Source organism: Microtus pennsylvanicus, chromosome 11 (assembly GCF_037038515.1).
Source record: "Microtus pennsylvanicus isolate mMicPen1 chromosome 11, mMicPen1.hap1, whole genome shotgun sequence".
Classification (NCBI taxonomy): domain Eukaryota; kingdom Metazoa; phylum Chordata; class Mammalia; order Rodentia; family Cricetidae; genus Microtus; species Microtus pennsylvanicus.
The window spans coordinates 61,906,109-62,049,274 of record NC_134589.1 but is presented as its reverse complement, the minus strand read 5'-3'; the positions used below and the strand labels follow the sequence as shown (position 1 = coordinate 62,049,274).

The 143,166-nt window shown below is 47.8% G+C and overlaps 4 protein-coding genes across 18 annotated transcripts; 1 reads left to right on the top strand and 3 right to left on the bottom strand.

Annotated features, from left to right (window-relative positions):
• Window positions 1–35,800: 35,800 nt before the first annotated feature.
• Window positions 35,801–82,578, bottom strand: Snap47 (synaptosome associated protein 47). 3 transcript variants are annotated; one of them, XM_075992386.1, is made up of 6 exons: window positions 82,394–82,578; window positions 77,796–77,912; window positions 64,500–65,042; window positions 56,191–56,678; window positions 49,492–49,616; window positions 35,801–36,598 (listed from the first exon to the last, which is right to left on the bottom strand). In XM_075992386.1, the coding sequence occupies exons 3-6, from the start codon at window positions 64,994–64,996 to the stop codon at window positions 36,452–36,454; spliced, it is 1,257 nt and encodes a 418-aa protein (XP_075848501.1). In that variant the 5' UTR covers window positions 64,997–65,042; window positions 77,796–77,912; window positions 82,394–82,578; the 3' UTR covers window positions 35,801–36,451. The 3 variants fall into 3 exon arrangements, with proteins under 3 accessions (XP_075848501.1, XP_075848500.1, XP_075848499.1); XM_075992385.1 differs by lacking the exon at window positions 77,796–77,912 and having other exon boundaries at window positions 82,268–82,578; XM_075992384.1 differs by lacking the exon at window positions 77,796–77,912.
• On the top strand, window positions 82,558–90,752 carry Jmjd4 (jumonji domain containing 4). The gene is made up of 6 exons (XM_075992383.1): window positions 82,558–82,983; window positions 83,170–83,335; window positions 85,762–85,896; window positions 86,010–86,277; window positions 87,010–87,156; window positions 87,381–90,752. The coding sequence occupies exons 1-6, from the start codon at window positions 82,719–82,721 to the stop codon at window positions 87,678–87,680; spliced, it is 1,281 nt and encodes a 426-aa protein (XP_075848498.1). The 5' UTR covers window positions 82,558–82,718; the 3' UTR covers window positions 87,681–90,752.
• A 3,524-nt stretch (window positions 90,753–94,276) lies between these two features.
• LOC142860733 (uncharacterized) lies at window positions 94,277–103,263 on the bottom strand. 5 transcript variants are annotated; one of them, XM_075992378.1, is made up of 4 exons: window positions 98,930–103,263; window positions 97,634–97,760; window positions 97,380–97,437; window positions 94,277–96,654 (listed from the first exon to the last, which is right to left on the bottom strand). In XM_075992378.1, exons 1-4 carry the CDS (start codon window positions 98,954–98,956, stop codon window positions 95,451–95,453), a joined length of 1,416 nt encoding a protein of 471 aa, XP_075848493.1. In that variant the 5' UTR covers window positions 98,957–103,263; the 3' UTR covers window positions 94,277–95,450. The 5 variants fall into 5 exon arrangements, with proteins under 5 accessions (XP_075848493.1, XP_075848495.1, XP_075848494.1 ...); XM_075992380.1 differs by having other exon boundaries at window positions 97,634–97,718; XM_075992379.1 differs by having other exon boundaries at window positions 103,103–103,262.
• Window positions 103,264–117,616: 14,353 nt separating this feature from the next.
• On the bottom strand, window positions 117,617–142,479 carry Znf496 (zinc finger protein 496). 9 transcript variants are annotated; one of them, XM_075992373.1, is made up of 10 exons: window positions 142,409–142,453; window positions 140,074–140,179; window positions 139,888–139,973; window positions 139,308–139,734; window positions 138,839–139,016; window positions 134,170–134,246; window positions 128,074–128,206; window positions 127,443–127,547; window positions 126,574–126,684; window positions 117,617–119,910 (listed from the first exon to the last, which is right to left on the bottom strand). In XM_075992373.1, exons 4-10 carry the CDS (start codon window positions 139,695–139,697, stop codon window positions 119,162–119,164), a joined length of 1,743 nt encoding a protein of 580 aa, XP_075848488.1. In that variant the 5' UTR covers window positions 139,698–139,734; window positions 139,888–139,973; window positions 140,074–140,179; window positions 142,409–142,453; the 3' UTR covers window positions 117,617–119,161. The 9 variants fall into 9 exon arrangements, with proteins under 9 accessions (XP_075848488.1, XP_075848487.1, XP_075848484.1 ...); XM_075992372.1 differs by lacking the exon at window positions 142,409–142,453 and adding an exon at window positions 142,071–142,183; XM_075992369.1 differs by lacking the exon at window positions 142,409–142,453 and adding an exon at window positions 142,008–142,138.
• Window positions 142,480–143,166: the final 687 nt, after the last annotated feature.

The following is a 143,166-nucleotide window of genomic DNA, read 5'->3' as shown; positions in this document are numbered from 1 at the left end:
CTATGGACACCCATTCTATGCTCTACTCTTAGGAGATCGTGTTTGGCTCATACCTTGCGGTGAGACCAGTCCCCATCCAGCGGCCCAGCAAGGCACACTGTCGAGGTTGAGGTTGGAAAGCGGCATGCAAACGGGAAGCACGGAGTCAGAGAATATGATGGGTTTCTTCAGCTGCACGAGGGCCACGTCCCCTCCAATAGGGTGAAAGAGTCCGTAGGTGGGGTGAATGATCACCTTGTTAATCTCAAACCACTGGGTGTGTCTGGTGGCCACGTCGAGGTGGTTGATGCCCACATACACATCAAAGCTTTCAATCCTCTTCTCCCTGCCGACCAGAATGGAGGCCAACTGCCTGCAGCCCCCTGTATCATCAGCCCACAGATGGGGGTCTGCCAGACTGGAAAGCCCAGGCCTGCCTGCAGACCAGTGTAGACCTATCTGGCTGACCTTGAAGAGGTCCTGATTTGGGCTGATGGAGACTTGGGGAGCCCTAGGAGTCTGTGCCTATGAGAGTCAGATAACCATGCACATGGACCGGACCCCCTTTGGCCTCTGCCGAACAGCTGTGGGCCCGACTGGAGGACGCTCGGGAGACAGGGCCATCCGCCCAGAGAAAGCCCTGTGCTCACTGTGGAAAACACGGTCTCCTAGTGTGGGGGACCTTCCTGATGAGGGTAAACCCGGTAGGAACATAGCTTAGTCTGTAAAGAAGGGCTACACTCATGAGGTCTGGCCATGCAGTCAGGTACTGGTCTGGCCACCAGCTAGGGCGGATAAATCTATGTTGGTCTACGGGAAGCAACTTGGAGCCAGAGGAGAGGGGCAGGAGTCTATCAGTCATGGTGGGTAGGGCTTGAGGTACGGAGGAAAGAACTTTTGAGGGTGGGTGCAGCAGTCCAAGCCATGGGCATGTACATGGCCCAGGCTTCTCCTTTCCTGTGTCCCTGTCCCATTACCCCTAACAGCCCCCGTACCTCTCACCTGGCAAAGCAGTGTGCTGCCGTCAGCACCCAGTAGGCATTGAGAATGGAGCCACCGCAGAAATGAAAGCCAGCGTAATGTAGGCTGACCAGCCACGGCCATTTCTGAAAGGGGGATGGCATTCCTCCCAAGATCTTACCCTCCAGAACTGGCTGGCCACAGGCTGAGGAGAGGAACAAATGCAGAGTGGGCGCAAGGCCACGCCACGGGAGGGGCGGGCGACGGGTGGGGGAGGGGAGACAACGTGGGGGTGAGTTGGGAGGGGCCAGGCCGGGTGTTAGGGGGCCCGAGGTTCCACCCGGTTGAAAGGACCACCTGTCCCACAGTCTGGGACAGGGACCTACCCACGTCACCACTCAATGAATTTGCCTGGCTTTTAGGATGTCGGTGTCGGTGACTGACTGATGCGACCCAGATTGGGGTAACCAGCAGGAGTAGTAGCAGGTATCCCAGGGGGCCCAGGTCGGAAGCGGGGGCGGCCATGAAGCCGGAGGCGCAGCCCAACAGGAGGGGGCAGCTGACTAGGAAATGTGGCAGTGCCCCCCCTTTCCCGTGAGGCCGCAAGCCGGACACGTGACGACTTGATACTGGATGCGTTGGTGGCGCCCCAGCAGGTGACTTTGAGGGAGTGAGCGTTGGCTGTTGACAGAGAGAGAGCCTGAGCCATGGGGAGGCTAGCGTTGAAGACTGCCAAATGACCACACTGCCAGCAGGTTCAGGCCTGTATACTTGATGATGATGTCTTCAGCGGGTAACCGTCCCCAGCAGATGAAGGGGCCTATCAACTGACAGTATTTAGGACGGACCCTTAAATCCCCCCCAACACACACACGCCATGGTCAGACCTGGTTATACAGGTTCTGTTTGAGAATTCTGTGTTATAAATCGCAGTGCTTTTAGCTCTCTCTGATCTGTCAAATTATTACTATCTACACATACACTATCTGCTATTGAAACTTCTTTTAGGGGCTGGAGAGATGGCTCAGTGGCTAGGAGCACTGGTTGTTCTTCCAGAGGACCCAGGTTCAATTCCCAGCATCCACATGGCAGCTCACATCCTGTTCTGGGGATCTGACACTTTCACACCAATGCATAGGAAATAAATTTTTTTAAAAAGCTCACCTTTTTAAAAAGTTAAATTTGGGCTGGAGAGAGTTCAAAGGTTAAGAACACTGTTCTTCCAGAGGTCCTCAGTTTAATTCCCAGCAACCACAAGGCTGCACAAAACCATCTGTAATAAGATCTGGTGCCCTCTTCTGGCCTGAAGGGATATGTGCAGGCAGAACACTATACATAATTAACAAATAAATCTTTTTTAAAAAATTAAATCTTTGTTTACATATAGTAAAACCTACCCCTTCTTGCAAATTTTGACAACTGTATACAGTCCTTTACTCTCAAGAGAGGATTCTAGCTGATCGCGGTGGTGCCTTTAACCCCAGCACTGGGGAAGCAGGTGAGTTCAAGGTCAGGGCTACACAAGGTTCTTAAAACAAAAGAAACAATAACAACAACAACAAAAAAAATTTGGGGCTAGTGAGCTGGCTCAGTGGTTAGAAGGCTGTATTTGTATTGCTCTTGTAGAGGACCTGCATTTGATTCCTAGCACCCAAATTAGACAGTTCATAACCACCTGTAACTCCAGCTCCAGGGATCTGTCTGTCACCTATGACCTTAGAGGGCACCGGTACAATGTGCACATGACTTCACCCACATAGATACACATAATTTAAAAAATATGTTAAGGAGAGGATTCCATAAGGCTATGTAATAAAGAATGAGAAAATTACAAAATATTACGAGAGATAACAAAGTCAGAGGGGTGGAGCTAGCTTGTGCACTTGGATATGAAGGTTGATGTCATAAATACAGCTGTTTCTAATCACACTAGATTCTCAGAAGCCAAACAAGAATAAAGCTGTGGCAATTAAAATATCAGTAAGGTAGAGCCTAGAACAAAAATTAACAGAGGTTGGGGAAGAGAGACATAATGGAATCGTCTTCATCAGCTCAGGCTGCAAAAACAAATCTCCAGGGCTAGAGATGGTTTTGTGATTAAGATCTAAGGCCGTGGTGGTGCACACCTTTAATCCCTGCACTTGGGAGGCAGAGGCAGGCGGATGTCTGTGAGTTGGAGGCCAGCCTGGTCTACAAGAGCTAGTTCCAGGACAGCCAAAGCTACACAAAGAAACCCTGTCTTTAAAAACAAACTAACAAAGATCTAATGCTGCTCTTCCAGGGGACCTGGGTTCAATTCTTAGCACCTATGTTGCAGCTCCAGTTCCAGGGCATCCAGTGCTCTTCTGGCTTCCTCAAGCACTGGGCACGCATGGTACACAGACAAGACATATATATATATAGGCAATGCATACATATATATGGATGAATATATAATATATATATATATAATCATTAAAAAAAACTCCATATGCTAGATGGCTTGTGAAAACAGACAGCATGCTTTGCAGTTCTGGGGCTGGGGTTCTGAGATTAGAGGGTCAGCTTTGCAGTTCTGGGGCTGGGGTTCTGAGATTAGAGGGTCAGCTTTGCAGTTCTGGGGCTGGGGTTCTGAGATTAGAGGGTCAGCTTTGCAGTTCTGGGGCTGGGGTTCTGAGATTAGAGGGTCAGCTTTGCAGTTCTGGGGCTGGGGTTCTGAGATTAGAGGGTCACCTTTGCAGTTCTGGGACTGGGGTTCTGAGATTAGAGGGTCACCTTTGCAGTTCTGGGGCTGGGGTTCTGAGATTAGAGGGTCAGCACTGTATTTGTCAGGCTCCTCTTGGTTTACAGATTGGCATCTGCGAACTGGTACAGCCCCTTTTGTAAGGATACTACCCTCATTCATGAGCCCCACCATCACAACATCCCGACGGTCCTATTTCTGAATGCTATCACTTACTTTGGAGTCAAGATTTCTACCCCTGAAGGGGAAGGAGACAAACGAGTCTATTACAAAAATGAATCCCAGACTTAGATCTTCATAGATACAGAGTTCTGACACATGACTCAGGAGGCATGGACTGTCAGTGGGAATTCTACTGGACACAGGATCTGCAGAAAGGAAAAAATAAGATCTCACCACACCCTTTAAACAGAACTGAACCTAAGTGACCACGGAGAGCCCTTTAAGACTTTAGATTAAAATGCAGACAAGCTTCCGGTGACGGTGAGCAATGCAGGGAGGACCAGCCCTCCTAATGAGGACAAGGAAAAACTCACCATGGAACACAAATGCCATCTCCATAGAAGCAGGAAATGTCTAAAGCGTGGTGATGACTCTCCAGAGTAAGCGAGGCTAGCGAGGAGATCCTGGCACCCAGGCTATCCCGCCCTTTCAGGAAGGGCCAGGAAGGGACTCTGTCATTTTTGGCATCTTTCTGGGTTAAGGAAACAAACAGGAGTCCAGGACCCATCAAGGGTGTGGATCATGCACAACCACACCTGCTTTTGACTGAAAACAAAGAGGAGTACACCCAAAGGGTGAGGGGACGGGCAGAGGCAAGTCAGCTGCCTGATGGACGGCAGCCCAGCTCAAAATCATCCGGGCGGCTCAGGCCCTTCACTCAGCAAGTGTCTAGTTCTAAAGCTCACTGTAACTGCAGGTGGCTGGGCTATCTGTGTGTCCAGCAAATGTAAACACGGGCTTTGAGGGACAATGAAAATACCACCCTAGCTGTTGCTTATTTCTGCAACTAACATTTAGATACTTCTCCAGCCTGGGAGCAAAGACAGGAGAAACCTGAGAGAAAATATGATGAGTGAGAAGCAGCCCAAAACAGATGGGAAGAAATCCAGACACTTGAATTATCATCCAGAGATCATAAAGCAAATGGCTTGTTGTGCTAAAGTCAGGGAGGAGGATCTAGGCCTCTAAGTTTCTATTTCCTCAACAACTGGACAGTATATACTTAAGGTTTTGGTTTTTTTTAACAACCACCATGGAATTTTTAGGAATTAAAAATCTCAAAACTCAAATTCAGAGCTAACTGAATGGCGTTAGCATGAGTTTAGACACAGATGAAGGGAGAATCTGTGAAGTAGAAAGCAAGTCCAAAGAAGCTACTCATAGTAGGAAGAAAAAAGGGGGTACTGGGAAAGAAGTGTTGGGGTGCTCTAATGCTGTATGCATAGTCTCCTCCCCTCCTTCCTCTCCTCTCCTGCTCCCTCTTTTCTCTCCCCCTATTCCCCTTTCTTACTTCCCCTTCTCCTCTTCCCCATCCCTTTCTCCTTCTCCTCCTCTTCCTCTTTGCTTCAGTAAAGTACAATTTTTCTTTTCCTTTCTTTTCTTCTCCAGTTTCCGGTTGTTTGTTTGAGGTGGGGTCCCACACTGGCGTCCTGGCGGACCTGGAACTTGCTGGCTTCAGGGATCCTCTCCCTCTGTCTTCCACCTGCTGAGGTTATAGTCCTACACTGCCACCCCCAGCTGCTTCTTAATTTTTCTGTCCTCACGTTCCTGTTTGCTCTTTGTCCTTCTACTCTTCACTGTGTTTGATTGCTTTACTTGTTCTGGTCAAGATGATAAAGCTACACAGTAGAGTGGGGACTGCTGGGAAACTGGCAGTTGCTGTTGGGTGGGTTTATTTTCATATTACAGATGGAAGGAGGAGACAGGTAGCCTTGGTAATCGTGCAAACTTATGAATGTATTAATACCATTCAACTTTACATTTGAAGGTGGTTATAATGATAAATTTTATATGTATATTCTTGTGGTACTGAGGATTGAACTTAGAACCTTGTACATGCTAAGCAAGTACTCTACCACTGATCCACCACCCAGCCTTGTTTCTTTCAATTAGCGCATATTAATTATACAAAATAATGGGTTTATGTAGTGGCATTGCCAAGCATGCACGTGATTTCCCCACTATTACCTCTGTGCTGGGTAATTTCTTGACACAAACTAGGGTCATCCGGGAAGCGGGAACTCCACTTGAGAAAATGCCTCCATCAGATCGGCCTATGGGTAAGTCATGATTAATGACCGATGTGGGAGGGCCCGGCTTCCTGGGCAGGTGGTTCTGGGAGGTGTGAGACCTGGAGAGCAAGCCAGTAAGCAGGGATCCTCCACGCCCTCTGCTTCAGTTCTGCCTTAAGTTTCTGTCCTGACTTCATGACAGACTGTGACACAAACCCTTTCCTCTCCAACTTTCTTTCTGTCGTGGTGTTTATCACAGCCCCAGAGAAAGCCAACTAGGACCCTGTGGTGGTTGGATACAAATGGCCCCCCATAGGCTTGTATATTTGAATGCTTGCTTAGTCACCAGGGAGTGGTCCTGTTTGAAAGGATTAAGAGGATTAGGGGGTATGGTCTCATTGGAGGAAGGGTGCCACTGAGTGAGTTTTAAAAGCCCAAGCCGACCCCAGAGTCTTAGCCGACCCCAGAGTCTCTGCCTAGGGATCAGGATGTAGCTGTCAGCTACTGCTGCAGCATCTGCCTGGGTGCCACCACACTCCACACCACGATGGACTAAACCTCTAAAACTGTAAGCCAGCCCCCAGTTAAATGTCCCAGTTAATCGCCTTGGTCATGGTGTCTCTTTGCAGCAATGGAACAGTGACTAAGGCAGACACCTTCTCATCCTCTCAGTTCCTTACCTCTTCTTTACAGATGGTTGTGAGTCACCATGTGGGTGCTGGGATTTAAGCTCAGGACCTCTGGAGGAGCAGCCAGTGCTCTTAACCACTGAGCCATCTCTCCAGCCCTCTTTCCCTCTTCTGTGATAACCCATCCTGCTTTCACGTCTTTCACCCTTCTAGAGTCTATAAATGAGAGGGAACACACACTCTTCGTCTTTCTGAGCCTGATTGATTTTGCTTAACATGATAAGCTCCAGCTACATGCATTTTTCTGCCAATGGGACAGTTTCATCCTTCTTTGTGACTGAATAAAATCACGTTGAGGATCAATATCACCTGTTATTTGTCCATTATCTCATAGGCTGGCTCTATGACCTCGTTGTTGTAAATGGTGACACGGTAAACATGTAAACATGGTATGGTGAGCTTGGATCCTCTCAGTGTCTGCCCAGAAGTGAGTAGTGTAGCTAGATGATATGTAGGTTAGTGTCCTAGGAACTCCGTACTGATTTCAGCACGACGACACTAACGTACACTTCCACCGCAGTGTGTAAGTGTCCCCCGCCCCTTTGCTGTGCATCTTCAGCACCATCACTTTTTGTCTCTCTCAGTGAGAGCCATTATAACTAGGGTGAGACAGAATCTCAACATAATTTTGAATTGCATTTTCCTAATGACTAGGAAGTTGAGTGTTTTTTCATACATTAATTAGCCATTGTATCTTTTCTTTTGAAAAGTGCCTATCTGGTTAATTTGCCCATTGGTTGAATATAGTCTTCACTCTTTTGGTGTTTATACTTGAGTGCTTTGTGTATTCTGGATATTAATCTTCTATTGGATAAACAGCTGGCATATTTTTCTTCTGTTCTATAGGCTGGCTCTTGGTGCTGTTGTTTTTGTTGTGTGGAAACATTTATTTGATACAGTTCCATTTGCCAATTCTTTTCTCCAAAAGATTTATTTATGTGTGTGTATAAGTGTGTGTGTGTGTATGTGTATAAGTGTGTGTGTGTGTGCCCGTGAAGACAGGAGCGGTGTGTCAGATGCCTTGGAACAGCAGTTACAGGTGTTTATGAGTCACCCAACATGGCTGCTGGATTCAGACTCAGTTTTCTGTTTCTACACTCCCTGCCAGTTCTTTTCCTTTTTTAAGACAGGGACTCAACGGGTAGCTCTGGCTGTCCTGGAACTTGCTATGTAGACCAGGCTGGTCTCACACTCACAGAGATCTCCTGCCCCTGCCTCCTACATGCTGGAATGAAAGGTGTGTGTCACTATGCCAAACTGATTAGCTGGTTAAAGGCCTGGTCGTGTTCACCAGTGGGTCTGTATGGCCTTGTGCTTTTGATAGGGAGATAGTCATCACTGCTCTAAGATGATTGGTATGGCTTTGTTAAAGTTCAGTATTGGTAGGTCATATATGTTGAGAAATATATCTCTTTCTTACAATTTTCTGATTTATTAGAATATAAACTTTCCAAATGTGTCACGATGATCTCTGTTTCAGTGATAGCTGCTATGACATGCTCCCTTCCTCACTAATTTCACTATTTGAGCCCTTCTTTCTCTTTCTGTTAGTTTGGCTAAGGGTTTGCCGATCTTGTTCATCTTTTCGGAAGAACCAATCTTTCATCCCATTGACTTGTATTTTTTGTCTGTTTCATTATTCTCAGCTCCACTCATTATCATTTCTGTCATTCTGCCGGTTTGGGGCTCCACGTGTTCTTGCCATGCTAAGAGCTGGAGTGTTCCAGGGCTCGCCCAGTCTCTGACTTTTCAGGGCAGCTGTTCCTCTCAATGACCCATCCTCAGAACCAAAGGCCTTTGCTGGAAGTTCTGAAGTTATGACCCCGTGCTCACTGGGTTCTAGGAATTTCGTATTCCTCCCAGACTTCCTCAATGCCCTACTCAAGGCTCACTCTCGGGTGCTCATAACTTTGTATGCTTCCTCTTCTTGGCTTCCCGTTTTATTCCATGTTGATCTGAAAAGATTGTAAAATTACTTCCTTTTCTCTGTTTATTAAGACTTGCTTTGTGGCCTAAAATCTGATCCCGTTTGGAGAAAGTTCCATGGGCTGCTGGGAAGAATTCATATACCATAGCTATTGGGTGAAATAATTCTGCTGGTGTCCCTCCCTTAAGCCCTGTTGCTCTGTAGTGCAGTTGTCTCTGGACTTCTCTACTGAATTCTATCTGGGTGGTCCACCTGTGGTGAGGAGGAGGTAGAGAATCTCCCACTGGTATTCTGTCTGATTGACCTGCTCCTGTTTGTCCAGTTATAAAATCTAGAATACCAATATTATCTGTATGCATATTTGCAGCCCCCCTTCTCTCTCTCTTCCTCCCTTCCCACTGGTTTAATATAGCCCAGGTTGGCCTTGGGCAATGCTGGGGAGGTACTCGGGACAATTATGCACCCTAGGAAGGCACTCTACCAACTAAGCTGAATCCCCAACCCTTGTATCATCTCTTGAGAAGTTTTTCACACATGTACCTGGGAAGAGACTGGAGAAGGGTCAGTGAGGAGCATCCACTAGGACCGTGGCCTGGTCTCCAAGGGTGTGGCCTGGTCTCTAAGGACTGTGGCAGCAGTAAGCACTGCCAGGGTTCTCTTCTTGGATGGAGGAAGGTAGATAGAAGTGGAGGCCAGGTATCACTACCATTGTGCCCAGGGTTACCTGGCCAGGCCTTGCCAGAAACTGAGGCAGGGAGAGGCTGGTATCTGAAGATGCTGCCTAAGTTGGAACTGCTCAGTGCTGGACAGAGCAGAGGGCTGAGCCAACTGTACTTGGCCCAAGCCTTGTAACTTGGGAATCAGAGAGACACTGTCCAGGTTTTGAAGCAGGAAAGTTGTATGCTGGGATTTTTTATGGTCTGTTTAGTTAGGGTTTCTATTGCTGTGATGAAACACCATGACCAAAAGCAACTTGGAGAGGAAAGGGTTCATTCTGCTCACAGTTCCATGTAACAGTTAAGCATCAAGGGGGCTGGAGAGATGGCTCAGTGGGTAAGAGCATTGGCTGTCCTACAAGAGGAATTTCAAGTACCCACATGGCAGCTCACAACTGTCTATAACTTCAGTTCTAGGGGATCCAATACTCTCCCACAGGCATACTTTCAGGCAAAACACCAATGCACATGAAATAAATAAATCAATCTTTAAAACAAAAAACCAGGTAAGCATCAAAAGTAGTGATGGCAGGAACTAAACAGGGCAGGAACTGATGAGGCAGGAGCTGATGCAGAGGCCATGGAGGGATGCTGCTTACTGCCTTCTATTACCTGCATTTCTCTTAACATTTTTACCTTCCAAGCTCAGTCTCTTTGGACAAGATGATGGGAAAGAAGGACATGAGACCAGAGCAGACCGGGTCCTCACTCTAGAAGGAGGCCACTAGATGGTTTGGTTCACCTGGTGAGAACTTTGGGAGTGAGTAGCAGCAGTGTGTGCCTTTCATTGCATCTTACAGAATTTCCAGCAAATTCATGTGAGGTTTGCTCCTGAGACACACGCATCTGGAGGTCTTAGTCAGTCTCCTCCACCCATGTTCCTCACACGGAATGTGCCTGGATATTGTGGCTTCTTTAGCTCTCTCTATCTTCTGGGCCCTGCCTTATGGATCTCCACTCTGGCAAGGCTTCTCATCCCCTAAGCCCATCAAAGCATAGCACAATCCCTCTGGGCAGTGGGGTAGGGATCAGGATGAGAATAGGAGACCTATATTCAGGGGGCAGAGGTCTCTGGCGACAGATTGAGTAGGTGAGGTGAGCTCCCACCTAGGACAGCTATCCCCACTTAGGACAGCTATCAGTCGCCAGCCCACCACGCAACAAGCAGTGTATACTGTGCCCTGCGTATGTGTCTACTACCCGCCATGTAGCATGAACACTATGCACTGTGTAACACGCATGTACACTGAGCACTTTGCAGTGTCTAGGGGATGACCTCAGGATAGTAGGCTGCACGGATACTCCATGAAAACACATCATACGTCATCCTTGCAGCCTGGCAGGGGCGGCAGTGATGGGCTTCAAAGTAGTTAAAAGACCATTTACTCCAGGATGCACTGCCCGGGAGTTGGGAACCACAGCCTAGCCCACAATGTGGGGGTGAGGCTCATGTCTAGCTCTGTTTGTAGTGCTGGCAGGTAGACATGCTGCAGGACAGGTGATGAATATTTGAGGTGCGGGACACCCAGCTGTCATAAAGGCCCCTTAATGCCCTTGCCATGCCCACCAGTGTCCACAGCCCTATAGGAGGCTGTTCTCCTTATGGCCCCCCACAGGCTGCTGTCTAGAAAATGGAAACAGTCTGCCACAACCTTTCCCTTGCCTTTCTTCTCAGCTTTGGAGCCTGCTGGGCTTTGATCTCTCCCCTGTGCCACCATGACCCTGGAAGACCTGGTGAACCCTCGTGAACCTCACGTGAACCCTCGATAAACACTGTGCATCATGGAAAGTGTCGCAAGCAGCTGAGAAGTCTTGAGTAGCTGGCTAGCCCCATCTATAGAAGATCCGCTTGCAGAGCTACTCCCCGAAGGTCACAGCCATCCTCTCTGTCCAGCTGAGATGCTCCGAGAGCTCCACCCCAACCTCTGTAGCTGAAGTCCCCACTGAGCTGAGTATCCTGAAGGGCCGCTGAGCCACAAGCCCCTTCAGCCCTTGTGTAAGTTGGGGCTACTACTCAGCCCAGGAGAATGTGCCCTGCCCTGCAAAGAACTTGCAGACGGTCTGGCATCCCAGGACCACTGCACCTCTCCTGAGGGTCAGAGTCCTGGCTGTCTGCCCATCCACCCCTCACATGGCTTCAATCAAAGCTGGGCTGGGTCAAGGCTGGGCCAGAGGGCCACACCTCCTCCCCTTCAGGCCAGCTTGTCCAGACAGACAACACGCCCAACTGCAGGCTAGCCACCCTGTTTCTGCTTGCCAGCTGTCTGCCTTTGAACTTAGGGGAAACAGGAGGCAGATGCCTGCGGTTGGAAAAGTGTGTGCAGGTGGCACGCCATCCTCCAAGTCGGCTTGAGATAGGCAGAGGCTCTGACCTGCCTGTGCTAACCTCCTGGGCCTCCTCCGTGTGCCTGCTTGTTGTCAGAGGTGTGGCTAACCACCCTCCTTGTGGGAGGCGGTAGAGACCGACCGCGGATTTAATGACCTCCTCACGGGCCTTATTATGGTAGCTCAGCAGCGGACTGCCCTGGAGGGAAGGAAGGCTCAAAGAGGGGCCATAAGGATGACTTTGCTTGTTTTGTCCCCTCCTTCAGTCGCGCAGGAAAGCTACCAGTGACTACTGTCCCTCTGGGGCTGCACGATAACGCCGTCCCAAGCCAGAGGGGACTCCCTTACAATTACATGAACATCAGAAGGCAGGGTCTGGTGGCCTCGCTGAACTCTACTGCCACGTAGGAGTCTGGGGGCAGAGGAGCATCCTACTTCTGCAGGGTCAGCCAGGGGCCTCCGGAGGCGCCACCCACCAGGCGGAGCCAATCCTCGGCTCGGCATGCCTGGAATGCTCTTCACCATCCGGCCTCACCCCAAGCCCCGTGCCCTAAGTTCAGCCTCTCTCTCAGTGGGGAACACGGTCGGGGCCGGGCTTGCTCTCCCTCCGTGTTAACATCCCCCTTGGCTTTCCCTGAGCAGGCAGCAATGAGACAATGAGCAACGTGACAGGGACATGCCCCCTTGGCCCTGGTACACGCTTGGGGGCTCTGAGTAGGAATCCATATGAACAGGCTGACCTGGAGCCTATGGAAGAGACAGTGATGAGCCTGCAGATATGGGTTCCTAATGAGCAAGCCAGAAACACTTTGATTTTTTTTAACCTTCACTGAGGCAGGCTAAGCGTTTCTAATCTGAAAATCTGGAATCTAAAAAGATCTGAAAAGTGAAACTTCTGAGGGCTGTTGTGATGCCATCATAGGTAGGTTACACCCGTGGCCTCATGTGACAGGTCATACTCAAAGAGCAGGTGCATCGGAGACACGCATAAAACCTTCTCTAGACATTAAGCCTAAGGCGAACAGGAACTGTGTAGGAATCATGGGAAGGTCCTCAGACTGTTTTGTTGTTGTTGTTTGTTTTGTTGTTTAATGTCTGCAAATATTCCAAGACCTGAAAACGTAAAAAATCAAGCCTACTTCTGGCCCCGAGCATTTGGGTGGCAGACACCAAATCTGTTTCTTTTCTTCCCCCTGCTGTCTGTTCGTCTTGATCTGTGTACGTCTGTGGCTGAGTGTGCGGTGCTGTCCATGACTCAGGGACTCAGGGACACCTGCAGGAGACCCTGCTCTACCCTCTCTACCTACTCCATCACCTAGGTAACCAGCTTCTGCTGCTCAAATCCTGAAGAGTTCTCACAAAGACACATGTGTGTCCACGCACCCTCCTGCAGGAGCAGGGGGATTCTGTGGTCTTTGCTGCAGTGGATGGCGTAACAACTTGGAATATTTGCGGACATTAATGCAAAACAAATGCTGAGAAGTTCAGAGAACATTTAAGATTGTTTAAAATGGCATTGGCTGCAGGATGAGGTGACACACACCTTTAATCTCAGCACTTGGGAGGCAGAGGAAGGCAGATCTCTGGTTCAAGGCCAGCCTGGTCTACAGACAGAGTCCTAGGACAGACAGGGCTACACAGAGAAACTCTGCCTTTAAAAACAATGGGCGGGGGTGGGGGTAGGGGGTGTCATGGCGCATGCCAATCTCAGCACTTGGGAGGCAGAGGCAGGTGGATCTCTATGAGTTGGAGGCCAGCCTGGTCTACAAGAGCTAGTTCCAGGACAGGCTCCAAAGCTACAGAGAAACCCTAAACAACAACAACAACAACAACAAAAAACCCAACAAACAAAACAATGACTGAACAGCATAGAACGTCCAGGAGCCCCCTTCCCGCACGCTGCACCACTCCCTCCCTCAGATCACCCTCTCATCTCTCATGGCACCATGCCCCTGTGCTCCTCCTCTTCCCTTCACTGTGACCCTGCTCCTTTCCCTACCTCCTCCAACCCTGTGCTCAAGCTCCTCCTCCCACTACCTATATTACATCCACCAGTCTGTGGATTTTGGAGACAGGAACTCTTTCGAGTCAGTTTCACTTTACACAGCTGAGTCTTTGTTGTGCCTTTGGTTCAGAGAAAAACGAATAACGCAAGCCACCGGTATCATTTTATGGCCTCCTTGTATGTGATTTCCTGGGGTCCTGGATGCTGGACTAGAATCTCTCTCTCTGTGTGTCTGTCTCTCTGTCTCTGTGTCTGCGTCTGTGTCTGTCTCCTCTCTCTCTCTCTCTCTCTCTCTCTCTCTCTCTCTCTCTCTCTCTCTCTCTTGTTTTTTGAGACTGAGTTTCTCTGTGGCTTTGGAGCCTGTCCAGGAACTCACTCTGTACACCAGGCTGGCCTCGAACTCACAGAGATCCGCCTGCCTATGCCTCCCAAATGCTGGGATTAAAGGCATGTGCCACACAGCCCATTTTGGAATCTCTTTTCAAGGCCTAAACTTAACACTCACATGAGCAGTTAGAGCTGCCAGACTGTGGGCCAGTCTTAAGGCGTCGAGCCTAACCATAACTCCAGGCTTATGGTTGCTGCTTAGTCCCCAGTCACCATGGCTAATCTTGGTTATTCACTTGATATACTGGGAAAACAAACCTCACCTGAGGAATTGCCTCCATCAGATTGGCCTGTGGGCATGACTATGGGGGTGTTTCCTTGACTGTTAATTGATAGAGGTAAGCTTGCCTCTGGGCAGTGGTCCACAAGCCTGGAAAAAGCCAGTAAACCTGGTTCATCCATGGTTTCTGCTTCAAGTTCCTTCCGTTGATGGTGGTTTGTAATCTGTAAGCCAAATAAACCCTTTTCTCCTCAAATTTCTTTTGATCATGCAATCTTAACACATCAACAAAAATCTAGGACACCAGCTGAATGACATCGGTAAGTTGCTGACTTCATAATCAGATAACCTACTGGTGACATCATGGCCGAGGACCCTGGCTGGAGGAGGACCACTGGGCACAAACCTCTGAAGGTTATGAATTCTGTCTCTGTCCCCAGCTCCTCTCTTTGTCTGCCTCTCTCTGCCACTAGGCTAGCTGCTTCACATATATGCTCCTGCCATAATGCACAATTGCAACACCCCCTCCCACCCACAGGCTTGAAGCACAGGAGCCAGATGATGGTGGACAGAACTCTCAGAAACCGTGAACCATGGCACACTTCTCTCTTAAGTTGTTCCTGTCATACATCTGTCACAGCTGCAAAAACCTGACACATGTGCCATCTGTCCACGGCACCCATCACAGCTCTTTCTGGGGCTAATGCCAGCTGATGCTTGGAGTCCAATACGTGGAGTCCTGCTTCTTGGTCCCAGAAGCCAGAGCCACTCCCTTCAGGCTCAGTAGACGGGGTCGGGGAAGGGCTGAGACCCTGTAGAGGTATGAACTCTGGATCGGCATCTTTGGTCTTGGTTTCTTGACTATATAGACTGGGAGGTCTCAGAAGGTATTCCCTGGGGAAGTGGGACCAGGCATTTCTGTTCAGACAGATACCACTACTACACACCCCCACAACATCCCAGCATCCCAGCCTGAGGCACAGCTGGTCCTGATTATGGGGGCTCAGTTCCCCCTGGTGAAGGGAACATGTCAGGCAGTGACGGAAACTTAATCCCAGCCCCTCATCCCACACCCCAAGAGGGGCCAAGAGGAATCCCCCAAATGGATCCCTGCCTCCTGGAGTGGAGCTCCCAGGAAGTGAATCTGGAAGTTCCCACCAGAAGGGCTATGAGGAGACCCTTTCCAAACTCCCCTCCCCTCCTAGCTCCTCTTTTTTCTGCTTGGCCTGGATTTTCTAGTTACTGACTTTGGACTCAACCCTTGTCTTCCCTGTGCCGTGTGTGGTCACATAGAGACATACAGACACATTACACAGACACACCCAGAGACACAGACAGACAGACACATGCAGACACATACATACACATGTACACACAGACACACACACACACACACCACACACACACACACACACACACACACACACACACACATTCCAAGGGTTCAAGAGTACCTGAAACCTGCCTCACAGGGTTCTGAGGAATGCCGAAATGTACCTGGTTCTCAGACTCCAGCTTAATCTGATCTTCAGCTTCCCCCGGTGGCCACAAACTTAGCCCTGCAAGAGATACCCTCTCCTCCGGACTTGGCTGCCAGGCACACCACCTTCTTGGGCCATCTGCTTCTCCACTGGTCTGAGTGGTTCTGGTCAAGGCCAGGGAAAGGTCTTGGTAGTCCACAGTTGGTCCACTTGGGCAGGAAGTGACCCCAGAAATAACAAGGACCCAGGACTTCCTGCGCTGCCTGCCCCCATGCTAATAAAGGGTAGGGAGATATAAGACAGACCTGTGCTCAGGGAGGCTGATCCTAGGGTGTGCCCTGAGACGTAGTTAGACAGAGGCTGTGCAAGTGTGTGCCTTGCATGTATTGACTGTGTGCAGGGGAGCCAGGCCCTACATGTACTGACTGTGTGTATGCAGGGGAGCCAGGCCTCACATGCATTGACTGTGTGTATGCAGGGGAGCCATGTCTCGCATGTACTGACTGTGTGTATGCAGGGGAGCCAGGCCCTGCATCCCTTTCTTGCAGACACTGCAGAAAGACACTTGTAGACTTGTCCCTAAAGTAGACAAGGTTGATCCAGGCACTTTACCTGTGGGCCTGGAGGTCACACATTCAAGGCTTCTGCCTGGTTCTTGGAGAGTAGACCTCACCTGGCTTAGACACACTGCTCCACCATGTGGGACAGGCTGTCTGAACCCTGCATTATCTGAACAGATCCCAGCAGACACAGAGGAGCCAGCCTGGATGCCAAAGCTCCTAACTAGGCCAGGCCACTTCTGCTGAAGGCCCAGTCTGCCCAGAGCCCTTCACTGGGTGGCTTTGGGGGTAGCAAGGTCACAATTCAGTTTCTTTGGAGAAGGTGCTCAGCTGGTATGAGATCTGGCTGGGAATGTGCCAGGCTGGTACCTCTGGGGAGGTCGGACAGTTATTGGGCCCTTTACCCTCAAGGTTGGAGGCACTGTGGGGCCAGAGGAAGGTTCTAGGCTTGTGGGCTATCCAGGCAGGGGATGAAACAAGCCAGCTGAGGTGAGAGAAGCAGGCAAGGGAGACAAAAGTTCTGCAGCATGTTTGGGTGGAACACCAGGGAGAACGCCACCACTGCCACCCCTGAGAGGCCTGTCGAAGGCCTGTGCCCAGGCTCCAGGGACCATCTGAACAGGAAATGTCACGTGTTAGGGGAGGGGCAGGAGATGATATCTATCCTTCTTCCGAGTGGTGGGGACACCAGCTAGCAGCCTTCCCTTGGGGATGGAACTTACCTCTGGTTCTGCTCCTCTGGTCTCAGTCATGGAGCGCCGGCCCTGGTGCCACCTGCTTCATGGACTGCAGAGGATGGTGGAGTGCCCTTCTGTTCCCATCTCCAGTGTGGCACCTCCCTCTGACGGGCTCCTGTGCCCTGGTTTGTATCTCCAGGACAGAGGTACCACTGTCTTTGCCAACCCTGGTTGCTTGAGCCTGAATGGTTGTCCCACAGACTGGGACTTTATTTATTTATCAATCAGTCAATCAATCAATCAATCTATTTATTTATTAGCATTCTTTAAACAAGGGCATGAGTTTTGGAAAATCCGTTGCCACTTTCTCCAGGGACGATGAGGTGGGCTCTGTTTTTATTTTTATTCTGTTTATTTTATTTTTTTTAATAATTTTTTTAGAAATATTTATTTATTTATTATGTATACAATATTCTGTCTGTGTGTATGTCTGCAGGCCAGAAGAGGGCACCAGATCTCATTACAGATGGTTGTGAGCCACCATGTGGTTGCTGGGAATTGAACTCAGGACCTTTGGAAGAGCAGGCAATGCTCTTAACCGCTGAGCCATCTCTCCAGCCCCTATTCTGTTTATTTTTGAAATTATATATTTGTTTTATTTTTTATTAAATTAATTTCTTTAAAAACAATCTTTTTTCATTTCACACTCTCTTGTTGAAGTTATATTTTAATTACATTTCTCCCTTCCCTTTCCTGCCTCCGAACCCTCCCATATACCCCATATGTATCTCTCCTTCAGATTCGCGGCCTCTTTTTTCATCGTTACTGCATTGCTTTTATGTATTTGTGTATGCATATATATTCCTAAATACAACCTGTTGAGTCCATATAATGTAACCATTTGGCACTGCACAACCAATTGGGATGCTTTTCCCCGGAGAGGACCGCCTCTCCCGCTCCTACTTTCTTTATTCAGTTGTCCGTTGTTCTTTGTTAGGTTGAGGCCTCATCATAGGCTTTTCCCCACGCAGTTTGACAGGTTCATCGATGTCCTTGTTCAGTTCACATTTGGACGTCATGCTGGTGAGACTTTATGGGCATGGCTTCTGATGTTGCTAGGAGACACAGTCTCCCAGCAAAGCCCCCCTTACAGTCTTTAGGCCCTGCTCCACAAAGTTCCCTCAGCCTTAGCTGTGGGAATATCCTGTAGTCGGTTGAACATGGGCTTCACAACCCTGCATGCCCATTGGCTGTGGTTTTCTGGAGTGGTCTCTGTCTATTGCAGAGAGAAGTTTCCGTGATGAGGGGTGAGGGCTACGCTTATCTGTGGGCAGAAGCACAATTGTTTATAGATTGCCGATAGGAAATATATCAGTCTAGTATGTTAGTGGTTACAGATTCTCCTCCGGTAACCGTGATTTCACTGGCACTGAGTAGTTAGCTAGGCTTCCAGCACCAGGCACGGTCGCATGCTTGTTGAGAGGGTCTTAAGCCCACTGAGAGCAGTGAGTTATTGCCAAATTATGTGTGTTCCTACTGCACCCACGGGGTTAGCATGCCACACTGGCTGTGGAGCATAGGTGTCATGGCTGGGTAGGTCTGTGCTCACCTCTCTCCTTTGGAAGCTTGCGTCGTGTCTTCTGGAAGGGGCAAGGAACCTCTCAAGTTCCTGGGCACATAGCCCTATCCTCAGCATCAATGGTTACTAGCCAGTCAATAGCCAAGGCTCAGAGGAGCAGAGGTGGAGGAACTTGTCTCTCTGAAAGCTGTAGCCCCAGACCTAGTACTGTAGGTTATTCAAGTCCTTCCCAGTACCTACCATTCTGCCATAGAAGACTGCAGCTAAGGCCCCTCTTCAGCAGGCTCTTTTTTTATATATATTTATACATTGTACTTTGTTTATATCAACTGGTTTGTTCATAGCATCTGCTTTTTTTTTTTTTTTAGTTTTTCGAGACAGGGTTTCTCTGTGGCTTTGGAGCCTGTCCTGGAACTAGCTCTGTAGACCAGGCTGGTCTCGAACTCACAGAGATCCGCCTGCCTCTGCCTCCCGAGTGCTGGGATTAAAGGCGTGCGCCACCACCGCCCGGCACATCTGCTTTTTTGGAGAGGGTGAATGTTGGAAGAGGTAGAGATATTAGAGCTGTGGGCTTGGAACTGCGGGCAGGCAGGCCCTCTGCAGGAATTGTACCACACTCGTGAAAATGTGCCTTGCCCATGTACAGCACGCCCAGGTGGAATGCATGTTTTTGAAAGGAGATGCCTATATTTGCTTCAAAGCAAAGCAGCCTATCAAGTGTTACGTTGTTATTATCATGTTTCTCTGATCTGCTTCTTGAAATATAAATTAGCCAGACCTGTAATCCCAACACTCAGAAAGGCAAGGCAGGAGGATTGCCTCGAGTCTGAGGCTAGTCTTGGGTACGAAATAATACTTTGTCTCAAAAAAACCCTGCAAATTAGGAAGCTGATAAGAGGGTTCAGTGTGTATAGGTGCTTGCCGCCAAACCTGACAGCCAGGGTTCAATCCTTGGGACCCCCATGGTGGAAGGAGACCTGTGTGGATGGAAGTTTCTGTCCTTTCCTGCCTTGTAGCCATTCAGTCCTAAAGAAACACTCAGAGACTTATATTAATTATAAATTGTTCGGCCAATTAGCTCAGGCTTATTATTAACTAGCTCTTATAACATAAATTAGCCCATAACTCTTGTCTATGTTTAGCCATGTGGCTTGGTACCTTTTCTCAGTGCAGAATTCTCATCTTGTTTCCTCTCTACCAGGCTGACAAATGATTCTCTGCCTTTCCTTTTCCTGGAATTCTTCTAGTCTAGTTGCCCCACCTATACTTCCTGCATGGCTACTGGCCAATCAGTGTTTTATTAAACCAAAACGAGTGACAAATCTTTACAGTGTACAAGAACATTCTCCCTACACTTCTGCATTGCTGGTGGGAATGCAAGCTGGTACAACCCCTTTGGATGTCAGTGTGACGATTTCTCAGAAAAGTAGGAAACAACCCACCTCAAGACCCAGTAATACTACTTTTGGGTATATATCCAAAGGATGCTCAATTGTGCCACAAGAACATGTGCTCAACTATGTTCATAGCAGCTTTGTTTGTCATAGCCAGAACTTGGAAACAACCTAAATGCCCCTCAATCGAAGAATGGATAAGAAAAATGTGGTACATTTACACAATGGAGTACTATACACAGAAAAAAATAACGACATCTTGAATTTTGCAGGAAAATGGATGGAACTAGAAAACATCGTTTTGAGTGAGGTAACCCAGACACAGAAAGACAATTATCACATGTACTCACTCATAGGTGGTTTTTAAACATAAAGCAAAGAAAGCCAGCCTACAAACCACAATCCCAGAGAACTTAGACAACAATGAGGACGCTAAAAGAGACTTACATAGATCTAATCTACATGGGAAGTCGAAAGTATAAAAAGACAAGATCTCCTGAGTAAATTGGGAGCATGGGGACCTTGGGGGAGGATTGAAGGGGGGAGGGGAGAGGCAGGGATGAGAGCAGAGAAAAATGTAGAGCTCAATAAATATCAATTTAAAAAAAAGGAACATTATCACTGACTCCTGCAGGTTATCCTCTGATCTCCCCACAGGCACCTCTCACAAATAAATTTAATAACAATAAGCATATATACAATAATTAATAAAATGTTTAATGAAAAATTTCAAGATTTTGAATTTTTTTAGAATTCTATTTTTGCAGTTTCAGAATTTTGGATTTTGGAAGACCTGATGGTAGGGATAATTGTGTTTGAGAATGTCACTTTCCTTCACGGTCCCAACCCCACCCTCAAAGCTCATCTCCTGCTCTGGAACTTGGCTTAGTCCTAGCACACACTCCAAGGCTGCAGGTCTCAGGAGTTCTTTCTTCCTTCATGTAGATTTCAAAAACATAACAGGGGGAGGCACAGAGCCCATGCCTTAATCTCGGCACTTGGGCACTTGGGAGGCTGAGGCAGGAGGAACATCACGGGTTCAAGGCCAACCTGGCAATACAGTGAAACCCTGCGTCAAAAGACAACCAACAAAACCAAAGCAAGAAGGAAATTCTTGCTCAGCCCCATGTCCCTTCTCACAGGAGTCACAGCTGCCAGATTTGGACACAAGGTGTGGCACCAGGTGGGCTCTGGAGGAGACCTGACACGAGACCACCTCTCAGAGAGAACTGAAAGCGGTTCTTAAAGCCAGCGACATTAAACATTGCATGTGAACCCCATCAGGGAAAAAGGCCAGCAATGGCGGTCAGGGATTTCACTTACAGCAAGGAAACAAATGGAATCCATATGCATGTGTCCTGTAAGCCTCAATGCCTAGCGTTCATAAAGGCGGCGATGACGATGAATTGGCTCCAACCCCCACAAAAATGTGAAATCCGAGATTAGGAGTCTCAGTTACGATGCGCTCTGTTTGTTACGTAGTAATTCTTTTGCTCTGCTTCTTGGGGTATTTTTTGTTATTTGTTTTTTTTTTTTTTTTGAGACAGGGTTTTTCTGTGTAGCCCTGGCTATCCTGGAACTCGCGCTGTAGACCAGGCTGGCCTTGAACTCAGAGATCCTCCTGCTTCTGTCTCCACCACCACACAGCTATTTCTTGTTTTGAATGTTTTTGAGAGCTGGGAACTGGCTCAGTGGGTAAAGGTGCCTGCGGCTGCAGTGACACACATACAAACATGCGGCAAAGCATTCACACAGATAAAATTAATCTGAAACACAGTGGCCAAGTCACCGTGTGTTTTGTTCTACCAAACAGGAGGTACTAAATTTTAGTTCCCTTTTGAGTGTTTCCTATAGAGTCAACATGGCATAATGACATCTTAGTCAATGACAGTTGGTGGGCATGCAGTTGAGAATTCCCGTCATCTAGTGCCATCATCAGTACCACACAGTACCCTTCATGCTGTGATGGCCACATTTGGGGGTCTGGATGGTATCTTGTATCTAATCCAATATCCTTGGCCTTCTTACCCCTCCAGGCTTTTCTCCAGCTCATCGAGCTATACAGTGCATACAGTCCTCATGGGGCAGGGCCTGACTCAGCCACACCCCTTTTGTTTATTTGAGACAGAGAATCACTACATAGTCTTTGGGTACTCTGGAGCTTGCTTATGTTGACCAAGCTTTTTTTGTTGTTGTTGTTGTAGACCAACAAAAAACCGCTGTAGTAGCACATGCCTTGAAGCACTTGGGAGGCCGAGGCAGGTGGATCTCTAAATTCAAGGCCAACCTGGTCTACAGAGCAAATTCCGGGACAGCCAGTGCTACACAGAGAAACCCTGTCTTGGAAAATCAACTAACTAGCTAAATAATAAATAAAATAAACTAGGATTGCCTTCAATCGCAGAGATCTCCCTCTTGCATGCTTGGGTTGGAGGTATGTCCCCGGTCCCTCAGTCACTTTCCGTTGCTCATCACACAGCACCCCAGCCTGGAGGAGTCATCCCTGGGAACAATGGCAGCTCCTGCCTCCCAGGTTTCAGGACCAAGGTCAAGGGTTTGCCCCCAGAGCTGCTACTGGTAAGTCTGGAGGTGCTGAAGGCATCAACATGGCGAGAGCACACACCGGGTCTTCTCAGATCCCCTGTCTTCTTACGATGCTGTCAGGACTTGACCATGGAGGATATCTAGTCCTAGTCACCTCCCAGAGCGCCCCTCACTTCAACCCTCACAGTGAGCATCATGACTCAAGTCTCAGGGGACATTCAGACCGTTTCCAAGCAGCAGCAGACCCCACTCTTGAGGGCTGCGTGCTGATGCTGACAGCTGAAGTCCTTGTCACACTCAGAGTGCAGGAGAGCTGCTGACTGGCTGAGCCGATAGTGGACGTCCCAGAGTGCTGGCCCTGCCTCCCTTCGGGCGCTGAGTGTGAGCAGAGTGTGCACCCAGGAGAATTCTGGAGGATAGATAGCACAGCGTGTAATCCCTGGACTGTACAGAGCCCAGCTGTGCCCAGGAGTGGGGACTGGTGTGGGAAGTGGGTGTGTGTGTGAGAGGAGCAGCAGGCCCTGGTCAGGGTCTTTTGTGGTTCTGAGCCCACCTAGATGGGAGGTTCTAGAGGAGGCCCAAGGTTAAGCTTCCTGAGAGACAGCCACTCTGACCATCTAGAGCCTTCTAGGAGATGGAGGTGGGGCGGTGCATAGGGTGGCTCTGGGAACTGAGGTGAATGGAAGTGCCCGGTAGTCAGTACAGGACGACACCCTGTCTCCTTGTTCCCAACTGCATAACAGGGCTCATTGAATGTAAGAATTGGAAAAAGTAGCCCTTGGTCACCAAGGGTTGTCATTTTAGTGCCAAAGTCCTCATGAAGTGAAAGTCAGTGTTGGAGAAGCTATGTAAAAGCAAATACAAGGATTCCTCACCAGAGGAGGAAGCAAGGCAGCATCCCGTGATACAGTGTATGCAGGGCCTCACACTTGACACGAGTGTGCAAGGCAGCACCCAGTGATCCTGTATATGCAGGGCCTCACACTCGACACGAGTGTGCAAGGCAGCATCCCATGATACAGTGAATGCAGGGCCTCACACTAGACATGAGTGTGCAAGACAGCACCCAGTGATAGTGAATGCAGGTCCTCACACTCGACATGAGTGTGCATTTCCCACCCAAAAGCACACAGTGCAAACATCAGAACACCTACACCCTGGTATACACCTAAGAACACAAACAGATAAACACATCTGAGTACACACATAGGATATTACATCCAGTACACACTTGAGATGCAGATAAACATACCTTAGCACACATGCCTGAGAATATGGACAGGCCAACACAGCCGATCCTGAAAATGTGAGTACACACACAGGAAGACACACCCAGACACACACATCTGAGAACACAAACATATAAATACACTACTGCACACCTTGGAACACCGAGTTCCTGGAGAAAGGAGCTGGAGATTATCCACGTCTGCCTTAGATGACTGTCCCCCCCGCCCCCAGGCTCAGACCTGCCTTTGAGGCCTTGATGCTGGGTTTGACAATGACCTTTCTGAGTGACCCCAGAGCAGCTGTTGGGGAGGAATCCTCCGATGGCTGACTGTCCAGGGTTGGTCTAGCTCTGGCCAGAAGGCTGGGGCCCTACCTGCACTCATACTCAGGCCCCACAGGGATCGGCAGCAAGAGCCACAGGAACTGTCTCCAGATCTCAGTCTGGGCTTTGTAAAGAGGTGTGCCTCACTCCGCACCACCAGGGCCGATGCCGCCACCCCTCTCCCCTCCATAGCTGGAAACAGCTGCTTAGACCTTCACTGCCAGGTCAGCCTGCAGCCTCACCTTGTCCCTGCCTTAGACATTCTGTTCTCAGGGCCCCCGTCTTCTCACCCTCCTACCATCCTACCCAGGACCCCATCCCTTTGCCATCCTGTTCCCTAGGGCCCCTGTCTCCCCACCTTACCTCTTTCCCCTTCCCCCGGGCACCTCTGATCACCAGGACCCAAACCCCCACTCCTCTGATTATTTCCTTCCAGTGGGCCCTTATCTCCCCACCCCTCCCCCAGATGTTGTTTCTTAGGAGCTCTAAGTCTATCCACCCCCCTCTCCTGTACGAGTGCTTCTCACCCCTCCGTGGCCTCACTCCCACCGTCAGTGTTTGAGGGTGTTCCCCTCTCTGTGTCCCTGCCCCCCAACACCGCCCGGCCCTGTCTGGGTGCTCCTGAGCAAAGGCCACACCAGTGCATTCACAGGCACTGCCCACAAACGACCCTGGGAACTTTTTCTGGGAACTTTTTCCCGTCATACACGTAGCACCATGGGACTGCGTTCAAAGGAGCCTGTTTTTATCAGGCTCCAGACATAAGGAAAGAATTAAGCGTCTTAGGAGGTATGAGTCCAAATCTGAAGAGTCTTGTTTTGGAAGCCTCTTTTGAAAAGCTGGGAAAGGCGATGCCGCCCCTCTTTCTTCTGAACCTGTGGTCATCCCTTTATTTGTTCAGGCTGCATGCTGTGACAGGGATCCAGAGGCGAACATCTGCTTTTGGTGAGAGGTAGAACCCTGGTCCAGATGCCATCAGCTCACCCACCTACCAGGGCATCTGTGCTCACCAAGGGACATGGGTGCAGAGCTGAGGTCGCCCAGCCACCCAGGCCAGTTCCCTCACCCAGGTCGATGTCTGACTTTAGGCAACCACGCTCTAGAGACATTAATAAATATTGTCCCCCCCCCAAAATTGTTCTTTATTTTGAACTGACCCACCCTATGGGCAGTGTGGTAACATCTCCTGACCTTGGGCTCAGTACCGCCGTTATGGGTGAGGATCACCCCTCTGTCCACCCACAGTGACCTGGCAGCCGTCGCCATGATGGCATCAACTGTCACCTCGCACCAGAGACTAGCCATGAAAGGACTTCCTCCAGGTGAAAAGGAGAAATTAACTGAGAAATAAACAAATCAAAAACCAGGTTGTAGGGGCTGGAGAGATGGCTCAGCGGTTAAAAGCGCTGGTTGTTCTTCCAGAGGACCTGGGTTCAATTCCCAGCACCCATACGGCAGCTCCCAACTGTCTGTAACTCCACCTCCAGGGGAGCTGACACCGCACACAGACATACATGCAGCAAAACACCAGTGCACACAATAAAAATCATTAACATGACAAAAATACAATCAAAAAATAAAAAAAAAACTGTAGTACTTGTAAAAATCTAGGTAAGGGTGTGTTTGGAAGGGGTGGGGGTGGGGGCTGGGGGTGACCATAAACTCTTAGCAATCCTCCTGCCTCAGCCTCCTAAATGCGTGAATTATAAATGTGTGCCACCTTGCTTAGCTAGCTGTTTTTAATTTCTTGCTATGGCTGAATTTTAGCTTATAAAATCATAGACAAAAGAAAAGTTGTCAAGCCAGATAACTGTGTGAGGTTCAGGCAACCACTGGCTTCTTATAACACATTCACTCCCTGTAGATGTGTGGGTAGGGTGCCAACTCTACCAAATTATGCCAACACATACGCACACACGCGCACACACACACACACACACACACACACACACACACACACACACACACACACACACGTGTTTGACGGCAAGCATCACAGGGTAGATACTCCCTTTCCCCAGCCACCTGCCCTCTCCCAGACAGAACTGGTGATCTGACTTTTTCTGCTGCTTTGATTTGTTCCTTCTCCCCTGGGCTCTGGCCTCCAGGAAGCTCTGTCCTCTGTCCCTGGGATCAGGGCTTGTTGACTTGTGCCACAGCCAGGAGCACTAGCTCCACGGCCCCCAGCTGCACAGCACAGTGTGCAGATTGGGGCTAGCTACAGACCAACTCCTGATTCCTGCACGTGGGAAAAGCTGAGGGATTCCAAGGTGGAGAGCAGTGAGATCAAAGGGCCCCTCCCCTGCCCCCGCCCCCGCCCGCCTCTCGGTTTTTCCCCCTTGTGCTGCTGTGCACTCAGGTGACCGATACCCTTTCTCAGACCAGCCTGTGTGCCAAGCACGACTTCTGGGTCCACGGTGCTTTCAATTCTCGCTGACGTCACTGCTGTAAACACCGTCCGCCATGATATAAACCATTAAATTAGAAACATGCCTCACATGTGCAACAAATCCCGACAGCCCCGTGAATGGGCTATGCCTGCACCCAGCCCTTTCACTGTAAGTCAACAAAGCAAGAACAAAAAACGCCCTCCCTTCCCCCGGGGTGTGGCAGCCACCGTGACTGTCTCACCCAGGCCCTCACTGAGTTTCTAAGCTGGCTGCCAAGCTGCCACTACCCCGCTGAGATGCTCATGGAGAGAGGTGCCCATGGGTGACAGGTGCTGTTTACCTAGTGGAAGGGGACTGAAGACATCACTGTGTCCTTTCCGGCTCAGTTAGAGTCCGTGGGCCTGGAGTCCCTGGACACTGGCAGGAGTGGGCACTGACAGTAGGTGCTCCTGTTCAGATGAGGACAGAGAGGGGAGCAGGGGGAACCGCAGGGAGCTCGAGGCTGCACACACCGGGGCTGGGTCAAGGGGCTCCCCTGGCTGGGATGCGGCACTCCATCACCGCACAGAGGAAAGGGACAGAGCCACATTATAAACGTGGACACAATCGCTTGGAGCCTCACACAGAGCGCAGCACAGGCAACACTGAAGAGCAAGAGCATGCTCTGTGGGCTTGTGAGGTCTTGGAGAATGTTCTATCGGCAGAAAGCCTGCTAGTTTGGAATGAGGGGCACGGAGGCTGGACAAGGGGGACTGCTGAATTTCCATTCTAGTTTCCTTTCTGCCGCTGTGCTGAAACACTCCGATCAAAAGCAACTCGGGGAGAAAAGGTTTATCTGGTTTGCGTTTCCAGCTCGCAAACCCACGATTGAGGGAACTAGAATCAGAAGCCATGGACGAGCACTGTGTGCTGGCTTGCTCTCTGCCTGGCTCTCAGGCTCGTGGGCAGCTAGATTTCTCACACAGTCCAAGACCACCTGCCCAGGTATGGTGTTGCCCACAGTTGGGCCCTCCCACATCAGTCATCAGTAAAAACCAGCCCCTACAGACATGGCCACACACCAACTGATCAAGGCAATTCTTCAGCCGAGATTTGCCTCTTCCCAGGATAGTTTCCAGACTTCACGGGGTCAGAAGGGAGGGCCAGACAATGGCTCTGTGGATGAAGGAAAAAGAAAGCCAGATTCTCAGATGCCGTAACAGCTCCAGCCTGCTCTACACACAACTTTCTCAGTCACCTGAGCAAACACTAGTGAGGCCATTGGTAAGCCCTGCAGATGGAATCAAGGTCTGGAATGAGTTCATTCTGAGGCAGGGAGTGTGCTCCCTTGGGCCTGGCATCACCACTGGGGAAAGCAAGCCCAGGAGGTACAGCTGGAGGGTCTATGTGGCTGCCAGTGCGGTAGGAGGAGAATGAGGGACTGACAACAGTCTGGTCACCGGAGACGTGACAGCTCGGCTCACTGCAACAGAAACTGAATTCTCCCACCAACCAAGCTGGTTGCACCAGAAGACCTCAGGTCAGCCTATGTGAGGTACCGCCCGCCAGCACCCGGACTGCAAATCTCAGCCTTGGGAAAACTGATGGAAAGATCCTGCTGTTTGAAACCATGTGGTTTGTGGCTCTTTGTTCTGGTGCACCCAGAAAATGAATACAGACTTACTATTAGGAAGTAGATGCTGCTGTAGCAAAAACTCTAAAGATGGGCAAGTAGCTTTAGGATTCAGAAAAGATCTCAAATATGTGATAGAAAAAGCAGTCGTTCTTCCTATACACTAATAAGAAACATAAAGAAGTCAGGGAAAGAATTGCATTCATGATAGCCTCAACACACACACACACACACACACACACACACACACACACACACACCCCAAACAAAAACCTTGAAATAAATTTAACCAAGGTATGAAAGATTTCTATGAAATTTTATAGAAATTATTACACTTCTGAAAGGTTTAAGCCACCAACAGAAAAGACTGGAGAAGACACTCGGTGGCAGAAAGATCTCCTGTGCTGATGGATTGGCAGGATTAATATTGTAAAAACAGCCATCACAACAAAAGCAGTCTATAGACTCAAGGCAATTCACATCAAAATGTTATCTTAAGTCTTCACAGAAGTTCGGGGGGAAAAAAATCTTAAAATTCATTTGAAAGCACAAAAGACCTCGGTCAAAGGAATCCTGAGAAAACAAATATCACTGGAGGTATCACCATACCTAGTTTCAAGGTATACAGTAGAATCATAGTGATAGAAACAGCATGGATCGACACAGATTAACAAAATAGAGTTGAGCCGGGCGGTGGTGGTGCACGCCTTTAATCCCAGCACTCGGGAGGCAGAGGCAGGTGGATTTCTGTGAGTTCGAGACCAGCCTGGTCTACAGAGCTAGTTCCAGGACAGGCTCCAAAGCCACAGAGAAACCCTGTCTCGAAAAACCAAAAAAAAAAAAAAAAAAATAGAGTTGAGGACCCAGATACAAAGCCACCCAACTACAGTCATCTAATTTTTGATAAAGATGCCAAAAACACACACTGGAGAAAAAACAACATTTTCAACAAATGGTATTGGGAAAACGAAATATCTACATGTAGAAAGTTGAAGCTAGGTTCGTAACTCTCACCCTGCACAGAAACCAGCTCCAAATGGATCGTGGACCCCAACACAAGACCTGAAACCCTATAAGCGCTAGAGTTAGAAACCAGTGTACTTCAAGACACACTCATAGGTAAGGCCCCTCGGAACAGGACTGTGATATCTCTGGAAATAAGGCCAATAATAGGCAAATGGGATCTCATTTTGTACAGCAAAGGAAACTGTCCGTCAAGTCCTGAGACAACCTATAGCATGGAAGAAGACGCTGCTGGTGGTACATCCAACAGAGCTTTACTATCAAGAATATAACAAGAGAAACCATAAACATCAATCAAACAACCCAATCAAAAACGGCCATGCACGGGCTGGGCAGACAGCTCACCAGGTAACAGCACTTGTTGCTCTTGCAGGGGACCCAGGTTAGAGTCCCAGCACCCGCATGATGGCTCACAGCTATCCGTAGCCCCAGCTCCAAGGGGTCTAACAGACACATATGTGGTGCACAGTTAAAAGCAGGCAAAACATTCATACACATAAAAGTAAAAAAAAATGAATAAATCTGAAAAGAAGTATAACATTGTTGTATAAATGGCTGATAAATATTTTATAGTATTTAATATCATTAGCCACTATAGAACTGCAAATTAAAACTACTTTGAGATTCTGCCTCACCACACCAAATGGCGTCATCAGGGAAACAAAGGATGTTGGCTGGGCCATGGAGAAAGAACAGGCGCCTACTACTGGTGGGAGTATAAACTGGTGAAACACGGAAGACAGTGAACAGCCTGTATGCCTCTCACTGTATAACCCAGCGATACCACTCTCGGGCACACACCCAAAGGACTCTCTATTCACAACAGCTGGGAAATCAACCTAGATGCTCATCAACTGATGAGTGGGTGATGAAAATATAAATTACAAATACAATGGAATTTTGCTTAGCTATAAAGAAAAATGACATTTGCAGAAAAACGGACACAACTGGAAAGTGATATATAAAGTGAGATAGTTCCCGTCCAGTGGGGAGGGGCATCTACAGGCTGTCCTCATATGTGGTCCCTAGCTTTAGATTTTGAGATTTGTGCGTTTAACTTGGAGTGACTGTAGAGATCAAGAAAGTAGGAAGTGACCATGAAGGGCAGGAAGGGAAGGGGTCTTAATTGGGAGAGGGTCAATAGAATGCAAGTAACATTGAAGTAATATTAAGTTTAAGCAGCAATGAGGATAGGGACAAGACTGAGTTAGTAAAAACGGAGGGTGTGTGGAAAAGCTTTATGGAACCTAACTTTGTAAGGCAATGATAAAACATAATAACAAGGAAGTGTTAAGGAAGGTATTCTGCGTGAGCGGGCACTGCTACTCCCAGAAGGCACAGGACGGCCATGAGTTATTGGTCAGGGAGGCCTCAGTGGCCCCTGGAAATGCACAAGCTACACAAATGCTCTTGATTAGCTGTGACTGTGACTTTGGCAAACCAACACAACCTAGAATCGCCTTGGGGGAAGAGTCTCAGTGAAGGATCGCCTGCATCACCCTGCCTTGTGAGTATGCCTGTGACAGATTTTCTTAACCAGGTTAAGGTGGGCAGACCTACCCTGACTTCGGGCAACAGCATTTCATAGGTTGGGCCCTAGGCTAAGTGAGCGTGTGGAGAGCTAGCTGAGCAATAGGCACGAGCCCTCTTATTTCTCTCTGCTCGTCTGTGAGTGTGATGTGACTAGCTGCTTCAAGTTCCTGCTAGTGTGGCTTCCTTGAAATGATAAGACTGACCTGGGACTGCGAGCTCACACAAGTCCCTTCTCCCATGAGTTGCTCTTTAAATTTTACGTGCATTGGTGTTTTGCCTGCATGTCTATGTGAGGTGCCAGATTCCCTGGAACTGGAGTTACAGGCAGTTGGGAGCTGCTGTGTGGGTGCTGGGAATTGAACCCAGGTCCTCTGAAAGAACGGTCAGTGCTCTTAACCACTGAGCCATCTCTCTAGCCCCATAAATTGCTTTTTGTCAGAGCATTTTATCACAGTGAAAGAAAGGAAACTAGCCAGGTGGTGGCACAAGCCTTTAATCCCAGCACTTGGGAGACAGAGGCAGGTGGACCTCTATGAGTTCCAGGACAGGCTCCAAAGCTACAGAAAAACCCTGTCTCAGGAAACAAAACCAAAGTAAGGAAACTAGAACAGCTGCCTACCGTAACTAGAGGATGTGACCCTGTTGCTGGGAACACCACACACCTTGGCTAAAGGGCATGGTCAAATAAATCTGGAACTGACCAGAAACGTCTTCCCTGCTTGCCAGTTTTCATAGCGCCAGAAGGTCCTCGGCCTATTGAAGGTGAAAAGGCATCAATGGCCTTCCCAGTAGCGCACCTTATGCCACTGACCTCCAGACAGGATGTGTCCTCTGTGCACAGTCATGTGACTGCTTTGGGGTTAGCAAGTTTCTTTCTGACTGCATTTGAAGCCTGAGCCATAGGAAGTAATTCATGCTTGGTACTGTAAACACAGTCCAAAGCCCGTGGCTGGCAAGGTCACAGGCCCTAGAATGGGAATGCATTGCTGTTTTTTGCTAAATACTCATGTTGTCAAACTATCTTCCAAATATTTATGTTTCTATCCACAGATTGGTGCTGCTGTGGGCTGCGGCTATGGCAGAGTCGTAACTGGTTAAAAATAAGAGATCATTAGGTACTCAGCTACAAATGGAGTATCTGTATCAACCCCAGCCCCCAGGCTCAGGGAACAGTCGAAAAAGGAGGGAGAGGTCGTAAAAGCCAGAGGATAGAGAGGAGTGATGTGAAATACTGTCTTCTGGACATGGTGCAGCCATTGTCTCATCAGAGCAGCTATGGTGACCTGCACAAAATCCAGCATGAACGGGGAAGAGGCTTGGGAGGCCCCACTCCTGAGGAGCTCCTGACAACTGATGGCTGCTAGGGAGATCACTTTCTTAAGGAGTATGGCTGTTAGTACGCTGTCCATGCTCCAGCTGGTGCGCACGCGCGCACACACGCATATGCACATGCACACACACACGTGCACACATATATACATACACACACACACGGAGGTGGGAGATATGAAAGGTCTGGGGACAGGGAATATACAGATACATGATATTGTCAAAGAATAAATAAATAACGAAAAATGATAACAAGTTGGATGTAGGGCAAATTCTTTAAATTTTATCACTCAGGAGCCAGAGGCAGGTAGACAGATCTCTGGGAATTTAAGAGCAGCCTGTTCAACATAGCAAGTTCCTGGCTAGCCAATGGCTATACAGTGAGACCGTGTCTCAAAAAAATGGGGGCAGGGAGCTGGAGAAAAGGCTCAGTGGGTAAGAGAACTGGAGGCTCTTCCCGAGGACCCAGGTTCAAGTCTCAGCTCATCACTACCTGTAACTCCAGTTCCAGGGAATCCAACACCCGTTCCTTAGTCATCTATTGGCACCAGGAATACATGTGGTGTGCATACATATATGCAGACAAATATTACACAAAAAACAAAAATAAATGTTTAAAAATGACAAGATATTTTTAATTCCTTCTACCCATCACCTTTTGTATCACTGCTCTCACACATTCCTCTTCGTATATACACACAGATATTTTAGATCATGGATTTAGTAAACTTACCTGATCATTTAATATGAAAAAAATAAAAAGTATTTTGCCTATTCTGAAACTCTTTTTTTTTTTTTTGTTTTGTGGGGTTTCTGACCTCCGTTTCTCAGTCTCTGAGAAAAAGGCAGGGTTACCCCTACGGACTAGACTTTGTCTCTCTGATGCTATGGTCTGTATATAAAATGTCCTCCGTGGGCTCAAGGGTTGGAGGACTTGGTTCTCAGCCAGTGGCACTGTTCAGAGTTCGTTAGGATGCGGTGCCGAGCTGGAGGAAGAGGAACCAGACAACCAGACTCTGTAGACTACACCGAGGAGTCAGGGACAGAGGAGAGTCCAGCCTGCAGAGTGGCCCTGAGAGGACAGAGACAGCACCGTCCTCACTTGGGTCCTGGCAATGAAGGAGAGTCGCCCACCAGGAAGGCCTGTGTCACGCAGGCGGTGAGATGCCAGCAGGGCTGAACGCTCCCTCCTGAGTCAGAAGCCCAGTGGGGTGTGGATGGCCACCCAGGTGTTTCCTACTCCCTGAGTCTTGTGCACTGCCGACAGGGAGATGCAGGTTTCGGCATGTAGGGTGTCATGTCGAGGGTGTCTCCTTGCATCCAAGTTTGTTGTGTTTGGTTGCTCCAACAATCCCTGGGCCTTCTCAGCTTCCTGCTCTGGAGTCGGCTTCTCCCTGTGTGCATCTGGGCCCTCCCGCAGTTAGCAGGTAGCATATCATGGGGTGCACTGACTAGAAAGACAGGGTCCACAGGGTGTCCCGCCTATCATCTCTCTGAGTGTCCCCATCTCATGCTGTGATGGCCTTGCTCTGCTCTGCACACAGGCTCCTCCTGGGTCGCCTACAGGTCTCAAAGATCTTCAGGGAAGGGCCCTCAGGAAGATGCTGAAAGCCTGGGGCCTGGCGAACACCTCTCCACCTTCTATCAAAAGCAGACAGTTGGTGGGACCACCCGAACTCCCGGCACTCACAAGGCTGAGGCAGGATTCTGAGCGTGGTCAGTCTGCACTACATAAAGAGACCCTGTCTGGCAGAGGTCTCCTCCCAAGAACAGGGCCTATTATGCAAGCACAATGAAATCATTGAACTATGACAGGCATGGTGGTTACGCCTTTGACCCCGGTAGTCAGGAGGCTGAAGCAGGAAGAGCTCCCTGGGTTAGAGGATAGCCTGGTCTACATGGAGAGTTCCAGGCCAGTCAGGGCCACGTAGTGAGATCTAAATAAGTGAGACTCAAAACAGAATATTAAAAAAAAAAAAGCAAACAAAACAAGTACTACCACACTGATCTGGCTCTTCCTTAGGGCCCTGAGGTGTCCCCCTCCCAGGCCCCACATTTCCCTTGCCCCACTCCACACGCCCCTTCCTCCAGCCCCACACTGGGGGTTCTGCACACTGTGCCTCCAAAGCAGTTTCCTGTGAATCCTGGGAGGCCTCCCTGGAACAGTCACCCCAACACTCCCCACAGAATCTGACTACTCAGACTTCCTACCCCAAACCTTGTCAGTCTGTCCAGAATCCCCGTGTGGGGAGGCTGAGAAGTGCCTCCGGGTCAAGAATGAGCAACCTGTGGCTTTTCTGCTCAAAAGGGCTGAGGATAAGTTTGTTCGGAGAGTTTGTTACGATGTGGTGCCGAGCTGGAGGAAGAGGAACCAGACAACCAGACTCTGTAGACTACACCGAGGAGTCAGGGACACGGGAGAGCGCAGCCTGCAGAACCTCCCCAACAGCATCAAGCTTTGAGCACATTCCTGGAACTTAAGAACATGTGGGTGCCTCCCAGTGCGCTCACTCAGCCTGTGCTAGGGACACCAGGCAAGCCTGCCCCCTGGCCTTCACGGAGGTCCCTTCGCGCCCTGGGTTTGGGCAGTACCTCAACTTACAGACCACACAAATTCCAACAACTGCTGTTCAGAAATGAGTTTCTCAGAATGTTCGAACACGTCTTAGGGAGCTGCTGGGTGGTGCTGTCTCCTTCCATTCGAAACGTGTGGATGTACACTGGTGTGGAACCCCAGGAGAAAACCTCTTGTGAAAGCCACAGGTCTCCACACACCACCCTCTGAACTCTACCTTTTTTTTAAAAAAAAAACTGTATTTATTTTTATTTTTTGTGTATTAATGTTTTGCTTAAATATATGTCTGTTTACCATGTGTGTGCCTGGCGCCCATGGAGGTCAAAAGAGGGCACCAGATCACTTGGACCTGGAATTACAGGAGATTTGTCAGCCATGACATGGGTGCTGGGAATCAAACAGACATCTCCATACACCAGTGACCTTGTATCCACATGACAGGGCCAGGTGAGGGGGCACATACCCATAATCCTAGCACTTGGAAGGCTGAGACAGGAGGACTGTAGTAAGTCTGGACAGCTTGGATTAGAGTGAGAACCTGTCTCAAAAAACAAAACAAAACCCACCCTCCTCCCCTGCACAAATAAACAAGCCCAGAGTCCTAGTGGCCACTGGGAAGGGGCTTGTGGAAGCAGTTCCTAGCAGAGACATGAGAACCCGCACTGAAAACGCACAAGACGAGGCAAAGGCAAACAGTAGGGCATAGTTTGGGCCCTCTTAGCAGGCACCTAGGCACATTTCTGAGTAGCCTGGGGATCGGCACTGTGTCTGTTTCCCTAGAAGCGGAGGCATCTGCTGCGGAGGCACTGTGCTGGGGGTGGGCTGCACTTGCGGCGTTCACCCGTCCCCACACACGCGATGAGAAAAGGCTGTCTGCAAGGGCAAGGCCAGCAGAACGTCTGGTCGTGGTCATCAATTTACTAGATTAAGCGCTGTCTAGGAGTGGTGAGACATGCCTGTGTGTCTGGGAATGGGGTGTGTATGCTTCCAGAGGGACACGGACTAGGAAAAAGGGGATTGCCCTGACTGTGGGCAGCCTAAATGGGTGGTGGAGGAAGCAGTATGTGCTAAGTGTGTGGGCCCTCTCTCTCTGAGAGTGCCCGGCTCCCATTATCTTTGACCTATAAATGCAGAACGAAGACCAGTGTTCCAGGAGCTTCCAGGCCTTCAGAGCTGGGGCTGTTGGAGGGTCCGGAGTCTTGGCCTGGGCAGCTATGGTGTTCTCTGACTCTCCAGGATGCACATGGCTGTGCTTGGACCCAGCCCTCTAACATAAGCAATCCAGTAAACACTCTTTTATAATACATACACAGAAGCTACTAGATTTGTTCCTCTACAGGATGTTAACTGACGACCAGGATAAGGTGGCAGGGGCTACAGCAGCATCTTTTTTTTTAATATTTATTTATTTATTTATTTATTATGTATACAATATTCTGTCTTGTGTGTATGTCTGCAGGCCAGAAGAGGGCACCAGAGCTCATTAGAGATGGTTGTGAGCCACCATGTGGTTGCCAGGAATTGAACTCAGGACCTTTGGAAGAGCAGGCAATGCTCTTAACCACTGAGTCATCTCTCCAGCCACCCCTACAGCAGCATCTTAAAGGGGAATCAATGCCTGTGGCAAGTGAACAGCAGAGTTAGACCAAGTACTCATCCCTCAGAATGACTGGCATTTTCTTTACTGTTCGGCAGAAACGGCGAAACGATGACAATATGATGTGATTTGTGCACGGCAACCTGGGTCACAGTCCCACAATGACAGCACAAAGCTGGGGTCTCAGTGAAGACAGGGAGGATGGCTATGCCGTGGTGGCCATCCTTACCTGAACAGGACCTGGCCCACATGCTAAGGGCACCTGGAAAACACATCATACTCATGCATGCCAGGGCTCCTCTTGGTGGCCCATCCTTAGGAAGATGTCACAGTTTCACAGCACCACGAATGGCTTCCCAGGTTCCAGTGCGAAGGACACAGGCCTGGAAACAGCAGAATCAGGAGCGCCATGCCAAGGGGTCTGCTCTGCAACTCGCTCCGCTACAGCAGCTTCCTCATACGCCGGTTATGCTTGTCCAGAGTCAGGGTGGCCTGGTCCACAGCCTCGGTGATGCCGTCCAGAGCTTCATCCTGGCGCTCGAGCTCTGCCTCAGTGTCCAGTGCCAGTCCCTTCAGCTTGCTCAGGATCTGGGAGAAGCACAAATGACAAGCATATGCACACTTCCGTCGTTTTCCCAACAGTCAAAGCCATGAGGACAGCCTACAGAGCTGCTGCCTGGCTTGGCCTCCGCACTAGGCCTAACCCTGTGTACTGGCATTTCAAATATATTTTAATAAATAAAGACTGCCTGAAGATCTGAGAGTAAAACAGTCCCACTGGTCAGCCTTACAGACCAGGTTATGGTAACACACACCGTCAATCCCAGTGGCCACACTAGTTGTCATAGAAACTGGGTGGTGCATGCCTTAATACCAGCCCTAGAGAGTATTACAAAATGGGAGGAAACAGCTCTCAGATACGCAGTCTTCTGAGATTCCAGGAGGCAAGGATCACCATTTTGGACTGAGGTCGAGGTAGGAGCCAGTGGCTGGCTGTTTTGCTTTTCAGATCTTTGGGTTGAACCCCAATTTCTGACCCTGAGTTTTTTCTTTTTTTTTTTTTTTTTTTTTTTTTTTGGTTTTTTGAGACAGGGTTTCTCTGTGGTTTTGGAGCCTGGAGCCTGTCCTGGAACTAGCTCTGTAGACCAGGCTGGTCTCGAACTCACAGAGATCCGCCTGCCTCTGCCTCCCAAGTGCTGGGATTAAAGGCGTGCGCCACCACCGCCCGGCCCTGAGTTTTTTCTTAATCGGGCTTCAACCCTGCTGTCCCCGGATGTAGCTGCCCGCCATCATCAAGTGTGCACGGCCATCCCCAGAAGGCGCTGAGTGAAACCACTGCGGACCTGGGCTAACCGAGTCACGAGGCTACATGGTTCCCACTGTCAGACAAACAGGGGAATAAACTCTGAGCTCAGTACAACAGTGCGCTGGTCATGCTACAGCAGCTGTGTGTGTGCTCACAGCTCTCATGCCAGCAAGGGACGCAAGCATTCAGACCCGTGTAAATTACCAGATGTTAGTAATGGTGAAGTCCCCTCACTAGGCTCCCCCTAAAATGCATCCTCATCATTAAATAACAAATGCCTCTAATTTAATAGGCTACACACAACACAAGGTCACTTTAAAAATGTAAGGCTGGCCATATTTACCCCAGTGCAGAGATCTTCGAGGGCCTGAGAACAGGTATGTGTCCGTGGGACCACTGCAGGCCAGAGAGGTCAAGGAGACCCACCTCCCCTTAGCTGCCCACATTCACATCTGTGGTCCGCGTCATACTCCAGGCAGTTTTATTTTACCGCAGTCCAGAGCTCCTCACACTGTGGTTATTCTATGTTCTCACGAAGCTGGGTTAAGCAGCTAATATTCCCCAGGCTGACAGCAGAAAGGAAAGCACACTAAGAGAAAACAGCGCCCACCACTTGTGATGACTGTGAACACCTTCTTCTGGGGAAAGAAGTGGGCCACGGAAGAGGAATTGAGGAACCTGAGTCATCGGGACATCTTGGTCACAATCACTGTCTCCCCACAGCTGTTTATAACAGGGATGGGCTGAGTAGGGACTTCAGAGGTCCCTAACGTCTGTCTAGTGACCTTCCCTGACCTCTACCTGATGAGGTACGAAAGTGTCCTAGGAGGGTCTGGCCCAGCTACCACACACCTCTGGTGGTCCAAACTGCTCTATCGGCACCAACTGGTGCCCCCAGTCACACACTGAGTGCTCAGTTCCAGTTCACAAAGGCACCCTTACTCACAGGCTGGCCTTTCCACCAGTGTGGCGACCTGGCCAAGCTGTGCCTTTGACTAACAACATACAACACAAGCAGGAGAAGCCAGGACAGTAAGCCTAAGTTCTTTCCTGACAGCTTGAGTCACATAAGCCATCCGCACAATAAACTGCAAACTTGAAAGACCCGTGATGGGGCCACCAGTGGGTCTCGGGAGCTCCTCTAAAGACAGACACAGAGACTGTGACAGTGGGACAGCCCATGTCTCCATGAACACTGCTATCACAAGAGAGCACGCTGCCTGCAGTTCTAGGTCTGCTCCCCCAGAAGCCAGCTCGAGCCCTGAAAACACGCTGTGGGGTTAGCCCTGGAGATGGGCGGCGACACCAGACAGCAAAGGAAAACAAGGAAATGAGTCCCCTAACACCCATCCCACCCCTGTCTCTCGTCAATCGTCCTCTCTCACCTGCCTGCCACTTATGTCATCTGACAAGGCCCCCCCAGCCTCCAACAGTCAGGCCATACACAATCCCGGGCCATGCTTCTCTACAAACTCTGAGTCTGTGTGCACGTGGGTCCATAAGAGCACACGTCTTTCCAGAGGTATAAATATACTGTGATGTGTTGATAGCGCGACTCTCGGCTAGCGCCCTGTCCTGAAGGTGTACGCGCCATGGTCTGAAATAGAAATGCTTTAGACTATGGCTTCTTTTAAACCTGGACTAAGGTCCTGCCAGAACTCTGGGCAACACAGCTTCTAGCCAGTCATGTGTGGGTCCTGTAGCCTCTCGGCCACAGCTCACTTAGTAGACAGACAGCTTGTCTTGTTTGTGTCTAAGAAGAACGGTGCTTGCAGGAAAGAAGAGAAGGGGGGAAGAAAATGGAAGCTGCCCATGACTCAAAGTGTTACTCATCACATTAGACGGCAGGTTGGTATCCTCCCCCCCAACCCCAAATCTGCATCTTTCTGAGCTGATGTGACACCACTGCAGAACGCTACACCTGAGCTCTCGGGACAGGCCACATCAAAACGCAGGCAAAGAGGGGCACACCTGCAAGATCAGGAGTTCAAGGCCAGTCACAGTGACATACGGAGTTTGAGTCCAGCCTTCATTATACAAAACCCTATCTCAAAACAACAAAAATAAAACATAAAACCTCCAAAATGTGGGTAGAGTGTTAGCTACTGTCTGAGATCACTTCGAGCATGTGTCAAGGGCACACACACAACACTAGTCCCAGTCCGAGGCTATCTCACGTCTGAGAAATATTTCAAAATCCTAAATAATTCAAAACCAGTATGGTCCTGAGTGCTTCAGAGAAAGAACGTTCAGCCCATGTGAGCTGGATTTTATTACTACATCTACATGCTTGCGTGAAAACTAAAAATACACGATCAAAGCACACTTTCAGTTTGTTTCCTGTTGTTTACTTTTTCATTCTCTAGTTATTCTAAACAAAAGCTTGAACTGTGTGCCCCCTGCCATGCAACTCACAGAACTTAATTTCAGAAAGTGTTCAGGTTTTTTTTTTTATCTCAAACTTTTTAAAAATAAGGTCCAGAAAAGCTGTGCACTGGCCATGAGCATTGGCGCTCACTGGATCCAGACTGAGCCAGTTTACAAGAGACATAATCACTAGCTTGGCATTAACTGCCACAGGGGGATGACTGAGTCACAGCACCAGGGCACTGTGAGAAATCACACGTCCCTGGAAACAGAGCAAGGATCTATCTGTCTCATGGGGGCCTGTCCGGGATGCTGGGCTGCAGGACCCACCCAGCCCTCACAGCCCGCAGTGTCATAAAGCTGCAGCGCAGGAAGAAGCAATGCATTCTTAAATGACCACAATTTGAGGTGTGAAAAGTGAATACACCCAAAATATACTTCAAAAAGTAAACAAACAAAAGTCATGATTGGTTAAGTATAGTACACACAACACAGAAGCCCCATATGTCAGTGTGAATATCAGCCAGGACAAACATGAATGCTAGCTATAGGAAACAGGATCAAGGGACACGGGACATTGTGTCCACAAAGATCACTTCTATGACAAGAGTCTGTGAAACAAACAAAATATCACCTCATTTCCAACTGCCATCTTCCTGAAAAGCCAGGTCGACTGTCCCTCGCCTGTGCACAGTGAAGCCGCAGCAAGAGAGGGGCTATGTGTGGGATGAGGACGTAGTGCAGTTGAAGCTCAGCCCCCAGCAAATTACATAAACCGGGTGTGGTGGTGTCTGCCTGCAATCTCAGCACTTGGGAGGTAAAGTCGGAAGACCAGAAATTCAAAGTCATCTTGACTAGGCTATGAGACCTTCTCAAAGAAAAAAAAAACAAGAAAAAAAATCAGTGAAATCAGTGAAACTGTGTAGTCTGTGACTTCTGCCTAATAGTCAAAGAATAAAGAATATTCACATGTAATAATCCGTGGCCCAAACAGCTGATTGCCTATCCAAGTTTCAGCATTTTATTGTACAAATACTCAAAATACAGCCTGGTTGCTATTTAATCTTTGATTTGGAAAAACTCTCACCATTTTTTAAGTCTTAAAAATAGAACTCATTCCAAATAGGCTGCTAAGACCCCTTGGCCTGTCTGCCAGAATGCACTTGGAATTAATTAATCCTGCCCATACTGAAAAGACATCCAGCAGCTACTAGGTCCGCGGACACAGAAAGTCACAGAGCTAACCTTCTAAGCACTAATACCGCTGGAATATTGGGAGCCTTTTTTCTTTAAGAGGGGGATTGAAGTAATTAAATAGCACCACGCACATTCCATATAACAGGGGATGGAAAGAATGGAGCTCATGAAGTCTGGCCAAACCTTAAAAACAGTTGTTCCCCCTGTGGCCCGGGATGACAAGCTGTCTAGTCATCAGCACACAATGCTGCCAGCCTCTGACATACCCAGGGGCCCCTTGATGGGCCCTCTCTGGCTGGGAGTCAAAGTCCAGGCTCAGATGGATGTTCCCACAAGTCCCTGCTATGCAGCAAACAAGACTGCCACCCTGTGCAGACTACCTAACCGTCAACCCATGCAGGACAGGCAAGACAAGTAAACATGGGCAGGCATGTGTCCAGGAGAGTTTGGGAAGTTGAGGGCTCTTCTCTCAGGGAAGCTATGGATGGAACACAACAATCAGCCATCAGCAGTCAGCGCCACTGTCCAAGAGTCCCATCAGCTCCTCCCAGTGTGTGTGGTGGGAGAAGGGAGTAATAGTTCAGGTGACTTCAGGCAGGAAGTAGAGAGGGACACAAAAGATCAGGGAAGGAACAGACACCCCCTACACTCACAACAAACACACACACAGACAGACGGACGGACAGACAGACAGGCACGCACGCACGCACGCACGCGCACACACACACACACACACACACACACACACGCAGAGCTATATCCCTAGGACAAGCACAATTGCTGCTTTGCAAGGGGCTATTCCCAGGGAATCGTTGAGGAGGGCTCTCTAGCCTTACTGGCCTTGAAAGGCCCATGAGTCCTCAAGGCTGCCCTGGACAAGAGTTCAAAGCCCAGCGGTATGTGACGCGTGGTCTATCTGCACGACGCTGCCTCGACTGGAGACAAGCACACCAACACAGCCCTGGCTGGTAGCCAGGTCATACCAGGGACACCAGAGGAGCAGAGTGAGACCTCAGCCTCCTTGCCATTTCTACACTGTCCGTAGTGACAGCACATTACAGAACCAGAGTTGACTGAGGCAGTTTTGATGCACTGACCGCGTGGGCATGCCCACACACACTCTCTCAAGGGGTCTTGGCCTCATGATGTGGAGCTGAGCTGTCAAGACAGTCTAGCTTTCTGTGCCCACACATGCCGCAGCACACAGGCTGCTGTCTTCACATAGGCTCTCAGGAAAGATGCCCTGCTCCACCTTGTCAGAGGACTCCAGGATACAGGGTATGAATCTGAGCACCTACAGTTATTGTGAGCTGGGCTGTCTGCTCTCAACTCTTCTTACACTGACTCACCCAGAAACTGTGAATTTTCCTACAGTGAGAAATTAGCAACCATTTAAGAACAGAGCTGGGATAAATCAAGCTGTCTGCAACTCTGAACGGTTCTTCCAGTTGAGCCATTAGCATGCTGGGGAAAAGGTAAGGAGGGAAAGTTGGCTTTCACAACAGTGGAGCCCGAGGGGCTGCAGGAGCATGCTCTGCTGCAATCCATCACACGCAATGCTCACAGACCACCCTAGTCTCACGTCCCTGTGGCTGCATTCCTAGGGGCTCCTGGTGGTCTGGGGCTGGCAGGGAGGGTGGGTGTGAGGCTCTGCTCTCATAGTCTCCCCCATACCATGGTGTGTATGGGCTTGTTTGTGCCATTTCTGGGGGGACTTAGAGACAGCAGAGTAGCTGAGCGCAGGTCTTCAGGGATCTGTGGGCCTTGAACCACTTCTGGCAGCCAGCTGCCAGGGACAAACAGCTGTTCTCACTCGAGGGTCAGCATGATGCCTGAGTCCACAGGTCCAAGGCTGACCCAGAACACTGCTACACAACTCATAGGTGACCTGCAAGTGAGTCAAATGTTTGCAGAAAGACAGATCTTTACTACACAAAACAGGAGACACAGGGAAGATGCACTGAGGCACGGCTCCCCGAATTCAGAGCAATGCGAGGGCTGCTTCACAACAACGTGCCATCTGTCCTTACCCAAGCCTTCAGGTACGACCCTGCTGCAGGTACGACCCTGCTGGATGAAAGGGGACAGTGACAATCACCACACCCGACACAGTGAGTTAGTTATAAGGCAAGGGTGCAGTACCTACACCTCCCATCTCAGTACGCACTGCCTTTGTGCTGCACACCGACAGACAGACAGACAGACAACATGCCTGTTCATCCCTTATTTGTCTGACAGGAGTCAATGGCATCAAAACTCAAGAGCTGCTCCCAGCCCAGACCAAAGCTACTTCGTACTTGCTACCTACTGTGAACAGCTACAGAGGAGTCTCTGGAGAGATCACAGAAGGCAATGCAGGGCTCCAGTGGACTACTGCCAACACCCTACCTGAGCACCACAGCCGAGACTATGGGGAAGAGCACGTGCAGCCTTGAATCTGGGGGCCGCTCCCCACCAGCAACAGTCGCTCCTCAGCTGCGTGTCCTCTAACTCAGCTCAACTCTGGTATCTACTGCCTGGAGCGGCTGGGGCTCAGTCCCCACTATGTCCCCACTCCAGGGGCACAGGTAAGCTCTCCCCTGATGACCAGCAGTATGTCAGAGTTCCTGCAACCCCTCCTTGGCTTGTTCAAGCGGTTCACAGAACTTAGAGAACACTAGCTTAGGTTGACTGGTTCATCATGACACAGAGATGCAGGAGGCCAGGTATGGGTATGGGGCGGGGCTTCCATGCCTTCTGTGGGCACTCACCCTTAGGTCCTCCAATTGTTCGGCTGTCGGGAAGATGTCTGAAAACGTCTCTAGGATTTATGGGGTTTCATTATATGGGGGTGGGTGGTCAAACCACTGGCCATTGGTGATACACTCAACCTTCTTCTGAGGTAAGGCTGAGGGTCTTCACATCCAGTTTTGCCCCGGTTTTTCGGTAACCAGCCCCACCCTGAAGTTACTCTGGTGGCTGTGGCTACTGGCCAGCAGAGGGATCATTAGCATGGGAAAATACTTGACTTTTGGATTCCCAGGACTTTAGGAGTGAAGCAGAGTATTCCACGCTTCAGTGACTTTCTCCAGCATACATCATATGCCAGGGAACGAATCTCATTAAATGTACAGTGACTGAAATAATAAGTTTCTTCTCCGACCACAGAGGAATCAAAGTAGAAATTTGGAAAGCCAAAACACTCATACATATACACAAATTAAACAGCAGCCCCGAAACAGCCAATGAAAGGAAATTAGTAAATTCTTAGAGACAAATGAAAATGAAAACACAGGAAACAAACTGAATCCATATGGGACGGATCGCAGAGTGCAGGGGACTTGACGTGAGGAACCCCATGACGTACCACGTTAATAGCACAGTTGGAAAGACCGTCCACCCAACAAAGGAAGGGCATCAACAAGAGCCAGCATGTCCTCCTGGTTAAATGCTCGGACACAGAACAGAGGACCTTCTTCTAGAGGATGCATAGCATCTACCAGCAGGGCACCCACATCCTCAAGGTCAAAAGAGTTAAGAAAGGGGCCGCAGAGATGGTGCAGTGGTTAAGAACATTGACTCTTCTTCCATAGGACCTGGGTTCAATTCCCAGAACCCACAGGTCAGCTCACAACTGTCTCTAATTCCGATTCTAGGGGGTCATACGCCCTCTTCTGGCTTCTGAGGGTATCGGGCATGCATGTGGCACCACAGACATATGTGGGCGAACACTCATACACAAAATAAAAATAAGAATTTATAAATGGTGAAGCAAGCAAGAAAAAAAATGTAACAGTCTTGGGAAGGCAGCACTGAGATGACTCCCGTGTGCGGAGGGTCTTGTCTGACTGCAGAAAACCTAAGACTCAGCTACAAAAGGGAACAGGCTGGGCAAAGAACTCAGCACAGGACCAAAGTAGCACAAACCTGTAGCTGTCTATTGCAGCAGCAAAGGACTGGGAAAGGAAGCTGAGAAGATCATTCTGCTTACGATAGAATCCTAGAGAACGAAACAGCAGGCTAGTACAAGACGGGAGAGGTGCGCTGACTGAAGTTAGAGCTGAAACAAACAGGAAGATTCCCTAGGTGCAGGGCCAGAAGGCTTCAGGCTGTCCTGGCCACGGAACCTCCCAAAGTGACCCGGTGCAGGCATGGTCAAAATGCAAGCTGCAGTTTGTAAACCAAAATGGAAAGGCTAAACTTCATACTCTTGTGGAAGGGACCTAGAATAGTCAAAGCAATTCTCACAGAGTGGGAGGTGGATGTGCGGTATACACGTGTAATCCCAGCACTTGGGAGACTGGAGGCTCGGGAGTTCAAAGCCAATATCGGCTACATAATGAGTGTGAAGGCAGTCTGGGCTATATGAAACCCTGCCTCAAAAACTAAAATATAAATGAGAGAAGCATGACATACTTAGCAATTTTACTAAGGAGCTATAGTAATCCAAACACTGACCATAGACCAGAATAAAGAATAAAAAGAGTGAGAAACCCATCCTTCTATGGCTAATGGACTTTGACAGGGCCTCACAATAACTCAAAGTGGGAAAATGGTTCACTGGCGACACTCAGCGCCTCCTCTCACTACAAACTGTTCAAGGCATGGACCCTGAACTCAGGCTGGCAGACAAGTGGGTCCTCCTGGGCTCCATCCTTACAGGCTATGTGTGACCCTTGCCCATGAGACCTGCAGCACATGTGAGGGTCATCATGGTACATGGTCCTGTGTGAAGAAGACACATGGTCTCAGTGTGCAGACAGTGTGGGTGCAGAAGTCGAGTCAGTGATGCTCTGGCCAAGGAAAACAGGCCGAGGTGAGGAGCACTGAAGACCATGAGCCATGCTCCACATTTGCTCAAACGGAATTAAAAGGCAGAGATGGCAGACATGAATTTCTTTTTTTTTTTTTTTTTTTTTTAGTTTTTCAAGACAGGGTTTCTCTGTAGCTTTGGAGCCTGTCCTGGCACTAGCTCTTGTAGACCAGGCTGGCCTCGAACTCCCAGAGATCCACCTGCCTCTGCCTCCCAAGAGCTGGGATTAAAGGCGTGTGCCACCACCGCCCGGCCAGACATGAATTTCTTTAATTTTTTATTATATTTATTTTTGGAGGTTTTTGTGTATACACACATGCATGTGGTGGTGAGAGGACAATTTGTTCTTAATTTGTCACTTTTGTTTTGTTTTGAGACAGGGTCACACTGTGGAGCCCTAGTTGGCCTGTGCAGATTAGGTTTCTTCGATCTCACAGAGATTCTCCTGCCTCTGTCTCCTGATTTCTGGGGATTAAAAACATGTACCACCATTCCTGGCATAGAATAACTTGTGAGACTTAGTTTTCTCCTTCTTCCATGTAGGTCCTAAGGGTCAAACTTGGGTCATCAGGCTTGATAAAATGCCTTTACCCCGAGTCACTTCACTGGCCCACAAATTCCTTGAAGTGGGTTATATAACCAATAGAGAACCACAGCTTCTTCCCAGAAATCTACAGCTAACTATATGGGCATGTACAGGTACATGTGGAGCTGGGGTACAGGGAGCAGGCGGGGGACTCTAAAGATAAAACATCAAGCTGCAAGACCAACATGCAGGGCAGCCTCTGGTGCTGTGTGAGGAGCCCACCACACCTGCTGAGCATGACACGAGCTCTTACACCCAGGGGCTTCCTTTCTCTGCCGCAGTCTGTTGTCAGGCTAGGCATCATTCTACCTACACTCCACCACACCTGATCACCCTGATCTCTACTGTAGCTTCCCAGTAAAAGGGTAAGTGAGAAGAAGAACCTTTCAACTCAGGTCAGGACACAGAAACAGAGACAGGAAGACCCTGCACAAACGTGGAGAGCCCTGCTTTGGGAGAGCAATCTCCATTTTCTGATTTATCATTTGTCAGTCCATCACCACCACCAATGCGTGGCTCTGCAGAGCCCTTGAACCAAGTGCAGCCACAGTTCTGAGGAGGAGCAGACACTGCCAGTTGTCAGTTGAGGGGCTTTGCCAAGTCAACCAGGGGATTGGTTTCCTTCTGGCCTCCTGGGCTCTTTCTCCCCTAGCCGCAGTGACGCGGCAGCTGGTGGCCACAGACCGCGCACCCACTCAGCCCACTCCCGCCCCTGTGTAATCCTGGCCACCTCCCCATTAGCATCCCCAACTGCAATTTAAATCACCAGGACACATCTCAACATAATGGCTTTAATAGCATCTGCAACCAAAACCACAGCTGGATGGAGGAGGATTTCTTGCATTTTTGTTTTCCCCAGAATTTAACTCATTCCTACTTGTGCGTGAGCTTTAACTGTACAGCTAGGAATTCCTCTCTAAATATGAAACATGTGTTTTACCTTCAAAAGACCATTTCATGTAAAGCTAGGCTGCATCCCCTGACTGGTACAGAGTTCCCACCTGCCCAGTCTGGCATCATAGACCCCCTTGCAGCACCACTGATCTCAGTGTCCCAACACTAAGACCTCTATACATAATACCCAGTGTTGCCAACACGGACCACTTCAGGACCTCTAGGTACTGCCACAGACAGGCACTGTGGAGTCCTACTCCATCCCTGGCCTGGGCTATGTTCATCCTGACATCTTCCCATCTGACCCTCAACTTCAGGATGAAGGCAGACAGATGTGATGCTCACAAACAGGAGGGATCTCTCGACTACATGACCATCATTGCAGTTAACACACTGTGGGGCTCAGATGTTATCATAAAGGTTGACATGAGGCACCCTCAGATGCAGCCTCCTGAGGCCAATGCATTCTTACCCAAGCTCTCAGGAGAGTCCTCGGTGGAAACTCAAGAGATGTGGGCCTTGACATACCAGGCTTTCTCAAAATTTCATACAAGCAAGACCACACCCAGAAGGTCTTGAAGACAGTATGACTAGTGATCTACGGAAGATGCTGGTCACAGCTGGCAGTGTGCCTGGGTCATGCTTAAACATAAACACTGGACCATGAGAAAAGGAACAGGGGTCTATGGTTAAAGTATATCATAGAAAAGATGACTTCCCCCACCTCCCCAAAGAGGAAGCTGCTGAGCTCAAGAGAAGTCTGTGCCTATGCAGACACATAACTGAGGTTTACTGAATGGCTGTTCACACTCATTTCTCAGACAGACAGTGCTCTGCTTACGGATGCCTGCTCCCCACCAAACAGAACCTGTATTTACCAACGACTCCCACAGATGAGGGGCAGAGTGGTTACCATGTTGAATGCAGCTGCAGGTCCTGATTAGAACAGACAGGCCTCATGGCAGGTCCAGGGCAATGTGAACACTGACTCGGCATTTTAATCATGTTTTTTCTTTAAAGATTTATTTAGCTTTACTTTATGTGTATGACTCTTGTCTATATGTATGCATGTCCACTGTGCAAGCAGTACCCACAGAGACCAGGAGGAGGCAGTCCAGATGGCTGTGAGCCACCATGTGGTTTCTGGAAACCAAACCCAAAAAGCAAATACTCTTAATTGTTAAGCTGTCTCTTCAGCCTCCACTTTTCATTTTCTAAATCAATAGGATTACATTTATCCATCATGCGTGTATTCATGCATGAACGTACGTTTATACATATGCACACGCAACTTATGATCCTGCTGCCTCATCCTCATCCTCCTGATTTCTTAACAGCTCTTTTCTGTCTGTTGCTTTTTGTTGTTTTGTTTTTAGAAAGTCTTTCTCAGTCTTCCTCAGAGAAACCCATCCCATCCTACCAGCTCTCTTATCTTCTAAGGACAGAGACTGAAATATCTGTAAGGAAAATGACATGCTGATGGGGTGCTTCTTCCAGAATCAGGAAAGGCAACCACACTGTCCAGGGTCACCGTAAAGAGGTAAATGTCAAGTTAAATATTGTGTGGAATATTTAACTTTTAACCATCTGAGGAAAAGCAGAAAACTTCTTCCAGAACCTAATGTTGAATACGAGAGATATGAGCAAGCTAATTTACCCTTAACTGGACATACATGGTTCTAGAGGAGAACATGTGTTCATGTGTAGCACACAACATACAGTACCTATATACCATAAACACACGGACACAGAGCACATGCATACTGCACAGTCATACGTAAGTAGACAGAGTACACACATACTGTGCAGAATGGGCACAGCACACATACAGTCCACACACATGCACACACATATACAATGGGAGGCAATTGTACGTGCAGAGAGTGTGCACACTGTGAGTTTGTATGGCATGAAACTGGAGAGTTTGGACGGCAGCTGCATTCCTGTCTTTCTCCAACTACAAAAACATAGTAAAGCCTGGGAACAAGCGGATCCTTTTAGAGCGGTGGTTCTCAATCTTCCTAATGCTGTGATCCTTTAATGCAGTTCTTCATGTTGTGGTGACCCCCACCCATAACATTATTTTCGTGGCTACTTCATAACTGTAATTTTGTTACTGTTATGAATTGTAATGTGAATATCTGTTTTTTCCGATGGTCTTAGGTGACCCCCATGAAACCTCCCCAAAGGAGTTGAGACCCACAGATTGAGAACCACTGTCTTAGTTAAAGGCATGCATAATCCAACAAGGGCCTGTCTTCAGGCAGGAGAGGGATGAGGCTCAGGCAGTAAGGACAGAGATGCTTAACTGGTCCACTGGGCCAGTAGGGACCCTCTACCTGTGTCAGCTCCTGGGCTTCCCCCTCAGAGAGTAGTGGCCAGTTCCTCTGCAGTTGCAGCTGCTCGCCTTCCTGGCCTCCCATGGGCAGCTCTCGGGGCGGAGTGCAGCCCATCAGTCTGGAAGCTGGAACGGAAAGCTGAGGTCAGTGGTGAAAACTGTCGGAAGGCGCAAACCACACACAAGCATTCAGCAGCTCACAGAGGGGCATTTAAGACTGCCACAGGCTTTGGCCTGAGGAGCACATCTGAGTGTCCATATGGGTACGTATGCGCCTTGGCGGCTGGGCCTCTACTGAGCTGAATGCTTCACATCAAGGTGAGATTGCAACACTGTAAACACCCAGGGCTAATTCTGAAAGTATCTCTTGAGAGAAGGACCTTTGATTCACATGTACAAATTTTAAAGATGTGGTATATAAAACACAAGATCTGTTGAACCTTGGTGAAACATACATATAACACATCACCAGGAAATGTGGGGACAGTTGAGCTATTTCACAGAACACTGCGGTTCCAGAAAGCACAGGAAATGGCCAGCTATTGGAGCCAAGTGGAGCTACACGTACAAGCCTGCCCCACTCCAGTCTTAGTGAGTCAGAGCCACCCATCCTGTGGTCAGGCAGGCCTCAGCTCAATGGGGCAGCTCTGCAGCTCACACAGATCAACACACACCTGTGTGCTGGATAATCTCTGCACCCGATAGGACGGCTGGCAGTAACGGTGTAACTGGCGTGACAGTGTGGCTCCTGGCGGCTGCCATGGGCACCTGTTCTTTATGTAGAGAGCAACTCCAGCCACAAACCCAGAGCTTCCTGGCCCAGATAAGGTCTGAGACTGAGGTCTGCTCTTTGCTCTTCCCTACAATAGGGGGTGCCTGGGCACAGGGCAGGGGGGGCATGGGGGCGGAGAAGAGGGGCACAGGGCAGCAGCCAGGAGCACTTATTAGGCTGGGAGGAAATGGGGAGAGCAGTCTGACAAGCAGCCTGAAAAGCAGTGGCTGTTCCACATCTCTAAGCTAGACAAGGGAGAGCAGCCTGGAGCTCTCTCCACACAAGGAAAGGAGGCACAACTCGGGGGCGCTCAGTGGGCTGAGGGCAGGAACCAAAAGGATCAGTCACTGAGACATGCCTGTCTTCCCCAGGAGAGAGACCAGGGGCTCCTGGCTCAGCACAGAGTTCCCTTCCTCTGTGTTGCTTCCAACTGTCTGACAGGCAAGCCTCCTGAGAGGCAGGAGCAGCAAGAAGTGGCCACACCCTCAGGAGGAAGGCAGGCAGGGTGAGGTCAGGCCCACAGGACTATAGGCGAAGAGGTGAACACCCTTTTCAGCTCACCCACACTGCACACTTTAGGGTGTGTAAATCTAATCTACCAAATAGCAGAGTTAGGGCCCAACACTGGGACAGTGGTTTTCCTACTATATTCCTTTTCTTTTTTCTTCTTTTTCAAGACAGGAAGGGTTTCTCTGTGTAGATCAGGCTAGCCTTGAACTCAGAGATTCGCCTGCCTCTGCCTCCTGAGTGCTGGGATTAAAGGCATGCACTACCACGGCGTAGCCCCTACTACATTAAAAAAAAAAAAAACAGCAACAACCCAAATTGATTATAAACTTGTGTTTGCCAGGAGTTAATAATGCGGTGGTGGTAGCTACGAGCCTCCCCACCACTTCCCAGGGCTCACAGCTGAGCTCCTCTGTCCATGGGAATTCTTGGCAGGTACAGCCACTACTTTACAGCGAGTGGACACAGTTAACCGGGCTGAGGCTGGGAAGAGCAGAAAAGGTGTGTGAGCAATCATCAGCCTGAAAAGATAGTGGTAGGTAGGCTTGGGGTGGGAGCCCAGTACAAAGAGGGCTCTTCCGGGTAGGTGAGGGGGCAAAGAAGCCCACTGCCTGTATTTGGGGTCCCTCTGCCTTGTGCCGACCAGCTCGTGTATCTGGGGCATGGTGATCCTCTCCGCCTGGTCTGTAATTAGCGGTGTACACTGTGATGTCACACTGCACAGTCTCAGTGCTCCCGTGCTGTGAGGCCTTTCCCCAGAGCCGCTGACCATGGCTACCACACTTCAAGCTACGGGAGACTCTGGCTGAAGGAGACAACCAGACTGGCTGAAGACTCCCCAGTGACTGAAACCTCAGGGCTGATGCTGACTGACTGGACTTCAATAGCTTCAATAATCAGGACTTCACCAAGCAGAAAGCTGAAGCAGGACTCTCCTAATGGATGCTACTAATGACCCACAGGCACATGGAGTCTGGGATGCTTTCCATGAGCTGTGGGGTCAGCTGGGACCCATTGGAGCCGCAGAACTCTGCCACCTCCAAGGCTGACCGCTGCTGTTCTGAAACATCTGAGAAGAATTACTGTGGCTCTGGACAGGACGGTTCCTATCTCTTCCGTCACTACCGATCTGTTTAATACAAGCAGCAGAAATGGCTCCTGCAGAGAGGAGGACTGCAGGGACAAAGAGGCCTAAGATAGTCTTAAGCCAGTTAGCGAAGGGACAGACACTAGCCCCCAGATGGCCCTCTGGGACACAGCTCAGAGCAAAGACACCAAGAAGCTGGTGCACAGGTCAGAAAACAAAATGCACACTCACCCACAGGGCAGGACAGACTGAGGAAGGAGGAACAGATGGGGTCATATTGTGTTCCCATACTTCCACAGTGACTCTGTAGCACATAGTTACATTGAAGCAGGAAGGGCCAAGCCATTCTCCCTGCTCAGCCTCCTGGCCAGCCCAGGTCAGAACTGTGCAACCCTGAGGATCCGTCTTTGGACCCCATGATCACCATTGCAGTGCCACCCACATCTGTATCCCCACAAACCCTGCCCTTGGCCCAGAGATTCCCCATCACGCAAAAGGCAGTATGTGTATCATCACGGACCCCTTGTGAGAGCTCAGCCAAACACAGCACAGGACTTGCACACTTGAGGACCTCATCCTGGGGCGCTGTTCTGGTTAGTTTTTATGTCAACTTGCCATAAGTTAGAGCCACCAGAGAGGAGGAAACCAACTGAGGAAATGCCTCCCTAAGATCAATCTATAGGCAGCCTATAGGGCATTTTCTTATTGAGTGAAGGGGAAGGGCCTAGCCATTATGGGTGGGGTTACCTCTGGGCTGATGTTCCCAGGTTATACAAGAAGGGCATCTAAGCAAGCCATAGGAAAAGCCAGTAAGCAGCACCTCTCCATGGTCTCTGCATCAGCTCCTGCCTCCAGGTTCCTGCCCTGACTGCCTTTGATGATGAGCTGCTACATGGGAGTGTGAGCAGAACAAGCCCTCTCTTCCCCCAACTTGCTTTTGCTCATGGTGCTTCGTCACAGCAATAGAAACCCTGACTATGACAGATGCCTGTATCCTAGGACTCCCAGGACTTCCCAGCTCTGCCTTAAAAGACAGTCTGGAACAGGTTGTCATGTACTCCAGCAGGGAGTCCTCTATAGGCTTTTTAAGGCACTGTCAAAGCAAGGGAGCCCAGAAACCTATAACCACAGGACCCTGGATGTCTGGGGACAGAGGGACCAGGTGGAGGTAAGAGATAGGTACATGGGTGCTCCCTAGACATGACAAAGAGGCACACCAACATTATGACAAAGCACATCTGGGGCTGGGGGCAACACAGGACTCAAAACTGTTAAAACCCAGAGTTCATACCACAAACTCCAGGACACTTTGAACCTATCTATGCACAGAATCATTGAAGACAATGTATAAAATCGCCCCGGCCTATGTGGACAAGGCAGACACAAAGCAGCAGTGAGTTTCGTATGCAGACTTACGCTCCATGACCTCATCACTATTCACTTATTCCATGATCTGAAACTCAGGGTGGGAGACACCTGCAAACTCGTGCCACCAAACAAGAGGCAATGACCCTGAAAACCTGCAAGTATTCTAGGCTCACGTCTCTAAGGATGCTACGAAGAGGAACAGCAATCAAGCTGTGCTGTCCTAGGACAACATGCCGATCTTCCTGCACTCCAGGCCCGGGCCCTTGACACTAGCAGCCTCTGTGATCTGCAGGAAGCATTCACCACAGCAGCCTCTGGGGAGCTTCCCGGGGAAAGTTTAACTCCCAGCAGCAGAAGCTTGCCATGCTTCAAGACTGCCCCTGTGTGGCCACATGCACACAGCACAGCTTCAGAAGAGGCTGGGGCCTGGGCACTGCCTCCAGTTTCCACCTCCCAGTGGTCAGATAGAAGCTGGCTGAGTACTGCAGCACATGAAGGTGTGGGCGAGGTGCCAACCCTCCCACCAAGCTGTGGACAAGAAAACCACTGAGTTCCCACCTACTTGGAAGCCATCTCCCCTACTAAACCTCAGTACATGTGAGCTTCCTGCACAGACCAGCCAGCTGGGAGGCACCGCCCATCCACTAGAAGTGAGGATAGCACTTCCCTTCAAGGACACTCAAAACACAGAAGGAATCCCTAGGATACAAAAAATAACACAGACCGTCATGCTTCTAATGTTCCATTCACCCCCACACACAAGAGCCCCTGTGACGGCCACTTTCCTGTGCCCCTTGCAAAGGACAGGTCCCCAGTAGCTCAATCAAATCCCAACATGCTGTAGCTAAGAGTATGGCTACGAAGACATCTCTGAAGCCAATGTCTGTAATAAGGGAGGCTGGCCTGCACCAGCGGGGGACTGCTCCAACCAGGAGTGGAAACAGGAAGTACACCCATGGTTTTCCTAAAGACAGTGCTATCTGGACAGTGAACCACTGCAGCTGTGTACAAGCCCAGACCTACTAACACTAGGGGGTTGGCAGAACTCCCGCCAAACAAGACCCATTGGATGGATGCCTATCTTGCAGTGAACCTCTATTACTTCATGAGTTATAGAAGCCACCAATCCAGTGACATGAAAACTTTCTTAGGAGGTTACCTTACATGTAGGCCAGTGACACCTCCTCAGTCCTCCCTCCACTGGGACATTACAATGTGTCCTACCTGAAGCCCCACCTCGAGAATGGCATTTCCTCCCTCAGTCATCCTTCCCCTGGAACAGCTACCACCCACTCACGATATCCCATGTTGGCTTTCATCATCTCCTTACTCCTACCTCTACCAGGACAGACCCCACTCCTTGCTTCTCTGCTTGTACCTCACTGGACACTCTGGGTCTTTTGTTTGTTTGTTTGTTTTTCCTTTTGGTATGAGTACTCTGTCTGCATGTATGTCTATATGCCAGAAGAGGGCATCAGATCCCATTATAAATGGTTGTGAGCCACATGTGGTTGCTGGGAATCAGGACCTCTGGAAGAGCAGTCAGTGCTCTTAACCACTGAGCCATCCTCCAGCCCCGGACACTCCATGTCTTGGGAGCCTCTCTTGGAAGGGCTAAGCATGGCCACTTGTTTTCTCACACTGACAGATGTGCAGCTTCACACTGGAGCATCTCACCTGACACACTTGGGTCCTTACCTTGCTAACCTGGATACCACGGTGAGTGCACAGACCCCATGCCCAAAGGTACTGTTCCCATCCTGGACCTCGGTGCTAGGTTCTGCTGTCCCACTTGACCCAGTGCACAGCACCTGGACTTGAAAACTCAGCCCTGTGTCCAAGAACTCAAGGATCCAGACTCCTACAATGTACATCTGGGTAGTGGCTGGGAAGACCCAACTCAATGCCAATGGATAAAGTGGTAGGCTAGTGGGGACATGCCAGGTGTGGTGTGGGTCAAACCAGGATGCATCTGAGAGTGCCACTTCTTGAGTTAGGCTGAGTAGAGGCAAGGGCTCCAGACTTGAAACTTCCTTTGGCTGACTTACCCAAACCCTTTGCTACTGTTCAGATATGATGTAAGTGTCTCCAAGGGCTCATACGCTAGGTGTTAAGTGATGTTGGAAAGTAGCAGCACTTCTGAGAGGCAGAGCCTAGGGGGAAGTCATCAGGTCACAAGGATACTGCCTTTGGGAAGGATTATGGGATCCTAGTACATTTCTGAGAAAGATGGCTGTTGTGAAGGTGAAGTCTGGCACTTGAATCTCCTCAGCATCCCGTCTTGCCAAGCGCTCTCCCTACTGTATATCTGCCATGTGACCCTCACCAGAGACCAGATAGAGCTGTCCAATCTTGAGCTTTAAGCTTTCGGAATGATGAGCTGCCTAATCTTTTCTTTATACAATACCTAGCTTCTGCTATTTTTTTTTAAAGCAACACAAAATGGGTTGACAATACCTCTGCTTACACTAATCAGTCTCCTATACCATAAGGAAATACCCAACCAACTTAGCAAGAGAAAAGACTGACTCTATCTCGTGGTTTTAGAGGGTCCTACCCAGTACCTGTGGTGAGGCAGTGCACCAGGACAGGAACAGAACTGCTCACTAACACCAACATGCAGGGAGAGAGGAGGAAGGAGAGAGCAAGCCTCCAGCGACTGAAGGGCCCTGCAAGAAGGTCTTCCTCCTAAAGGCCCCACTGTCTCCTAACAGTGCCACCCTGAGAGCTAAGCCTTTGGGAGACAGTCAAGAACCAAGCTTTGGCACTGCCCTATTCTGAAACCCAACTATCTGTCAAGGACAGGTATAACTTGGCCATCTGGAAGGGCTGTACAAGCCCGTGACTGCCTGCGAGCGAGAGCCCACAGCTGCTGACAGATGCGCATGTTGAACACATACCACAGCATGCTGAGGGAAACTCTAATTTTGGAAGCCGGTACACAAACTGCCCTGTTGGCCACTCACCTGCATGCATGAAGCAGCTACCTTCTGCAGGGGCTGTTTGGGCCCAGCTCCTAAGCACTAGGGCATCTTCCAGGAGCTCAATCTTCTTGCTGAACTGCACTTCTAAAATGGGAATGACCTCTGGCATCTTGGCAGATATCAGCCGGTAAGCCACGTCTGGTTTCCCGATGAACCGCTGGCGTATGCTGACCTCATAAGGAGAGTGAACCTTGATATCATCCACATCTTCCCTCTCAAACCTGTGCAGGAGCAATGAACTGGAGTCGTGGATTTCCAAAGCAGAGACCAGAACAGTGAGCTTTCCTGGCTTGGCATGAGACTCTGTTTTCTGAGAAACAATAGCAGGGACTCTGATCACTACCCCTTCCTTTCCAAAGGGCTCACAAGCGGCTACAGAGATACCTTCCTTGGGCTTGGCTTCTGCCGGCGTCTTCCAAAGCTTAGAGCTAAAAGGCCACCAGGAAGGAGACTCCAATTCTGTCAGCAATCTAAAAGAGCAAAGAAAACATGGAAAGCAGAGACAGTCAGTTTTGAGGTGTAAGGCCTTTGGTTTTTTGTTTGTTTGTTTTTCTCCAGAAGACTGCTTTAATCTTGTAGAGTATGTTACCATTTCATAGCCAGCCTTCTCCAACAAGCACTCATGAAGCAGAAAGAGCAAAGGGTGGGTACCTGAGGCTTGGGGTGGTAAGCACACCTGTCTAGAGGGGTCCAGCTACCAAAGATACAGCAAACACGTACATATGACTCATGTTCTTTCCACACTATGCCTTGGCCTGAGAGTTCTGACTCAGAATCCATTCATGGATTCATCAACCCACCAAGCTCTCCAGAGCTGTCTGCTAAAGCTTTCCACAGAATGGAGACACTCTGCCTGCACTGTCCAAAACAACGCTTTATATACAGCCATGGCAACTAAGAAACCCAATTAATGGTTTGTAGAGCCGGGGAATCAAATTCAGGGCCTTGTGCACACTAGGTAAGAGCTCTATGTTTAAAGCCCTTCCCAGCCTGATACAATTCAGTTTTTAGTAAAGCTAGTGTCTACTAGACTGCACAGCATAACTGTAACACCAAGAAATAGACCCAGTGCATCAAATGAAGGCAGGAAAAAGCAAGTATGGGGGCTGGAGAGACAGTTCAGTGGTTAAGAGCACTGACTGCTCTTCCAGAGGACCTGAGTTCAATTCCCAGCAACCATATGGTGGCTCACAATTATCTATAATGAGATATGGTGCCTTCTTCTGGCATGCCAGAACACTCACACATAAAATATAAATAAATAAAAATAAAAGAAAAAGAAAAATCAGCTATCAAAAAGAACAAACGGCAAACATAAGGAGGGATTAAATGAGTTAAACTGAACCAGGTAAGCACTCAGACTAAAAGCAAGTGCCCAAGATAAAGGCATTATCAGCTTGAAAGAAACAAGAGGCAGCTATACTTGTTCACGAAAACACTGTAAAATATGAAAGAACAGATCCACAAAAACAAAGAATTGAAATGTACACATGATACACAGGATGGTGATAGCAAACAGACACAACCAGAGGCACCGTATGATAAGGAATCCATCCAACAGGCAGACTTAACACTAAACATCTATGTACCAAATAACACCACTGTGAAATTCATTGAGCAAAACTACTGACAAAACAGACAATCACAGCTATAACCTTCAGCAGTTACATTTCTTTCCATGGCTAAGAGGACAAAATGACAAAAAATTAATAAGAATTTGGGATTTTGAACAGTGTTATGGTAGCTCAGCCTGACTGGTTACAGAATCGCCCAGCAACTGATGAACGCACAACACTTTCAGCTGGACGCAGAACACTCAGGCCTGGAATGCAGCTAATTGCAAAGCCACTATGTCCAAATACAGACACAAAACTGAAAATATTTGCAGATTAATGCACACTGAAGTACATGCACTAAAAATGCAAAAAGGAAATCAGAAAACATCTGAAGGAGCTGGAGCAAAGGCTCAGTGGCTAAGAGCACTTGCTGCTATTGCAGAGGACCTGGGTTCCAACTATCTGTAACTCCAGTTCCAGGGGATCTGACACCTTCTGACCTCCAAGGGCACAAGCATGCATGTGACACACACACAGACACAGATTCAGGCAAAACACTACACATAAAAACAAATCTTACAAAAAGAAGAAAACATTTAAAGTGAATAACAATGAAAATACAATACACACGAGGAGCAAGCATGACTCCATCTGAGAAAAGTGAGTTTCCAACACGTATGTGTATATTAGAAAGGCTTACAATTGATGGTGGTAACCACACCTTTAATCCCACCGCTTGGGAGGCAGAGGCAGACGAATCTCTGAATACAAGGCCAGCTTGATCTACAGAGTGAGTTCCAAGAAGGCCAAGGCTACACAAAGAAACACTGCCTCAAAAACCCAAAATAAATAAACAAACAAACAAATAAATGAAAGGTCTAAAATTAGTTATTTAGGCTTCTACTTCAAACTGGTTTAAAATTAAGACTAAAAATACACAAAGAAAGTAGAAAAGTAGAGATCAGCGAAATTAGAAGCAAGAGGTTAAAAAAAAAAAGGGAAGAAAGAAACTGGTGTAGGGAAACAGCTCAGGGGGTAAAGGAACTTGCCAGCAAGCCTGAAGAGCCGAGTCTGATCCTCTGAACCATGTGACGGAGGGAGAAAACTGCCTCCATACAAATCTATGGCAACATGTGCCTGTATAAACACGGATCTGAGTGATCTGTGATTATAATGCCAGCATTCTGAAGGCAGAGGCAGGCGGATCTCTGAGTTAGAAGCCAGCCTGGTCTACAAAGTGAGTTCCAGGCTAGCCAGGGCCACATAGTGAGACCTTGTCTTTAAAAAGAGAGGTAGAAGTCAGGCGGTGGTGGCGCACGCCTTTAATCCCAGCATTTGGAAAGCTGAGGCAGGCGGAAATCTGTGAGTTCGAGGCCAGCCTGGTATACAGAGTTAGTTTCAGGACAGTTAGGGCTGTTACACAGAGAACCTTGTCTCAAAAAACAAAAACAAAAAACAAAAAAGAAATAGAGAAAATATAAATTTCTGACATAGGACTGGAAATGGTTGAAAGTCTTATAAACATTATTCTAACAACTTCCCTGAAATGTACAACACTAGACAGCCCGACCTCTGAAACCCAGGCAAGGAAAAAAATTTAGAAAGAAACTAGATCTGTAACGATGACACCAGAAAGGACAGAGAGGACACTGTGGCCTGAGTGGCTTCCCTGGTGAACTCTGCCAAAGACAAGGACCAACAACTGTCTGTCCGCAGTCCGTCAAAGACTGGTGCAAAGGCAGCACCGCCCTCCGTCTCACAGGCTGCCTGCCCCACCGACCCGATGCGACATACGAATCCCAACACGGTCAAATCAGCAAGCACACCCGATGACATTAAAAATTACTAACCCACAAGTAAGCCAGAGGTATTCACCCAGGAAGATGAGGACAGCGGAACTAAAATCAGTCAGTATAACCATCTCACTGACAGTGAACCCGGGAAGCTGTGAGCCCAACAGAACAGCATCGAGCCCCAAGACTTCTGTCACAGGAAGGAAACTTTCTCAAACTGATAAAGGGCACGTACAAAAAACTTGAACAACATGGTTTTTCCCCCTCAGAATGAAAACAGTAAGTAAGCAGAATTGCGAAGCGCCAAGTCTTGCAGGCGTTCCCAAGTCTCGCAGGCGTTCCCAAGTCTCGCAGGCGTTCCTCACATATGACTTTCTGGAATACCTTTGGTCCTCATCCTGTTTCCTGGGAATCTGGAAGTAACGGGTCACCACGTACTGACGAACCCCTGCTCCCAGCAGCCCTGGAGAGCTACCAGGTGGGGCTGGTCACTGAGAGACTAGGGCTGCATCAGAGGCTCAGGACCCTCAGCCTCATCTCAGCCACCAGAGAAGGAAGGAGGGCTGAAGGCTGAAGGGATCACCAATGACCAGTGGTTCAACCAATCACGCCCATATAATGAAGTGTTGATAAAACCCCAGAGACACTCAGAGCTTCCCAGGAACTGAACATGTGAAGGGTTCTGGGGGGGATGTGCCCAGGAAGCATGGAAGTCCCTTCCTTTCCACATACCTGACCTCTTATATGTCTTCATCTGTATCCTTGGTAAGTATTCTCATGGTAAACCAGCCAAAACAAGTTCTGTGAACTGCAAACCAGTGCAACCCAAGGAAGGGTCAAAGAAGCTAATGTACAGCTGTCTGTGGTGGCCCTCCCTCTGCAAACCCTTCACAGTTAAGCTGCTGGCTCTGCGTTCTTCAACAGAAGGAGTTCTCGGTTGCTCTTTACCACCATGATGGCTCTCTCAACACAGGTCAGGGACCCACACGGGGCTCCGTTCATTCCTGAGTGTGTCTACTCTACTTATGTATTACAGAACTGGAGGACTGCCAAGGTGGGCTTGGGGACCTACTGAGTCAGGCAGGAGCTACAAACACGGACAAGCCCCCATTTCTTCCGATTTCCACAAATGAAAACACACAGTATTTGTCCTTTGGGGCTGTAGTTACTTAACTGACTACCACAACTCCCAGGGTCGTTTGTACTCTACAAATAGCTGGACTTTATTCTTCAGGGCTGAACAGCATTTCACTGCATAGATCAACCATATCTTCCTTCCCCATGTATGTGTGAGGGACACTGCTGCTCTGACCAGGGATTCTCATTCAGAGCTCACCGTGCTGACCACCGCCACTGTGTCTCTGTGACTGGGTGTGCTCATCACAGCTCTCCACGGAAACAGCCGCTGGGTCTTGCTCTGGTCCTGCCCATCCTTTCTACGTCCTCAGTCCCGCTCCTGGAATGGGAATGCAAACAGCCTCCTGCTCTATACCTTCTGCCTGACAAGGGGATATACCCTTTCTGAAGCTGCCAGTCAAAATACCCTCACAGGTTGCTCCTAGTTAGGTGTCTGGTCCCAGTGACTAGTAGACTGTTACATTTGTGTCCCCCCCACTGGGTCTCCTCCCTCTTCCAGACAGTCCAACTACTACTTTCACGCCCCCATCTGTCTTCTGCATATGAGAGAACACACAATCTATTTCTTTCTGAGTCTGCTATTTAACACAGCACACTGATCTCCAGTCCCTCCATTTCTCTATAAATGACACAATTTCATCCTTCTTTATTGCTGAGTAGTATTCTACTGTGTGTATGTGTATGTGTGTGCACATGCGTGCGTATGTGTGTGTGTCACATTTTCTTTGTCCATCTGTTGATAGATACTTGAGCCACTTCCTGATTTGGCTACTCTAAATAAAACCACAACCAACAAGTGGTAAACAAAAGACAAAAGAACAGCAGCATGTTTTTCCTTTATGCACAAGTCCCTCCCAGTAAGTTCTGAGGCTGGAGGCCACTCTCTCTGAGGAGCATTACAGGCACCGTGGTAGACAAGGAGCCAAACATGCCCAGACCACAGAGCACTGTGCTCAGACATGGAAGGTACCCTCTGTCTAGCCTACCATGGAAACAGGCTCTGTGACACTGACAAGCAGGCGCACACTGAAAACACAAGAGGCCAACAGTTGGGGCCTCACACTGAGACATCTGTTCCAACACTAACAGCACAAAAGCTCTGGTTCTGCTGAGGTGTCCTTGAGAGCTGAGGGGCTACTGGCGGAAGTGTGCAGGAAACAGCAGGAGGGCAGGTGGGAGCGATGTGCTGGAGTGGTGATGGAGCGGGCTCTTTAACTGTGAGCACTGTCTGGAGGAGCACTGAACAGAGCTCAGAAGAGAGAGCACTGAGCCAGCATTTATCGAGACTGGCCCTGCACCGGCAGGACCTCACTTCGCTCTGACTCATCTGCTGAGTTTTCACGGAGAAGACAGGAGCTCAGATGTACCCAGTGTGTCCAGATTAAACCTCATTTCCCAACAGAAACCAAAAGTAAACAACAGGAACTCTAACTTGGCAGACTGAGATATGCTGAACTATCTGAGTTCCCGGAAAGTACGCATCCATGTGCACAGAGGCAGACAGGCTGCGACACAGTCAACCAGAAGGGGAGACATCATGAGAACTCTATTCCTGGAACACATAGGAGTTTGCTCTCCACATCCATTTTATCACATTTCATCCCGAGGACCAGCTAACCCGAGCCCAGCAAGAACAGAACTGCCAACTCTGAACAGTCTGCAGATTCTGCTGCCTCTGCTCCCGTGACAAGCCTGACACAGGCCTACCTCCATGGCGCGGTCTAACTAAAAGAACCTCTTTGGCTTGATAAGAGGGGAGGATGTGTCTTCGGCCCATCCACAAGCCCTCTCTGAGCACATCCCTAACCAGGAGTGGACTATGGCAAAGGCCATCATGCCCAAGAAGCACCAAAAGAGCCTGGCCACTCCACCACACAGCGGCTTGGGAGCACTGCATGCTCTTTACAGACACAGTCCTTCATCCACAGGGAGCGCATGCTCCCAGGCCCTACATTGTAATGGGAATTATGAGTGAGGAGTCTCCCTCTCCAACCATCTTCCTGGTCTCTTTCTGCAGCCTCTTCCTGGCGTATCCAGTCACAAGCACCACGACCGTGGTACATTGGGATCACTGGTAAGTGAAATACTTCTGGACAGAGCACTAAAAACCTGATGACCCAAGAGGCTGCTAGTGACTGACATAGCAGCAAACAGTACAGACAGGCCAGACAAAGCGCTGCTCCATACCTTGGAGGCAGGCAACCATGTCCCAGCTCTCACCAGGCTACTCAGAGTGGCACTGACATTACAGGCTACCAAAGAGGTCCATTTTTCTACCTAATATTTTCAGAGGGACTCTGGGGTAACTGAAGCAAAAACAGAACTATAGATAGAGGGCTATAGTTGCAAAAACCAGAAAGAGCACGTTTTCAAACTAATTTCTGAAAAATAAGCACAGAAATTAAAACAAGTTTGAACTTGAGGTGCTAAAAATGAGCTCTCAAAGATGGGCCTTAGGAAGAATGGCCAGGTAATGCTGTTCAAGAACTACAAGCTGAACACAACTTGCCTAAGGACAGGGAAAAGACAGCCAAAAGACTGTAGAAACTTCTCTACACACCAGTGGCAGGAGGAGCTTAAAATCCAGGGTACTAAAGGCAGAGGTAGACCAGGGTCAGTGACAGAGCACGCTGGCTGGGAGGAAGACATGGTGACTCGACACCCAACCTGGGCACTTGGGAGGAGACACTGTCTAGCAGAATAGAGAGAAGAGAGCTGGATCCTCTAAGCCAAGGCAAGCAAGGTCTACAAGGCTCATACTGCAGGAGGGAGGCAGGGACATGAGATGAGGTTTTATTGGTAACTCAGTCCAGGGTGTCCTTACACAGGGACCCTGGGACAAATGCTTCTGATTAAGACAAAAAACAAAGACATCCAGACAAAGAGGAAACTGGAAGAGATAGGCTACTATAAAAAAAAAAAAAGGCACCTGAGCAGTGGTGGTGCATATCTTTAATCTTTAATCTCACTACTGGGGATGGGGTAGAGACAGGCGGATCTTTGTGAGTTTAAGGCCAGCCTGGTCTACAAAGCGAGTTCCAGAACAGCCAGGGCTACACAGGGAAACCCTGTCCTGAAAAACCAGCCCCCAAAAACAAAAACAAAAGAAAACAACTGAAATGCTAAGCTAAAACAGACAGGGAGCAATGCTGGAGCATGAGACAAATACCATGTGCAGAACCAAACTAATTCTTAGAAACTGAAACCTAACAGAAATAAAAGAAAAACTCAAGAAGTATAAACCAGAATGAAAACAAAAGGATAGAGCAAAATGAAGAGGAAACACAAGAAAACCAATAAAGGACAACAAAAACTGGTGCTCCACATGGGTCACATTTTTTAAAGCGATGTGAAAAAGTTATCAAAGAAACCATATAAACAAAACAAGAAAAAAAAAAGCCCGTTCTGAAGGACAAACTCGAGGAGGGCATTCACAGTACATACAAAACAAACAAACCTCCAAACTATTGTCTCCATCAAAGCAGCTCACCACCAGGAGGGTTCAGAGATCATACTCATGACCTGAGAACTGGAAACTTGACTAACCAGCACACAGGGACCACACACACGAACAGAACAAGATACCTCCCTCGTGCAGCCCATCACAATATGGACACTCGCCTCCCTACTCTCTGAAACCAACAGGATGCAGGCGGTGACAGGCAGTGGCTCTCTGGGATGCGTCCCACACAGTCCACACGCAGCTGCATGGCCTTTCCTCTGGAGGCTGGAAATGTCCTACCCATGAGATTGCTGAGAGGAAACTGCCTTTCCAAAAGCAGAGCAGACCTTGGGGTTTGCCCACCTGTCAGCCACATCTAGATCTGACTCCATCTTCTCCAGGCCCCTCATGACGCTGTCCAGCTGCTCGCCCTGGTGATGAAGGACCTTTGATGTGTCTTCCATGCGTCTCTGGGAACTAGCCATCAGTCCTAACAGCTCCTGCCCCCTGGTCATGGGGGAGGCTGTGCTGGCAGCAGTGCCTGGCTGGGACAGTAGCAGCTCCCTCCAGAAGTGCTCGATGATGTTGAAGACAACATTGCGACTGGGCCGCAGTGAGCTGAACCAGTGTTTGGCCTGGCCCTTCTCCAGGACTGTGATGGCACTGAAGATAAAGAGAGAAGACTCCTTCCTGATCTCAGTGATGCTGGAGAGAGGCAGGCCCACAAGGACCTCTTCATTTCTGTCTGCACTGAACTTCAGTGACCGAGGTGTCAGAGTCAGCTTCCCAGGAACCCATTGCTTCTCAAGGTTCAGGTAGTAGGAGCAAGGCCAGCAGTGGACACGCACATCACTGTTCATCTGTCCCTAGGTAGCTGTACTACACGCGAGACTGTAGTAGCTGCCTCTGTGGGAAAAGAAACAATCAGTGGGCAGGTGAGGCTGAAATATATCAATTTCCTTTAGATTATAGTTAGTAGGAGTTGGTACAGCCTCAAGGCAGCTCTGGGCCTCTGCCCTGCAAGTAAAGGGCAGAGACGGCTGAGATCAGAACCAAGAACTGTGCTCGCCCCACCACTCCCTACAGGAGACCCTCTACTCCTGTGCCCACCAGGCAACCACGAGGAGAGCAAGTACTACAGACAAGGCCATGCATACGACCTTGTGGTTGAGATGTCCCTACCACTATATATCTGCACAAGGTCCTCCTAAGGATCCTCTTTCAAGTTTTATAGACGTCTGTCCCCCTCCTGGCCAGCCCGCTCAGAGCTACCTATCCAGTCACGTGTACATGAATGCATTTATACAGTGTTGTGTGCACACAAGCAGTGACATGTGTGCTAGCTTCATTTTCTTCTACTTCTGTTTTCCCAGTAATCAGGGTCACACCAGGTGCATCTGGGAAAGTGGTCTACTGCCGAGCTAGATCCACAGCCCTTGGTTTCTCTGAAACAGGGTCTCACATAGCTTTGAACTTGCTATGTAGCCCAGGGTGGTCTCAAGTTCCCTGTGTCTTATTTGGCCATACTAGAAGTACTGGCATTGTGCCATCACACCTGGCACCGTTTGCAATTTCATATTTATAATTATATTCATCAAGGCAGTCATAAGTCATGGATGACCGACCCTTATAGAATATATTGCCCAATCCTCTTTGTACAGATACCAATTATTAGTCAAGAAAGGAGGTTCCACACTGTAGTCTGTGGTACTGACTGGGTAAACAGAGCTTTCCCACCTCACCCAGCCGTCTTTCTCTGTGTCTGTGTCTCTGACCGTGCCTCTCACTGTCTGTTTCTCTCTATCTCTCTCTTTCTCTCAGTGACCACTCTGCTCCAAACAATGACCTCAGATTGGCCCTCCCCAGTCCTCAGAGCACAAGCTGCTACAAAAGCCACTGCTAAATATTACTCTGTTTTAGGGGCCAGGAGTTACCAAAAGCACTGAGCCTGCTCTCCCAGGGTAGAGCACAGACTTCTTGGTATCCTGTAGCTCCAACACCACAACCCTAGCCTTACCTGCATTCACCTCATAGGAATTAGAAGCCTCCCCCATATGTTATATCTTTGAGATCATAACTGCTGATATCAAAAGTGCACCATCACGGGGGCTTGCACGCCGAGGCCTGGAGCAGAGTCCGTGTATGGCCTACAATGCCGGGAATGTGGTCAGTAGTCATCCATGCTGCCCAGTGGGACCTAGAGAAGATCTTACCAATGTCGTCGGCTCCAAGACCATACCTACCAGTGCCACAATCTTGTCATCACCTACACTTGCCCCACAAGACCTAGTGACAGCACCCTCCACATTCTGTCACATCAGAACTTCAACTGCCAACATCATAGGCCCCAGGGTCACAGGCACACAAGTATGCAGGACGTAAGAAAACACACATTTAGAATCCCATGTCCACTGCAAATCTCTCACACACTGCTGCAGCTTGGACGATGGACTTCAGAGCTCTGGTGACACTCACTACATCGAGAAACTACACAGGCCACACTTCCACCTTCACCTATAAGCAAAGCCCAAACATGGGCACCCTAAACCCTATCTAAACGCTTTGTCCTATGAAAGCTACTACCCAAAACTGGAAAGGGCAACTATTATGCCAGATGTGGAGACATCAATGGAGAAATTTTAAAAATCAAGGATGCATGACACCTGTAAAGGACACAGTAATTCTCAGGAAGTGGAGATCAAGTCAAAGGAAATCCGTGGGTTGCCTGAAAAATAATTCTCGATAGCTTCCGTAATAAACTAGAAGGAGAATTTCTGAGCTGAGCGCAAGTCTTTTGAAATAATTCATCAGACTTAGAGTCTGGAGAGATGGCTCAGGAGCTAAGAACACATGCTAGGTCAGATAGTGGCACATGCCATAAATCCCAGTACGTGGGAAGCAGAGGCAGAGACCAGCCAGGACTACAGAGTGAGTTCCAGGGTAGTCAGACCTTCAGAGGGAAACCCTGTCTTAAAAAAAAAAAAATAAAAGACAAAAAAACAAACAAACAAAAAAAAACCGGGCGGTGGTAGTGCACGCCTTTAATCCCAGCACTCGGGAGGCAGAGGCAGGCGGATCTCTGGGAGTTTGAGGCCAGCCTGGTCTACAAGAGCTAGTTCTGGGACAAACACCAAAGCTACAGAGAAACCCTGTCTCGAAAAACCAAAAAAAAAAAAAAAAAGCCCTCACTTAACGGTTCTTCCAGGGAACCAGAGTTTAGTTCCTAGCATCCATGTTGGAGGACCAACCATCCGTAACTCCAACTTCAGGAGATCCAAAGAGCTCTGGCCTCAGCAGGTACTCCGTACTCTGAGACACATGGGAAATCATTAAGGAAACAGACAGTTGCACTACATGAATTCCAGGGAATTCCAGGGGGGAAACACTAAAAATCTCTTTATTAAAGTAACAGCCGAAAACTCCTAAAGATTTCTGTCTTATTCATTGTTCTATTGCCATGAAGAGACACCATGACCAAGGCAACTCATAAAAGAAAGCACCTATCTGGGGGCGTGCTCAGTTTCTGAGGCTTACTTCATTATCACGGCACTGGAGAACAGCTGAGAGCTTTACATCCTGATCCACAGACAGCAGACAGAGAGACTGGGCCTGGTACAGGCTTTTGAAACCTCCAAATCCATCCATCCCCAGGAGACAAACACCCTCCAAGGCCACACCTTGCTTCCCTGCCTGTCTGTGGTGCTGAGGAATGAACACAGGGTTCTGTTCATGCAGCAAATAATCTACCACTGAGCTACGCCCCCTGAAGCCTTCGATGAGACATGGACATCCAGATCCAAGAAGCTCAAAGAGCCAAAAAAAAAGCTTCTCCAAGGAATATTAGGTCAAAACATCAAAAGTGCAAGATGAAGACAGAATTCTCAATTACTCTACAGAAATGGACAAATGAACTCTCCTAGATAAGCAGAAAGAATTTGCCACCAGCAGACCACGCCTGTTAAACTGCATCAGGGGAGCAGGATGAGTACAGCGTGCACAGGGGCTAAGGAGAAAGACTGTGAGCTGGAGGTCACAGCGACAGTCTGGGATACATAGCAAGACTCTACCTCGACAAACAAAACAAAATTGGGGAGGGGAGGGGAGGACTGGAAAGATGCCTCAGCTGCTAAGGGCACTGGCTGGTGTCTTGCAGAGACCTTGGGTTCTGTTTCCAGCCCCCACATGGCAGCTCATAATCAGCCATCGTTCTGGTCAGGGTATGAATATTCTCTTCTGACCTCTGTGGGCACGGGCATGCATGTAGTGTACAGACATACATTCAAGGAAAATACACATATAAAATAAATATATCTAAAAAAATTAAATTACTTAAAAAAAAGCGTCTATTCTCCAATCAAAAGACACAGACTAGCTCCATGGATTAAGAAACAAAATCACCTTTAATCCCAGCACTTGGGAGGAAGACGCAGGCAGATCTCTGTGAGTTCGAGGCCAGCCTGGTCTACAAGAGCTAGTTCCAGGACAGGCTACAAAGCTACAAAGAAACCCTGTCTCGAAAAAACAAACAAACAAACAAACAAACAAAAAACCAGAAAGAGGGTTGGAGAGATGGCTCAGCATTTAAAAACAATGGTTGTTCTTCCAGAGGACCCCGGTTCAATTCCCAGCACCCATATGGCAGCCCACAACTGTCTGTAACTCCAGTTCCAGGGGATCTGATACCCTCACACAGACAATAGATACAGGCAAAATACCAAAGCACATAAAATTTTAAAAATAAAAGAAAAAATAAAGAAAAATCATTTTAAAAAATCAGAAAGAGCACAAATAAGTAATTTGATGATGCAATTCTGGCCTCTGTGGATACCAGGCACTCAAACGGTACATGGTCATACACTCAGGCAACACACACACATATCAAATAAAAATAATTAAAAAAAAAAGAACACCTAAAAATAAGAATTTGGAAAAACAAGAACAAACCAAATCCAAACCCAGTAGATGGCAAGAAATAATAAAAATCAAAACAGAAATCAATAAAATATAAACAAAGAAAACAATACAAATAATCAATGAATCAAAGAGCTGGTTCTTTTTTTTTTAAGATTTATTTATCATGTATACAGTATTCTGCCTACTTATGTCCTATAGGCCAGTAGAGGGCACCAGATCTCATTATAGATGGTTGTGAGCCACCATGTGGTTGCTGGGAATTGAACTCAGGATGTCTGGAAGAGCAGTCAGTGCTCTTAACTTCTGAGCCACCTCTCCAGCCCTCTAAGAGCTGGATCTTTAAGAAGATAATCAAGATTGATAGACCCTTGCAAAAGAAAAAAAAGATGACCCAAATTAATAAAACCAGAAATGAAAAGGAAAACATTACAACAGACACCAAAAAATTAAAATATTAAGGAAATTTTAAAAACTTACATTTCAATAAATTGGATAATCAAAAAAAGGATGGATTTCATGAGTCAATCAAACTACCAATGTTAAACCAAAAGAAACCAACAACCTAAAACAGACCCATAACAAAAGATGACACTGAGCCTTTCATTAAGATTTCAGTCTAGGCAGGGCGATGGTGGCGCACACCTTTAATCCCAGCACTCGGAGGCAGAGGCTGGCGGATCTCTGTGAGTTCGAGACCAGCCTGGTCTACAGAGCTAGTTCCAGGACAGGCTCCAAAGCCACAGAGAAACCCTGTCTCGAAAAACCAAAAAAAAAAAAAAAAAAAGATTTCAGTCTAAAAAGCCCAGATCCAGACTGACTCATAGAACTCGACCAGGACTTCAAGCAGAACTACAACCAATACTTTTTTCTTCTTTTCCAAAACTTTTCTTTTTATTTGTACAGGTGTTCTGCCTACATGGATGTCTGTGCACCTCATGCATGCCCAAGGAGACCAGAAGAGGGTGCCAGATCCCTTGGGACTGGAGTTACAGACATTTATGAGCTGTCATGTGAGTGCTGGGACCTGAACCCTGGTCTTCAGGAAGAGCAGCCAGTGTTCATAACTGAGCCATCTCTCCAGTCTCACCAATACCACTACTACCTCCATAACTACTGCTTCCTCCTCCCCTTCCTTCTCCTCCCCTTCTTCTTTTTTTCTGAGACAGGGCTTCTCTGTGTAGCTCTGGCTGTCCTGGAACTTGCTTTGTAGAGTGGTCTGGCCTTGAACTCAAGAGATTTGCAACAATACTTCTTAAATTATTCAAAAACAGAATAATTTTAAAAAGGGAGAATTAGCCTGACGGTGGCGGCGCAAGCCTTTAATCCCAGCACTTAGGGGCAGAGGCAGGCGGATCTCTGTGAGTTCAAGGCCAGCCTGGTCCACAAGAGCTAGTTCCAGGACAAGGTTCCAAAGCTACAGAGAAACCCTTCCTTGAAAAACCAAAAAAAAAAAAAAAAGGTGGGGGATCTTGAAATAAAGGTGAAAACACCCTGTATTAAAATTCATAGGATATGCCCAAGTGGTGGAAGTGCACCAAAAATTGTCATGTGACCTCCACACACAAACAGCGGCACACATGCACATGTACACACATGTACAGAAACACATACACAGAGAAACATACCAATAATAACAAAATAAAATTTTAAAATAAAAAAATACAAAGAGATTAATAAAAGACTTTGTTTTCTGAACAGACAAAGATTAATAAATCTTTAGCTAGACTAACCAAGAAAAAAGACCCAAATAAGTAAAATCAGAGCTGAAGCCATGTGTGGTGGTGCAAACCCCAGCACTCAGGAGGCAGAGGTAGTGGATCTCTGAGTTCAAGCCCAGCCTGGTCTACAGATCGAGGTCCAGGACAGTCAGGCCTGCACAGAGAAACACTGTCTGGAAAAACCAAAGGGAGAAAAAAAATAAGGAAAGAAAATAAACTACCCTGACTGGCTAGAGAGATGGCTCAGGGTTAAGAGCACTTGAACAGCGGCCTGGCTCCCCACACTCACACTGGGTGGTCCATAACCACCTGTAACTCCAGCTCTGGAGAATCTGATGCCCTCTTCTGGACTCTGTGGTCACTGTTCTCTTGTGGCATACGCACAAACACATAAATAAAAATAAAATCTGCTCTTTAAAAAAGAAACTACAAGAAAAAAATTACATGATTAACAAACTGGAAAATCTAAAAGAAATGAATAAATTTTAGATATATTCTACCTACCCAGACTAAATAAAAAAGAAACAGAAAATTTAAACATACCAGTAATAAGAAATAAAATGGAAACCGTAGTTAAAAGTCTCCCATAAACATAGCAAGCTCTAGACCAGCCAAGGTTACATAGTGAGACCCTGTCTTAAAAAAAAAAAAAAAAAACAAGGGCATGATGATTTTTTTGACTGAGTTCCACAAAGCATTTAGAGAATAAATAATCAAATTCTCAAAAATTAAAAAATATTGAATAAGAAAGAACATTGCAAAATCCTTTTTATGAGGTCAAGGACTATCAAAACCTCACAAAGATACAACAACAAAAGAAAATTGGGCACCTATTTCCTGATAAACAGGGCCATAAAAACTTTTTAAAAATATAGTGAAAATCAGCCTGATGCAGAACCACACACCTGCAATCCCAAGACTTGGAAAGCTGAGACAGGAGGGATGTGAGCATGGCATAAATACAGAGACTTGCTTCAAACAGTAATAAAAAAATAAAATACACAGGAAAAATAATACTAATTTTTTAAAAAGTGTGCAAAGTCAATAAACATATATAAAAAATGCCCAACATCTTTAGCTACCAAGAAAATGCAAATCAAGTTGGGTGTAGTAAATATACCTGTAATCCAAGCACTTAGGAGGTAAAAAGTTCAAGATCATCCTCAACTACATGGTTTGAGGTCTTCCTGGGTCATGTGAATTGCTGTCTGAAAAATGAGAAGAGGAAAAAAACTTAAAATAACAAGGGGGGAGGGAAGAGGAAGGGAGGAAAGAGGAGATGCAAATCAACTCTATTGAGACTCATCTCATCCCAGTCAAAATGACTGTCACCAAGAAAAAAGTACATTATATGAATATATGAAAACATAACCATGAAGTTCAGTATTTTACACAGTGTATGCAATTTGCTGTTGTTGTTTTGAGACAGAGTTTCCCTGTGTAGCCCTTACAGTCCTGGAACTTGCTCTGTAGACTAGGCTGGCCTTGAACTCACAGAGATTTACTTGCCTTTGTCTCCTGAGTGCTGGATTAAAGGTGTGCACCACCACTGCCTGGCAACAATACATACCAATTTTAAAAGACTAATATCCCCCAGGGCTAGAGAGATGGCTCTGCGGTTAAGGGCACTTGCTGCTCTTCCAGAGGCCTTGGGTTTGATTCCCAGTACACACGTGGCGGGTTATAACTGCCTATAATGCTAGTCCCAGGGGATCCAACGCCCTCTTCTGGCCTTCTTGAGCACTACAAGTACATGATGTGCATACACACAGGAAAACATTAACACACATAACCAAATAATCTTTAAATCGATTAAAATCAAAAATATATAATGATCTTAAAAACAACAAAATTGCAATTAACAAGGGTTAAAATATGAATGAATGTTGTTCACAAATTACAAGTGACCAACTATGTGAAAGTTTGCCCACTGACTGTATCACTCCAGTAAGTATGGCTATTATCAAAAGAATAAAGAGGTTCTAGAAACATCCTTCAAAAGTAAGGACATCCTTCAGGAGTAGAGCGCTTGCCTAGCACATGTGAAGCCTTAGGTTCAACCCCTAGTGTCTGTGGTGGAGGCTAAGGATGCTAAGTGCTGTCGGGAAATAGGGAAATGGTAACCCTTACATGTCTGGTGGGGATGCTAAGGAGAGCATACAACTAGAAACAGGAGTATTATACGAACCAGCTCTCCCATTGGTGGGTACTGCCAACAAATTTCACCAGGACAGAATTCCATTATTTTGTGAAAAACAAGCGAGCAAAGGGGACAGCAGCCTGAGGGAAATGTAAAAGTACACACTAAGAAGAAAGGGTGCAGAGTCACACGGGGAGTTCCTGCCCGGAGGTCCCTCTGGAGGCCACTAATGCAGAGGAGGTTTGCAAGTTCCTTAGTTTGATTGGTGGCTAAATGAGAGATGCAACCACACCTGACTGTACCTGAATGCACACACGTCGAGGCATGAATGTATAGGTCAGAGGACATCTTACAGGAGTTGGTTCTCTCCTTCCCATGTGATTCCTGGGGGAAATCAATTCAGGTCGTCAGATTTAGCACTAAGCAGGTTTATCTGCTGAGTGGTCTCACTGGTCTGTTTCTCTTACTTTTCCTAGCGGAGTCGGCTGAGCTGGTAAGAGAGAGGAAAGTGGTACCAGTGGCAAGGCAGTAACAGAAGGAAGTTAAGGAAGGAGTTCCCGAGATTGTGCTGGGGAGCAGAGGTGTAAAATGACCACCTGAGAGCAGCTGAAGACAAAGAGCCTTCAGGCTTTAATCACTCAAGAGGAGCTGCCAAGAATTCCAAATGCCAGGAATGAAAGTTGAGACACTGGCCTCTCAAGGCCCAGCACTCTATGCCTTAGAACATAGTACAAACTGCTTTTGGACCACAGCATCCCAATATCTGAGGCCCATTCAAGACCTGTACCACACGCAGTAGCAGTCAGGGATCACAATAGCTACCATGTATTGGGCCCACTGGGAAAGCCCCAAGCAACAAACCTTCAACTTGAGTATGTAAAGCCACAGTCTAGCGTCTAATAGGAAAACAGTTCCCTATTCCCAGAGCTGGGAATGAAAAGCCTCTGGATGTACCGCATAGTACAGCGCCCCTAGGCCTTGGGCACTCAAGGCTCAGGACTGCCAACACTACGACTTCTCCTCGCCTACTCACAATTTCTAGATCAAGCAGGTGGACTCCAAGTGACAGAGACACAAAATGACACATCTTGTTTGTTTGACTGGACGCTCTTGGAGGACAGCAGACCATATCCTAAGGTTCTGGCTCAGTGACTTCCTTGTGATAGGTCTTCGCTTTTTGGTTCAGCTGGGACACCGTGGCATGGTGGAGGGCCATCCTGTACTGATGGCAGCCTTCACCAAGCACTGTATGAAACAAACCAAATATACCAGACCGACATGGAAGCTACCCATCAGGGGTGGGAGGAGTCTACCCCTGTGTCTTGAATCCATCTTTCCTAGAACCTCTAGGGCAGTGGTTCTCAACCTATATACCAGATATTTTTACAATAGTATCAAAACCACAGTTATGAAATAGCAAGGAAATAATTTTATGGTTGGGGTCACCACCATAACAAGAGCAACTGTACTAAAGGGTCGCCGCATGAGGAAGATACCAAAAACCTGCTACCTGGCCTTGGCTTTACCATCTGGTAGTCACCCTCAGACAACACATCCTATGCACAGCAACAGGCAGACACAACAGGGAAAGGGGCAGAGGAAGAAAGGACACCTTCTTCGTGTCACCCTGAATGTACACAAAATGAAAGCACCAGGTAAAAACAAGATGTAGATCTGTCTTCTCTAATAACCTGGCTCGAGTTCTTCACAAACATATCCTAGACATTTCCTCCATGACAGCCGCAAGAGCAGACCCGAATTTCCCAGTGTGTGGCTATGGTTCCCCCAAGTCACTGCTACACACCAGAAATCACTGCCTGAAGCTAGGACAGTCCCTGAAGGAAGCTGCCAAACCAGCTCTTTGTCGCCATCACAGGTGGGAGAGAAGAAGACACCTAAAAGTCACTTTTTAGAAAAGGATTTCGTAGACAACCCCAGGTTGCAGAGGACAACCAGGTCCTATGTGGGGCCTGACAGGCCTCCTAACAACCTGTCCTTGGCCAGACCAGGGGAACCACCACATTAAAAACAAACAAAACACCTCAAACTCTTACATCAGGAAAGCTCCATGAGAAACAGCCAGGAAGTTTACAGCCTGATGTCACTGGAAAAGTGGGGGAGATTTTCTCAGCTGCAGGAGACACTTCCTTCTGTAGAGAAGGCTGCTTTGTCTTCCTGAGGGAGGGGTTCAGCAGGCAAGTCTGCATTATGAGCCCCTCCCTAGCATACCAAGGCCACACCAGTGTCAGTGTCTTCTGCTTGGATATGCCACACTGAGTCGTAGGCAACAGGTCCCTGAACTAGGAAGCCCATACCTGAGCCTTCCACCATAATGCCTGGAGAAACAGGGAGCAAGTGCTGACACCCTCGTGCCTCAGCAGAACAGCCTATACTCCAGGATAACGAGTGGTCACAGGCTAGAGCACCTCCAAGCCATTCATGTGACCTCTGAACCCTTGAAAGTCACTGGTGGGGCTGGAGCAATGGCTCAGCTGTTTAAGACTAGCTGCTCTTCCAGATGACCCAGGTTTGATTCTCAGCACCCACATAGTGGCTCACAACTATTTATAACTCCTGTGGGGGGGGGTCTGATGCCATCTTCTGTCCTCCAAGGGTACTGCATCCAAGTGGTGTACATACATTCAGGTAAAACTCCCACAACACAAAATAATAGCTTTAAAAAGTACTGGCATGCACTTCTCAGAATTAGGGGAGCTACTTCAGCCCACTCACGGTTTCCAAGGCCAAGGGAACACCGCTCAGCTTCTGAAGACAGCCTTGTCTCGTTTCTGGCTGGAAAGGGTTTCCCATTGCTCGCAGACAATAACTTATTCAATGACTGGATCCACATAAGGAAAAAACCCAAATCCAGTTTCTCTTACATTGCCATCACTTCTGCAAACACATGTGTGTGTGTGATGTCTCCTTACACAGCACCCAGGAATTGGTTCTAAAGTGAACACTAGCTGTGTTTCTGTGTAGTAATATGAGCGGCGGGGGCTGTGTCCCCAACACCCCAGCCGCCTGCTCGGCTAGCTTATGCCCGAAATAACAACACACAAACTGTATTCATTTAATCACTGCTTGGCCCTTTAGCTCTAGCCCTTACTGGCTAATTCTGATATCCCGATCAACCCATCTCTAATAATCTGTGAGCACAGGTCTTACCGGGAAGATTCTAGCCTAAGTCCATCCTGGGTCGGAGGTGGGGCATGGCGTCTCTCTGAGGCGTCTGCTCCGGAGAGGAGAGCTGTGAAGTCTGAGCTCACTTCCTCTTCCTCCCGGCATTCTGTTCTGTTTACTCCACCTACCTATGTCCTAACCAATAAAATGGGCCAAGGCAGTTCCTTTATTAGCCAATGACCTTCCTCCATCATTTCTGCAATCCATTTTCGCTGCAACCTTGTCTACTTGAAGACAAGTCTGTCCCTAAGATGGCCTTCACTCCACATGCCAACCTCAAGCACAGGCTACATCTGACCCACTGTCCATATGTCAGGGCTCACCATCTTCTTCTCAGACTAGATTCATTTTCTCAAACAGCTCATAGAAGACAGAGAAACACTTACATTTACTATTGGATTATAAAGGGCATTAAAATGGATGCAGATGAAGAAACACACAGGGCCAGGTAGGAAGATTGGGTAAGGCTGCCTTGCCCTCCCTGGAACTTCCGAGTGTTCAGCTCCGAGGAAGTCTACTATGTGGCAGTCTACCCACAGAGGCTTCATTCCATGGGTGTGACTGATTCAACTACCAGCCATGGCTGATCTGCTCAGCTGTCAGACCCTCTTCCTTCTTTGGGGTCTGGAGATAAGACTGAAGTCCCCCTCCTCTGATGCTTCTGCCCTCATCTTCCTATAACCGTCCCATCCTGAAATTACCTAGGGGCTACCTACCAGCAGAAGGCACTTCATTGCCCAGGATTTTAGGAATCATATTAGGAATTAATAGAAATATTAGAAATAAATATCAGGAAATGGGACAACACACTGCCATACTGCTAGACACCACAAAAAGTTTGTATCAACAATCACCTGCTCCACAAGGTTGCTCCTGCACAGAGCAAGAGTAGGAAGTGAAATTATCCGCACACTCCCCAGAAAATCCCCAGGCCTAGCAGTGGGGCAGCAGAGGAAGCTCGCCATGGTCCCAGCTGCAGCTCCTCCAGTTCCACCACAGCTTTACGACTTGGGAAAAGTTACCTCACCTTCTGGACCTCTGTTTACCCTCTGGTAAAATAACTAAAAGACCTCAGGTCAATACCAGCTCTAGGTCATTCTAAAATTCAAAGAGAAAAACAACAGAGAACCAAGAGTTGAGAGGAGACAGCAAGCACTTGTCATGATATTACAGACAATAAGTATGACAACTGTACCCATATGTGACAAATTTCAAAGGAGAAGCATGTGGCCAAAACTTTCCCTACCACAGATTTCCAGGATGTCTTTTCCAGAAAGCCAAAATAAACAGTTATTAAGTGGAAGGGCAGAAAAGAGAAAACTGTTCCTACCCATGCAGCAGAAGCTGCCCATGCGTGTTTAGACCCCATGACCTTGCCTAGTCTGACATCACCCAGAGTCCTCAAGAAGGGGCTCCTACTCCCCTTGAAGCCAGATCCTTCACAGGGTCCTCCACCTACCCCGTCCTCCTCAGCATCACTGATTTCACTCTTCTTTGCACCAGGTCTACTGACCCGGCGTGAGGACCATGTGGTAAGTAAGTACTTCAGGCCTAGAAGCCATGAATCTTAGTCACCACCACGGGTGACACATCAACCAAGAGGCATGGCTACTCCAATAAGCTTCATCTACAGAACTCTGGCAACTGGACACAGACTATAGGTCGTGGCAATCCCATTTGTAGCACAAAAGGCAGAGCTCTCACCTTAAATAACAGATGCTTCTTCTGGAGCCATCTGAGTGACCATGGTCCAGCAACACAGATTTAGGTCGCTCCAAATTCCACGTTCCAAAGTGAAAGCAGTTTCATGAAGCTTTGTAGCTTTACAGAATAAAGACAGCCATAAATGAAGCAAGTGTAAAACTCTTTGGTGAGTTTATCAGAGGAGCCTTTACAGCAAGGTGGACAAAGCTTTTCTATGGGCCTCAGATGCTATCTGATGACAGGCTTAGCTTGTAGACAGTAGAAGCTAGTGGCCTGCTAAGTTACTAGATGCCAAAGGTTTTTAACCTATTAGTCACGGGATACTACTGATACAGAGGTGGACAAGGAACAGCTAGCAACTCAGGTGGCTAAAGTGGACCCGAGATAAGCTAATCAGCTCCTGGCAGCTTTCCAACCTCTCCGCATCCCTGTAGTTTTAATCAGACAGAACTTCTCTCCAGGAATTCCCCTTGAAAATGTCATCAGTTCACAAGCCTATTAAAAATCTCCCAGTTAAGCTGAGCAGTGATGGTATACATCTTTAGGGAGGCAGAGGTAGGCAGATCTCTGAGTTCAAGGCCAGCCTGGTCTACGGAGTGAGTTCCAGGATGACTACACAGAGAAACCCTGTCTTGAAAAACCAAAAACAACAATAAAAACCTCCAAGTTAAAACACACACCACCCCCCTCTCTCAGATGCCATCATCCCCCTCCAGTTACTGCCGCCAGTATGAGACACAAAGTGTAAGAGGACCATGACAAGGCTGCCTTCACCCAACCACATCTATCAACCCATGACCTCTCAAGGCTTCAACTCAGGCTTCTGGTTGGTGCTGAGCATTTTTATGACACACTTAACAGGCTTCTCCAACCAGCCCAGCTGGATGTTTGCTCATCTGTTGGGTACCTCATACTGTACTAGGTCCTGGCTATGTGGTTCGTCTTTTTACAGAAGCTGTGTTGGAACAAAGAGTCTTTCTGAATCCATGTCTTCCTCATCCTCCTAAACCCATAAGCAAATCCTAATGTAACAGGCTGGCAAAAAACGAACATATTTTAAAGAGACAATTGTGTCTCTCAATCTGACTATCAGAGTATTGAAACAATGGACCCAAAGAGATGGGAATCTCCCCAGGAACCTCAAGCTGGGAAAAGGAAAAGAGCACTAGCCAGAGGGAACTTGTCTCCTAGAAAGAGGGTTCACGTGAGTCTAACAACTTGTTAGACCACCTTACAGGAGACTGAAGTCCAGTCAAGGATGGGTTAATGATGGGGCCACACCTGTGTTGCTTAAATAGGCAAATCTTCAGCCTTCTATTTAATTTCACTCCAGATTCACTCCAGATTGGAGGTTCACTAGATCATCTGTCCCAATGTGGCCACATTGAATAAATTTTCTTTCTGTACTTTCCACTTTTAATCTGGCTCTATTCAGACCTGGCTTGGGATACAGGTTGTGACCCCCATCTGTCAGCACTGACAGTTCTCCACAGTGACACCCTCTCGAGTGTAGTGTCATCCTCCATCGACACAGCCCCTCCAGGACCTTCTCACTCCCTCCTGCTCCTCATTCACCACCAACCAGTTAGGACACAGAATGAGAAAACGGCGGGCAGGACCTTCTCACTCCCTCCTGCTCCTCATTCACCACCAACCAGTTAGGAAACAGAATGAGAAAACGGCGGGCAGGACCTTCTCACTCCCTCCTGCTCCTCATTCACCACCAACCAGTTAGGAAACAGAATGAGAAAACGGCGGGCTTCCATTGAAAACTCTTCTGAATACTGGGTCCCGAAGGGTAAAGCACCTGCTAGGCATATGGGGGGCTCTGAGTTCTGGGAGAGTGAGAAAGAGCACTGCAAAACAAATCGCAGAAAACACCACCTCGCAAGTCCAGCTCCGACCGCCAAATGGGGCTCTGTGCTTCATTCTGCTGCCCCTTCCGCTCCACCCCTGACTCTGAATTGCTCTTCATCTTAAAGCTTCTGCTGCTTAAATGGCACCCTTCCCCTTCCTCATGCCCACCACAATCACAGAACTCCCATACCTGAGAGATTTCCCAAGGTAACTCGCTCTGAGCACCGAAGGTGACCTTCACAGAAGCCTTGTGCACTCTGTGGGCACCTGGTCACATACTGAGTGCGCCTCCAGAGATGCTCTGTTCTGAATTCTTTGTTTGGTGTAACTTGCCTCCACCAGTACAGGTAGAGTAGGAGTCCTGTGTGGACCCTGAATGTAAGAGGCACAATCACCATGGGAAGTCATGGCAGGCACCCCCTGGGTGTCAAGCTAATTCACATAAGTGATGTTCTTGGGGGCTTGACTATTGACGCCTAACACACTGGGGTGGGCACAATGGGTCTCTTTCAGCATTTGCATCACACATGTGCCCTTGAGTAGAACTCAATAGCGAGTAAACAGCCTATTTTTAGTTAATTTCCAAAGTAACGGAACACGCAACGTTCTGCACACCTTCCACTCCGGGGCCGAGAGGGAGAACAGTGGGGCAGTGTGTCCGAGCGGGGGCGGCAAGACTGGCTTTTTCCATTACCTGCCCTCCTGCTCCCCTCCTGCTCCACGGCAGACCCTCTTTCCACTCCCTCACAAGTTCCCATCTCCACCCCGGGAGGCTCAGCCATGCTTCTGAGGATGTTTCAAACGCCAGGGCCTAGCTGCAGGGCATGCTGCAGACATCCAGAGAAAAATGAGACCATCCACTGTTTCCACCTCATCTCCTCAGGGTGCCAACTCCAGTCCTTTCCTGTTTTCCTCTGGGGTGGCTCTGCCCAGGATGCGTAGTTTCCATAGGTCTGTGTGGGCAGAGGATGTGCATCACCAGTGGCTCCCAGCTGGGGGTAGGGAGGTAACTTCATGGACACACACCTGTGTTCCAGGCCTCTCTCCAGGCCTCACATATCCGACAGTGTTACTGACACCCGGAGGCCACCACTGAAGACCAGAATTACAACACTAACTAAACAGGGGTCAGGAGCCCATGTCCCAGTCACTGTGTTAGGGGCTGTGCTGCCCCACAAATCTTGACAGCACACACACCTGCTGGCCCTGACCTCTTTCCCAGGACACTGGTCTCAGATACGCAGGAAAAGAAGCAATTCCTACTTGGGTTTTTCATACTTTCATGGAAAAAACAACCACTTATTTTACCTTTAGTCTCACATCATAGCCCTGAATTCTGGGACCCTAAAACTGTTAGCACTGGACACCAGAAAGTCCTTTAATTCAGTTCAGCTATGACAATGTCTGTCCTCAAGATGGCATCAAATCCCAAGGGTGGGGGCTCAATCTCCCAAGATGTCCCTACTTCAGTACAGATGCAAGCTCAGGCTGTGCCACCTCTGATGACCAGTACCTATAAAGAGGGTCCCAAAGACCCCTCTTTGAGTTGGCTTTCTCCCAGAAACTCATATTACTCAGAGAAACACTAACTTACATTTACTGTTTTATTACACAGGGTATAAAAAGATGCAAGAGGTCAAAGTATGAGAAGACCCTGCCCATGCGCTCCCTAGGCACCCTCTCTAAGATCCTCTGAATGAGTCCTCTAAGGATTTTCTGGACTTACTATTACAGGGGCAATGCTGACTAAACACTGGTCATTGATAACCTACTCAACCTTCAGCCCTAGGGGCCGAGGGCTGGGTTGAAAGTCCCTACTCTCTGGTCCTGCTCATGTTTCAGTTATCAGCTCCACCTGGAATCCACCCTACTGGATGTCGGATGGTGTTGGGCAACTTATGTGCAAAATGGAATTTATCAGCTCAAATAATCCAAGACTTTTAAGAACTGTATACCAAGAAGTAGATTAAAGATCTAAAAAGATGTTTCCAAATATAACATACTGCCAGTGTAGGAAAAGAAGGAAAACTCCGGCAGAAGGAGGGGGGAACAGGAATCAAATGTACAAATTCATGGGTGCCTGGAAAAACGGGCATGATACCATAAGATTTAATGATTGCACATAGATGGAATTTTTGAATGACTTGGGGCTTTATTGTTGTTGTTATTATATTCTGGCTCTTTTTTTTCTTTTTGAGACAAGTCTTGGTTTGTGGTTCATATTGTCCTAAGAACCCTTGGATCTTTCCACCTCAGCATCCCCAATGCTGGGATTAAGGCGTGCAGCACGTGTCTTGGCGTGGATATGTTTCTCTCCACTTGTATTTCTCTAAGAGCTGTCATCTCCTACCATGACCTAGCTGCAATAGAGCACTACACTTTGACCACAAGAAACACAGTGAGGTCCACAACGGGCGAATTATATCAAACAATCCTTTGCCTCCTGTTTCTACTCTTGCCCGACCTAATCCACACACCTCTCTATCTGAACCTCAGAATCTCCCAAAAGTCACTTTTTTCCCGTTCTACCTCTGGGTAAACAACACAATTCTTGGAAAGATTCCTCGACCTATCCCGGAGACTCAGGAGCCTCACCACGCCCCGCGGATCCTCACCCTCGGCTCGCACGCCACCATCTCTTCAGGACTCCGTCATCCCCTAAGGTTTGGGACTCGTGTCCATCTCCTGTCTCAGTAGCAGGCTCGAGTACTGCCTAGCTGCACCTTAGCAGTACCGCTCACCTGAGACAAGAGGAGCGCACAGGAGACGCAGTGGCAAGCGCCACTGGATCACCAAACACAGACGCCAGCCGCTGGGAAGCAGGTCCGCCACCGGGCGAGCGCTCTGCGCCTGCGCGGGAGGGCGGGCCCGCGTAGGGCGCACGCGCACATCCTGGGAGCGCCAAGGCTTGAGTTCCTGCTGGAAGGCTGCACCTCTGTTATCTGGTTCCGGGCTCTTTCACTGTGGTTTCTGCTCCAAACAGGTCTCAGGATTCTCGGCCTCCATTCCCCATTTAGAGTGTAGTGAGAAGCAGGGCTGGGCCTCCGGGGTCAGGTTCCCCGGTGGATGGATCGGGAGACTCGCACCTTTGCCGAGCGGCACTACCGGGACCTCGGGGGCCGAGTCCCTGGCTGCGGCGGGACCGCACCCAGCAGTGTGACCTTCATTCAGTCGCCGGACGCTTTCTCGTACGCTGACTTCGTGAAGGGCTTCCTGCTGCCTAACCTGCCCTGCGTGTTTTCCAGCGCTTTCACAGAGAGCTGGGGCAGCCGGCGGCGCTGGGTGACGTCGGCGGGGAAGCCTGACTTCGATTATCTGCTGCAGAAGTATGGTAGGGCGCCGGCGGCCTGCCTGGGGAAGTCGGAGCAGATGGGAGGCGTAGACCCCGGGATGGGAGGGTGGCCTGGACAGGACAGACGAGTGGGATCTGGATAATTCGCCCAGAGGGTGGTAGGAGCCCAAGGGGGTGAACTACACTGATGACTCTGCCACTTCTGTGCCCACCCTCTCGCTGCAGGAGACGTGGTTGTACCGGTTGCCAATTGTGGAGTGCGGGAGTACAATTCAAATCCCAAGGAGCACATGCCCTTCCGTGACTACATCAGTTACTGGAAGGAGTACATACAAGGAGGCTGCTCCTCCCCAAGGGGCTGCCTCTACCTCAAGGACTGGCACCTGTGCAGGTAACGGGGCAGTCAGGCTGGTAGATGAGACTACAGCCCTTTCCCTAAACGGCGAGTGCAGGTCTCCTTGGTAGAGCATTCTAGGTCATTCCTCCTGCACTCGGAGGGGTTAGCTCTCCAGCGAATTCTAGTCAGGCTCAAAGCTGGTGGGAGGGAGCTTCCTGGGAAAGGTCACCACCCAGCCCACGTGGACTGTCATGAGGAAAGTAAGTGTTGTGTGGATTTTGATGGGTCCAGGTGGCGTCTTCTGTATAATGTCTGAGCAGGTTCCTCTCAGATCCTCTGGGGCTGTCCTCTCCATGACCCCACTCCATGGTTGTTCTTGCCATTGCCTGGCCCATTCTAGGTTCTCAAAAGAGCAAGTGCCCTTTCTACAACCGCTCTTGCCCCATTCTGAGAATCCCTTAAAGAGGCACTCAACACCTGATTAGCCTCCGCTTCTCTCACACATCAACTCGTGACAGTTTTACTTAGGAGATTTTGACTTCGTGATGGTGCAGGAGTGCAGAGCGTTTAGTAAACTTCGAGATTTGGATTTTGCTATTTTTCCAGGCTGGCCACACGTGGTCTGTTTTTTCCCCGTCCCTTTTCTCTTACCTTCTCTCTTTGTTCTCTCTCAGCATCGAGAAGCGATACCCCCACCCAGCCCATGGGTCTACTGAAATGATCACGCCTCTAGAGTATGCTCCGTTGCTGTGATATGCTACAGTGGCCGTGCATTTAGGCACACTGCTGCCCTTTTATTTTTGGAAGTGCTAATGCTAAGGTCTTCAGCATCTAAACACATGCTGTTAATACATTTTTAAATTTATGGTATTTCCAACTTGGACACATCAGTACATAAGATCGTTGCCAGAGTTTTGCCTGTACCTAAGACCTCCAGCCCACATGATGCTCACTTTGAGAACAACACCACTCCCTCCATGGTGGCCCTGGGACCATGTGCTTTCTCTGCCCAGTGTGCCTTTCACAAGCACAGACGGTTGTGTTCAGAACCCCAGCAGAAGGCACACTGAACAGTTGAATTCCTGTATCACTTGTGTGCAAAATAAGGCTCAGGACTGTAGAGTGGCATGGAATTTAGGCCCCTGCAATTTCCACAACTGACCAGATGCAAAAGAAACACCAGCCTCTGGCTACCCTGTCATTCTACTTGTTTGGGCAGAAAGCTGGCCTATGCAGGTAAAGTGTGACCAGACACTGGTCCTAGATCTGTATAATGTTTGAGCAGGTGCAGATGGACTCACAGGCCTAATACTATCGTGTATTGAAATTTGAGATTTTAGGTAAACATTTCCATTGGGTTGTTTTGTTTTTTGTGTGGAGGAGGTAATGAATATTTCCCAACTATTATACTGGCATATTTATGCTAGAAAATTGATCATTGATGTAAATTAAATGTTTGCCTGTGCTTTTGTCTGGAAGACCCTGAAACCATAAGGGCAGAAGGAGGCATGGAGTTGCATAATCAGGAGGCCACAGGAGAAGAGATGCCTGAGCAGAGTTTAATAGTTTGCTGAGTGCTCAAAAGCAGACGATCCAGCCGGGCGGTGGTGGCGCACGCCTTTAATCCCAGCACTCGGGAGGCAGAGGCAGGCGGATCTCTGGGAGTTCGAGGCCAGCCTGATCTACAAGAGCTAGTTCCAGGACAGGCACCAAAGCTACAGAGAAACCCTGTCTCAAAAAACCAAAAAAAAAAAAAAAAAAAGGCAGACGATCCTGATGTTTGAACCTACAGATAATTTGTTATGGGGCTCTGCCTATCTCCGTCTCTTATTAGGAGTTACAGGAACATGAATCTAGATGCTTTTTCCAGCATGATGTTGACGGAGTTGTGCCTTCTCTGAGGCTGATGTTAATATGTTTTTTGTTTTTTGTTTTTTTTTGGTTTTTCAAGACAGGGTTTCTCTGTGGCTTTGGAGCCTGTCCTGGAACTAGCTCTGTAGACCAGGCTGGTCTCGAACTCACAGAGATCCGCCTGCCTCTGCCTCCCGAGTGCTGGGATTAAAGACGTGTGCCACCATCGCCCTGCTGGCTGATGTTAATATGATCCAGTGTTTAGGGACCCAGTGGTGGGTTTTGAGGCTCTCACACCTGGGGCTGTAGCCTGGATTTGCCAGGTAGTGTTAAGCTCTCTGGTATTGGTGAAGAAAAGGAGGAGGAACTGGGATGCTGCTCAACATTTGTGCAAAGCCCCAGTGACCACAGCCACAGTGGAGTGCCTAAGCACGGTACCCCCAAAGTCATTTTAACTTCAGCTTTCTGAACTGAGCAACTTGAGGTTCAGCTCAGGTCCTCAGAATCTGCTGCAGTCAAGCAGTCCACCAGGACTGGGTGATCTTGGGTGGCCTAATTTGACGCAGGTGGGCCTGCTGGGATAGCGCACAGAGTAGATTAGCGCTATAACGCTCCTGTTCTTTCCTCAGAGACTCCTTGGTGGATGACTTGGAAGATATATTCACCCTACCTGTGTACTTCTCATCAGACTGGCTGAACGAGTTCTGGGATGTCCTCAATGTGGATGACTACCGCTTTGTCTATGCGGGGCCCAGGGGCACTTGGTAAAGATGAGGTGGGAGGTGTGACCATCTGGGGCATCTGCCTAGAGACCTATCAAAAAAGCCAGGGTCCACACAGGACTCCACAAGACACAAACCGGAAGCCCTTGCTGTAGGTCTCCCTTCCATGCGGACATCTTCCGCTCCTTCAGCTGGTCAGTGAACATCTGTGGGAGGAAGAAATGGTTGTTCTTCCCGCCAGGACAGGAGGAGGCCCTTCGTGACTGCCATGGTAACCTGCCCTATGATGTGACTGCCCCCGAACTCCTGGACACTCGCCTGTATCCCAGGATGCAGCACAGCAGTCTACCCCTTGAAGTCATACAGGAGGCTGGTGAGATGATATTTGTGCCCAGCGGATGGCACCATCAAGTGTACAACCTGGTAAGACTGCACATGACCCTGCTTCTGCCAGGCTCCCTTCCTCTACACCCCCAACTACCTCTGTAGAAAGACAGCAGTACTACTCCCCTGCAAAGGCTGGACACAGAGCAGGAAAACCACAGTGAGACCACGGAGAGCTCATCCGCTTGCCCTGTTCTAACTTGGACCCTCCAGCTCTCATCCAGACGTGTTAGCCCCATCATGAAATGGGGGTCAGCATTTCCTGGCTTCCGAGGCTGGGTGTCTGCTTTCTACCTCTGCTGTGACAAAGTACTCTAACACAAGCAACTCAGGGGAGAAAGGGTGTATTCCACGTTCATGGTTGTGGGGAAGCCAAGGCAGGAACTTCAGACACCAGTCACATCACAGCCAGTCAAGAACAGAGAGGCGAGTGCATACATGTTTACTTTCTCGTTTGTGCTCAGCTCAGTTTTCTGCTCTTCCACAGTTCAGGACCCTCTGCTTAGGGAATGGTGGTGCTACCCACAGTGAGCTGGGTCCTCCCACATCAGTGAAGACAAGCTCCCCACAGACACGCCCACGGGCCAATCTAGTGTAGATGGTTCCTCACTGAGACTATCTTCTCAGATAAGTCTAGACTGTGTCAGGGTGACAGCTAAACTGTCACACCCACCGAAAGCACCAAGCCTGGTGGATGTGGAACGGGATTTGATTTACCCACCAAAGGTGATGCCTGCTGATGCCTCATGGAGCTTTTCCTCTGCCTTCCAGGACGACACCATCTCCATCAACCACAACTGGGTCAATGGCTGCAACCTGGCTCACATGTGGTGCTTCCTGCAGCAAGAACTCCAGGCAGTACAGCAGGAGGTCAGAGAGTGGAAGGACTCCATGCCTGACTGGCACCACCACTGCCAGGTGGGGTCAACCAGCCCAGGCTGAGCCAGCTGTGTCCAGTGTGGATGCCAGGGCCAGGCTTCATGACGCAGACCCTACTGGCCATGCTCCTGGCTCTGTCCCTTTGCCTCCGGGTCCCGTCTTAACCCTGACACCTGGGTGTGTGGGAGGGATCTTTGTGCACCAGAGCAGTCTGAGTCTGGATGTAACTCCAAGGCCTTACTTTCCTTTTCCTCTTGGCCCAGGTCATCATGAAGGCCTGCACGGGGATCAATTTTGAAGAATTTTACCATTTTCTCAAGGTCATTGCTGAAAAGAGGCTTCTTGTCCTGAGGCAAGGACTGAAGGGGGATACAGGGGCCAGCACAGGCCTCGGGCTGGGCCTGCAGCAGGCTGCATTTGATGTTGGCCGCCTTGCAGATGTGCTGGCCTCTGTGGTTGCACATCCCGACTTTCAAAGAGTGGACACGAGCGCATTCTCCCCACAGCCAGAGGCGCTGCTTCAGCAGCTGGAGGACTCTGTGGCTGCTGCCGAGGCCCTGTAATACTCCACAGGTCGTGATGCAGGAAGAGTTTTGGAGGTAGCCTCTTGCCCTGGGGCCCTTCTGAAGTACAAGCTACCCTTCCTTGAGGCTTAGGATGTGCCCCAAGGCTGTGCAGGTGCAGTTCTGCAGGGTGGGCAGACATAGTTTTGCCCATCAAGTGCTGTTTTCCAGCATCTAGGCCCTGAATCTTGAGGAAGGTCCAGCCATAATGGGAGTTTAACTCATGGGGGCTAGAGGGATGTTCACCCATTTGGCCTATGGCCTGCCAAGAACTTGAATTGAGTAGTGATCATGAAGCCAGGTTTCCTTGGAGCCTTCTAGCCTCTCCTAGAGATCCTAGAACTCTGGGTAAGGCCTCCTGGAGATGTTTTTGGAAGAGCCACTTGAGGCTTAGAGCACTGACTTCAAGGCACAACTGGTGGTGCCCTGCGGAGTGGCACTAATGCTAATTTACCTGTGAGCTGCAGGTTCTACAGACCAGGTACGTGTAGGAACTTGGATAGGGGCAGGGGAACCTGTATCTCTGCCCTGCCTGCCCCACGGACTACTGGGGAGCTGCGGAAGCTCTGGCTAGGAGGATATCTCTTGGTGTTAGAATAAATGGGAAGAAAAATTATTTATTTATTTATTAATGCCCTCAAGCTCTTTGCCAGCTAAACAACACCTCCTGTTTCAGAGTCTTTACCAGCAGCACTGTCGCGGGAGTCTCAAAACGTGACCAAGCACATAGGCTTGCCCAGGCTCTGCCTTTGAGCGCCTGGGTCCTTTCCTATGTGGAGACACAAGTGGCCCAGCAACTTAATGGGGCATACTCCAGATTTGCAAAATTAAGAAAAGTTAACACCCTGGGCCATGTGTGACAGACACTAGCTACTATTTCCTCCCATGACAGTTGTAACTAGAAATGATAGTTAAGTCCCCAGTCAGATTAACAAGCCAGGAGGGGGCACGTGTTACACAGCTCAGCGAGTAAAGGTGCTTGCTGTGCAAGTCTGTTGACCTGCATCTGAAGCCTGGAATCCATGTGAATGTGGAAGGAAGTGTCGGGGGAGAAGGAGCCCCTTCGTCTACCTCCCAGACTGCCAAAACCCTTGCTTACACCAAGGCTGCCACACTTGGATGCTTGTGTAAGGCCCTGTGCTCAGTTGCTGTCTGTCCAGCCTTGGACTATTACCACTCTTGTTGCTGGCTCTTACAGCCAAAACTTAGTTTTTTGTGATATAATAATCTCCTTATTTTGCCTTTGCAACTTCCTGTTTCCCCAACCACCCTGGGTACAGCCTAGTTTACTGACACTTGTTCCCACTGTGACACTGCTATTTACAAGACGTAACGTCTTTTGGAAGATTATTTTCATTGACGGTTAAATATCCTCCACCTAGTTACCCAACACGTGTAAAGTGTTAATGAAATGAGACATCCTAATCTAATCTCAAGAAGGGCTTCCTCTCTGCTATGCGGTGCTCCTGGATCCAGCCCCAACTATTGACCAAAGTGTTCAACCTCTATTTGGAGAAATCGAGACAAGCCCCCACTCCTCGGGTCAGAATCTGACTAAGGGTGATGAGTGGGCTCCAAGAATGTTCTAAACAGTTGAGATGGAATTAGAAAAATGAGCAAAATGCAGGTAAGAACACTAATGATTTAATATGAAGGAGAGAGCTGTAACCCTCTCCCCACCCATCTGGCTTCTGTTCCCTCTAGTCAACATTATCTAACTGTGATTCAGAAATACTAATTAAATGAAAACAAATACTTTGACTGTAAGACTTTAAGACAATCCTGAAGCCATTTTTGACAATTCTGAATCCGCTCAGCCTCTGTGCCATAGTGCTTCCCCTCTTCCCCTGGGAACCAAGGACCTAACAGCTACACTTGCACGTACTCAGTTCCTGAGTACCCATATACGTATGCTTTGGTTCGGTCCCCTGGGAAACGGGGTCAAAATGACCTCTTACCTCATCTGATCTGGCAACAGCTCTCCAGTCAATTATTGGTAATAGCCCTTTCGAATAAGCCAATCAGAATAGTCAAAGAACAACCTCCCTTGCTTCTCTGGCCCCTTTAAAAGTAGACTGTGCCCGTTATTCGAGGTCCCTCGGCTTCCCGAATGCTGGGGGACCCTGTCATGACAGAATTAATAAAATCCTCATGCTTTTGCATCGGCTGTGGTGTGTGAGATGGTCTCTGGGGGCGACTCCTTCTCGGTGTTTGGACGCTAGAGTCCAACATGACCACATTCATACAACCTATGTATATTGTTACAGTTCTATTGTGACTCTTACTGTCCTTTATAAACTGTGATAGGAGCCAGGTGGTGGTGGCACACACCTTTAATAATCCCAGCACTCGAGGCAGAGGCAGGCAGATCTCTGAGTTCGAGGCCAGCCTGGTCTACAAAGCGATTTCTAGGACAGCCAGAGCTGTTAAAGAGATAAACCCTCCCCTGGAAAAAAAAAGGAAAAGTTTTAATTCTAGGTTGAGTTTTTATTAATTTCATCCAGTCCTAGCTGAAATGAATATCTAAGAATTAACTCCTAAACCCATTTTAGACTAAAGGAAAAGGGACCAGGTGGAATGGGCTCTAAATAAAAGCTTAGACCTTGATTCCACTTGCAAAGTTTGGTCCAGAGTTTACCCATGATTAAATCAGCTTATGAACAGATTACCTTAACCTGTTTGTTCCATTTTGTCATAAGTATAATTTAGGTTTGTATGCCAAAGTACTTTATAGTACTGTATTGCTCTGTGTACTGCTTAGTTTTTATCAACTTAATGCAACCTATACATATCTCAGAATAAAGAATCATAATTAAGATTGGCATATGGGCAAATCAGTAGAACATCTTGATTAATGATTGAGGTGGGAGGACCAACCCACTGGGGAAGGTACCACCCTGGGCAGGTAGAACTACAATGTCTAAGAAACCAAACTAAACAAGCTAAGAAGAGCAAGCCAGTGAGCAGTGTTCCTCTATGGCTTCTGTTTCAGTTCCTGCCTCCAGATTCCTGCCCTGTTTGAGTTCCTGTTACCTGGAAATGTAAAATGAAATAAACACATTCTTACCTGTGGTGGTTTGAATGAGAATGGGTGGTCCTTATAGATTCGTGTATTTGAATGCTTGGTCTCTAGTTGGTGGAACTGCAGGAAGGATCAAGAAGTACGGCTTTATTGGAGGAGGTGTAACTGGGGGTGGGCTTTGAGGGTTCAAAAGCCCATCCTATTTTCTGTTAGCTCTCTCTGCCTCCTACTTTTGGAAAAGGATATAAGCTCCAGATCCATCCCTGCCTGCCACCCACTGTGATGCGCATGGACTCCAGCCCTCTGGAACTGTAAGCCCCAACAAATGCTTTCTTTCAGAAGTTGCCTTGGTCATGGCATTTTGTCACATCAATAGAAAAAGAACTGAGATGCTCCCTAAGTTACTTTTGGTCAGTATTTCATCACAACAATAGAAACTTAAGATACTCTATCTTAATTTCCGGGGAGGGGGGAAGGGGGCAGAAGCAAGTGGGTCTCTGAGTTTGAGGCCAGCCTGGTCTACAGTATGAGTTCTAGGAACCCCTTCCTTTTCTCCTACTAGCTTAAGATAAAATGAAATGTCTATTAATAGAGAATAAAGGTGGGCTCTGACACTCTATCAACAACAACATGTAAAAACTATTTGCTTTCCCAGAGCACTGAAACCATACAGATAGTCAATGTTGTGTGTCTTCCTCAATTGCTTCTCCCTTTTTCAGACAGGGTATCTCACTGAACTTGCAGTTTATGCAGTCAGCTAGTGGTTTGCTACAAGCTCTAGGGATCTGCCTTTCTCTACCCCACTGGCACTGGATTACAGACCTGCATTGCCGTATCCGGTTTTTTATGAGTGCTGAGGATCTGAACTCAGGTCCTCATGCCTGCATAGCAAGCACTTCTCCAATGAACTATTTTCCCAGCCCCAAGAAAACAACATCTGGGCAAGGGATGTAAAGCACCTCAGTTGGTAGAGTTTGCCTGGTATACTTAAAGTCCTGGGTTTGACTCATAGTATTGAATAGATCAAGCATGATGGTGCCCATCTATAACCCCAGAAGTTTAAGCCCAGCTGGGCTACCTGAGACCCAATCTCAAAGGAAAAGAAAATCAAGACAAAAAAATGATCTAGCATGGTGGCTCATGCCTTTAATCCCAGCATACAGGAAGATCTCTGTGAGTTCCATGCCAGCCTAGTCTACATAGTGAATTCCATGATCAACTGTTTGCTGCCTGTGAGAAACAGACCCAGTGGGCAGACTCGGACAGGAAGAGTACGAATGATGGAGGGAAAGAACGGAACAAATGCAAACCTAAGCACGGGCAATTGAACGTGCCCATCATCAGGTTTGGTGCCTTCTCGCTGAGGAGACTAGGAAGGTTTCGCTTTTCTCTCCTGCTTCTCAGTGCTGGAGTTCACGAGGCATGACAGGTGAGCGATGAGTCACTCTCTGTCGGATCCACAAGACAAGTGTTATATGGGGCCAGGTCCAGCCTTGTCAGCTAAGGCATGCAAGCTCAGACAATGAATGACCTCGTGAGGCCGAAATTATACAAGTGCAATAGGGGAGAATATGGGAGCTGCCTTCCAGTCATGTTGACTCACCCACAGACCACACCCAGCTAGCTGCTTCCTCACACCAGGCATGATCTGCCAGTGCTTGTGTGGGGATTCCCAAGAAGTGGCTGCATTTCTACCAAACCTCTGAGGAACTGAGACTGGAAAAAACAATCAAACAATCTAAGAGGAAGCAGACAGTGAGTGATCCTCTACACCCTGCCACACCAGTGTTCCGTTCCAGCTCCTACTCATCCATACAAAGGTTGTCTAACTTTTCCTCCCAAGAGTCCAACCACAGCTCCCAAGTAGAAGTCTCTGTGCTTTCCCATCGTATAGGCTCAACTTTGCAAATCTGTGTCTTAGCCACAGCCAGATTTATATACCCATACTGATTCTTAGGGTGGTCTCTTACTTAGCTGGTGAAGAGGAAAGGCAACTGAGACATGGGGAAATATATATATGCAGGTATCTGTGACCCCCATATCTACCGGGTTTAATAGTAAAGCTGGGGCAGAAGAGTAGAGCTTGCGCATATGAACTGCATTATACAAATTAGTAAATATAAGAAAAGTGATAAACAACCCAGGAAAAAAAATCAGGGAAAGCCCACCCCAACTGAAGCTTAAGCAACTTAAAAGAGCACACTGCATAAATAATATAGGAAGATCCCAATGTGCTGGAGAGCGGGAACATTCAGCCTGACCTTTCCCCAGCTATGGCCCACCTCCCTTCTGGAAAGTACTCTTCCTTATAAATTTTCTCTGCTTGTGTCCCTGTACAGTTCCTTGTAGGGTGCCCTCTAGATCCCAATCTTTGCCTACAACTGAGCCCAGCCTGTGTGTTTTCATCTTTGCTTGATGTCAGCAGGGTCCATGAGTATCCTAACAGTCTAGACCACAGCAGTTCATAAGGAGTTGTATGATTATGTAGTGAACACAGGCATCCAAAGGGGTGTGGATTCTCAGACATCAAGAGCGGGAATAATGATAGATATTTTGGTGGCAACTATCATTAGCTGTGCTACAGGATACTGAAAACTATCCCAAGTCTTCCCCAAGGACAAACATAGGTGATGCCATGAGCTGATGCTTTCAGGCATGTGAAGACCTTCCATGGGACCAAGAGAAATGCAGGAGAGGTCTGTGATTGTGGCACCACTGGCCAAGGTTTTGATGTCACAGGATGCCATGGAACCTACACCAGGTCTTATGAGACAAGGCTGTAGTGTGTGACATGGTAATTCCAGAATCTAGGTTCTGAAACACAAAGGGTACCTTCCTTAGGTGTGAGATGAAGTAGGTACCGGGGCATGTAGCACTTTAACCACTTTTTGTGGGTATGAGACCTAGATGAGGTCCTCTGGAAGCCTCATGGTATAAGCCCAAGTAGTGCCAGGACTGTTTTTCAGAATCTCTTAAGTCTGTTTGCTCTGAAAATCTTCTCTAAAAACTATGGGACATGTAAAGGATGCATCTGGATTTATGATTTTGGTGTCCAATCTCTTGTAGGAGTAAAATGAGAGACCTTCTTACATCCCTTGAGTAAAGATGGTGCTAGGCCTTAAAACTTTAGTATGTGCAATACTACAGGATGTGGATAGGGATGTCTGTAGATCATATATTGGTGGTCATGTGGGGACCTGAACTAAAGCTTTGCTAGCCATATGCCCAGAGCTGCAGAATAGGGCTTTCAGGAATCTGCAGGAACAAGAATGGGTGACACTGAAATTTATATATATCCATGGAACTCCATATGTAAACCAGGCAGCAGGCTGGCCTCAAACTCACAGAGACCCTCCTGTCTCTGCCTCTCCAGTTTTGGAATTAAAGGTGGATACCACCGCACCCAGTTGATGCTAAGAATTTGATATCAGATGCAGTCCCAAGGCCATGATTTCTACCTGGTGAAAAGAGCTGATGCTGAATATTGGGGACCCTGGTAACCATGTTCCTGGAGCAAGAAGTAGCTGGGGTTGGGGGGTGGTGTAGGCAACTGAAATGCTTTATTCTACGCACTGATAAGATTTCAATAGCAACCAATGTAGTAAAATAGTGGTTACATATATTTTAATTACATACCATATAAACTAGTTATATAATATATACTACTCATGTACAAACTATACTGTATCCTACAGATACACATATACACATGCATACACTGTATGTACTAAATAATACTATATTATTCCAAGATACACAAATCTCTTTGAATACAATTGTAAAAAGTTTCAACAAAATACTACAAAATTGTATCTAATATAAAAAGACACATTCCATGCTTTAACCCAAAAAAGCAAAGTTTTCACATTGTAAAGTCAATGTAATGCATATCCATCTTCAGTGTGCGTTATCATGTACCTTCCATGAGAAATGAAGCTGGGAGACTTTCTGCGTGCCCAACAGTCTTTTTCTAAACGAGTTCTTTCGTGTCTTTGAGTGAAAATGGAAAAACTGAAGGCCTTCTGACATTTCTTACACTCAACCTTTCCTCCAGAGTTCTTCTAAGGTTTTCAAAAACTGAAAACCTAACCACATTATCAAAAGCTCCAGACTTTCCCCCTCTATTTGATGTCTTTAAAGAAAACTGAAAAACTGAATGCTTCTCCCACATTCCTATTCAGTTTTATCTGGTACATATTCTTTCATATAATCTAAAAGAACTGGGGCATCTAAAGTCTCAACCATTTTTCTCACATACACAGGGTTATTATCCAGTGTGAATTTTCTGTGTCCTTTAAAAGAACCAAGAAAACTCTGTTTTTTCATATTCCTAACAATCGCTTTCTGATGATTTGTTGTCCAATGAGTATTTTAGTTTCTTTGAAGGCAAATGGGAAAATGTGATATTTCATATTTATTTGTACTCAAAGGATGTTTCTCCAGTACAAGTTCATTTATGTTTACAAAGGCAATTTTAATAGGTGATTAATTTTCCATTGCTTTCATTAGGAGGGATACTCTCCTTTATGCTTCTGAGACTACCTGAAAGAAAGATTTGCCACATTGTTTCCATTCACCTTGTTTCTTTCCTGCATGAGTTATCTGATGTGCTCTAAACAGAAGGGGACTGTGAAAGGCTTTTGACATACCTCGCATTTAAAAGGCCCATTTACAGTGTGCTTTACCATTTTTATTTAAAAGCCCGCAAGAAACTGAGGATTTGCCAGAATTTACATTTATAAGACTACTTAGTAATCAATTTCAACTGGAAGTGAAGGCTTTCCCACATTATATTCACAGGGTTTCTCCCCAGTGTGAGTTTGTTCATGTTTTCGAATAGAGGTGGACCGGCTGAACGCTCTATCACACTGTTGACACTTATAGGGCTTTTCTCCAGTATGGATTCTTTCATGTATCTGAAGAGAACTGGAAGCACCAAACCACTTGCCACACTGCTTACATGGGTACGATTTTTCCCCAGTATGAGTTCGCTCATGTTTTCGAATGTAACTGGGACAACTGAACGCTTTGCCGCATTGCTTGCACACATAGGGCTTTTCCCCATTATGAGTTCTTTCGTGTATCTGAAGTGAAGTGGAGGAACTAAACCATTTGCTACATTGTTTACACTTATAGGGCTTCTCTCCAGCATGAGAGGTTTGGTGTCTTCTAAATACACTGGAGAAAGGAAACACTTCCTCACATACACTGCATTTAAAAGGCCCATTGCCAGTGTGCTTTATCATGTGTGTCCGAACACTTGTGAGAGAAAAGAAGGCCTTCCCACACTGTTTGCATTCATAGGGCTTCTCCCCACTATGAGTGCGTTCATGCTTTCGAAAGGAACTGGAACAGCTAAAGGCCTTCCCACACTGTTTGCATTCATAGGGCTTCTCTCCAGTATGAGTTCTTTCATGTTTCCGTAGGGAACTGGAACAGCTGAATGTTTTATCACACTGTTTACACTCATAGGGCTTCTCTCCAGTGTGACTTCTTTCGTGAATCTGGAGATAACTGGGACAATTGAAGGCTTTCCCACACTGCTTACATTCATAGGGCTTCTCTCCTGTGTGAGTTCTTTCATGTTTCCGGATGGAACCGGAACAATTAAAGGCTTTCCCACACTGTTTGCATACATAGGGCCTCTCTCCCGTGTGAGTTCGCTCGTGTTTTCTAAAGGAACTGGAGTGACTGAAAGCTTTCCCACATCGCTTACACTCGTAAGGTTTCTCTCCTGTGTGAGTTCTTAGATGTATTCTAAACTCACTGGGGAAATGAAAGGCTTTCCCACATAGCATACACTTGTAAGGTTTACTTCCAGTGTCCGTTGTCATATGTCTCTGAACACTCATTAGAGAAAGGAAAGAGTTCCTGTACTGTGTAAATTTATATGGCTTCTCTGAGTATTCTTCACTTGCACACAGGTTGTATCCGGAGTCAGTTATGATGTACCTATTAAGGAACGAACAACACATGAAGACTTTTCCAGACAAATCACATTACATGGTTTTACTCAACTAAGAACTTTTCTTTTCAGGTTAAGATTTGGAATCTCAGCCAGGCTGTGGTGGCACACACTTTTAATCCCAGCACTTGGGAGGCAGAAGCAGGGGGATCTCTGAGTTTGGGGCTAGCCTGGTCTACAGCATGAGTTCCAGGACAGCCAGGGCTATACTATGAAACCCTGTCTCGAAAAACAAAACAAACAAAAATTTGGTATCTCAAATTTTTGCCCACATTGACTTTTATAATCTTTACTTTCATAGAATCTACCATATGGCTTCTATACAAAAAGAGACAAGCACATTATTTATGGTTGGTTTATTACTGATTTTTCTATTCATTAATGTCTTGGACCTACATTATAACCAATATCAGAGAATAAGACATATCTTGGCATGTCTTAATTATTAGAAAATAAATGGAATAATCTCTTTGAAACATGGCTTTCCCAAATCTATTATCTAAACAGTGATATTCATATAGTTTCTTAGTACTTTGTGGAAGTCAACTACCTTGAAAAAACAGAACTGTGTTAAACTGGAGAGAGAGATCGCAAACAACTAGGAATAAAATACATAAAGTTGTGCTTATTTTTTTGCTTTGTTTACCACAGGTCACATGACATGCTAAAGTTCCCTCGGGGAACATCATACCCTTTTGTGAATACAAATTACCTTAGATTTATCTCAGGATTTTTGTCCTCCTCAATGTTCTGGTCTTCCCACCCGTTCTCTAAAATATAGACCAAGGAAAAGCACTATTAATTAGGAACTTCAAAAGATTAATAGTAATTTTGAAGTTCACTGTACACTGAAAATATTCCCATTTATTCATAAAAAGCCATCCCTTTCCACACTTCAAATTGATTAAAAAAATTCCTAGGGTATTTTTTTTAAACTATTAAGTAAAGAAATGTTATCATTCTTACCTATAAAAGTCAGGTTTCTAAAGACTTCTTGCATCACGTCTGTGTAGAGATTCTTCTGGGAAGGATCCAGCAAAGCCCACTCTTCCTGGGTGAAGTTTATAGCCACATCGTCAAAGGCCACTGAGTTCTAAAATATCCCACAATGTGTATTGGCGGCTGGGTAAAACTTATACCACTAGGGCTCCATACTCTGTATGTAGATGTGTCATATGATTTGCTGATCTAAAAGTTTATATATGTAGTTGTTCACATACTGCTGTATTAATATTATAATTCAACTGAAGCACTCAGAAAGCAATAGCAGACTAAAAACACCCTCTCATTGGTAAATCCAGGGAGTAGGCTGTTTCTTGATTATCACTAATTTATCATTGTACAGTTCATCTCCAATACATGTGACTAATAAATCCTACTATCTGCTCTACAAACAATGCTAATGTTTGTACTGTGAGAGTTCTAATTGTTAGAAGTAACAACTCACAAAACTGGACCTTTGCTGATGTTGTCATGGACCTCAGGATTTGGGAGGAATTCTAAAAATCAAAGTGTTATGGTAACTAAGAACAATTAGAATCCTGGGTGACTAACTTATAGGAATTGAAAAACCAATACAGATTTTCATATGAAATTATAAGGCACTCAGATACTACAAGAATCCTAAAACACAGTAAGACTAGTACTTCTTAATGCCAAAACTTGCCTCTTAAAGTAGCAGTAATCAAGATGATTATATAACGACACATACGTAATGACACAAAGAACATCATTATATGAACATCCACAAGCGTCCAGGAAGAATGTGGTCAGGAAAATGGCTGTGAGATGCTACAAGCACACATCCTCCACAGAAACATGAAAGTACAAGCAGAACCCTCAGAAACAAGTTTGTTAAAAATTTAAATATTCCCAAACTGTTTATCAACCACATAAATGTAAACAGAAAAATCAAAATGGCAAAAAACCTTGTGCAGTGTCTACTCATTCTTGTTTTGCCCTGTCTCTGATATGCTAACAGTCTTCTGGACAACAGCCTAAGTTCCCAGCGCAGGGCAGGGTAGATCTCATTTTACATCGAGTAAACAAAAGTCTCCATCTACCTGGAAAAACGAATTGCTGTTTATATCCACAATGATTCTATACCACCTAAACTCTGGGAGGAAAAGTTGCAGTGATGGTTTCTTTCAGAAATTAAAGTATTCAAAAGTACCCAAGTATAATGTAAAATGGAGAAAGTTCCATGTTTCCCAAGAAATTTTAAGGACAAAAAAAAAAAAACACCAAAAAAACAAAACCAACCTGATTGTGTATTAAAGGAATGCCCATGGGCTAGAGAGATGGCTCAGTGGTTAAGCCTGTTCTTCCAGAGGACCGCGGTTCAATTCGCAGCACCCACATGGCCGCTCACAACTGTCTGTAACTCCAAGATCAGATACCCTCACAAAGACATACATGCAGGCAAAACATAAATTCAGGCAAAATGCCCCATGCACATAAAAATAAATTATTAAAAAACAAAAAAGGAATGCCCTCATCTTCCCATCCCCTTACACCACCCCCCAAAAACTGAAAGAGGTGGCCTTTTGTTGTTTCTTCTAATTTTTCTGTTTTAGTTTATAACAGTCACAGAAATATGTCAAAACACTGGCTGAATAAATAATAGAGGACAACATAACAAACTGACTACACATACGCAATGCGGTCTCTGCAAAAATATTTTAGAAACGGTGGCTGGAGAGATAGCTAAGCAGTTCAAAAGCACTGTGGCTCTCACAGAGGACCCAGGTTCAATTCCCAGTACCCACACGGCAGCTAACACACCATCTAGCCTCCAAGGTCACTGCATGCATGTGGCACACAAACATACATGCAGTCAAAAAAAAATACCCATACACATAAAATAAAATGTTTTTGCCAGGTAGTGATGGCACATATCTTTAATTCAAACACTTGGGAAGCAGAGGTAGCCAGGACCGTTTATATCGAGAAACCCTGTCTCAAAAAACCAAAAAGAACGTTTTTCAAAAAGAGTTTTTTGTTTGTTTGTTTTGTTTTGTTTTAAGAGCTAGGTTTAGGGATACACACATTTAATCCCAGCATTCAACAGTTAGATCTCTATGAGCTTGAGGCCAATCTGGTCTACTGAGTGAGTTCAAGCCATACAAGGCTACACAGTGAGACCCTGTCTTTAAATAAAAAATTTAAAAGAAAATGTTTTGGACAGTATATTCAGTCCATAAATGGATACAGCTTTCAACAAACAGGAACAGATAATAGAGAAAGTAGGGAAACTGATTTTCAGTTATCCCATATTACAAATCTCAAATGTCCATTTTCCAGTTAACGAAAAAAACACCAAGAATAGAGGAACAATAAGGAGAAAATTTGAGATAAGCTATCTTTGAGAAACATTTGACACTACAGTCCATGAATGCTATGCTCACTAAATAAGACTTTTTAAATGATCAGCTGTCTTTAATACGTGTGAAGCAGAAGGTCAATTTACATGGGGAAAAACTTCTAGAATTGAAATGTAAAATGGAGAAATTCAGTTACACTTAGAAACACCAAAATACTCCTTCTTGGTAACGGACAGGTCCAATAGCCAGGAAAGCAGTGATGGTAACAGTGTTAGTCAATACCAGCCAGGATTTCACTGATATTTCTAGAATGCTACAGTCAACAGCACAACTAAACGGTAAACCACATTCTGAGTGATCAAACACACCGTAACAAGCAAGTACATAAGTACACTCTAAGAACATGTGAGCACTGGATAGAAATCAGTAACAGAAATGCAGTTAGAAAACCTCCAAACTGGAGATTAAATCACAAAGCACAGAATCCCGTGTGAATTAAAGACAGTCACCTGAAGGAACCTGAATAGTTCAAGGAAAGGAGACAAGTTCATCATATGAAAATCTGTGGGATACAGTACGGGCGGTACACAGGAAACATTCAAAGCATCAAATGCATACATTCTTGAAGATTTAAAATCAAACACTTAATCTTCCACTTCCAGGAACTTCAATGAAGGGTAAGGTAGTCTGTATCAACCCAGGGAAAGTGAGGAGGCAACAATGAATTTGTAGTTAAGAAATCAAATGAGGGGCTGGAGCGATGGCTGAGCAGTTAAGCGTGCATACTATTCTTGTCAGTGCGATTTCTAGCACATTGAGGAGCTCAGGACTGCCTGTTAACTCCAGTTGCTGGAGGACCTAATACCTTCTGCCCTCCACAGGCACTGTCCTGACACAGAAACTCACACACACACACACACATAATCAAGAAATAAAAAGGCTGCGCAGTGGTGTACACCTTTAATCCCATGATAAGATCCAGGACAGACAAGGCTACATAGTGAGACCATGGCTTACAATAAAAAAACAAACCAAATGATTGGGCTAGGAAATGGTTCAGGGGGTAAAGGGGACACTTCCTCTAAACCTGATGATATGAGTTCAGTTTCTACCTTCCTCAGCTCTCTTCTGAGATCTCAGGAATTTATCTATATATGCTCAGGGGAAGCAAAGAGTTAAAAAAAAGTAGAAATGAAATTCTACTTTCTGTTGAAATCTGCTTCTTTCTAGTTTCAAGAATATTTACCATGCCAGGTGGTGATGGTGCCCACCACTAATCCTAGCACTCCGAGGAGATGGATCTCTAAATTCGAGCCAGCCTGGTCTACAGAGTGAGTTCCAGGACAGCCAGAGACAAACAGAGAAACCCTGTCTCAGAAAAACAAACAAAACTTTTACCTTATTCAGCGCTGAGTACTTTTCACACTTAATGAAAAGCTAACGTTCAAGTAAATGACAACTGTTTGACTCCAGCAAAGGAGCAATTCCGAAGACAAGATAGATCTGTCGGGATCCAAGGTCAAAAGGCCATTCTCTCTTCCCTAGTGCTGCTGAAATACTCAACATTCACACCTCCTCGGGAGACTCCGGACGGTACTCAAGCATACTTAGTTTGCTTTTCAGGCTTCTGTCCCACTGCGCTGTGCGTAGTGGTGTTTTCTTCCCATTCCTTTGGGAGAAAGTTTCCTCCTTTAACAACCGAGAGGGCAGGATATATCTGCAGACCCTCATTCACCATGTGTCCTAGGAGTGGAACTAAGCTCAGGGGACATAATGTCTCTAAGAATTAACTATGGAGATGGGGACTGTTCCAGGAGATTCCTCCAGCCCCAGGGCCTCCAACTGCTCCCCTGAGAGGTTCAGGGGACCCGAGACTTCAGACTGGTGTCTAAGAGGACATATGGCAGCTACTTGCCAGTCTCCGGCAGTTCTGAAACCTCCGTCCATTACTAAGAAGAAATGAAAAGTAATGAGTCCATTTCTATTTATTAAGCAAGGAAAATAAACAGTAATGGTTGTCACTTTTTAAACCTCTTAGACTAGAAGTTGGCACTTGAGAATCCTGGGAATGAAACAGGCACTGAGAAACCGCGTTGGGGGGCGGGGGCTGCAGAACTGGCCCAGTGGTTAAAGCATTCGCTGCTCTTGCAGAGACCTGGAGTTCAGTTCCCAGTAGCCACTTGGGGCAACTCATAACTGCCTCTATCTTTAGCTCCAGGGAATCTGAGGCCCTCCTTCTACCCCCACAGACACCCACACACGTGTGCGCAAACATACACACATAAATAAAAGCGGGACAAAAAGCCTGACACCTCTGCCTTCACTCTGCGCCTAATACCTCTTTTGGGGTCAACCTAAGCATGTAAGTATTCAAGTAGTGTCTGTCTAACCTACTCCATCTTCAAGGTTGAAGCCATAGAGGTAAGTTATAGTCCTTAACCTGCAGCCACCTAGGATCCAAGGAAGAACAAACCTCCCAGAAGCAGAAGTTATCTCCAGCGAGCCACCTAGTCCCCTAGAGGTCTTAAGTGAGCTGAGACAATGATGGGCGGAGCCACACTTTGCATGAAGCTGCTCTTTAAGCTTTTCTGGTCTGGCCCTTCTCTATTTCCAAGGCTCCTGTTGAAGATGAGCTGGGGCAGCGGATGTCATTGAACCCTTCATCTGTCCCTCTTTCTCACTGTACCCACACTGACGAAATCCCCACTACCCATCTCTCTAACTGGCATACTGGGACGGGTGGCCCCAAGACTAGCTGGGGTTTTGCCCTAAAGACTCTTGAAACAGGAAAACCCTGAAATTTGGGGGATTCACTGTGAATCCCGGGAGCAGCCAAGCTGAAGGAGAGTGGACTGAGAGAGACTCTGCTTCCCACGCCTCAGGAAAACTCAGCCGTGGCTGACCCGCGGTAGCGCACGAGAAGCCAGCGCCCCAAGTCCAGAGGTGGGTCGGCCAGGACGCCGCGGGGGCCGATGGGACGCGAGGGGACCCGCCGCCCAGACCACACAGAACCGGGGGACAGCAGCGGAATCGGGATGCGGACCCCGGTTACGGAGGCCTTCCCCGAGGCTGGTTCTGGTTGGATGTGGCCAGCGTCGGCCAGAACGCTCACCATTTCCGAATTTCTGGCGTCCCGCGCCGTCTGCACCTCACAGGGACACTGGCTACAGCGGGGCCACCTTAGACTACGGTGAGCTCAAGACACAGAAGCTAGCGGAGGAAACAGAATGAGAGCCAAGACTGAATAGTGAAAAGAACCAAACACCGCGAGAGTGCAGCCACCTGCCCCGCCCCTCTCCTCCAGCTGCAGCCTGATTGGACAATTCCACCCTGATAGACAAGTCCTAGGGCACGCCCCCAAGACCTGAATGACAAAGGATGTATGTAATCCAACCCTTGAATTAGAGAAACTGAGGGTCAGGTTTCTTCTGCACACTAGTGATGGGCCTGCCAGGACACGCTTGCACTTGATCTATAGAAGGCATAGCCATGACTTAATAATGTCAATACACGCATGCTATTCATAACTGGAAATTGCTAATATGACAACTGTTTAAAAATTTTATTCTAGGGGATTGGAGAGATAGCTCAGCCGTTAAGAGCACTGGCTCCTCATTCAGAAGACCTGGATTCAATTCCCAGCACCCACATGGCAGCTCACAACTCTCTGTTATTCCAAGACCTAACACCTTCATACATACATGCAGGCAAAAACACCAAAGCACATTAAATAAATATTTTTTAAAAAATATTCTAAATACTTTGAGACAGGGTCTCATGTAGCTTGCCTCAAGTACAGTTCAGGCCAAACTTGAACTCTTTTTTTTTTTTTTTGATTTTTCGAGACAGGGTTTCTCTGTGGCTTTGGAGCCTGTCCCGGAACTAGCTCTTGTAGACCAGGCTGGCCTCGAACTCAGAGATTCGCCTGCCTCTGCCTCCCAAGGGCTGGGATTAAAGGCGTGCGCCACCACCGCCTAGCCCAACCCTGAACTCTTGATGGGCCTGCCTGCACCGTTTGAATGCTGGGATGTCACACGTGCCGTTATGAGGGGTTACGCAGCACCAGGATCCAGCTGAGGGCTTCCTGCAAGCCGACATGGACTCTGCCAACTGCACCACAGCCCTCGTTTTGAAAAGTTAGATGCTGTCATCTCCCTAGCTTGAGGAGTGTGATGGCTAATCTTGGTTGCCAAGCTGGCTGTGACTGGAATCAGCTAAACCTCAAGCAGCTGAGCACACCTGTGAGGGATTTTTCCTGACTGGATCATTTAAGATTGGAAGAGCTACCCTAAATCTGGGCCACACCTTGGTGGCAGCCTAGAAGGGAACTTTCGCCTTTTGCCTGCTTGCCCTCAGTCTCACTGGCGAGCCCAACTATCCCGCTGCTGAAGCATTCCTTCATTGGTGTTCGAACCCACTTCTTTGGTATTCCGGTGAATGCTGAAGACCAGAGGAAACATCTAGCCTCATGGGTTGCACAACAATCGGATTCTTGGACTTCCTGTTGGGACACAGCTATTGTTGAACTTGTTGGACCTCAACCTGTAAACCTCAAACCACTCTAATAAATTATATCTGCTATCAGTTCTGTGCATGTGGAGTAGTGGTTTTCTACCTTCCTAACGCTGTGAACCTTTAAGACAGTTCCTCAGGCTGTGGTGACTGCCCCCAACCATAAAACTATTCCCTTGCTACGTCATAACTGTAATTTTGCTACTATTATGCAACCCGAAAGAAGTCATGGCCCACGGGCTGAGAACCTGTATTCTAGAGATCCCCTGACTAATACAAGGAGGCAGCCTAAGCTTTGAAGGGAAGGCAGTCCTTTAAGACTAATAGATATAGGGGGGGGGGGGACGGGAGGGGGGAGGGTGAAAAAAAAATATAAAAAAAAAACAAAACAAAAAAAAAAAGACTAATAGATATAATAATAATAGGCCAGGCAGTGGTGGCACATCCTTTTAATTCCAGCACTAGGGAGGCAGAGGCAAACAGATCTCTGTGAGTTCGAGGCCAGCCTGGTCTACAAAGCGAGTTCCAAGTCAGCTAGGACTATTATACAGAGAAACCCTGTTTTTAGAAAAAAAATTTTAAAAAGAAATAATAATAATGGATAATAGAAATTAATAAAGGGCCATATCTGTAGCTTTATAATTTCTAGAAACAACACAGAAAGTTAAAAGGAACAGGTTAAGTTCATGGGTGGTGGTGATAGAAGGCTTGGGAGCGGCTCTTCATCCATCACTTAAACTAACCAAAGAATACATAAAGGACAAAGAGATGTGAGCAAAATTTCTCGTTTTCTATAGCATGTTTCTGCAAAATATACGTGAAACATATGGTACATTTTCATTTTTAAACAAATACCTCTTTATTTGTTGTTAATTTCTGTGAAATTTACTCTATATTTTAACATTTCTGAACATCTTAACCACAATCCAGGTGTTCAGTAAACCCCACCTCCCACCTTCTCGGGGCAACCACAGGCAGGAATGACTCTCAAGCCTCTCAGTCTCTTCAACACACACACACACACACACACACACACACACACACACACACACACACAAAGTCGCACCTCAACCACCACCACCATCCCTTTTGTTTTGTTTTTTATTTTTCTTTTTTTTTAATATTTATTTATTTATTATGTATACAATATTCTGTCTGTGCATACGCCTGCAGGCCAGAAGAGGGCACCAGACCCCATTACAGATGGTTGTGAGCCACCATGTGGTTGCTGGGAATTGAACTTAGGACCTTTGGAAGAGCAGGCAATGCTCTTAACCTCTGAGCCATCTCTCCAGCCCTTGTTTTTTATTTTTCAACACGGGGTTTCTCTGTGTAGCCCTGGTTGTCTTGGAACTCACTCTGTAGCCCAGGCTGGCCTTGAACTCAGAGGTGCACTTGTTTCTGCCTCCCAAGAGCTAGGATTAAAGGCGTGCGCCACCTTTGACCATTGCCCGCCTTGTGTGCCAGAAATAAGAGAACATTTTTTTTCCCCTCTAACCTTTTTCTTCAGGCTGAGACAAGAAAGCAGAGTATGCAAACGACAGGTCTCCATGCCCACATTGCGTGATGGCGCTCATTCCCTTTCCATTGATCAGACAGCAAAGGAAGAAAGGACGATGGGCCAACAGGTGGGAACCGCTGCTCTCTTTCTTCTGTGTATCTCTCTCTCTCTCTCTCTCTCTCTCTCTCTCTCTCTCTCTCTCTCTCTCTCTCTCTGTGTGTGTGTGTGTGTGTGTGTGTGTATGAAGAACTTAGCTTAGAAATCACTTTGTATAACTCAAAATAACTCAAAAGTCATTTTGTGTGACTTGGAATAACGTGATAACTAAGCTTGCTACCAGTCAGCTCTGGTAAGACCTAGGCTTTAGAAGCAAGCTCCAGGCAGGCCACTGGTAGCCCAGGACAGGCCTTGGTAGTCTAATGAACTAACCCCAAGGTGGTGTTGATTTGCATCCCCTAATAACGCAAAGCTACTATCCAATGAAATGATACAAAAATTGAAACTTTGGGTGTAACAGGCTCCCAGACCTTAGCACAACTGGTGAAGAACCAGCTTGCCTCCATTTTAGGCTTAAAAGCCATCTTACTGTAAAGACAAACTAGGCTCATTGTTACAACTACCTGTTGCTATGCCCACCTTGCAACCATGTCTTTGTTTCAGGAGGGACTGACTTGTTATGGTTATGTTCTGCTCCTGTAACCCCACCAATTTTGCCCACCAAGCCCCCCATTTTGAAAACCCCCCTACTTCTGAGCTCTGTAAAGACCTTGTCTTCCTCACAGCCAATGCTGACCTCTTGAACCCAGCCTTGGAGGCAGGCAGCCTGTGCAAACGAATAAAAAGGCTTGCTTTAATTAGTTGCTTACTTTAATTAATTTGGCCGTGAGAATTTGGTTCGGTGATCTTCCTCCTCCTGTCTTTGGGATTAACACTGGTGCCATGCCCGAAGCACTATTCTGGCTTTAGAACCCAATATGTAAGCCCCAACACCTGCCAAAAAATGGTAACAAAGACCTAATCCATCAAAGATCTAGTCCATAGTTCCAGGAAATGTAGTAACCTTGATTTTTGGCTTCTTTAGTTTAGCTTCTCGCTAACTCTTCTTGCTAACCAAAATGTGTCAACCAGGATGTGTGTTTTGTCCTTAAAAGGCAAAGAACAGTGAGACTCAGGGCTACAAATTCCCCATGTAGCCCACAGTCGGCAAATAAAGACTTTCTATTGGCTTTAAGAGTCCCTGTGTTCTCTGAAAGAGTTACCTCACAACATGGGAATGGTCTGTAGAATCTCACTGCCATGCTCACCTGACACCTCTTCTCCAGCCTGTTTTGATAGCCACTGGCAAGGAGAACTTGAGACTCTGTGTGCGGCCCGTGCCTCAATGGCTGTTGAATTTCCACACTGCTGCTGGCCCACATGGGCCAGCCTGTCAGCGTTAGCTGTGGGTCTACACGCTCTCAAGGACCTCCTGAGACTTCACAGCAGTGCCATCCTTCCAGCCTGCCACAGCTGAAGGACTTCACAGCAGACATAGGTCGAGCCCGCAAGCTTCTGAAGTGTGCTCACTGGAGAAGACTCCCCAGTGGAACCCTACAGCAGCCAGCGTTTCTGCTCAAACAACTGCTCCCCGTTTGGTGAGATGTCTGTTTAACTTTTATATCAACATGATATTTTAAGGAAGGTTCATGTGACTAGAAAGGCAAATCTTGTGGAGACATCCTAATTGCTGAGTGCCTTATGGCCCTTCGGCCATAATGCTCTCTGTGAGTTCTCTTCCTTCCCACCCTCTCTAAGATATGGTGAATCCCAGGCTGGCCCTGAATCTGCTGTGAGCTCTCACTCTCCGCTGCCAGAACACGGTCCAAGAATGGAGTCGTGGGGCTGGAGAGATGGCTCAGTGGTTAAGAGCCTTGCCTGCTCTTCAAAAGGTCCTGAGTTCAATTCCCAGCAACCACATGGCGGCTCACAGCCATCTGTAAAGAGATCTGGCGCCCTCTTCTGGCCTGCAGGCATACAGACAGAACATTGTATACATAATAAATAAATAAATATTTAACAACAACAACAAAAAAGAATGGAGTCGTGGAAGATTTCTGAGTACTAGTGAGAAAACTCCAAGAAACTAAGAAGAGAATTGTGATCTCAGCTTCTTCAAAAATACGGAGCTGTTCTTGGATTGTGTTTTCATGCCCCTTCTAGGTGTAGAAGACAGAATGAGTTCACTTCAGACTACTTACTACAACAGGCTATTGTTATTTGTTTATACACTCTATGGAAAAGCATGCTTTTGCCAGGTGTGGCTTGCCCTTGTGATTGTACACTTTACTCATGTGACTCCTCTTTAACCCTTGGAGTATAAACTGTCTGATGTTCTAATAAAGTTGACTATTGCAGGAGACTTTAGTCTGCCTCATTTATGGGCTCCATTCTCCCAGGTCCCACTGCCTCTAGAGCGGTAACACTCTGCCTCTGCCTCCCAAGTGTGGGGATCAACATGCAGACCACACCCAGTTTAGGCAGTCTTGCTGATTCAGCCTAAGACTCTGTTCATGCTAGACAAATAGACAAGCACTGTACCCACATCTTCAGCCTCCAAAAAGGCAAGTCTTTTATTATTATTATGTAATTGGCCCTGGGACTCACACTCAGGCTTTGATCTTCTGTTTCTTCTGAGGTAACGACTGAGTCTAAGCACCAATCACATGCCAGTATGTTTACATGAGTTTTTGTATAACTGAATGCCACCAAACAAGAAATTCATCCTTCAACAAGGGGAAAAGAAAACAAGTACCTGCTTGTTGAATCCTGATATTCTGTCTGTTCTGGGTCAATTAATGATCTCATGATCCAGGTAACCCTAAAATTATTGAGGAAACAGCTTAGAACCCTAAAATACTTTTGGCACCTCTGGCCTCTGGCAAAAATGAAGCTACTAAGAGAACCAAAGTTGCTTCTAGCTTTAGCCCAGAAATAAACTGGTTACTTTTCTTTGGAGACTTTTTTTTTTTTTGGTTTATTGAGACAGGGTTTCTCTGTAGCTTTGGTGCCTGTCCTGGAACTAGCTCTTGTAGACCAGGCTGGCCTCGAACTCACAGAGATCTGCCTACCTCTGCTGGGATTAAAAGCATGCGCCACCACAGCCCGGCTTTGGAGACTTCTCATGCTGAACTGTCTAGACAGTCTCTGCCTCCTCTTCTCATCATTGGGGGGCACTGGACCGGGGTGCTAACTGGGATGCCCTGCTTCTTCTCCCCGTGGCGTCTCATCTTCTGTAGGCTAATGCAGGCTCTGTTCTCATGGACATTGCCTGGTTCTATCTCAAAACAAACCAACAAACCAGAAGCATTTAAGACCTTTGTACTCCACATGCAGAGCTAGCCCACTGCCACATTTGTTGATCTACTGATCCCAATCTGACGTTCAGCTGTAAAAGAACATTGTCGAAATTCTCGATACAAAGAGGGATAAAGGAACGCTTGGGTCTGTAATCATGGTGCATTACTTGAACATCAGGTTGATGTAAGCGCTCTGAGTCAAGGAACATGCCCATAGTCCTGCAGCTACCCAGAGGCTTGGTAACTTTCTTTCTTTCTTTTTTCCAAAGAATTTTTTATGATGTATTTAACTTTATTTTATGTGCATTGGTGTGAAGGTGTCAGATCCCCTGGACTGGATTTACAGACAGTTGTGAGCTGCTGTGTGGGTGCTGGGACCTGAACCCGGGTCCCATGGAAGAACAGTCCGTGCTCTTAACCACCGAGCCATCTCTCCAGACCCAGCTGGGTAACTTTGAATTTTTTTTCAGCCAGAATTGCTTGCAACCTAGTCTTGATGTGAAAGCATTATGTAGCCAGTCTGACTTTGAACTTATGATCCTTCTGCTTCTCCTTTCCAATGCTGAGGTTACAGGCTTGAGTCACCATGCCCAGCTTGGAGGGGAATATTAAGAGACTTTTCTAGAGAAATAGAAAGCCATTAAAGCCCTAAACTAGTCCCTAAGACTCTGCTGAGTCAATGTTTTCTGAATGTTCCTGTGAACATCATCCTATACGGCCCAGTGAACTGGGTATCAAACACTGCCTCTCTCACACCCCATTTTCTCAGTAATGGCTGTTTTTCCTCTGTGGTCCTCATGAGGACTCACCCCCTTACTGAATGGAGAGAGATGCTACCCTGGGACTTCCCTCAACGGCATTCCATTCTCAGATCACTTGGCCTTGGTTGCATGTGCTACTTCCCATCACGTAGAGCCTGTAACCACCAGCAAGGAGACACATCATCTCCTACAAAAGGCAGGGGAAAGGTAGCCGCCTAGGGAATTGTTCCCCGCAGCTCCTCTGCCGTCATATGGATCAGCCTCAGTTGCATGGACCAGCCTCAGTTGCATGGATCAACCTCAGTTGCATGGATCAGCCTCAGTTGCATGGATCAGCCTCAGTTGCATGGATCAGCCTCAGTTGCATGGATCAGCCTCAGTTGCATGGATCAGCCTCAGTTGCATGGATCAGCCTCAGTTGCATGGATCAGCCTCAGTTGCATGGATCAGCCTCAGTTGCATGGACCAGCCTCAGTTGCATGGACCAGCCTCATTTGCATGGATCAGCCACAGTTGCATGGATCAGCCACAGTTGCATGGGTCAGCCTCAGTTGCATGGATCAGCCACAGTTGCATGGATCAGCCACAGTTGCATGGATCAGCCACAGTTGCATGGATCAGCCTCAGTTGCATGGATCAGCCTCAGCTGCATGGATCAGCCTCAGTGGCATGGATCAGCCTCAGTGGCATGGATCAGCCCAGTTGCATGGATCAGCCTCAGTTGCATGGATCAGCCTCAGCTGCATGGATCAGCCTCAGTTGCACGTCTCAGCACCACTGCAGGCGCTGGCAACCACTCCTCTGTAACTCATTTTTTTGTTCTGTTGCTTCCTATTTGGACATTTATTATGTTCTGTGGCTTTTCTTGGGGAGAGACAAACATCTACTCACCCCAGACAGGGTGCTGACAACAGATGATTCTATCATAATTCAACCTGGTGAGCCAATGAGTTTGTTAGGGCTCCATAAGAGAGTATGAGTAAGTAGTTACCAACAGGAGCATGGATGATGCCGCGGCAGCTGACTAACAGCATGTCCTAGCCTAGGTGCTGATGCACAATTTCAGGCAGCTGGACGGGTCAGAGATTTCTCTGCTCCAGCAGCTCTTACTGCTTTTATAACCTGTTTTTATAGCTGCATAACCTTGGCGAGGGACCCCGGATCCCTTAAAGTTGTGGGAATTTCCTCAGATTTGAGAGTGTTTACTTGCTGAGCCTTGTAAGCTTTGTTTACTTCCCAAGTCTTTTAAAAATTATTTTGTATTATTTTATTTTATGTGTATGGGTGTTTTGCCTGCATGTATGCCTGTGTACCATGTGCCTGATATCCTTGGAGGCCAGTTGAAGGCATCAGATCCCCTGGAACTGGAATTATAGACGCTTGGGAGCTACCATGTGGGTGCTGAAGAATGAGCTCAGGTCCTCTAGAAAAGCAGCCGGTGCTCTTAACCACCAAGTCATCTCTTCAATCTCTACTTCTTGACTCTTTTAAAAAACTATTTATTTTCATGTGTATGGGTGCTTTGCCTGCATGCATGTCTGTGCACATGTGTGGCTGCTGCCCTTGGAGGTCAGAGAGGGCACTGATCTGGACTGGAGTTACAGACAGTTGTGAACTGCTCTGGGAATCAAGTCTGAGTCCCTGGGATAGTCAGCCAGTACTCTTAAGTGCTGAACCATCTCTCCAACTCCATACCCCCTCTGAATGAGGATTCCAGGATGGAATGTTACAGTTAGAAGGAATTGCCACATAACATGTGTAAAGAATAAAGATAAATATTTTATATATATTCACACACACATAAATCTCAGTATACGTTTATTTTAACTCATAAATATTTTATTTTGCTTAATATCTGAAACTTATACAAATTCGTGGGAGTTGGTGTCATATTCCCACGCATGAGTACAGCTCACACTCTGTAAATCTGATCTCTCTTTATCCAGCCTACCCACCATACATCCTTTTCAATTTCTATTTATTATTATATTCTATTTTACAATCAGGTTGACTTTTTAACCTTTCCTATATGAGAGTTAGTATGCATGTCACCTTCCCCTATTAGTAGCTGAAAATTGCAAGTATCATCTTAAAAAATTAAATAACTTTTCCGTGTAGGAGGCACCGCCATAGGAGCTGACATGGCCACAAGGACTGAAAAGGCTCGGCGCGAGGAGCCCAGGAGCGGACATCTGCCTGTGGCTGCTAGGGAAGCCCCACGGGTTTTTGGCCAGATGAACGCCTCCATCAAACAAGTGATACTGAAAAGGTTATTTATGGGTCACACTAACCGGCCACCCCTGTCCCTGTCCAAAGGATGAAGCTGCTTTGTTGAGAGAACAAAACAGCTATGGTTGGGGACAGTCACAGACGACCTGCGGATTCTGGAAGTGCCCAAGCTGAAGGTGTGTGCACTGTGGATGAGCAGACAACTGAAGTCGCATCCTCAAGGCTGGGGATAAGATCCACCATCAATCAGCTGGCCTGGAGTCTCCTGAAGGCCATGGCACCGTGCTCCTGACTAGTCCTCATTAGGGCTAAGAGATGTGTTGGCACTTTGGCAAGGCCCAGGAACCACAAAGCCATACCAAACCCTATGTCTGTTCCGAGTCCTGAAAGTTTGCGTGCCCAGGGGCTAAAGGGTCAGCCTGGCTACAAAAACTAACCTTGGATCTTACTGTTATTAAAAAACTTTGGGTCAGGCAGTGGTGGCGCACCCCTTTAATCTGAGCACTTGAGAGGCAGAGACAGGCAGATCTCAGTGAGTTCGAGGTCAGCCTGGTCTACAGAGCAAGTTCAAGGACACCAAGGATTGTCACACAAAGAAACCTTATCTCAGAAAACAAAACAAAACAAAAAAGCTTTGCATGCTGGGAGAGAAAAGAATGAAAATAATTGCAAGGTAGCTGAAGAGATGGCTCATTGGTTAAGAACACTTGTTGCTCTTGAAGAGATCCAGGTTTAATTGGGTATGAGTCCTAGCACCCACATAATGGCTCACAACCATCCATAACTCCAGTTCCCAGGGATTCAATGCCATCTTCTACTCTCGAGGGGCACCAAGCACACAGATGGTGCACATAACATACATATATACAGGCAAAACATTTGCACATAAAATGTATAAATCCAATTTCTAAATTAATAATAATAATAAAACCCCCCAAGATGTCCTTGTTATAGGCTGAAGAATGGAGGGAAGTAGAAGATGAAGGAGGTGAGTCAGATTTATACTCTTGGGCTAAATAGAGAAAAGAAAACTGTTCCCTATAAGTCAGAGGTCTGCCATCATGACAACTCCACACGTTGCTAGCAAAGACCAGCCAGCCAAGCAGCAGCAGCACTTGGCTTTACCCCATCTCATTCACGCTGTATCCTGTCCCGAGGCTTTGTCCAGTGTCTCTGTCTTGACTCCTTAATGACAGACAATGGAGGGTCACTGTAAGCTGTTTGTGCTCAGATTTTCCTTTTGAAATGTTCTGTTGACCATGTGAATACTTTTCCTCGCTGCTGGTGGTTACAATATAGCTGCAGGACCATTCCCTTCCTATTACCCAGCACTTGATATAGCTGAAGAAACATGGGTTTTATTATTATATCTTCTGGTCTCTAAAACTTTGATTTGGCATATTTGGTGGCAATATTGTGACCGGTCCTAGCAGAGGCCTCACCCTGAACTAGGAGTTCCAACATGAGGCTCTGCCCTCAAAGCAGGAAAAAGGAGTGCTTTCCCTCAGCAGCAATCATGCTACTCAACACGGGACTCTTTCAGACAGCCAGAACCAAGAGCACTGTCCCCCTTCCTCCCCCTTCTAAGGCCCTGAAACCAAGTATCAAAATGTCAAGGCTGTCACAGTGAGAAATTGTTGGGTAGTCTGTTCCGATTTCTGGACCCATGCATAAGGCCCTCACCAGGACTGCCAGCACAAACTGTCAATCTAGATGCGGTTAGCTGAGAGCGTTCTTTCAAGTCCGATAGTATCATTTCCCATGTTTGTCAAATTTATTGTTTTCTTTTCAACCAGGTTGCCGGTTGTTACTCTAAAATACTTTGAGCTCATGGTGACATCGTGTGGTTGTTTGTATAACTGCAAGTTGGATCTCGGTGACTCCCAGTTTGATAAATGGTGATGAATTGAACTTTTGTTTTTGTTTTTCTTTTTTTTCCCAGGAGCTAGAGAGATAGCTTAGTGGTTAAGAATACATACCTCTTGAGGAAAACTGGAGCCCAGCGTCAGGTGGTTCACAGCAGCCATTTCCAGGAGGACCCCAATCCTTGACCTCCTCAGGCATCTACATCACACACACACACACACACACACACACACACACACACACACACACACACTAATAATGAGACTAGCTCATACACTACCTCAGAAAATCTTTTTTTGCAATGGACAGAGCACAAAGAGCCACAAATTATCAGAGTGTAAAGGATAAATAACTGTTGTGCGCTCAACCCCAAACAGGACATGTGTATCAAAGGCCTTCACCCATGGCTCAGGCACTGTCATGGGAACGTGGGAGACCCTAAGAGTCAGAGACTAGGGAGAGCTACTGTGAGATGGTGTCTTCTGGACACGACAGGCGGTTATAGTCATGAGCACTCAACGGTTGTGTTTGTCTACACAAGACCTGCCCAGGATCAGCCCCGTCTGTTCTCAGCACGGATGGGGAGTGTGCTCACCAGACCCCACTCCTGGTAGAGATGCTAACACTGCAGGGGGAGAGTTGGCTTTCTTCAGGTGAGACTCTTGGTAGTTTGTCCACACTCCGGTGGGCAGCCTTACATCCACAGGAAAGCAAACAACACTAATTAGACTCTCACTCTCGCTCATGTGTCTAAGAAAGAATTCAGAGTTGGGACAAAGCAAAGAACTGAGAGATTTTATTGTAGAAAGAAAACACAGTTTAAGAGTCTGAGGTCTTGGGTTCAATTCCCAGCACCCATATGGTATGGTGGCTTACAACTGCCTGCAGCTCTAGTTCCAGGTGCCCTATTACCCTCCTCTGGCTTCTTTTTGTTTGTTTTTTGAAACAGGGTTTCTCCGTGTAACAGTCCTAGCTGTCCTGGAACTAGCTCTTGTAGACCAGGCTGGCCTCAAACTCACGGAGATCTGACTGCTTCTGCTGGAATTAAAGGTGTGTGCCATCACTGCCCGGCCCCCTCTTCTGGCTTCTGCAGGCACCAAACATGCACACAGTGTACAGGTGCATACACACACACACACCCGCACATGGTGTACAGGTGCATACACACACACACACACACACACCCGCACATGGTGTACAGGTGCATACACACACACACACACACACACCCGCACATGGTGTACAGGTGCACACACACACACACACCCGCACATGGTGTACAGGTGCATACACACACACACACACACCCACACCCGCACATGGTGTACAGGTGCATACACACACACACACACACCCACACCCGCACATGGTGTACAGGTGCATACACACACACACACACACACACACACCCGCACATGGTGTACAGGTGCATACACACACACACACAAACACCCGCACATGGTGTACAGGTGCACACACACACACACACACACACACACACAAACACACACCCGTACATGGTGTACAGGTACACACACACACACACACACCCGCACATGGTGTACAGGTGCATACACACACACACACCCGCACATGGTGTACAGGTGCACACACACACACACACACACACACCCGCACATGGTGTACAGGTGCATACACACACACACAAACACACACACCCGCACATGGTGTACAGGTGCATACACACACACACAAACACACACACCCGCACATGGTGTACAGGTGCATACACACACACACACCCGCACATGGTGTACAGGTGCATACACACACACGCACAAACACACCCGCACATGGTGTACAGGTGCACACACACACACACACCCGCACATGGTGTACAGGTGCACACACACACACACACACAAACACACCCGCACATGGTGTACAGGTGCATACACACACACACACAAACACACCCGCACATGGTGTACAGGTGCATACACACACACACACCCGCACATGGTGTATAGGTACATACACACACACAAACACACACAGAGGAAAATACCCATACACAAAAAAATGTCTAAAAAATTTAAAAATTAAACCTAAAAAGAGGGAGTCTGAGCTGGGTGTGGTGGTCCATGTCTTTTAATCCCAGCACTTGGGGTGCAGAGCAGAAAGATCTCTATGAACTTGAGGCCACCCTGATCCAGGACAGGCAGGGATGTATAGAAGACCCTGTCTCAAAGTCTGGGCTTCTCAAGAGAGAGAGCCCTGTCACTGGGAGTCTGGATAGTTCATCCTATGAACAAACCCAAAGCAGGTCCACAATCCAGTTACTCAGGAAGTTTAGGAGGCAGGCACTTCACAAGTTCAAAGCCAGTCTGGGTAATATAGATGGAACTGGCAAGGTGATATCAGTTATCCTCCCACTGCCCAATTGGAGTTCTTTTTGGTCGAGGGGAAACCATTGGGCCTCGATGTCCACAAATGCTGGCTTACTACCTTCTTTTCCACTTGTGCCACAATAACAGGGGCCTTGGGGCCACTGTGAGTTGGGGAGATGAGCAGAAAAGCGGAGGCAGAGTAAAATCTCTGCTGTGTGCTTGGGAATGTAACCACCTCCTGTACCCCCAGAAACTTCCCTTCTTCTCCTAAAAGTCACTTACTCCTAAGTCATTCACTACTATGGCTATGCTTCAGATGCTGTTTTGTGGTTTTGGGGACTGAGGTCAGTGCCTAGCACATCAGACAACTGTGTTTACCATTAAACTATTTCCACCATTTAAAAAGTTGAGAGCCGGTCTCCCCAATTTGTGTAGGTGATTGCTTCCGATTCATGAGTTGCTGGGATAACATACCTATGTTGTCATGACCAGCTTCATGCTATTTTTAATGAAATCTAACACAAATTTTAACTCAATGAGCTTTGATAACGCACCTGCGCCAACTGTGGGAAGCCAAGGAATCAGGGGTGCATGGAAGGAGGCTTCTTAGATGCAGGGTGTCAACCTGCAGCCTTCTGTGGGCTACTATGAGAAGACCTGGAGGAATAAGTGAACTGGCTCTTCTCAGCAGCCAGAGGGAGACAAGGACCAATCAGCCCAGTAAGGAAGGGATGTTTAGTGGAGGTTTGTCACTGTTCCTCACAGCTAAAAAACCTGGGATTGGGCTGCATCCCAGGACTTCTGGTCTTTGGATGAGCAATGAGGGCTCCCTGGCAGTATTGGCTGTATACCTGGGACACCTCCTCTAAGCACGGCACTTTTATTGTCAAATACACAAGTGAATAGCACCGTGTTCCCCGTTTAGGTAACTGTGGAGCCTCAGCCAAGAGTGTGGGGGTAGAGAGGGTGAATACAAAGACCCTGGCCTCCATGTGGAAGTCTTCCCTCCCTTGACCAATAAAGACCCAACTTCTCCCTTTTTCAGACACAAGGATAGAAGAGAACTAGTTAGAAACTAGGACAGTTTATTTCTTGTTCAAGGTGTGGTGATTTTATTGCATTTACTATTTCTGGGCAATGCACTGAGCAGAAAAAGAAAGTCTCAGAATTCTCTGATTGCATCTGAATAGAGGCTTCTTGATGTGAAAATCAGGACATAGAGCACCAGAGGCCGTGAATTCATTTTCTCAGGCTTCCTGACAGCTGAGAGCTGGTACAGCCTACAGAACCAGCCTGGCTGCAGCTCTTGGGTCCAGTCATAGCCACACTGAGGTCAACACCAGTGGGCCAGGACAGTAAGACCACATTTTCAATTGCTTGAGGTTTCCTATCAACAACTACCCCCAGAATCCCAGGCTCTGAACTTAAAGGCCATGGATGAGGATTCTTCCTTGCAGATGACAGCAGCTCTGAGAGCAGACAACGGACTGAGCCCGGCATTCAAAGGGATGGCAAGCAAGCTACCCCAAGTCCACATCGGTTCATCTGAGGCAGGATAACAGCACCATGAGATCATCTGGGGTTTGGCTATGTCCACTCAAACTCCAGGGTTGAAGTCCTTATTCCTAGCACCTCAAGATGTGACTTTATTTGGAAACGGCCACTCCAGATGTAGGTGGGGTTCAGCTGTAACAGACTGGGATCCTGTACAAAAGGTTAAGTTTGGAGACCGACACAGTGGAGACAAAGGCAAAGACGTTTGTGCAGGGCTCCTCAGCTTCTCTGTGCAGTATGCAGCCCAGGGCTACAGACAAGGGTTAGTGACGACAGCCCCAGGATGATTCATCCCCTCTTCTAGCCTCAGAGAACCAACCCTGCTGACACCAGCTCTGGGCCTATGCAGCCTCACAGCTGGGACAACGCCCCCTGCTGGTGTTAGAAGAGCTCAGGTTTAGTACAGTCACAACAGTGCAGGGAACTAAAGAGGCTGCCTTGGACTGGGTACCCTTGAAGGACACGGCTTCACAGAAGCTTCTGTCCCAGGGTTTGGCTCGCCCAACAGAGCCTTGATGGGCTGACAGAATGCAGGACTCAGGGTGGTGACAGGCAGTTTCCATCACAGATTTATGAAGGATCTTTGGGGCACAATGAAGACATGTTGGGACAGGTGCAAACATTTAAAATGTGAGCTCCTGATTCCCGTATGGTCAGTGGCCTGGCCAAATCAGGTCTCATGACAATCCCCAGACCCCAAAGGCCCTCCTGGCCATCTGTGGGACACTCTCCTAGACACAATGACCTCAAACTGACTTCTGAGGACAGGACCAGGGTCAGGGCTTTAGGCCAGCTCCCCACTGCACATACCTCACCCCTAGAAGGCATGGGATGGGGCAGCTCAGTCCCTCTGAGGGCTGGAGCATGTGACTAAAGGTCTCTAAGATGCAGAGTTGCCTCACCTCCCTGGGTTTTGGCACAGTAGAAGGAGTGCTCAGGTGGCTACTTTTTATCTGGGGAGGAAGAGGCATGGCACCAGAAGTCGGGCACTACCTGAGAGCAAAGGGCAGGTGGTTCGGGCTTTGTGCTAGGCAGGGACTAGTTTGTAGGGCCATGTCCCGCTCAGTATGAGTTCAGAGCCTGCTTGGAGCGGCGCTTCATGTGCAGGCGCTCATGGCGGAGGAGATTGTAATTCTGCCGGAAAGTTTTGACACAGTACCGACATTGGAGGGGACGAGTCTCACTCTTCAGGTGACAGTGGCTACGGTGTCTCACCAGATAGTCGTGTCTCTGGAAGCCCTTCCCGCAGTTCCCACACTGGAAGCCCAGCTTAGCCTTGCTCTTCTCCAGCAGGGCTTGGGTACCTGTGCCCTCCGTTTCCAAGGCATCCTCCTCGCTCTTCTTCACTGGTGGCTGTTTGTCTGGATGCAAGTGGATCCGTCGGTGGGAGAGCAGGTGTGAGTTGAGGCGGAAGCTCTTTCCGCAGACAGTGCACCTGTAGGGCTTCTGGGCCTCATGGGTCTCCAGGTGTCCATCCAGGTCCTTGCTGTCACTGAATAACTCTCCACACACTGAGCATTTGTGTGGCTTCTGCTCCCTGCGGCTGCGCAGGTGGCGGATAAAGTTGACCCTCCAGCGGAAGATCTTCCCACAGTTCGGACACACATAAGACTTTTGTGAGGTTTGCCCCTCGCCTCCAGCTTCTGTGCTGTTGCAGTGGGTCGAGAGACTATGGGGCTTTTCTGCAGGGCTCCTCAGCTCCTCTGTGCAGTATGGGCTGTGTTGGGAGTCCTCATCCCCAGAACTGGACAGCACGATCTCAATGGTTACCTCCTGGTCCAGGCTATTCCTTAGGGGTGGTGGATCACCTCCTGTTACAGAATACCAGTATGGTCAGTGGAACTGTCTAGACTACTTCCTGTGCAGACAGGCTTAACAGGGGATCCAGACACCCTGGGGTTGTAGTGTTCCTTATCAATTCCTGAGGGTCTCGCTGCCCTGCATAGTTGCTGGTGTAGTAACTGTATCTCTTTCTGACTTTCCTGCTGTTTTCCCATAATCCTTTCCTTTCCAAGCATTTCTTCCGGAGCCACTGGACCTTAAAATTCTAAGAGCTGGCACTTACCTGTGCAAACCTTTGACACACCATTTACAGTACTTAACTAGGCACCCCGCCAAGGACCCTGGAGGTTCAGGGGCTGTGTCAGAGTTATGGTGTGCACAGCCCCCTCTGCTTATGCTGTGAACTCACAGCCACAGGGAGAAGAGTGGGAGACGGACTTGATCCTCATTGTTACCCAACTTAACTCTGCTTGACAGAGCTAGAAGAGATTCAAAGCTCAGCTGTCCTCCGGGTTTTCCAGCTGAGAAGCCTCATTCAGGCCAGGTGGCTTTTCTAAGCCCATGCAGCCATATCTATGGGACTGAAATGACCACAGCAGCTCTGCTCTTCACTTTCTCGACCTCTGAGTGGCCAGGTAGAAGGTGCTACTGAGCCCTTGCTAGTGACACCTTTCTTCTATTAATCGCCACTAGCTTTCAGTAGAAGACACAGTGCTACAGCGGCCTACAAAGTCTCTCCTTTATTCAGTAGGAGATGACATTATGACAGTGGGAAGTCTACACCATGAACGCCTTGTGCCCCAACTCAAAGTGACCTCCAGGATGGTAGAATGCCACTGTATTTGGAGACAGTTTTTCAAAAGGCAAGTTGACGTATATGTAGAACCCAGAGCTTTATAAAGAGCTGGGGAGATGGCTTAGTAGTCAGGAGTGCTTGCTATTATTCCAGAGGACCCGACTTAAGGTCAAGCAGCTCCAGGGACTCTGAGGCCCCTCTTCTGGTCTCCATCAGTACCCACGTGCATGCGTATACACACACACAGATAAAAAGTGAAAAATAAATCTTTTCAGTCTAGTGTGACACCTGTAATGCCAGCTACAGAGGAGGCTGAGGCAGAGGATGAATGTTTGAGAATCTTTAGAGTGAGTTCAAGGCTAGCCTGGCTAACTTATTATAAGAACTTGCCTAGCACACACAAGGCTTCACCTTCAATACTCAACACCTTCAGCAGAAAAGAAGCTACTTGCAAGGGGGAAGGGACCAGCAGGAGAGGATGACAGGAGACAATGCGACACAGCACACACAGGAAAGGACAATGAGACTTCACCCCAGAGCTAACTTAAAATAGGGAGACAGAGGTAAGCTGGAATAAGACCACTATATATGTAGGCCCCAACACAACTGGTATTTCTGTAACAGGAAACCTGATACAGAGAGATCATGGAGGTCACAGGGAAGAGGTAGTTGTGGGGAGGGGAGGAAGCCTAATGAGACCTTGATCCTGAACTAAGGCCTCTGTAACTGAAACTTTTATGTGGTTAGAGTTTGGTCCGTGTGAGGCCAGAGAGGTGGCTCAGTGGTTAAATACTGGCTGCTCTTCCAGAGGACTTAGGTTCAATTCCTAGCACCCCCATGGCTGCTCACAACAGTCTGTAGCTCATTTCCAGGAGCCGATGCCCTCTTCTGGCCTCCATGAGCACATCCACACACCAAAGGGGGAAAGGCTCCACTTATGGTAAGATACGAAGATCCCAGTCTCACAGCTTTTGGTAGCAGGAAGCATGGGAACAGCTGTAAGAACCACGAAGAACTGTGGAAGCAGCTTTGGAGCCCAGCCCGCAGGCTGGGAGTGTGTAAGGTGCATGCTATCGACAGATGTGAAGAGGTGGCTGGTAGAAACGGGTATTTAGTGGACTTCTGGATGTGTCTCAGACGGAAGCCAGAACAAGGCAGTGAAGTGTAAGGGAAAGGTGATTCTTGCAAGGTGGCAGAAAAACTTGGCTAAACTGCGTGCTAGGTGTTCTATGACAAGCAGAAGCTAAGTGACAGCAAGGGTATTTCTAAGCAGATTGCTGGAGACACTATTTTCTTCTTCTTCCTGCCTTCATTAAAATCTGGACTGAAGTAAAGCTCTGGAATGTGAAGGTGGGGAAAGTCCTCAGGCAGCTGCTTTAGTCTGGCTTTCATCACGGCAACAATCAGACGCCTGCAGCAGCTGCTTACAAAGTGAAGCTTTGTTTAGTTTTGTTTTGGAGAGGCTCTGGTGAGAGCTTCCCCTGGCCATATCACTGATAGATGATAGCAATGGCCAGATGTCAGAGCCAGAGAGCATACCATGGCTAGGGAAAGTGTTTACCACAGAAACACGAAGACCCATAGAAATAAAATCTAGATTTCATGGGATGTGTTAGCAATCACAGCGGTGGGGAGATGGAGACAGGCAGGGCCCCTGGGGCTTGCTGGCTAATTGATAAACCCTAGGTTCCAGGGTTTTGTTTTGATCTTCAAGACTGTCCTGGAACTTGCTCTATTAACTAGGCTGGCCTCAAACTCAGAGATCCTCCTGCCTCTGCCTTCTGGGTGCTGGGATTAAAGGTTTGCACCACCACTGCCTGGCCTGGCTGGAGACTTTGTACCTTTTTGACCCTATCTTAAAAACCAAATGAAGTCCTGCTCTATGGAGGCAGAGACAGGAGGATCTGAGTACAAGGCCAGTCTGGTCTACCGAGGAAGTTCCAGGGCAGTCAGGACTACACAGAGAAACTATTTCAATAAACAAACAACCGAGAAAACCAAACCAAACAAATAACATCCCCTCCCCCAAACAATATGGATGAGTTCTGAGGAATATGTGTGACATCTCAAGTTGACCTTTGGTCTCCACACCTGCATAGTCAACCTCATTCCCCACCCCAGGCATGTGAAAGTCACGTCACTTAAGAGCAAGCTACCTAGCACTGCAGGGCTGAAGGCTGAGGGCCCTTCTCCCACAGAGCAATCCATGCTCCTCCCCAAGTACACAAGGTTTCTGTGTGTAGCCCTGGCTAGCCTTGAACTCACAAAGATCCACCTCCCTAGTGTTGGGATTAAAGGTGAGCACCACTAAGGAAGGCCCTGGCTCTTTTTCTTTTAATAATAAATTTTTAAAAGATTATCTTATGTTTACAGATAGTTGCCTTCGTGTTAATCTGTGTACCATGTGTGCGTAGTGCCCACGGAGGCCGGATGAGAGCAGTAGATCACTTGGAACTGGAGTTACACACAGTTGTGAGCCTCCGTGTAAGCGTTGAGAACGGAACAGCTGAGCTGTCTCATCTCTCCAGCCCTGACGCCTATACATGTGTGTTCCATCTGTGTGCCTGCTGCCTGGAGAGGTCACTGCAGCCTCTGGAACTGGAATAAGGACAGCTGTGAGCTGCCATGTGCGCAGGCGGGGTCCTCCTTTTCTTGTTTTAAAGGTGGCTCGTTCATTTACCTGAGGACCCTCTACCAGGCTCTGCCGCCTCCCACATTGCCACTCTGAGGACAAAGCCTCTAGAAGAAGCCTTTGAGAGCATCCTCAACCATACCTAAACCAAGGCAGGATTAACACTTCCAAAGGATGGTTTCTGGGGAGAACACCAAACTGTGGCTTAATAAACAGTGGGCAGTGTGTGCCTGGGCCTCCTGGAACCTTGCCAATCACCTTGGCAGCGAGAACAGAGATGCAGCTACTTGGGAGAGAGCTGTGTAGGAGGAGCTCCCTGCCTGGTGTCTGTGCCCCTTGAACTGTATCTTATATGAGACCAATAAGGTTCTTTGAAGATTTTGCACTAAACGGAAGAGAAAGGATAAACAAAGAAGGCTGTAGTTCCAGCTCTCTACCTAACAGCTGAGCTGTTAGACACGTGCTATCCCAGGAGAAAGGGGAGGAATGACCCTAAGGCTCCTTAGAGGCCAGCAGCGGCAGCAGCAGCACACAAGGACACAAGAGCACAGCCTGGGGACTGGGGCCAGTTCTGCTCAGCGTCAGCCAGCCTTGGCCTTGAGCCAGCACCAACCAAAGGTCTCCTTCAGCTCAGAAACTAGCAGAACTTACCTAACTAGGCTTTACAGGAGCGTTTGGGGCTTATCTTTCTTTTGTGCTTTTGGAAGCATCTGTCTCACCCTTGTCCTAACACACAGCTTACCTGCTTCATATTTGGAAAGGAACGGGTTAGGACGAGACCTAAAGTCTCATCACATCTGAGTTACATGAGCATTCGGACAGAAGCTGGTGATGTAATAGATTTGTGAGGTCCCACTGTGCCATCAAAGCTGAGCTTCAATTCCTGGGCTAAAGTGACCTTCTCTCCTCAGCCTCTACCATTGTGCCAGACATAGGTAAATATATTCTGCATGTAAGGACATGAACTTGAGAACACCAGGGGAGTGTTGTGGGCCTAACTACATCTCCCCAAAGTCCCACATTGAAATCCTAATTCTCCAGATGTCAGAATGTGATTGTAGTTCTAACTTTTAAGAGGTTAAATGAGACTATACTGGCAGATCTAAAACAAATATAAGAGGAAAAGAGAAGTCTATGCAATAGAGGTCTGTTGATTAAGTCCACACTTGGGAGGCTTCAGCAGTAAGTTGCAAGTTCCAGGCTAGTCTGGCTATACAGTCAAAATGTCTTAAAAGAAAAGCAAACACAAACCGAAAGAAACTAACCTTCTAATAGTGCTGAAATTCAAAAGCTAAAATAACTTGAAACATACCTGGCCCCTCCCACACTAAGGTCACAGGATGGGTTAGTTGTGCTGGCATGTATACCCACACATTATGAAAAATTCCTTGAAGGAAAAATGACAAGCTAAGGCTATGGGAAGTATATGCAGACTTCCAGACTGTCCAGTTCCACAAGGGAGGGCAAAAACAGAGATGTAAGTGGTATTCATACTACATGTATAATGTGTCGGTATGTATAGTATTTCTATGATATGTAAAGTCTGTAAACGGTATAGAAGTAGTCGTGTATATACACGGTCCTCTGTGGTGTGTGTCGGTAAAAACCCAGAATAAAATTATTCCTAAGCTAATAGCTTTTCGTTTGTTTCATAATCAGGTGCTGCAGCCTCCACAGACTCTCTTTTTCCTAGCTCAATTCCTCCACAACAAAGAGGGCCAATACCTTCCTGAGTGCCTATGCTACTCTCCCTACGGATGAATATATCTTTTGCTTACACCATATTTGTACAAATTTTTGCTCCCCACGACTCTGGCTTCAGTTTCCACCTAGTAGTGAGTCTGGTCTATGTATGTGATATCTGTGCGCTGGTGTGCCGTAGCTGTGTTGGGGGCTGTCACCTTAAATCAGTTGTCTGCATATTAAGAAAGGGAATACAGTGGAGCCCAGGAGACAAACTGTATGTGGGCTATGGGCAGCAGAGCTGGACAGCGGAGCTGCCTAGGTCCAGAAGAGAGTAAGTCCCAGACGTCTAACACTGACTTCGGGGTTTGATTTGAATGTGCCCTGGTTTTTCTGTCTTGCACTAAGAAAGTATGGAACTTATTTTTCATTTTATAAGAGGCTATAGTTAAGAGACTTTGTAAAAAAATTTTTGTTTTTTTTCGGGATAGGGTTTCTCTGTGTCTAGCTGTCCTGGAACTAGCTCTTGTAGTCCAGGCTGGTATCGAACTCACAGAGATCTGCTACCTCTGTCTCCTGAGTACTGGGATTAAAGGTGTACGCCACCACTGCCAGGCTCAAGACACTGTGATTTTAGAGAGACTGTCTACATTTTGGGGGGGGGGTTTCAAGTAAGTTTCTCTGTGTAGCTCTGAGGGATTAAAAGTATGTAATACCATGCTGATGAGCTTTGTAGCTTAAAAGAGACTTTGGACATTTTAACAAGACTCAACATTTTTGCTTGTTTGGTTTAAGGTTTTTTTTTTTTTTTTTGACATAGGATCTCATTATGTAGTCCTGGTTGTCCTGGAACTCGCTCTGTAGACCAGGCTGGACTTGAACTCAAGAGACAAGAGATCCATCTGCCTCTGCTTCCTGAGTGCTGGGATTAAAGGCCAGAAAACAATGTTAAGAGCTGACCACACATGCAGGAAAGGAAAAGACAAAAGCATTGGTAGAGAGGCCTCCTCCTTTCAGGCTGAGGGACCATGCTCTAAAATCCACTGTCTACACGTGAGCAAGGGGAGCTGAGCACGATGGTGAGTGCCCTGTACTGCATGAGGTGGGCACACCATCCTGCCACTGGGACACTGGGTCCAAAGATGTGTTCAGTAGAGCCTGCGTGTGCTGTTTAGAGGATGTTAAGTCAGGACACTGCAGTCGGCCTCTGGAGGGTCACTTTTACCACGACCGAGACTCATACTGGGAGGGCAGCAATGCAGCTTCTGCATTCTAGACTCTGCTCTATAATAAGACCATCTCGGGATTCTGGCGTACCCATCATCAGGTACATACAGACAAGTGTCACATTAGCCCCCGCCCCCACATCTACCCAGGAACAGCCAACAAGCCACTGTGAGATGGGAAAACAGCAAAACGAAAACAAGAGGCTGGCAACCCCCAGCAGCAGTCAGCAAGAACCTTGGCCAGTCTCATTCCTAATGTCCTAATCAACACACACACACACACCATCTCCCCCCTTCTCCTTAACACCAGCACCACAAGCACCACAAGGTCACACATCACACCCAGGCTCCTTACCTGGACAAGGACTCTGAGTGAGCGCCACCTGCTGGCAGGACTGGAGCTCTGGCACCTGCAGTTCCTCCCATTTCCTTCCTTCTTCTTGGAATGGCTGGAGACTGGGAAGGTCTTCCCAAAGAAATGGAGAAAGCGATTTATCATATATATATATATGACACACACATATATATAGGTGTCACCATGCAGAAACAGCTAAGGAAGAGGTAGGCTATGATCTGTGGGTGCCGGGTTCCCTCCTGGGGTCTGGTGTGAAGGGGTCATTCCACAGGAGGCAAATGAGCAAACACCACGAACCTAGGTCTGAAGCTGGACAAATTAACACAGGTTCCAGTTCTGTTCATTTACCTCTGTGGCAACAGAGAAGCAACACCTTTGCTGACAGGCCCTGCACAGTCCTTTAGGTTCTGTTCAGTGCTACTTCTGTGCATAGCACAGCTGCATCCCCCACCCACATGCGTGCATCCTGGGCACACAGGCATGTATGTGGTGCAGATCAATCTTACCCATCTCTCCCCATGGGATTCTCCCAGAATCTGGGGGTGTGGGTGGGGCACAGTGTCTAAAGGAGTTGTGCTTTGTGCTCAGTCCTCAGCACCAGCATCTGCCCACTTTTCTGGAGAGAACCTTGCTACAAACATAGGCTACTACTATGGACAGCAGGAGACATTTCCCTTCTCTACTAGTCTCTAGCTGAGGAACAGTCTCAATGGACAGCAAAATCCAGACTTCCCACTCTCTACAAAAAGCTAGAGGCAAAGCAGAGCATGGAATGCCAAGACAGTGGGGCGCTGTGGGGGGAAACTAGGGTGCCCCAGCTGCAACAGTTCTCTCCCTTCCTGCCTGCCCACTTCTGGACTGCCACTCACCTAGGCAGGACACCTGGGGCGCATCTTTACCCTGGAGGGCTGGCATCTCTATGACCCGTGGCCCGTTCTCTTCAGGTGAGAGGTCTGGCTGAGCTGCAGGGTCGTCTGTTCACAAAGAGGTAGGACACAAAAGTGTCAACAGTGACCTGCTATTATTGCAGGTGACCAGGGCAGGCCCAGTGAGGGAACTCTTGTCTGGCCCAAGAAGAAACTGTGGAGAGACAGCCACTGAGCTGTATCAAGCACAGCTGGTGGTACAGAGGAGCAAGGCTGGGAAACTGGGGAAGGGTAAAAGGCAGCATGTAACAAGAGCAGGCCAGGATCATCCCTCTGAGGCCCACTGGGTACACAGAAAAGGGCCCCTGGGGCAAGAACGACTGGAAGCGATGGAAACACTGAAATAATGTCGTATTTGGGACAGAGCCTAAGAGCCTAACTACATGTGTTAGGATAGCCAGGTCACCCACAAATTACCCGTGGATGCTGTACAGGTAGCTTCCTGTCAAGGTTAAGAGGGTAAACAGATCAGATTCAGCCACAGTATCTAAACCTCATGGTGGTGTCCCTCAGTCAGAGTGAGGCCCCCCACCCACCTTCCATATACTTGGCTGCCTGAGAAGCTAGGTCTTACTTGGAGGCATGGAGATCCCGTAGTCTTCCCCAATGATGAATTCTCCGTAGAAACCAGTCTGCGCTGGGTCCAGAAGGGACCAGTCCTCTTCTGAGAAGCATAAGATCATATCCTTAAATGGAGAAACTCGGTTCTGAAAGTGCAGAGCAGGGCTGTGTCAGCTGGGGAGGAGCAGGGCCTTTGTGTCTCTCAGCTGTGATAACCAGATGCCACAGTCAGGTGGCGTGTAACACGAGGCACTTATGCCTGATGACTTCAGAGGCTAGAAATTAAGACGGGGGTGCAGCAGATGGGTCTCTGGTAAGAGCCTGATTTTTTAAAAGTGGTTTAAAGACTGAGGCTCCTGGTGGGCAGTGGGGGCCCAGGTCTTTAATCCCACCACTCAGGAGAGCTCTCTGAGTTCAAGGCCAGCCTGATCTACAGAGTGAATTCCAGGACTGCTAGATGCACAAAGAAACCCTGTCTTGAAAAACCAAAACAACAAAAAGACCCAGGGTCCTCACATGGTGAAGGGGCAAAGCAGCTTTCTGGGCTCTACCCGGTACTATTGCGTCTTCACCTGCCTACCGCCTCCAGCCCTCTGGGGTGTAGAAAGGACAAGTGGATTAAGACTCAGCTAAACTCAGGGGAACACTGGTTGGCCCAAAGCCTGACCTTCAGTTCTCTACAATTTCAGATTCACCCTCCTCTGGGGCTTGACAATCTTTAGCACCGAAAAGGAAGTCTTTGGTGATGCCAAGAACTCATTAAAGCTGTTAAGGGAAAACCAAAGCCATCTTTTGTATTGTAGCAAGGAGAGTGACCTTCTACCTAGTCAAGTCCAGGTTGGTGGTTTCATTTACAGGAAACAGATCCACTCCCAGAGAGGATGCCAGCAGCCCACCTGCAGAGGTCACCGGGATACTGGCACTGGCTCTGAGATTCTTTCTGACCAGGGAAATGTGTGCTGGCCTGAGGATGACACTTTTGCCCAAGGTCTGGGGGAGTCTTGAGCTGTTGATTCTTTTTTCTTTTAACAATTCTCTCTTAATTTAATTTTTGTGTATGACTGTTTTGTCTGCCTATGTACATCTGTACCAAGCGAGTGCCTGGTGCCCTCAGAGGTCAAGAAGCCATCGATCTCCCAGCTAGTTACAGACAGTTGTGAGTCACCACGTATATGCTGGGAACTGGATGCAGGTCCTCTGCAAGAGCAAAAAGTGTTCTTAACCTCTGAGCCATCTCTCCAGCTCCTCATCATGCCCACTCTATAGTTACTATGCTAATTTTATTCTTGAGGGTTTTTTTTTAAATTATACTGTATAAAGCCAGTTAGTGCCCCTGTGTTTTAGATTGTTATTCTAAGCCACTAAAAATAGCTAAAGGTTTAATTAAAAAATTTAAAAATATTTTGTTGTATGGGTGAACTACTTGCATGTATGTCTGTGCACCATATGCCTGCAGTGCTTATAGAGGGCATCAAATCCCTGGGACTGGTGTTAACAGACAGTGGTGAGCTGCAGGGAATTGAACCCAGGTCCTCTGGAAGAGCAGCCAGTACTAACCACTGAAGCATCTCTCCAGCTTCTTTGTTGTTGTTTGAAACAGAGTCTCAGTGCGTACAGCCACTTCACCTGCCTCAGCCTCCCAAGCACTTGGATTAATGATGTGTACCACTATGCTGGCTTGTCATGGTTTCTATGGACAGTTGTTATTCTCGTCCCTTTGGCCCAGACACAGAAAGTTGATTGCTCAGTCAGAATCTCACCATCTCCAACAAATGCTAGATCTGCCACCACCAGCAAAGCTCTCACAGTAACTCCCCTCCTCCTGACCACCAGTCAACACCAAAAGACACTGGATCCACCTCACATCTTCTGCTCTAGCCAATCCACGCCAGGTGCTCATACTACACTCTCGCTACCCCCAAAACACTCACCACAATATTATCAAACAGGCAGGCACTGAACTGAGAACAAAAACTTTAAGAAAAGCCTCAATGGACTGTCTAAGATGGAAGTCCAGATAAGCTGAATGCTGCAGTGTGACCTACAACTTAATCACCAAATCATATAAAACAAGACAAATCTGAGATGCTTGGGGAGACAACACAGGATGGATCACAGGGGACAACGCACCTGCATATATCCAAACCTGACTCAGAGGAAACCAAGCAATTCATTTCTGTGGGGACTCGAGAACAGAAAGATGGTGCTGAGCTCCTATGGAGGAGCCCTTTTGCAATGATAATTTGCTACTTCTCATGTCAACATGGGTCAGAGCCTTCCCTTCAGCTTGATGCCACCAGGGTGGCCACTTCACTACAGTGTGATTTAAAAGCCAGTGGCAACTGGCTAGTGGCAGCGCAGCATGCCTTTAATCCCAGCACTCAGGAAGCAGTGGCAGGGGGATCTCTGTGGATTCAAGGCCAGCCTGGTTACAGGGCAAGTTTTAGGACAGCTAGGCCTACATAGAGAAACCTGTCTTAGAAAACAAACAAACAAAAACTCCCAGTGGCTAGACAACCAAATTGCCTTGAGGTGTACACATTAGCAGAGTAAGGGGGTGCACTGGCTGAGTATGTTGAGGGGACACATTAACAGAGTAAGGGGGTGCACTGGCTGAGTATGTTGAGGGGTACACATTAGCAGAGTAAGGGGGTGCACTGGCTGAGTATGTTGAGGGGACACATTAGCAGAGTAAGGGGGTGCACTGGCTGAGTATTGAGGGGTACACATTAGCAGAGTAAGGGGGTGCACTGGCTGAGTATGTTGAGGGGACACATTAGCAGAGTAAGGGGGTGCACTGGCTGAGTATGTTGAGGGGACACATTAGCAGAGTAAGGAGGCGACCTGGCTGAGTATCTTGCTGTGTGGGCAACAAAGCCCCATGTGGGAAATACTAGACAAGAAACTCATCAGCTCTCTGGGTCTCAAGAACTTACTCGGCCTTAGTCTGTTAGTGGATTTTTTGTTAATTACTAAATATTTTCATTGTTCAGAGGAAAAAACATATAGGTTGGCTTAACAGATCTATGTTGCAGTCCTCTGTTACCAATTTCTAAATGATGAACAGTTTCTCTCTCCCAACCATGTAAACTGGTAGACCAAATCCAGCCACATATTCTTGCTCAAAAAAAAAAAAAAAAACAAAAAAAAACAACAAAACTGGGGGCTGGAGAGATGGCTCAGTGGTTAAGAGTACTGCCTGTTCTTCCAAAGGTCCTGAGTTCAATTCCCGGCAACCACATGGTGGCTCACAACCATCTGTAATGAGGTCTGGTGCCCTCTTCTGGCCTGCAGACATACACACAGACAGAATATTGTATACGTAACAAATAAATAAATATTTAAAAAAAAACTGAACTACCCATACCCACATAAGCCTTTCCAAAACAAGCCACATCTAAAAATACAGAGCAGGCCTCGTGGTGAGTGGATTTTCTCTCCCACCTTCCTCCCTCCTACCACTTGTGGCAAACTAGGCTAAAGGACGTCACAGATCTCATCTACCAACCACCCTGCTCTTTAGAACACAACTTCCTAGGAAAGAGCCCCTCCCCAAAGAGGAGGAGCCCTGAACAGAAGGTCACCTAAAGCACAGGAAAAGAGCGGTCACCTGGGATGCTGCTCTGAAAGTCTAGGGGGAAGGGCAGGGCTGGAGAGGTGGCTCAGCAGTTAAGAATCCTTATTGCTTTTGATTCCTAGCACTCACGTGTTATACAGTCATGCGTGCAAAACAAACCCAAGTAAATTATAAAGAGGAAACAGTAGGAAAAAAAAAGCTGAGGTATTTGAAACACAGGTCAGAGAACAGAGAAGAGCCTGGATCATTTTTAACTCAGTTTCAAGCTAAGCCAGCAAAGGAGAAGACAACAATCTGTCCACGTTGCTTTCTCCTGCTCAAACTCTATCAAGGTCACAGCATTCTTTTGGAAACAAACAGCCAGAAAACAGCAGAGTTAAGAGCCAGACAGGGTGACATCACACCTTCAGATCTATAATCCTACTAGCTTTGGGAGCCTGAGGCCGGAAGACAGCCACAAGTCCAAGGCTAGCCTGAATCAGTCTCAAAAAAAAAAAAGAAAAGAAAAAGACCCTGCATGGACTAGTCTTCTTCCCGTTGACAGCTGACAGTTCCTGTCCTGTCCTTGCCATCTACACCCAGTGAGGGCTCAGCGTGAACCACCGGTTTCCTACTCCCGAATCTCATTATGGAATGCCTTAGCCTCAGGTCCTGTGAATGCATCACAGCCTCCATCTTCAGTTTCCATCAACAGCGACACTTTCTTGTTCCCTTGAAACATTTAAGAAAAAATTTCAGTTTGCTATATATATATATATATATATATATATATATATATATATATATATATATATATATATATGGGCACTTTGTCTGTCTGTGCACTACTTGAGCACCCACCCGGGCCTAAGAAGGCCAGAAGAGGGTGTTGCATACCATGGATGTGCAGTTAACAGATGGCTGTGAATTGCCATGTGGGTGCAGGGAATCAAATTCAGGTCTTAATTGCTGAGCCAGCTTTCACTGTGTCCTGAGACAGAAGGGACAAGCAAGTCTCTGAGGCCTATCTGTACCACTGCGCTCATTTGCTTAAGTATGGACGTAAAGAGACCAAAGATAATCTCACCTGTTGTCACTCCATCTACCTTTATAGTTTTTATTGTCATTGTTAACGGTGGACAAGGGCCTCACACTGGCCTGGAACTCACCAAGTGAATAAAAAGAAGAAATAAAAAGGAAAGGACACGACAGCTCTCGGTATGGTGGAGGAGAGAGTTTATTGTAGATAAGTGGGAGAGCATAGGCAGAGGCAGGGACGTCTGGGAGAGTCCAGACTGGACATGACCAGGCTGTGCAGTGCCATGTGGTGTGGAGAAGGAAAACAAAGAGAGGGGAACCAGGTGCAGCAGCCAGGAGGCCAAAGGTTCTAAAGGGAAGGGGAACCAAAATGTCTGGATTATATGGGGAAGAGCCTCTGGGGGATGGGGAGCCCAGTCCCTAGGCTGGAGAGTTCAGGGTAGAAGGTGGGGTGTGCTATAATCCATACCCTGTACCACTAGCCTCAAAACATTATGAATAACGGTGGGGAGCATGGCAAGAGGCCCAGACAAAAACATTCAATTAAACCTCTTTTTAAAGAAAGCTTTAAATGACCTGCAGTTTATGTATATAATGCATATGAAAAAAGTTACATGCATAACTTGAATCTTATTCCAAGTTCTAGCTTGTTTGTCTGTGTGTGTCGCCCCCTCTCCACAGGGTTTCTCTGTGTTAATGGCTCTAGCTATCCTGTAGACCAGGCTGACTTGAACTCAGAGATTGCACCCCAGTGCTGGGACTAAAGGTGTGCAACATCACAGCACCACCCAAGTTCTCATTTTATGTATGCAAATATTTCAACACCCACCCCAAACCTAACAGCTCTAAGCATTTTGGAGTCGGGCTGTCAACTCTGCATGTGCCAATCTCTAGTTCTTCACAGTCTTCTACAGGTGCAGTCCCTGATGGAACCTACATTTTCTGGGGGAAGGCAGCAGAAAGGGCAACGAGAAGGGAAAAGCGAAGAGGACCTCAGCAGATGAGGAAACAGGGCTGGAAAGAAATGTGCTCCTCCTGCGAGACCAGAGCCCGGCTGCACCCTCTCAGAACACCACCGCACTCCTCAGAACACTGAAACAAGCAAACGTGGCCCAGGGACACAGCAGACAAGACACACCAGGGAGCCCCATGTGACCCCATGTGGTCACGTGATAGTGCTCCAACTGCTTTACGATCTTGAAACCTAGCTGCCATTTTGAAGATCACCTCATCTTTGTGAAGTAACTAAATCCTCTTCTCTGGGGGATTTTAAAGGAGAGACAGCTACTACAGGGGCTCTCTGTGTACACCTGCAGTTTCCTGGAGTGTCCCGGCGAGCAGCCCTTTGAGCTGCAGGAAGAGCAGAAACAATGGGCATCTTTAAGCTCAGCCCTGCTCACCTTGGTCTTGGGGCTAAGGCTGAACATCCGGTGGCAGACAGTAAGCAGGCCAGAGTCCTGGAAGAACTGTCCTGTGGGGCAGCTCAAAGATGAGCTTGTTTTAGAAATTACTCACCGGGGGCAGCTGGCAGGTGGTCACCGGCTGGGCGTCCCTGACACTCTGCTCCTGAACAAGGAAACCATCTTGCGGAACTGGAAGAGATGGAGAAGATGTCCCAAAGGGAGCCAGGCCCCATAACCTCTCAGACTTCCAGGGGTGGCTCTGTGCTGCAGATGTGCAAGGAAAGAAAAGCAGAGGGACCAACAGGGGCCATTCCTTTGCTCTGCATAAACCCCACTCTGCCTTAACTTGTAAAACGAGCCCTTTGCAAACCACAAGGGTTCTGGTAGTCTTTTCAGAGACAATGGGACTGTCCCAGGGAATGCCTGGCTTTAGGGTGGCCTGATCAACTAGATATCCAACCTCTGTAGATCCAGGGACTTGTTTCAGCATCTAAAATACACCCCAAAAGAGCCAGATACAATAATTACACACATAACCCCAGCATTTGAAAGATGGAGGCAGGAGAATCAGCTAGCTTCAACTATTATAAAACTTAAAAACTAAACACAGGGTCAGTAAGATGGCCTAATGAGTAAGACGGCTTGCTGCTAACACAATGACTTGAGTTCAATCCCAGGCACCTGCACTGTAGAAGGAAAGAACCAACTCTTTCAAGCTGCCCTCTGACATTACATGCATGCCATAGCATGTTTGCACTGATATGTATGAATATTTACAAAATCCCAAATGAAGGCCAACATTGTGGCAGCAGGGTCCACTGAAGGTGAGGACGATGTGGGACAGTATACATCTGTAAGCTGGACACCTGCAAAGCTCCACAGAAAACTGTTGTCCAGGTTAGTGTGGCCACGGTACCATTACTGAGAACGGGAATGAGCAGGGCCGTGACTCTCTGCCTGCTCTCCTATGGGATTGCCTCATCACCCTTGACATGAGGGGATGTGCCTGGTCTTATGACAGCTTGCTATGCTGTGTTAGGTTGATGTAACTGGAAAGCCTGCTCTTTTCTGAAGGGAGGCGTAGAGGGGAGGAAGGGGAAAACTGTAGTCGGGATGTATTATATGATAGAATAAATTTTAAAAATCCACAAATACATCTAGACAGTTAATGTTTAAAAAAAAAAAAAAGGAAAAGAAAACAAAAACAGCCAGATGGTAGCAGTGTACACCTTTAATCCCAGCACTTGGAAGGCAGAGGTAGACAGATCTCGAAGTTAGAGGCCAACCTGGTCTACAAAGTGAGCTTCAGGGCAGCCAGGGGCACACAGAGAAATCCTATCTTGAAAAAACAAAAGCAAACAACACCAAAAACTTCTCACAGAAACTATGACCGGCTGGATGGTAGTGGTGCATGCCTTTTTAAGTTCCAGGAGAGGCTCCAAAAGCTACAGAGCAACAAACAAACAAACAAAGACCTAACCCAAAAGAAAATATAAACCCAAAAGAAAAGAAATGGAACCTCCAAGGGGCAAGTCAACCTGACGCTACCTGGGAAATTTGTCATAGTAGCTGTTATGGGATCAAATTATCTATTGATAGTGAACTGATAAAGAAAACATGGCCTACAAGAGAAGAAAAGAAGAGCTAAGGAAGGGTAAGGAGGATAAGGGACACATGACATCCAAGTAGGAGGGGGCTATAAGGTAGAATAAAGGAGGGATGGACAGAAGGATGGGGAAGAAACCAATCAACAGGAACATATTACTGAAATGCCATAATCTAACCTAACACTTGATATGCATATAAATGTATGTATCTATATTATATGCACATGTGTGTATACATGTATGTATATTAAAGGTGTGTGCCACCACACCAGGCTGCAAACTGTCTCATAACATTCATTTTCCCCCAGCACTTGGGAGGTAGAGGAGGTGGATTTCAGTGAGTTTGAGGCCACACAGCAAGTTTCATGATACTCAGGGAGACCTGACTCAACAAAACAAGAGTCAGAGAGAGGGGGAGACAGAGAATACGCAAACAAAAATAGGCACTTGGGATACTAGTCAGTCATGAAGGGTGAAATCCTCCCATCTGTGCATCTCCTAAGAAAATGAATCAGGCACAGGATGACAAGCACAGCTCAACCTTGCTCAGACATGGAATTTAAAACTTAGGGTGTGGTGGTGCTACAACCCCAGCATTTGGTAAGCTGGGTACAGACATCTAAACTGAGGCCAACCTGAGTTACAGGGAGTTCCAGGCTGAGACCGCGTCTCAATAGAGGCTATATAGTGTATTATTTCTAACTATTTCATGCCATATCACAGATTTCCCAAGAAAGTTTTAAAGTTCTTTATGGTTTCTGGAGGAAACGTTTTAATTCTGCTCCCTAATGCCCGCCACCTATCACAGAGGACTGATCGCTCTTACTCTACCCAAACAAAGCCTAGCCTTGGGGGAAGAGCCTCACAATGAGAAGCTGTATCTCTAGCAATTCCTAGTGTTTAATGTTTTCCCAAACGCTGTACACCAGGAAGTCCTGTCCTGAGTATAGCTCACGTAAGCAACCCAAAGCCTGAGTGAATGCTATGTTATCTCAGAAGAATCTAGAAGATTCTTCACAGCAGGCCTCTCCCTAGGCATTCCTCTCCTAAGACTGCTCACGTACATCCCAGGCTGCAGGAAAACAGTACTGGTGATTTGGGGAAATGGCTTCTTCCGATTCCTGGTATGTTTAAACTATGTTCCTTGGAAATTTACATGCTCAAATTCTAACCCTAGATACCTCCGAATGTGACTGTATTTGGAGGAAGGCTCTCCAAAGAACCAATTAAGTTAAAATGAGGTCATGAGCATGGATGGACCCAAATTCAACATAACTGCGGTCACTAAAGAGGGGTAGTTAGAAGACAGTTGTACAGATAGAAGATACAGCAAGAGTGGTTGTCTACCTGCTAACGTAAGGAAACCCAGAGAACCCAAGGCTGACCAGTCCTTCACTTCAGACCTGCAGCCTCACAGCTAGCTATGAGAATAAACTGCTGTTAGCGGAGCGATCCAGTGTGTAGAACGTTGATGGCAGCCCCACCAAGTCAACATTGCCTTCACTTCTAGCCAGGGACTGCAGAGTTCTGATTTGTGCAGAAGTCAGGAAACATTTTTCAGGCAGGAAAATTGTATATACGTGTGTGTGTGTGAACATACATATATTTATATAATTTTATATGTATACACACACATATAAAATTCACATACACAACTATTTTTTAAATAGACTATTACCACCAAGTATGAAAAAGCAGGCCTGTAACTGCAGCACTCGGGAGGCTGAGGCAGGAGACTCATGAATTTGAGGCTAACCCAAGGAAGGGGAAGTGGAAAAAGAAAGAGAAACGGATGGGACAAGGAAGGAAAGGAGAAGGAAAAAGAAAAACGAGAAAACAGTCTTTGTTTTTAGTTTGGGTGAGGTCCTGGAGACTGAACTGGGGACTTACACACACAGGCAGATGCCCTCCACAGACAGAGCAGGACCTCCAGCTCACTCAAAAATTCACTGTCAGAAACAATTTTGAAAATCACAAGAATGCACTTTTCCCTTTATAATTAGAGTAACCTGGCCACCCAAACATGTCTGAAACCTCAAGGTGCCAAAACCTTCCAGGATCACAAGGCCGACTAGACCAACAAATCAGACAAAAAGAATGCTGTGCGCATACTTTTTTCTGGCCCTTTAGCATTTACACTGTAGGAGGCATTATAAAAGATGAGAAATTAAAGTACACAGCATATGTCTAAGTTACAAAACTACTGAACAGAGCTAGTATTCCAGAGGTTACGGTGGGAGGATTGAGTTTTCCACAGATTGAGCAACACAACAACAAAACCAGACCCATCGCAGAAAACAAAAGAAAACCTACCATGCTATCTTGTATTCCTTCCTTCCTTCCTTTTTTCTTTTTTTGGTTTTTGGAAACAGGGTTTCTCTGTATACATCTTGGATGTCCTGGACCGCGCTTCGTAGACCAGGCTGGCCCCAAACTCACTGAGATCTGCCTGCCCCTGCCTCCCAAGTGCTGTATCTCTAGCTGGACTGGACCTTGCTATATAGACCATGTTGATCTCCAACTCACAGAGATTCATCCTGAGTGCTGGGATTAAAACTGTGTACCACCACGCCACCATGTCAATGTTATCTTTAAGAGGAACACTGGTCCCTAGGCCTTGTCCCTAGGATTGGTTCCTCAAGGAACCAATCGGTGTCCTACTCTAGCTCAGAGGAATGGTGGCTCTGGCTTTGTGCATGACTCTGCCCTGTCTCTGCAGTTGCTGGGTGCTTTGGATACTCAAACCCTGCCAGAAAGCACTGGGGCCATCTGAAGGAGAGGTCACTGTTCTCTCCCAGGGGAGCTTAGATTTTCTTACAGCTGCAGGGTAACCCAGGCAAGACAATGTGGTTTTGAGAGGATGGAAAGTAGAGCCTTGCTCAGATCAGGCCACAGGTCCCGGTCCTAGTGACTATGTCTCCACTGAGAACACCCGTAAAGAAATAACCATATAACCTCATACCATCTGCTCAAGGTTCCCTCTGGGAGGATTCAATACCAGGAAGAGACTCTGGGTCAGTTGCTCTGCGGAAGGACCCAGACCACAACTACAGTTCACAGTTTAGAGGAGACAAGAGAATGTTAAAAAGCTGTCGTCGGTCACCTTAGTCAACACCAGAGCACACGGATGGCGTACAACTAACCCAGCTCCCCAACTCATTACAGGCTCCATACCTGGGTCCTCAGTGGGCTGGCCTGGTGGTCTGCTGAGGAGCCCTAGGCCCTGTGCAAGGGCCACAGATTGGGCGTCAGGGTTGTTCTGGGACTCCGCTGACACTTGCTCTTGCTCAAGGTCCTGAGGCCCAGGCACATCACCATCGTCAATCACGACCGGGTCTTCACAGTGCTTGAGCTGCAACCCCAGAGAGAGCAAGTGAGGGCCAGGCAGAGAGAAGTATGACAGAGCCCTGCCTGTAGGCTCTGCACAGGTCTGGGTAGGCCCTCTCCCTTCTGGTTCTGCCTCCCATGGACTCAACAGTAACAATCAGCTCAACTTAGACTTCATAAAGCGTAACATTTGCTATCTTAGGAAGGTTTGCTTTCTTAGGTAGCCAAACACTGGGTCTAGGCAGAATTTCTCATCTTGGAGTTAGGGGTCTCACAAGTTTAGCAGGCTCCCTTCTCCCAGATGCCCGGTGCTCACCCACTGCCAGGGTCTCCCTGGCTCCCGTTCCAGAGCCTCTACTGCAGCCACAGCCTGCTCTCCACTCTCCGGCTCCTGGGCACGCACCCAACTCTGGATCTCCCATGGCAGGATGGCCAGGAACTGCTCCAGCACCAGTAGCTCCAGGATCTGCTCCTTCGTGTGCCTTTCGAGCCGCAGCCAGCCCCGGCACAGTTCCCAGAGGCGCTCCAGGGCCTCCCGTGGGCCTGCTGCCTCCTGGTAGCGGAACCGGCGGAAGAGGCGGCGAGAGGACTCTGGGCTGGGAGGCTCACCCTGAGGGCTGGGGTTCTCTCCAGGAGGACTCCGCATTTTCCTGGGCTCCTCACTTTCCTTTGGAGCCAAGACTCGTGGGCACAGGGCTGTGGGCATGATGGGATTTGATGGGGGTCAGCGGCAGAAGACGGCCCTATTTCCAAACAGAAATTGCTGGCTTCAATGCTCTGTGCTCTGGTCTCCTGTGGTTGTTTCTGGGGGTGGGGGGTAGACAAAGCCCACAGGACACCAGCCCTTTGAGGAATCCCTGGGAAATACATGAAGTGTTGGTGTGGCTGGTTCTTACACATGGGGGCAGAAAGAAAGATGGCTCTTCCCATGAGCATCACTCCATGTAGGTTCCCCTAAGAGGTGGCAGTGAAGGCAGGAAATCTGGGAGAGAAGTGGTGGCATTTCAACAGGACACTGACGTTTCCAGCATCCCAGGAAAACAAGGCCACATGCAGATATGTGTAACCCAGGCTTGTGATACCTTTGGGGGACAGGTCTTCTTGGAGGATGTAGCCCCAGCAAGCCACAATCTTGAAGCTTTGGCACCAAAGTCACTGTCTTTGTTCTTGAGATCTTCACAAATTGAACTGGAAAAAAAAAATGCAACGAATGAGCCATCCAAGACCATCCTGGGGCAATGCCACTTTGCCAAGGACAGAATGGACAGAATGGCTGGATAAGAGCCCAACAGAGCCTGCCCTCTGTGTGTCGGCAGGGGCAAAAACTTGCAGGCAGAGAAGGAACTCAAAAAACAAAAACAACAACAAAAAACCCACTGTATTTTAAAACACCATCGCTAGGCATAAGGGTGCAAGAGGTGCAAGGTCCTAGGTTAGTTGGTACAGCAAAGTTGCTCCTCTTCCCCAAATCTCAGTGTTTTAGGACAAGTCTTACACCCCACTGAGTGCAACATAGGAACTATGGTCTTTATTGTACATCTGAAGTCCATCTGGTTCTGGGGGCTGGAGGGACAGACAGCTTAGCAGTTCAGGGTACACTCCCCCTCCCCCAAGCTGTTCACAAAGCCCTGTAATTCCAACTCCAGGGTCTCCACCAACCTTCTTCTGACCTCCATGGGCACTGCACTCAAGTGTATATACCTATACACAGATGTCTACAAAGGGATACACATTTAAAGTTACCTGTAGTTAGACATGGGGGGGGGGTGAATAATTGTGTGTAAAACAATGTAACAACTAGAGAAAGAGGCCAAGATTTGGGAAGGGGGGTTGGAGAAAAAGGAAGGGGAAAATTATATAATTACATTTTAGTATATAAAATGTGGTTAAAAAAAAAAAAAACAACAACAACTTAAATCTCATGAGTTCTGATCCCTTGTTCTCTCCAAGTCATGCTCGAGGCAGTGGTACACACCAACTTCACAGACCTTCTTGGTCATGTGGGAAGGTCTTTCATGACTCTTTTTTTTTCTATTCGTTTTCTTTTTGGTTTTTCGAGACAGGGTTTCTGTGATTAGCTTTTGGAGCCTATCCTGGAACTCGCTCTGTAGACCAGGCTGGTCTTGAACTCACTCCCAGAGATCCACCTGCCTCAGCCTTCCGAGTGCTGGGATTCAAGACATGCACCACCACCGCCCGGCGTGACTTTCCACTCTTGAAGAAACTCGGTGCCACAGACTGCCACACACCCGCGGTAGGGCAGGGGTTCTCTAGACCTCCCTAGCTACCACGTACAAAACCCAGCAAACACACACAGGCCACTCCACTTGACTTCCGAACACTGGGAGAAAAGGCAAAAAACGGAGACACACAGGGTTCTGCTCTCAGGCCTCTGGGAACTCCAGGCAGGGCCACCGACCCTTCACACTCTCACCTGGAAGAGATTCCTAGCGAGGCAGCGCCACTTTGCAGGAAGACAAGAGAGACCAGAAAAGCCACCAAGCAACCGAACAACACCTGGAACCCCAATTTCTCTGTACTCCTTTGATTTCCGAAGCAAAGACAAACAGACACCCGGAGCGAAACTCTGAAAGCAACAGGCTGTGAACCGCGACTACTCTCACATTTTACTCCGGTATTAAGATCCCAATCTCGGCCCCGCCCGCGCTCTTCCCAGCTTCCTCCGCCCACTGTCTCCCACCTGCTGGGCCCTGAACCGCTCAGGTCTAAGCCCATGGTGGAGTTTCCAGCGTCCCACCCTCGGCACCCAGCTCTGCAGGGAACTGCTCTCTCTGGGAGCCCCTAGGCCAGACTGGCGTGTGCCTCTTTGTCACCCTGGCACCTGGCGCGCAGGAGCCTCGGGAGCGGAAGCTTTATGAATGAACTACCGTTAGTGAGGGGAGGGCTCCCCCAGGGGCGGGGCTTGCCCAAAGCTGCTACTGAAGGAGCAGAATTGGAGGAAAGGAATGAGGAGGGTGTCTTAGGCCAGGAGAACTATGGGGTTTCTGTCGCTTACACTCTTCCAGGTTTGCTGGCTCTTCGTCTCGAAGCCTGGGACTGCAGGGCTGCAGGTTCTCACCTTCCAGCCCGGTCTCCCTGGTGTCTTGGCCGAGGCGGCTCCTCTGCAGGGGCCAGACTCCGTCCCTGGGCAGGCCAACCCTGTCTCGGGATCATTTAGAAAGCTTTAGCTGGGCTTGGGAGCGAAGGGAGACGCCTGAAAGACAATCGTATTGCTTCATCCCCCGAGGGCAACGATGAGGACGCAGCTCTGGGAACAGGGATCTGGGCCAGGGCGCGGGAAGTGGAGAAGAGGGAGCGGGACCCAGGCGCAGGGCTGGAGATCAGAGCGCGGGAAGTGGGGTGCAGGATCCGGGTTCAGGCAGCAGGACATGGGAGACCGGTCCACGGTATACTCACCGCTGAGCAGCGTCCCGGTTGGCGGGCCGCGCAGGCCGGGCCGCCGCGGAAAGGAAAGGCCGGAGCCCTCCGGCTCCCTCCCCTGGGACACTTCCTGCACCGCTCTAGGACCGAGGAGGTCTCCTCATCTCAATGGTTCGCTTCCCCACCTCCCGGCCGAGGTGTACGCGGCGGGTGACATCCGACACCCCCGGCCCGCGCGGCCCGCCCCGCTCCGCTCTGTGCTCGCCCGGCTGGGGCGCGGGGCCCGGGCTTTGTGGGCCTTGGCAGCCCGTTCGGGATGTGCGCGTCCCGGCGGGACACCGGCGCTAGGGGCCAGTTCGCGCGGCCACTAGCCGGGGATGTTGGCCTTGCTCGCTCTTCCCCGCTCCTCTTGTGTGGGCGCAGGGAAGGGCCGGTCTGGCGAGTCTGGCGGAATGCCAGAATTGGGAGGAGGAGAGATGAGGTGTAGGGGGATCTTTCTGTGACCACCCGCATCCAGTCTGTGCCGGTGTGGCCCAACCCCTTCCAGCCAAAATTCCATTTCAAAGCCGGCAGTTCCAGAGCCACCCAGGACAGCAAGAATGGCGAAATACAGACCCGACGATCCACTGAGCACGCCGAAGCATCGGCCAGCGCCTTCAGGGTGTGGAAATCATGTGCTGTTCTCTGTTTAAGGAAGGCTGTAGCATCCTGTGTCCCTCTGAGCACTAGGATGGTCTTGGAGTACGGAGAGAGAAGGCTGCCAATCCTGGGAGTGGGAGTCAGGGAGCTTGTTG

Bases quoted from the DNA above. Each gene is read 5' to 3' on its own strand.
- Snap47 (XM_075992385.1), bottom strand. From the start codon at position 64,996: ATGAACAGTGATGTGCGTGTCCACTGCTGGCCTTGCTCCTACTACCTG. The intron at 49,617-56,190 runs GTGAGTGGCCAA...TTTCCGTTCCAG, and splicing joins TAGCTGCTTCATGCATGCAG to CTTCCAGACTGATGGGCTGC. The intron at 36,599-49,491 runs GTAGAGGGTCCC...TGCTTCTCCCAG, and splicing joins AAGCCCAGGAGCTGACACAG to ATCCTGAGCAAGCTGAAGGG.
- Jmjd4 (XM_075992383.1), top strand. From the start codon at position 82,719: ATGGATCGGGAGACTCGCACCTTTGCCGAGCGGCACTACCGGGACCTC. The intron at 83,336-85,761 runs GTAACGGGGCAG...TTCTTTCCTCAG, and splicing joins AAGGACTGGCACCTGTGCAG to AGACTCCTTGGTGGATGACT. The intron at 86,278-87,009 runs GTAAGACTGCAC...TCTGCCTTCCAG, and splicing joins ACCATCAAGTGTACAACCTG to GACGACACCATCTCCATCAA.
- LOC142860733 (XM_075992378.1), bottom strand. From the start codon at position 98,956: ATGGGCATTCCTTTAATACACAATCAG. The intron at 97,438-97,633 runs GTAAGAATGATA...TCTATATTTTAG, and splicing joins TAGAAACCTGACTTTTATAG to AGAACGGGTGGGAAGACCAG. The intron at 96,655-97,379 runs GTAATTTGTATT...GTTCCTTAATAG, and splicing joins AATCCTGAGATAAATCTAAG to GTACATCATAACTGACTCCG.
- Znf496 (XM_075992373.1), bottom strand. From the start codon at position 139,697: ATGCCCACAGCCCTGTGCCCACGAGTCTTGGCTCCAAAGGAAAGTGAG. The intron at 127,548-128,073 runs GTAAGACCTAGC...CTTTGTGAACAG, and splicing joins CGGGATCTCCATGCCTCCAA to ACGACCCTGCAGCTCAGCCA. The intron at 119,911-126,573 runs GTAAGGAGCCTG...ATTCTGTAACAG, and splicing joins CACTCAGAGTCCTTGTCCAG to GAGGTGATCCACCACCCCTA.